This window comes from Nuphar pumila, chromosome 4 (assembly GCF_984573655.1).
Source record: "Nuphar pumila chromosome 4, dmNupPumi1.hap1.1, whole genome shotgun sequence".
Lineage (NCBI taxonomy): Eukaryota > Viridiplantae > Streptophyta > Magnoliopsida > Nymphaeales > Nymphaeaceae > Nuphar > Nuphar pumila.
In genome coordinates, this window is record NC_143252.1 from 36207723 (window position 1) to 36351901 (window position 144179).

General features: G+C 39.6%; 4 protein-coding genes across 8 annotated transcripts; 2 read left to right on the plus strand and 2 right to left on the minus strand.

Annotated features, from left to right (window-relative positions):
• Positions 1 to 12810: 12810 nt before the first annotated feature.
• Positions 12811 to 26389, minus strand: LOC149839991 (U-box domain-containing protein 8-like). The gene is made up of 4 exons (XM_090004970.1): positions 26350 to 26389; positions 26122 to 26261; positions 13444 to 13665; positions 12811 to 13281 (listed from the first exon to the last, which is right to left on the minus strand). The coding sequence occupies exons 1-4, from the start codon at positions 26387 to 26389 to the stop codon at positions 12811 to 12813; spliced, it is 873 nt and encodes a 290-aa protein (XP_089861096.1).
• A 1166-nt stretch (positions 26390 to 27555) lies between these two features.
• Positions 27556 to 52438, plus strand: LOC149839992 (coronatine-insensitive protein homolog 1a-like). Of its 5 annotated transcripts, none has more exons than XM_090002962.1 (6): positions 27556 to 28335; positions 28456 to 28578; positions 28677 to 29188; positions 30676 to 31141; positions 31223 to 32054; positions 51593 to 52438. In XM_090002962.1, exons 3-5 carry the CDS (start codon positions 28704 to 28706, stop codon positions 32027 to 32029), a joined length of 1758 nt encoding a protein of 585 aa, XP_089859088.1. In that variant the 5' UTR covers positions 27556 to 28335; positions 28456 to 28578; positions 28677 to 28703; the 3' UTR covers positions 32030 to 32054; positions 51593 to 52438. The 5 variants fall into 5 exon arrangements, with proteins under 5 accessions (XP_089859088.1, XP_089859089.1, XP_089859085.1 ...); XM_090002959.1 differs by having other exon boundaries at positions 27590 to 28335; positions 28456 to 28596; XM_090002961.1 differs by having other exon boundaries at positions 27590 to 28335; positions 28456 to 28541.
• Positions 52439 to 66036: 13598 nt separating this feature from the next.
• LOC149839993 (uncharacterized) lies at positions 66037 to 72552 on the plus strand. Its single transcript, XM_090004308.1, has 9 exons — positions 66037 to 66866; positions 66947 to 67151; positions 67832 to 67922; positions 69440 to 69585; positions 69898 to 70141; positions 70911 to 71015; positions 71088 to 71270; positions 71569 to 71770; positions 71909 to 72552. The coding sequence occupies exons 1-9, from the start codon at positions 66710 to 66712 to the stop codon at positions 72403 to 72405; spliced, it is 1830 nt and encodes a 609-aa protein (XP_089860434.1). The 5' UTR covers positions 66037 to 66709; the 3' UTR covers positions 72406 to 72552.
• Positions 72553 to 125720: 53168 nt separating this feature from the next.
• Positions 125721 to 127664, minus strand: LOC149839994 (transcription factor DIVARICATA-like). The gene is made up of 3 exons (XM_090004309.1): positions 127616 to 127664; positions 127037 to 127497; positions 125721 to 126474 (listed from the first exon to the last, which is right to left on the minus strand). The coding sequence occupies exons 2-3, from the start codon at positions 127492 to 127494 to the stop codon at positions 125976 to 125978; spliced, it is 957 nt and encodes a 318-aa protein (XP_089860435.1). The 5' UTR covers positions 127495 to 127497; positions 127616 to 127664; the 3' UTR covers positions 125721 to 125975.
• Positions 127665 to 144179: the final 16515 nt, after the last annotated feature.

The following is a 144179-nucleotide window of genomic DNA, read 5'->3' on the forward strand; positions in this document are numbered from 1 at the left end:
GCTGTGACTCTCACCGTGGAGCGACATAAGTCGTAGGTTGACAGCGACAGCCACCGTGAGGTGACTATTTTTTTGGCAGTCTATCGCCGTGAGGTGACTGCAACAGACTAAAACTGTCGTCATGGGGCAACAGTGTTTTCCGACAGCCCATCAACATTGGTCACCAGTAAATGGCTATTGTCGTCCTCATGCGACTGTTATTCTCGGCAAACTATCGTCGTGAGGCAACAGTATTTCCGATAGACTGTCGTTGTGGGGCAACAACCTTCACCGGCGACAGAGCCACCCTGAGGTGACCACCGATCGCCATGGGGTGATGTTGGTCGCCGGTCGATGGTAATAGTCACCGTGGGGCAACTGTCATTCATGGCAGTCGTATGACGGTGGTGGTTGCAGCCTCGGTGACCCTCATTAAAAAAAATAGATCGAGGGTTTTACCTGTGTCTGTCTAGCTGCAGGGGGTTTTGTCGGCACCGAGTTGCCTCAGGATGTCACTGTGGATATCGTCGGGAGCTTTAGGGTCCCTCTGAGCATTGGCTATCATCACCATCAGGATCGACACGGGGGATCAACCGTTGCCAGGGTTATCGATGAAGGCATCGCCACGGTGTTTTGCCAGGAAGAAGGCGACCATTAAGTCGCCGCACCGGTGAAGTCCCTCGACTGCATAGGTCATCGCCTGAGATCCCCTGCGTCGTCGAGTTGCAGAGTGGTCGGCCTGCGTCGACGTCACCGCAGAATGTCACCGAAAAAGGAGGTGTTTACAAACCCCCTTTTATGTTTTCCACAGTCATCGGGCTGGGTGTGGGGTCGCCATCGTCGACGACTGTTGACCGGGATGAGAACGTCGCCAGTGTTTGTTACCATGGGGCAATGAGGGAAGCTAATGGAGCGATCCAAGTCACTGCCAATGGCAAGCAGCTTCAATGAGAGAGGGTAAATTCAGTAATCTTACCTATTTTCGGGTTGTCGCCAGGGTTGTCACTTGGAGCATCATCACAGACGTCGAGGGGGGGGTGCCGGATTGTCGGTGTCCGTCTGGCGATGCATGGCATCCAAGGTTTGAAAATCCCCTTTCTTTGCTCTACTTCTTCAGTTGTCAGGCTGGGGTTTTTGGTCGATGGATGTTCTGCCGTGAGCAGGCCACCGACGTGGGTCATCGGTAGGCGGTGCGGGTCACCAGCAGGCGGTGTGGGTTGCTGCCGATGAAGACTTTTAGTTTCCTGAGAAACTGAATGCATTCGGTTTTTTCGAAAACCGAATGCACGACTTTTACGGTTTCTTACAAGTAACCCAGGTTGGACCAGGTATTTCAACACGGTGGAGACCCGATCCGACCCTTTTGGGTGGATCAGGTCTGCCCGAATCCGTCTGCGGTTTTGTCCCAAAGACCGGACCCAGATCCATAAGGTTACGGGATCTGGATCTGATCCTGTAGACCTGGACTCATTTAGTAAAGGGTCTAGGTTTGAATCAGAACTGCTGACCGGATCGGGCTTAGGATCTAATCCCCTAGATGGACTCGAATCCATTTTGGGCCAGGGTCTATATCCGGACCCACTATGAATTCGGGTCTGGATTTAATCCAGATGACCCAGATCCTATTTTGGATCGGGTCAGATCTGGATCTTATGGGGTTTGGGTCAATGATCAGATCTGACCTGGTTGGATCAGAGCCAGACCCATTTAGTTTCGGGTCTGGTCCAATCCGGTTGAACCAGGTCAAGATTTAAAACATTTTAGACCGGGTTATGATCCAGACCCATCACATATTCGGGTCTAGGTTTAATTCAGAAGACCCAGATTCAGTTTTGGATTGAGTTATGGTCTAGACCTATAAGGTATTCGGGTTTGGATCTCATTCGGACATCTCGGATCCGACACTGTTGAATCAAAATCGGATCAATCTGGTTACGGGTCTAGTCTGATCCGCCTTGTACCGAGTTAGACCCAGATTCGGTTTGTACCAGGTTAGACCCAGATCTAGTATATACTGGGTTAGACCCGGATTCGGTTTATACCGGGTCAGACTCGGATCCAACTTATACCGGGTCAAACCCGGATCTAATAAGAACTGAATCAGGATCCTGGCACTGTTTGAAACCGAATCAGATCTGTGACTGATTCAGACCCTTAGATGACCGGTTTGAGGTCATTTCAGACCGGTTCAGGGTGTTTTCAGACCGGTTCGGGGTCGTATAAGACTGGTTCCTGCTTAAGGGCTCTAGGTTTTACTCATATGAGCTTGTTTTAGTTATTTTTTATGCTTTATAAAGTGTTTATTGTATAGAAAGCATGACTTATGCATATTAATTTATGTGTTTCATGTTGGTTAAGTCATGCATGATGAGTTTAAGCATTAAACATGAATTATGACTAGATTCATGATATTTTATCATCAAAATTAGTTTATGCATATAAGTGAAAGCATGAACTTGTATTTTTTGACTATATAAAGTATATCTTGTCATGAATATATAAGCATTAATATGCGTGCATGGGCATGCTCCATAATATGAATATATTTTTGGTAAAAAATCTTGATTGACCGATTCATGTTATCACCAAAGTGATCTGAGTCGTGTTGATTAAGGATTCTTTGGACCGTATTAAAATTCGTTATTATGATTGTGTGTGAGTTTATGAAACATCGATTCTACTCAAAGGTAGGTCATTGTGTTCCAAATTCACACAGGGTGTTATAGTAGATGTGTTTTTCAGCCCATGAAGCATGTTCGTACCCAAAGGTGCAGTGCTGAATTGCCTCTGGTTACATGATCTACTAGTTTCACTAACTGAAGTTAATTCCTTGAGAATTGAAGCAACAAAGCAACTATCAGTATTGTCGTTTCCACCAAAGTGGAACGATAATGGCTCAACTATGCTTGTCTCAGAAAAGGTGAATAATAAGGGGTCTCACATTTACCTTTTCAATATGAATCTCGTATAGAGCAATTTATCTTTCACTCATACGGATAATAGAACAGTCGTTTTAAAGGTTGTCTATGAGAAGTGGGAGCGCTCAAAATGATGTCCATGAGAAGTGGGAGTATTCAAATATTCTTAGCATATTGTCTTTTGCAATTGTGAGTAGCTCAGAATATTTGAGGTGTCATCTCTCACTGTAGGGCAGTGAAAGAATTTCTGAAATTCATTGGGACAAAAATTATTGATTTTATACGAGATTTTATCTTAGGCCATTTGAATAAGAAGCTTCATTATGGATCTTGGGATTGTGGATTCTATTGAGAGACCACTAAAGATCTTTTGTGATAATGAAGCAGTCGTGTCCTTTTTAAATAACAACAAGAGCTCAATCTAGTGTTGACAAATAGAGTTAAAATACTTTGTTGTTAAAGAAATGACTGAGAATCATCTGCTATGTATTGATATAATTGTGACGAAAGAAATGACTCTGGATCCCCTTACTAAAGGGCTAGCACCGGGATTATATTCCCAACATGTAAAGGAGATGTGTCTTTTTTTATTCCTTCTTATGTATTACTATGCATTATGTGATCATATTTGATTCTCTATGGCTTTGTAAATTGTTGATTTTGCATAAAGGATCTCGCATATAGGTTAGAGAGAATAGCAGAATAACAATATTAAAGGACCAATAGAATAGGTAAGAGACCAACCTATTCATAAAGGTAATTTCAACATACTTCAGCACTGAAGGTAAATTATAGTGTAGTACATGAGAATATGACATTTCATAAAAGAGTGTTCATCTTCATGACTCATATGATTCATCCTTATGATAAAGGGTAGCATGTGAACCCACATAAAGAATTAAATTGAGATAACGGTTTAAACCTTTATTTAGTGCACTTTTGGTGTCAATGGGTTAAATGGGAGAATGTTGGATATAACGAATCTGGGTCTAACCCATTTGGGTGACTCGGTTTGACACCATTAGTGGACCACATAATGAGGAGATAGTGGGTGGAAGTTACGCACGTAACTGCCTCTTTCCCATTATATAAGTGGGTTGGCTGCTACGAAGATGATGAGTGATTCATGGCAATAGCTTACCCAAATTCCATATTCTGTTTACGAGGTATAGGGTCCTGCTCACCGTTGACCTAAGGCCTGGGCTCATCGTGGGCGTCGACCGGATGAGGAGAACGCCGAACACCCGCATACACACTCTCTGGCATCAACAGATACACTTGCAAGTACGCTTTCTATGTATGTTGATACAGGAAACACCAAGAACCTTCACTTATGTTTTACTCTGCAATGTAGATGGCCCTACAACATACGACGTCAACTGTGACACAGTTAGGCGCGAGGTTGTGTCTGTTATGCAAACAACTGAGGCTCACAGAATGCGTTGTTATACTCTCGCACAATGCGTTGATGAAGTCAAAGGTTGAGACAGTGCACAACAAACTCTGCAGCGCACTTCACACACAGTTGCTGCAGTATTAACTATGAAGTATTGTGAATGATGTTGCCTCACAGTGTGCTAGATGACTCTCAAATGCAACGATAGATGCATAGAATGAGCTTCGATGAACCTACGGTATGTTGAGCTATGGTAAGCTGCAAAGTATTCGTTCGGCTCAGACTATAGTCAGCAATAAAACTCTGATCTCTTCTGTAATATCATGCATCGATGCATATGCTAAACTGTGATGCGGTAGCAGCACTCGTGGTAGATATGCATTGTACAACAAGCCTTGCAACACACTTCAAAAATGCAGTAACTCCTGCAGATTGTGCACAGGCGTGCAGAAATGCAACAACCTGAACTAAGGAGGTTAAATGACGTTGAAATGCGCCTTGCTCAACATTGTCGTTCATTGAGGTGATTGACGACATAAATGCAAGCTCGCGCAGTCTGCTTGCCTGCGAACATGCATCAAGCACAGCTCATTCAATGTTTGGCAAAAGCTGTAAAAGACTGTTGCAACAATTGCATTGAATAACTACAGATAACAACTGAACATAGATGGGTCTTCAACTTGTCCTTAAGCACACTTAAGCTGAGAAAACTCAAATATAGGTGACAAACCGCTTTGATACCTGTTATCATCGTAAAAAAAATTCCCTCCCTCTACAAGAGAGAGAAACGATTCTGCGAGTCAAACTCGACCAAAGTTTTGAAAATCGGTTTTTGAAAATTACTCGCCTTCGTTTTTCAAATTTGCAAAAAAATTCAGTAGAATGGGACTCGCTTGTCGGTATGAGGTTCAACCGTTCCTAGCGTCTTTACCAGGGGTAATTGAACCAAGGATCAAAAGTGTGCTTTAACTAAGTTCAAATATCCAAATTATGCTCTATTTTCCTAAAATGCACATAGAATCAGGCTTGTGCTGTGAGATTTTGAAAAATGCAAGTTTGAGAAATATGATGTTTGCTTGGAAAATTGATATGTGCTTGAAAATAATTTGGAAAAGTGATGATTCTTGGAAAATCATAAATTTCATTGGAAATCAGGAATTGCATTGGAAAATAACTTTTCAAATGAAAAATTGATTGTCATAAAAAGTAGAACTTTGAGAAAATCAATTTTTGGAATTTGATCTGAATGCTCTTTCTGAGAAAATCGATTTCTGAAGAAGATTTGGAAATTCTGAGAAAAACCTGTTTCAGAAATAATTTAAAGATTTTGAGAAAATCGATTTCTGAAAACTTGGGACTTTGAAATTTAAGAATGTTGAAACATTGGAAAATCATGATTTGAACTTGGGAAATATTTGAAATATCATTTGAAAACTCAGAATTTTTTAGAAAATCAATTCTTGAGAAAGACTTAGAAAATCTTGAGAAAAGCGATTTCTCTGAAATAGAATTGGAGTTTGAGTTAGAAAAAAATGATGTAAATTAAATGAAATGAATGAATATAAATTTGAAAGACATTTTTTGAAGAATTGAGAAAATCCTTTTGAGTTTTGAGAAATGCAGTGCATTTTAAAGTTAGCCGAAGAGTGTAGGCTGAATGGGGCTAATATGAAGATCGCAAATCAGAGTTTCATTCGTATTCTGACTTTGGCCATAAATACGAATTCTACCGAGTTTGTCAACTCCCTAAGAGCTTGTGCACGTGCCATTCATGTCAATCATAGTTGATTTGGAAAAATATGCATGAATTATACTTTCATCAGATATTGAAATTGCAAAAGTAAACTATATTCAATGCATTCTATTCTATGCAGGAAATGTAAATTCTTATTCCAAATATTACATCTGATGTTTACATTGAATTGGATAAAATAAAAGGAAAAATAAATGAAGTCTTCCACTTGAATAATCCTGCAAAACTAGAAAACATGTTAGCAAAGAAATGTAAGTTTATCTGGATTTATCCAAAAATATTAGAAAATTATCGGATATTATCCAGATGTAAACCCTGATTCATACCTTCCTAATATAAACATGAGAAATATATGATTAAAATTCAAAGAATAAGACTTGGAAATTTGAAATTAGAGTAAAAATGACCAAAATACCCCTGATAGCAAGATTATAGCCTTGAAATCAGGGTTTTTCAGAAAGATATTTTATAAAATATGAGATTTTGAAATCCAAATGAAAATAAATTAAACTCAAGATGATATGATATGATGAAAATATGAAAATTAAAGTTTGAAAATTCAAAATTGAGGTCAAAATGATCAAAATACCCCTGATAACAAGACTATGGCCTTGAAATCAGGGTTTTCTGAAATATTTTTTGTAAAAATACAAATTTTGAAATTTGAATGAATGCAAATAATGTGAGAATCAACTATAATATGGTGTGATATGATGATAAACATATTAAAACCCTAGAAATGTAAAAATATCATAAAATATTGAATTTTGCCTGTGTTTCGCTTTTGATTTTAAAAATTAACTAACACAAATAGCAAATGAGCTTGAAATTAGCTCAAATTTGGCCTGGACACCTAGACTAACCCTAAAAACAAAATGGAATCCAAAAATTAATATTTTTGGTATTTTTCAATATGGAAATTCAAATAAAAACCCTAAATTACATGATTTTTTCCTAAACCCCCAGATTTGCCCTAATGAAAACTGAATTTGAGGTACTAACCTACCATAAAAATTCCCCAAATTTTATGAGGTGACATAGGACAATTAGTCAAAGATTTTTTTCTTTTACAGATTTAGGATTTGACCTATGGTCGGAGCTTTACAGCTTCGACAAATCGGATCGAAATCCGGTGACTCTAGAACTTAAGGCAGATTGACAGGTTTTCACAAAAATTTGGGTAAAAATGGTAAACAGAGGCTAAAATGGCTGAAATTTTAGGAGGATGACCCTGACATACAGAGGAACAGTTCCTCTTTTAACAGTTTCTACATTAAACTTATGGATTGAGAGGACACAGAGGATTATCAGACCTCTAATTCTGATAAAATTGGATTAACATGGATTTAACTAGTAAACTTTATAAAATCTGGAAAACTAAGAATACGAACCTTAAAAATCTTGAAATTCTGAGAAATGGTAGAGGAGTTCATGAGTAATAACTCTTCTTTTAATAGTTTTGACATTGGACCTACAGATTAGGAAGACATAATAGATTAGGGTCGGTCTAGACCCTGACAAACAGAAAACCAGATTTTCACAAAGGTCTAAAAAATCCGATTTTTTGGCAGAAACTGAATCTTTTTAGAAAAATCCAGAAAAATACTAAAAAATAATAGGTTCTATCAAGGATTTACAATATTTTTTTGGGAATGAATCGGATCTCCCATGGAGGATATCTCAGGTCCTTATGTCTGCTAAAGGGAGATCTGGAAATTCCAGAGGGTTCAAAACCCGATCTGGAGTCTGATTTTCTCAATGGAATTCCAAAACCCAAATGAGTCTAGGTTTTTGGCAGGGAAACACAGGTTAACAAAGCTAACTATCATGAAATTTCCGGGATTTATAGAAGAAAAATCATCCATAAAATGATAACTAGACTGAGTATGTAAATTAAACTTATGAAATAACAATAGGAATTTAATAAGCTAATCTAAATATGCAAAGTAAACCTAAGATAAAACTGTAAATCTAACTATGATGCATTTGAGAACATGAAATATGTAGGAAAAATGACTAAAAGAAGATAAATCAGGGAGTTAGGATTTTAACTTGATGTATGCTCTTAAAAGGGAGGGACTCGATCCACTTATCGGATAGGTCACCCCTTTTATATAGCATTATCATGGGGAATCAAGACTTCATGTTATGATAAAACGGTAAAATAGTCTAGCATTGTCATGAGAAATCAAACTTTTACATCATGATAGACTTAGAGAACATGACCTTTACATTAGGTGGATACGATTTGCACTGGACTTATGCTAGAATCATAGGATTGACAGGGAATGACTGACTCGGAGATAATTGGCTTGGATTTGAGTGAGAAATGAGCTCATTTCTAAAGAAATGATCCCATTTTGGCAGAAATTGTCAGAAATGAATATGGTTTGCTCATCGTGAGCTCAGGTGAGCTTGAAACGACTGATATTCTAACTGTTTTGAGCTTACAAATGAGCTTGGTTGACTCTGACTGACATGAGTCTAGGGTGACCTAGGGGAAAATGATAATTTTTCTAATAAAAGGGGGTAAAATAGTAATTTTCTAAGACAGACTCGGAGTTGGACTCCTATACTAACCTACCTGGGTCGGCATTCACACGAGGGGTGTGTTTGACAAGGGATGAGGAAAATTTGGGGTGTTTACAATACCAATTGATACGATCGTGCTAGGATCGTTCCCAAGATCTATGCCAATTCAAGCTTTTTATGCATTTTCACAAACATGTAGTGTGCAGTTATGCCTTGTGACAGTATTTAGGCTTATTTACAGAGATTTACAATAGAAATAATACTAATCTAACTGAATCCTTAGGTCGATACTTGAATTGGAATTGTTCGGTTATTGATCCTGTCTTTGATAATCTAAAACAATGATTTACATTAAAAAATTGACCTTCTCACCTGGTATATTGCTTTCAATGACGGGAACAGAATTAAGCTTCAACTCCTCAGCACTTATGATCTGCGCATTTCGTAAAGCCTAGAACAAGATTGGAATTCCAGCAAGAGCTCGAATCCAAAGCTGATCTGGGAGAAGGATAGAAGAAGAGGTTATTGGAAGATGTGAGAGAAGAGGAATGCGTGAACTCTAAGAGATAAGCCAACTCATCTCCAAGGCCTAGTTCTCACTCAGTGAGGCCTACTCTCCAAGAGAGAGCCAAGAGATGATCTGCAAGCTTTACAAGAACCTTTCCATAATTTACAAAATATCAAAAGATAAAAAAGATGCCTTTACGCAAGGTCTTGTGGTCTATTTATAGACCCATCTTGTGACACACATGCAATGCGCCAGTTTGGTCAACAGCTGGCGTCTAGTAACCTCCAATCAACCCGCACCAACTCAGCCTATCCAGCTCACTCCGCTGACTTAGTCCACTTGCGTGCTTCCTTCTGACGTGCAACGCCTGCATCCTCTGCCGTCTCGCGCAACACCTACTTGATTACCGTGCATGAGCGCTCTGCTGCTCGCGCGTCTCGTGCGCTGCTCGCTTGTGTGCGTAAGCCTTGTGTGCTACATGTGTGGTGCACCACACGCTTGTCCCGTGCCTGCATTGTGCGCTACGCGCATTGTGCACTGCGCATGAGTGCACATTATCGTCTGTGTGTCGTGCCTATGCGCCCTGTGCCTACACGCACCGCTCGCCTGTTGCATGCGCGTGTGCCCAGTCTAGTGTACCACTTGAAATGCAAGCTGACCCCACAGCGTATGTGCTTGTGCACTTGTAGACGGGTTCGTATCACATGGGGTACATGCCAGATTTGGGGTCAAGCTGAGATTTATGGTATTCTATGTCACATGGACACATTATTTTGTTGGCGTGTTACAACCAGACGTAGACAAGTACATTTTTTTTATTGTTTTAAAGTTTAATTTAAATAAAAATACACATTTGACATTAAACTATCAAAACATAAGTTTTTATTGATTAAAAAATTCAAATTTTCCCAAAAAAAAAAAATCCAACTTGCAAGTTGTGTCCACGTGTCTTTGTAACATAGATGATATTGAAATGCAACCAAAGTTGCAATTCCAATGGACTATCATAAACTCAATACAACTTAAAAAACACAAAAAAAAATTAAGACACGCCCAATAATGTGAAAGCCTCACAATTATGGGGAAACAGGTCTAATCATATCCAGGCTCAATTTCACTAATATCCTGTGAAAAAAAAGAAGTCAAGTCTCAATAGTGGGTGCAACTAAACGTAAGCTTTGACCAAATGGGAACTTATCTAGCCTCCCTTGACAAGTTAAACTAGATCTGGTTGGTTTTCACAACTATCTCATTCATAACCACCAAGGTGGTATCCCATGTGGTAAGCGGGGTCATGTGTCAAGCTGAAGGCCCATGATCGAATCCCTGTGACACATGGGGCGGCTGTTGTTCTGGTACGGGGTCCGCCTAACCCCAGCTTACCTTTCAAACAGAAAAAACTACCTCATTCATCCACTCATCTAGTAGGGGCGACTTGTGAATGCCACCAAGCTAAAGGAACTTTTTATAAGTTTGAAACCAAAGGGGTGTCGCTTTTCGCAAGGTCTAACCTTGTGGCAGAGGAGACTTCAAGGGTTTTACCAACAGGAGGCCTGCCAATGTGTGGTCAACTATAAAAGATGCAAACATGCTAAATAAAATATTTTAAATGAGGTTTTCGTGCTTTACTATTTTTTTTTAATTCTAACCGTACAAATGTGACTTACGTACTTGATTTTATAAGGATCAGCTATTGGAGAGTTCAATTCCTATGCATGGGTAGATTCTTATGAGTGTGGGTTCTTATAAGGTTAAAAAAAAATCAACGGTCCACAATTTTTGTAAAATTTTGATGCTCTAAATATCATTTTTTTTCATCGAAAACACATGATTCGAGAGTTGATTCTTAGTAAATCGATCATGACGAACACATTTATGAGGACAGATTCGTGTTAAAAGCACCGAAAAAACCACTTAGCTTGTTTGCATGACTCACTTGTCTTAAAATAACTGAGTTGGCCATGATTTAGTAAAATAAAATAATTAAAGATCCTCAATAATTCATTTTAACGATGGTACACAAGATAAGTTTCTTTTTTCTACAAAGGACTAACAAATTTTTTTTTTCTTCACACGGTACTTGCAATAAAAGAAAAAGGCAGGCAGTTGGATGTGATAACTATTAGCTTTAAGCAAATGCTTAAATCACCCCCCATCAATAATGGCAGTACGATTGGTAAAGATACCGCTTTTTTTTTATGACAAGGAACCTTCGCCTAAGCGACCACAACCACCCTGCCTCACATTGCCCACTTCTGAAAGAAGCTTTCACACCTGTGCACCATTGGGGTTTGATTAGGCACCTTCATCTCAGCCTTTTAAAAACGAGTAAATTATTGCATTATTAACACCTTAAAAACGAAGTTTTGCATCATGATGCTATAATGTCACTATTATGTCTCTCGTCTCTTTTCTGATGCATGCTATAAGATGCACTTGAATTTTGGGATTGCAGTGCACTGTGGCGGAGGTGGGGAACAAGGTGTCCACCCTTGCCCCATCTCAAAATTCGGCCTTTCATCCCTGCATGGCTTTTGATTTTAACCTCTATCTCTACCTTCATGCTCGTTTCATATCCTCCATCCCCGGTCCAAACGGGACAAAGCAACGTGAGGCCTAGGGGCGTAGCTAGGATTCATGTGAGGGGGGGGGGGGGGGCGGGGGCAAACAGGGGTGTAGTAAAAAAAAAATTTGGTGTGATAGTCTGGGTTCAGGGCAGCGCCCCAAAATTTTTTTTTTGAGATAAAAAAAAATTGGCTACAATTATTAATAAAATTCTATTTCATATGGACAAATCAAACTATTTGCTGCAGTCAGGGCTGGGCTACAAAAATGGATAAAAAACTATTTCATATGGAATCAGGGCTGGGCTTTAAAAAAAAATTAACTGGGCCGGGAGGCAGGACTGGGATACAGCGCAGTTCTCCCCCCCCCAACAGCTCTGCCTATGGTGAGGCCCCATTTTTCCCCAGTCCACTGCCATCCCTAAAAGTACTTTAATTATTTTATTAACTGGGATTAGGGATGAAACAGGGTGAGATAGGGTGGGGCGGGAAAAAACATAAGTCTATCCCCACCTTCATTCTTGCACAGGTTTTGATTTTAACTTTCATCTCCGCCTTCATTCTTGTTTATGTCCTCCATCCTTGATCCAAACGAGACGAGGTGGGACGGGGCCCTGATTTCCCTAATCCACTACCATCCCTACTTGAATTATTGTGCTAGTACCAACTTGGTTAGAAAAAGTGCCTGCTCCAGTCAACTGGAAGATAATCTTTTCCCTATATTAGATGTACTAAGGGCGTGTTTGATAAGTGGGACAAAATGATCCCTAGTTGCCTTGCTTGGGGAGAAAACTGTCACCCCAAAGCTGATTTGGTCCTCAAAATTTGGGATGCAAGGACAGAGAGTTGTCTTATGGACAAAAGATGACTAATGACTTTGGTGAGTAAGGATCAGGTGCAATGTGATTGTACACTTTTATTGTGCACCTTTTCATATTTAATCATTACTTGGGCCTAGGAGTGGCAATCATGTCGGGTCGACGGGTCAGAACACCTCAACACGAACCCGACCCATTTATTAAACGGGTCGGATGTGGCAAACACGAACATGACCCATTTATTAAACGGGTAACCCGACCCGACACAGTTAACCCATTTAATAAATGAGTTGGGTCGACCCGACACGATTACACGACACATTGACCCGTTTATTAAATGAGTCAACCCGATAACAGGATCCCGGCCAACACCTGAACGCTGCCCCTGCACTTCCGGATAGCCTCGCGTCCCTCGACGCACCTCGAGAGTAGGCTGAGCACCTCGACGAGGCGCTCCATCGACTCCTCTGCAGTAGCCAGCGCCAGCAAAATGGGTACGGCGACGGCATCGACTGCCCGCCGCTTGTTGTCCGAGAATGAACAGAGCGTCGTGGCCGCTTCCCTCTTCCCCTTCAAATTCCCATCCCTGAGGAGCTCTACTAGCGCCTCGATAGCGCCTGGGTACCCGTTGATTGTCCCCTTGTTCACCTCCACGATGGCGAGGCTCGTGATGATGGTGGCGGAGAGCGCGCAAGCAGCCTGCGAGTTTGAGCGGAGGGCGGACACGACGGGGCCGACGGCACCCTGGACCACGAGCCCGACCTTGTTGTCGTCGTCGAGGGAGAGGTTGAAGAGGACAGAGAGGGCGGCATCCTAGAGGAGGGGGTCCGCGGCGCAGAGGAGCACGACGGAGGTCCCGCCGAACTCTGTGAGGAGCTGCCAAAAGTTGTGGTCGTATTTGGAGGGGCAGAGGAGAAGGGAAATGGCATCGAGCTTGGAAGAGTGAGGGGAGTCGGGCGAGGCAAGCGTGGAGACCAACTGTTTGACCTTTTGCCTCTGAGATGCCACCACGGACGATTGGTGGGCGACGGCGGTGGCCGTTGTTGGGGTTATGGGGAGGGTCCGAGAGAGGGGGATGTGGTGGGCTTGGGCGAAGTGGGAGATGAGGGAGCGGAGGGCGTAGTTGGGGATGAGGGACGGGCGGGCAGGGAGAGGGGTCTGGGTGATAGGGCATGTTCGGTGGCCGGTGTCGAGCCACTGCTGAATGGAGGAGCAATCGAATATGTAGTCGGAGGAGAGGATGACGGGTTCGTGTAAACGGGTTGACCCGCCCGCCTAACCCGTTTATTAAACGGGTCAGCCGGGTTGGCATACCCCTAACATGAACCCAACCCGTTTAATAAACGGGTTAGGTGGGTCGACCCGTTTACGACACCGACCCGTTTAAGCCAAACCTGAACCCGGCTAAGAAGCGGGTTGGCGAGTCTTGTCAGATTTTTCCACCCCTACTTGGGCCTCAGAGCTGACAGGTTGTATCCCCAAGATGAAGGTTGATTAGTAGCACACTAAAAGTGTACAATCACATTGCATTATGTTAGCAATATAACATTATTATTATTATTATTATTATTATTATTATTATGTTTTATTGTAAGTGGAGGATTACCCTTGAATCATCCAAAATGAGCCAAGCTTAGCCTGATCTTTGGTTGTTTGACCTTATCTCAGTGAAGCTCAAATTAAACTTTAGCCCAACCTATGTTCAAGCTCAGCTCATTAGAAAATGTCAACAAATGTTACCCTCCTAGTTAGGTCTCTTCATTTTTAAGTGAGGGTGATGCTTAATTAAGGAAGCTATTAAACGAGCTTTAACCACATATTAATGAGCTTAAGCTCAGGTTCCAACTTGGTTCATCTAACTAAAGAAGCTTCAAACTAGGCCAGGGTTAGCATTATTTATTAAAAAAATTAAAAATGTTTTATGGAGATCTTAATGAACATAATTTCATGTTCAAACTCATTGTGTTTACGGGGCCTCGCTCCATGAACAAAGTGAGCTTAAAATGAAATTTTCCCTCCAATCTCGAACTGCTTGTGTCTTGTGAGCAGCTTCCCTTGTGGTGGAGCAAACGTTTGTTTAATGCCTTTCCGGTCTCTTTCATAGGAAAGTTGACCTCTTTCTTAAGCAGCCGTTTGTTACAACACGGTAGGGTGGAAAGCCTTTTGCCATGAAAGAGGCTAAATGGATGGAAAGTCATTCCCCAAGAAAGTGTGACTTGAATATATTATTATTATTTATTTATTTTAAAGGCAAGCTGGGGTTAGTCTGACCCCACCCGTTATCATTCATCGTGCCACTGCGGTTTGAACCAGCAACGTCCACCCCAAGGGAACGGACACCCCTAAGAAGTGGGGCCACAACCATATTGACAAATATGGTGAGATTTATGAAAATCTTGCGATAATATCATGAAAAATTGCCTTAAAGTTTAAAACGGCAATTTCTCGTGAGATTTTCAAAATATTGCGAGATTTATGAAAAAACATAAATATCGTGATTTAAATGCGATATTTACATTTTAAATGGCTATTTATCACGAAAAAATGTGTATTTTATTTTTAAATAATTTTTATTAATATTTTCTTATAAAAAATAAAATTTAAAAATTTAAAATTATTTTTTTATTGCCAAGATTTTGCCAAAAAAATGAGAGATTTATGAAAAAAATTCAATTTCTCACGAGTTTTTGAAAAATAAGAAGTTGCGGTTTAAAACGTTTGTCGCTATGGCCACAACATGATGGCCTTCCACCATTTAATTTGTGGGCCCCACTGCTTCTTTCCCACTTGGGCATTCCTTTCACTACAAGAGAGAAAGAGGCGCACTTCCACATAAAAGTGAGCCTCCACCCTTAAGAAGTGATTTGGTTTTTATATTTTTTGGGAGCTGGCCTTATTTAGTGACCCAATTCCCCACGAGGATTTTTCACCATAAAAAAAAAAGGATGACTCGTGTTGTATGCATTCTTAGCCAAGACTGTGATGGTGATATTTTTATGTTGCTCGGAATAGCTTTTAGCTAGGGCTGGTAGACTAGATGAATCAAGTGTTCAAGCTTGGCTCATTCTTATGATGAACCAAGTTGAGTTCGAGCTCATAATCAGTTCGAGTTAAACTAGCCTAGTTTGAACTGACTGGCTTATAGAAAAAGTGCATTGTTTTATAGTTGAAAGAAATAGGATTGCAAAAGGATCATACAGGTAACATAAATCTAAAGTATATTTCATACCACCTAACAATCTTATACGAGTCAAGCTGGGTCGAACACTTACTGTTCATATTCAGCTTTCCGAGCTTATTTTCTGAGTTTGAATGGGCTCTTTAAGAGCTGAGCCACGAGCAGCTTGGCTTGTTTCTCAACCTTATTTTTAACCCACGCATTCAAGCAGACCGACTCCCCGAATGACTCGCTCTGATTCAAAAGCCTAGTTTTCCGATGATAGGGGTAATCTAGTGATTTCACCACTCGACCACAACCAAGACTTTGTTGTCTGTCCCACTCTGTCTTGGAATCTTAGGTGGAGCGACCCTGGCAATGAGCAGGTGAGCCACAACCCGAAAATGATAACCACAACCGAAGCAAATAGAACTTGGGAGCAATTTACCACCCACCCCTAGTTATTTTTCTCTTAATTCAGTAAACCTCATATTGGATTAAAGGAATCCATGAGAGACTATGATCATTCCACCAAATGCCTCATCGAGTACAAAACTAGATTCATGTCAGGTATTGGCTACACAAATTCGGATTCGGATTTCAGATTTGGATGGTGACAAGCTCATAATAGAGTCACTTTTTTACATGTAAATGTATATAGATATCCAACAAATTTAGATATTTTTTGGATTTGGTAGCAAAAATTGAAAATCATATTCGCATTTTATTATAATCTGATTTTTTTTTTGGCTTACCAAATGCAATTAAATGAGCCTATACTGTTTGACGGGCATTCTAGGATCAAATCTCTTGGGCATCACCCCCTGCGTAAGCCGAAGCTTGGCGACTTCGTGGGGTCAAGGGGTAATCCCTTGAAGTTTTAGGCTGACATGGGCAGAGACCGTAAGTATCACAGGCTGAGCCAACGCGACTAAGTGTGTAATACCCTGGATTTCTAAAACAAAACTTTGTTCAAATTTTATGAATTTTTTTAATGTAATTTAGAAAATATTTTAGGAGCGAAAATAAATGATAGTTAGTCTTCGGTTTTAGAAGATATCGAGTAAGTCACAAGTATATTGTCAATCACTCATTTATCTACAAAAATATTGTATTTAACCAAACCAAAATGAATTATTTATTGCAAAAAGAACTATTTGGTAAAGAAGTACTATATAAAACTAGGTGTGTAAACAAAATGTCCAACACAGACAGAAGAAACCTTGGATCTTGATGTCGCCCTGCTCTGCATATCACACCACGGGTTCAGTACTTGTATCCCTCATAAAACGGGGTCAGAACCATTGCTGGTATGGTTGAAAAACACTCCAATTCTAACAAGTCTAATAATTTAAAAACAAGGAAAACCAATTTAGAGCTGCATTTGAAAACATCATAGTTCAAGACTTCACGACTTAGCGTATCAGTATCCCATGAATCGAAGCAAGAGCTCCTCGAGCCTAGCTTAGCGATGCGAATACAATTTTGGGTCTTTTGTTCGATCGATTCAACAATGTACCGAGATCAATACCTTACATAAGGTGTTGCATGAGTAATACTAATGCATATTCATTCATCAATCATTGTATCTATAGATAATGCATTATTTCGATATTATCTGTTCACCTCCTAGTATGCGAGAGAAGGTTGACTTCGGCATCAAACGAAGTCATTTGGGTGTTTATTATGTTATGTATTTTTGTAAGCTCGAAGGCCTAAGTGACCATGTTTATTGTGAGACGAAGTTTTCATGTCGAGATAAACCTCACTAGGCCATTTTAGATGCATCTTTATACTGCAGTAGCAGGGTTCAATCCCTAGATCTCAAGGATAACATGGCCTCCTAACCTTTGAGTGATCGGGAGATCGCCTGAACTCTTTGGTTTATAAGATAATGTATGTCACTGCAGGTGGTACCATCATCGTCTGCCTCGATGAGCATAAAGTCCTGAAGGGGTTCAACTGTAAAATCTTTCTTATTAAAACAATGAGTGCCACATAGGCAATCCAGTGCATTCGGCATGAAGGAAATGTGAACCCAACCGCAATCAATTTTCTGAAGCATGGGTTAGTTCTCGTGAGGCACTACATTTATGTTTTGTTTATATGCATGCAAACATTGCTCTTGGTGTCTACGACCTTCATGAGCGCTTCATTCCCCTTATGGGTGAATAATTAACTCTAGCACAATGACGCTTATGAGTGTTATTGTTATACCATGTTTTATAGAGGCATGCATAAATAAGGATCACTTTTGATTGACTGCTTGGCGTATTTAGTCGTACCGAGCATTAGCCTAACAAGGCGCAATGACTACTTTGGCACAACGACCCTTATGAGTACGATATTCTTGAAGGTGGAAATGAAACAGGCCATTTAGGCAAGGTTCCAATAACGAGGGCATCATCATGCCATACATACTAGCTTAGGTGAGTATTTTGCCAAAATTTTTGGAGAGCATCTTATTAGAATTTTTGGCAGGAAAAAATGTTTAACAGAAAAAACATGATGTTCTTTTTAGCTAGGAGAGCATATTGTTAGAAATTTCGGCATCTTCCCAATTTAACTGAAAAATTGTTGCATTCATTTTGCAAAGATTGCATCGTTGTGCATACTTTGCATCTTTCATGGTTTATTGAAAACTTAGGCCTTAGTTAGGCCATATGCTGGTGACTTGGATATTTACAAAAATACAATTTTGCGCAAATTCAAAATCTTTTCAATAGGAGTTTCTTCGCAAAATAATATTTTGAATGAGACAAGACATTTGAAATCATTTTGATGAAAGTGATCAGTTACCATTTGTATGCTTATTATAGCACAACTATATTTAGTAAAAGCAGGAGCCTTTGCATATAACAATGCGACGATAAAGTAAAGTGTGTAAAGCAAGACTAGGTGAATGAAACCACACATCGAGCTAAGTAAAGTACGTAAGCAAAGCTCGGTAAATAAAACCACCTATTGGGCTAAGTAAAGTGCGTAAGTAAGGCCCGATGAATGAAACCATGCACCGGACTAAGTAAATAGCGTAAAATAGAAGCTTGTGCACATAACAACGCGACAACAAAATAAAGTGTGTAAAGCATAACCTGGTGAATGAAATCATACATCGGGCTAAGTAAATTACATAAAATAATATATATGTATATTTTTACATATATATAGTAAATAGAGCAGTAGTCACAAGGATACACATGTGGACACCAAAGCAAGCTTACAGTTTTCTAGAGGGCGTAAACCAAGGACTATGACCCTATGACACTTAATTTACTGTAAATACTGAGAGATAGGTACAAGGATACGTGCGTGAACACCAAAACAAGCTTGCGATACTCTAGAGCGCATAAACCAAAGAATAGGACCAGATATTATTTCAGAAAGGTGTACAGTAAGAAAAACTCTACCGTACACAACAATTATTTCAATAAATAACTTTAAAGGGAAAGAATGACGTACAAAACTACCAAAAATTGGTAGCGATGGCTTAGCACAACGTAGAGGCGCTTCTAGGTTATGGCCGACACGTTTTTATGTTCAATATGGTCACAACCAAGAGTGTTTCATGCATAACTTGTCGGTGCAACGAAACGATGAGTTATAGGCAAAAAATGGATTGAACCTAGTTTAGGTCGATTTGGGTTCGAACGTACCTCTAGTGACCTAGACTAGGTCAAATTGGTTGAACCTAATCAAGAAAAAGATAGAAGAGATCAAGCTGTGAGGGCCAAGGGATCTTGACCCAATTTGGTCAATCTAGGTCAGGCGGGTCAAGGGTCACCTCAAGTGTGCTCAGTCTAGGTCAAACGGGCTTGACCTAGGCTAAGATAAAAAACAAAGGAAGAGAGAAAATGACTAACTTGGTAGGTCAAGTAGACTTGACCTAGGTGGGCTCAGGCTAGGCCAGGCAGGTCCAAGCTCACCTCAGGTGGGCTTGGTCTAGGCTACAACCAAGAGAGAGGGAAGAGAAAACCTATAGAGAGGAAATAGAGAGAGAGGGGAGGTGAACAATTTTTTCTACGAGGGGACTCCTCCTATTTATAGAAAAAGTTTTGGATCTGTGTATAGACTGGATCTGATATATCAAGACCATCTGATCCAGATTCAAACTTAAGGCTAGAGTAACATAATGGCATTCATATACCTGTGAGGCCCACTTGATATTTTCATGAGAAATTTATAGGGGGCTCACAAGATATTTTTGTGAGATATTTATGTAGAGCCTGTCAGATATTTTTGTGGAGCCTATGTATTTTTGGGTTTCGCTGATATTTTTGCAAAAAAAGTAAGTATACCATTCTCTTTATCTCGACGAGACGAAGCGAATTGACTCTACAAATTTCTCTAATTTTATCTAGGGAGTGAGATATGGTTTTCTGACTGTTTGAGCGTATATCCTTGAGGATATATACATCCTAAGTATAATTGGCTCTGTAAAATTCCTTCGTTTCTCATTATAGGTTAATACGATAAATTTACATAAAAATACATTTTATTTTTATTCAAAATTTTACTAAAAAATTATAGATCTTACAAGGTCTTTATGCCTGGAGCGGTTTCTTTGAGTAAAAAGATACGATCAAATGGAATCAAATTCGATTGGATATCAGATAAAAATTGGTTCATTAACATCCCTGCTCTTTGGCTTAGAAATGGATGTAAACTTATTGCGAAAAACAAAAAAACAACATTTTTGGTAAACAAACACAGTATCATGAATGTGGGCATAAAATGAGGAATGAGAGCATAAAAACATAGTCCAATAATCCAAGAACCTAGTATTAGCAACATAGCTTACATGGTAAGAGGACACAAGGTCCACAATTAGCTTACATGGTATCGGGGTCCATGACCCCATAAATTGTTCTACGGATGTGATATTGATTTGAGGTAGAAATACATGAATTTTATGAAAAATAGCAGTGTAGGACACGAGGATCTTTTTTTTAATATTTAATGTAATTTATAATTAATAAAATGCAAAAAAAAAAATTGTAAGTAGTATGAGGAACCAGTCAGTGTGTCATGTGGTGTGTTCACGTGTCTTGTTACACCTTCCCAACATGGAAGCCTGTGTATTTGCGGATTAGATGGGTCTCAAAATATTTTTTGGAGCCATTTAAGTTTTGGACGATCAACATCTACAGTGCAAAGAATGAATGGTTAAAAACAAAGCAAACTAGATGCACATCAATAGTGACAAAAGTTTAAAATGACAAAATATCGACAGTCAAAAACTCAGGAAATTTTGAAAATTTTCATAAATATTGCATTTTTTGGTAAAATCTCAATAATAAAAAATAAATTACAAATATAAAAAAATAAATTTTATAATAAAATATAAATAAAATATATTTAAAAATAAAAAATCCCGAAGGTTTTTTATGATAAATATCTACTAAAAATATAAATATCACGATATTTGTCACGATTTAAAAATCTCGCGAGAAATTGCCGTTTTAAACTTTCAAGCAATTTCTTGCGATATTATCGCAAGTTTTTTTTATAAATCTCACGATATTTGTCACATAGTGCCCATCATAACTGGTAAATACACAAACTTCCATGTTGGGAAGGTGTAACAAAACACATGAACATGCCACAAGACACACTATGACATGTGCCTCACACTGTTTATATATTTTTTATTTTTATTAGATATAAATTACATTAAATATTAAGAGAGGATCCTTATGCCCTACACTCTTAATTTTCATAAAAACCATGTATTTGTGCCTCAACCCATATCACATTAGTACAACCATCTATGGGGCCATGAGCTGGGAGACCATGTAAGCCCGTACCATATAAGCATCTAAGGTTGCCTTTGACCTGATCACACTCGTAAACCTCTAACCTACACGAGGTTTATACTCATTTTTGCTACATCTCAAATCAGGGGTGTAAGATTCCTTTGGGTGATATCATATATGACATGGGCTCCATGCCAAGATTTGAGGTCACATGGAGACATTATTTTGGTGGCGTGTTAGAACCAGACGTAGACACCGACAAGTACATATTATTTTTTAATTGTTTTAAAGTTTAATTTAAATAAAAATACACATTTAACATTAAAATATCAAAACATAAACTTTTATTGATTAAAAAATTCAAAAAAAAAATCCAACTTGCAAGTTGTGTCCACGTGTCTTTGTAACATAGATGATATTGAAATGCAACCAAAGTTGCAATTCCAATGGACTATCATAAACTCAATACAACTTAAAAAGCATAAAAAAAATTAAGACACGCCCAATAATGTGAAAGCCACACAATTATGGGGAAACATATCTAATCATATCCAGGCTCAATTTCAGTGAAAAAAAAAGTCAAGTCTCAATAGTGGGTGCAACCAAACGTAAGCTTTGACCAAATGGGAACTTATCTAGCCTCCCTTGACAAGTCAAATTAGATCTGGTTGGTTTTCACAACTATCTCATTAATTAGTTACCATCGAGGTGTTTTCCCATGTGGTAAGTGGGGTCATGTGTCAAGCTGAAGGCCAAGGATCGAATCCCTATGCCACATGGGGCGGCTGTTCTTCCGGTAGAGGTCCGCCTAACCCCAGCTTGCCTTTCAAAAGGAAACATCTATCTCATTCATCCGCTCATCTAGTAGGGGCGACTTGTGAATGCCGCCAAGCTAAAGGAACTTTTTATAAGTTTGAAACCAAAGGGGGTGCCGCTTTTCGTAAGGTCGAACCTTGTGTACTTGTTGATGGGCAGAGGAGACTTCAAGGGTCTTACCAAGAGGAGGCCTGCCAAGGTGTGGTCAACTATAAAAGATGCAAACATGCTAAATGAAATATGCTAAATAAAAATATGTTAAAATGATGTTTTTAGGATTTTATTATTTTTTAAAAAGTTCTGACTATACAAATGTGATTTACTTACTAGATTTTATAAGGATCAGCCATCGGAGCGTTTAATTCGGATGCATGGGTAAATTATTATTAAGGTGGTTTCTTGTAAGGTTAAAAAAATCAACGGCCCATAAATTTTTTAAATTTCTGATGCTTTAAATATCATTTTTTTTATGAAAAACACATGATCATTCTTACTAAATCGATCATGCCGAAGGCATTTATGAGTACTTGTTCTTAGCTTGTTTGCATCACTCACTTCTTCTTTAGCTAAGAATTTATAAGTTTAAAGAGTAAATTACACAAAACCCACCTAAAAAAACCTGTTGTTTACAAAAAAAAAAACCCATCAACATTCTTACTATTACACTGAATTGTTTTCTTCAAATTTGTTTCAGGGACATATTTGTCTTAAAAATAACTGAGATGGCCATTGTTTACTAAAATAAAATAATTAAAGCATACTCAATAATTCATGTTAACGATGGTGCACCAGATAAGTTTCTTTTTTCTACAAAGGAATAATAAAATAATTTTTTTCTTCACACGGGTACTTGCAATGCAAGTAAAAGGCAGGCAGTTGAATGTGATAACTAATTAATAGCTTGTAGTTTCTACTTCTAATTTATTCTAAATTAAGCAAATGCTTCAATCACCAATTATATACCTCTTTTTTCTTATGACAAGGAATCTTCGACCACCCTGCCTCACCGGGTGGCCCACTTCTGAAAGCTACGGACACACCTGTGCACCAACCGCGTTTGATTGGGCACCTTCATCTCAGCCTTCTAGAAACGATTAAATTATTGCATGATTAAGGAACTGACTTGCTTATAGAAAAATTGCATTCTTTTGTGGCTGAAACAAAACAGGATTACGAAAAAATACACGTAACATTAATCTAATGTATATTTCATACCACCTAACAAGCTTATATGAGTCGAGCTGCTTGGAACACCTACTGTTCATATTCAGCTTACCAATCTTATAACTTTAATTACGAGTTTAAACAGGCTCTTTAAGAGCTGAGCCATGAGCAGCTTAGCTTGTTTCTCAACCTTATTTTTAAACCATGCAATCAAGCGGATCGATTCCCTGAACAACTTGCTCCAAATCGAAAACCCAATTCTCCGCTAATAAGGGTAATCTGGTTATTTCACTACTCGAGCACATCCGGAATCCAAGACTTTGCTGTTCATCACACTTTGTCCTGGAATCTTAGGTGGAATCCAGCTTTGGCACGACCCTGGCAGTGAGCAGGTGGGCCACGACCCGGAAAGGATAACCACAACCGAAGCAAATAGAACGAGGGTGCAATTTACCACCCACCCCCATTATTTTTATATTAATTCAGCAAACCTCATATCGGATTGATGGAATCCATGAGAGACTATGATCATCCCACCAAATGCCTCATCGAGCACAAAACTAAATTAGTGTTCTTGGCTACACGAATTTGAATTCGGATTTCAGATTTGGATGGTGACAAGCTCATAATAGACTCGCTTTTTTACATGTAAATGCATTAAGTTATCCGACAAAGTTGGATATTTGTTGGATTTGGTATCAAAAATTGAAAATCATATTCGCATTCTATTATAATTGATTTTTTTTTGGCTTACCAAATGCAATTAAATGAACTTATACTGTTTGACAGTCTATCTAGGTTCAAATCTCATGAGCGTCACCAAGCTTGACGACTTCCTCGGGTCAAGGGGTAAGCCCTTGAAGTTTTAGGCTGCCGTAAGTATGGCAGGTTGAGCCAATGTGGCTAGGTCTCTGTGCCTCGAGTGGTTTCTCCGAGTAAAAAAAAATGCAATTAAATGAAATTGAATTTGGTTGGATATCAGATAAAATTTGGTTCATTGACATCCCTGCTCTTTAGCTTAGAAATGGATGCAAAATTATTGCAAAAAACAAAACAACAACATTTTGGTAAACAGCCACATGATAGCTTCATTTTTTTCAAAATATCATGGTATTATTGCTTTAGCAAAAATATTGTGATATCTATTTTAACTGCTATTTCTTTCAGTAAAAACATGTATTTTATTTTTCCTTCTTTTGCAAATTTAAAATTTTGATTTATTAATTTTGACTGATATTCTGCAGATAAAAACATGAAAAAAATTTAATTTCTCAGAAGAAATTCTCTGCTATTGTTTTCTAATTTTAAAATTGTATTGCAATACTCCCCGGATGAAAAACGTTTCCTTTGGAAAAGCGGGGTCGATTTGATTTTTTTTTTCAGGGTGAGGGGGCACTTCATGAATTCCATCATGACGGGGAGTACACGTTCACTTGACTCACCAAAGTGCAGCACGGATTAGTCCAATTAGATTTTCATTAGTACCAAAGCGCGACACGAATTAGTTCAATCAGATTTTCATCAGTACCAAAGTGTGACGCAAATTAGTCCAATCGGATTTTCACTGGTACAAAAGTGCAACACAACTTTTTTGTTTTAATTTTTAACCTCCAGGCTGACCTAGCCACGCTGGCTCAACCTACCGTACTTATGGTCGTTGGTCATGTTGACCGGGCTTACCCCTCTCGCCCTCCACCCCAAGGAGTTGCCAAGCTTGGGCTTAGGCAGAGAGGGTGACGCCCATGTGATTTGAACCTAGACTGTTCGGCAAATGGTCTAAGCCCCATCCTACGCTAAACCCTTTGGATCTAAAGTGCAACACAAATTAGTCCCAATTAAAACTAAAACAAATGCCCTAATTGAAACAAACTAGAGTTATCAAAAGCGCTTAGGTAAGTGGGAAATGCACGGGAAAACATCATTTTTTAATGGAAAACATGTTGTCTTTTTTATGGAAAACGTGCTTCCCATCACGCTTTTCCCTCGTTTCCCCATGCTTCTCCTATTTTTTTATTTTTTGTATTTTTTTATTTTTTTATTTTTGCTTCTTCCTCGCTTCTTAGGTCGCTTCCGGTTCGCTTCTTAAGTCACTTTCGAGACGATTCCTGATTCGCTCCCAAGTAGTTTCATGTTTCCCATTTCCTAAAATTATAAAAATGCCTCGCTTTCTGTTTCTGCTTCCCGTATCGCTTTATGCTCCCGCTTCTTCAACTGGCAATCATGAAACAAACAACCATTGTATCCCTTTTTTTCATTTCTATGCTCCTTTGCTTTCTTTGTTAAGCCAAACCAAGGGAAACCTAGTCTAGAGACCCAAATTGGGTTGAATACAAGGTGGAGGTTTTGCAATTTTTGGCTGTTTTGGATTTTGAATCCCTATGTATTTATCTGATCCAGATCTATTTGTATCCATAATTTCCTATCCTTGTTAAAACAAGTTTTTTTACCAAACTAACTTCTTAAGCCATCATTCAAATTAGGGGTGGCAATCAGGTCGGGTCGGTGGGTCAGCATACCTCAACACGAACCCGACCCATTTATTAAACGGGTCAACTGTGGCAAACACGAACCCGACCCATTTATTAAATGGGTAACCCGACATAACACAGTTAACCTGTTTAATAAACTTGTCGGGTCGGGTAAACGGGTTGGCGGGTTAGTGGGCAGGCCGTCTCCTATATTTCTCCATGAATCCCGTTCGTGATGAGGCAAACAACACAACTAACTAAAATCAAAACCCAAAAAACCCTTTTTCACACGAACCAAAGATCTCCCAAGAACCCTAATTTCCCCGCACTCGAATTGAACGCTAACAACACAGAAATTCCAACACTCCGCCATCAAAGCGCCCTCACAAGAAGAAACAAAACAAAACAACAACAAATAGAATTCGCCGTTCTCAGCTGTTGTGAAAGGCCAAGACCTCAGAAACACCAAAGAATCATGAAGAATAAAAAGGGAAAGAATTGTGAATCGACAACAAAGACTCACCGCTACTATCCGAAGGGCCGTAATCCATTGTCGTCGCCATCGTCTAGCTCCTCTGAAACATGAAAACCCTAGAAATCAATCCAAACGCCTTGGGACAAGCTTCTCGGAGATCAAAACGCCTCAGACTCTCACTTTCTCCTTCCAATCAAAGGAATTTCACGGCTCGGGCTAAAGAGAGAGGTCCTCGAAATGTGAAACGCCGTAGCAGAGGAGAAGCGAATGACGAGATCTTGGACGCGCTTTAGGGAAACGATGGAATGGAGAAGCAAATTCGAGGAGAAAAACAAAAGGGGAGAGTCCAGGCGCGTGAAGGAGAAGAGCGATGTTGGAAGACGACCAGTTGGGAAGACGACAAATGCGAAGTGCGTTTTATGGACATGGGTTTGGGGGTCCCCAAGGGGCCAAAATTTCATTTTGAGTTCCGAGAGAGCGCGAGCAAACCCTGATCGATCCGATCCGAGTTTTGGGGCACTCCCCCGTGGCAGGTCGAGTTCGGGTAAACGGGTTGACCCGCCCGCTTAACCCGTTTATTAAACGGGTCAACCAGGTTGGCGGGTTGGCATACCCCTAACACGAACCCGACCTATTTAATAAACAGGTTAGGCGGGTCCACCCGTTTATTAAACGGGTTAGTTTAAGCCAAACCCCAACCCGCCTAAGAGGAGTTGGCAGGTCGTGTCAGGTTTTGCCACCCCTAATTCAAATGGAGTAAACCTTGCTCTTTAGCAATGTCAAAGGGACACTTTAACTTGTATTCCTTTGTATACTATTTTTAATAAAAAACAATTTGCACAAAAATCACGTGTCTCGTGTCCTTTTAATAGTGTCCTTGTGACATCGCTACGCCATCTAGTTAGTAAACTTTTTTTTACCTGTCTACACAAAGAGATTAAATAAGTAGTCAATGAAAGTAAATGGTTTGTTCTAGGGTATATGACCCACCAAACGCGAAGGGGCTTCCAGAAGTTACTAGAAGGAAACCAAGTGGGGGTGAAACGGAAATTTTCACATTAATTTAATTTATTGCCAATCAATAATCAAGAACCATCAAGAAAATGTGCCAAGAATCAACAATGTGGGGTTTATTTGAAAAGGACAGTTGCCTAGCGGGCACGAAGCGGGGGCGTTTATTTTAATGTGATAATTGCATATTTATTATTATTACTATTATTATTATTATTATTTGCTATTTTCCTGTGATTGTATTTGTGGGGAGGAACGTTCGAGAAATGGAGATCTCTCGTTGCCGATTTCGCACTCTGCTTGCTAACCCATCGCCTTGTGTGGATGCTTCTTCCCTGGTTTTAGTTTCCAGAGTGTTCGATTATTTAATTCGGAACGTTCATCTTAAAGGCGACGGTTGGATCTGCGGAATTAAGGTGCTGCAGGTTTGCTCTCTAGAGTGGGGGTGTCGAGGGAGTAGAGGCGGAGGAGGAGGCGTTTTGGTGGCGGATCGGCGGAAGAACGGGAGGTCCGGCGGTCGGTGATCGTCGTTCTCTCTCCGGCGAAGTAAGGAACTCTCGTCGCCCAGTAGGACGCCCGGAGAGGGTTTTCGGAGGTTGAGAAACAGTGGAGCTTGTGGCAATTTTGTTGCTCCGGCGGTTCTGGACTCGAGTGAGAAGTGGTGTCGTATCGGAGAGAGAGAGAGAGAGAGAGAGAGAGAGACGAGGTCGCCGGCGGAGGAGGATACGAAGGATCGGTGCTCTTCGCTCTCTCCGGCGAAGGAAGGAGCTCTCCGGAGAGGGTGAGAAACGGTGGGGTTTGTGGCAATTTTGTTGTTCCTGCGGAGCTGGACTAAAGTGAGGAGCGGAGACGATCGGTTTTTGGAGGTTCGTTGTGGAAATGAGTCAGTTTTCTCGGTGAGGGTCGACGTGGTCTGGTGGTGTCTGAAGTGTTTTGAGTTGGAACGGAGGTGGTTTTGGAGGAGGAGTGCTAGCGGGATTTGGAAATCCAGAAGGCTGGGGGCTGACACTAGTAGTGGAGTTGGTAAGTGTTTTCGTTTTCGTTTTGAAAGTTTTGTTTGGGATGTGCATCGTCTGAAACTCGAATGATTTTACCTTTTATTCTTCTTCTGATCGGTAGTTTGGTGATTTCTTTTTCCTCTAGGGTTTCGGCAATTCGTACAATAAGGAGGGAGGTTGGAAAGTAGTTCGATTTCTCTTCTGGGGCTAAATACCACGAAGGCTTTGAAAGTAGTTCGATTTTGTGCTCGTTGAAGTATCCGGATAGGTTTTTAGCTCGCTTTAGGTTTACTTTTTTTTGTTTGTTGGTTTATTTTTTCCTTTCTTCGCGGTGAGAAATTTGAAGTTCCGTACTGTCTGGTTCAGATTACAGTTGAAGAGGAGGTTCTGAAGATGAATAACCGTAAATTGAGCCGAACGCCAAGCTTTGGCATATCGGATGTGGCTTTGCGGTTGGTGATGGCGTACACGGATGATCCGCACGACAGGAGTGCGATCTCTCTCGTCTGTAAGAATTGGTATAATATCGACCGCTTCACAAGGAAGCATGTCACCATTGCTCTGTGTTACTCGACCACGCCGGCTTGCCTCCGGGACCGGTTCCCAAATCTGGAGTCCCTGAGACTGAAGGGGAAGCCTCGAGCGTCGATGTACAGTTTGATACCGGAGAATTGGGGCGGATACGCGGGGCTTTGGATTAGAGAGATCTCGCATTCATTTCACTGCCTGAAGTTTCTCCATTTCAAACGGATGATAGTGATGGATGAGGATATTGAGGTGCTGGTTCGAGGCCGTGGGCATATGCTTCAGGCGCTTAAGCTGGACAAGTGCTCTGGGTTTTCGACGGATGGGCTCTTACAAGTAGCTCGTTCTTGCAGGTGATTCTCAGTTTCTGATGATCAGGGTTTCTTCCTTTTGAGCCTTCTTGTGATTTCTAATTTGACAGTTGTTTCTAGGAAGTAGTTGCCTTTTTGGTGTGTGGAATTGAAAGCACACTCGTTTTTTTTTCTTTGATATGCTTGATTCATGGAATTGATTCTCACTTTCATAGACTCGAATTTAGTTTTAGCAATGAACACATAGCCAATGTTTTGAGATTATTAGAAACAAGCGATTAAATAGGTTAGGTATCATGCTATTTTCAAACTAGCTGAAATTTAAAAATTATCGCGAGATAATATGATGATATTATCATGATATTGTCAGTTTCTTACTTTTTTCTTATTTTCTTCTCTATATTTTGAGCTAATTTTCCTTCTTGTTATATTTTTTTGTATTCATGACATCCAGTTATTTCAAGCTGTTGAAAGATCATTTTAGCTTAGAATCACAATTACGGCTTGGAATCGACACAAGTGGTTTGTGATTCTATGCTCACCTTGTCAAAAGCTTGTTTTTGCTTTTGAATTGAGCTTGACAGGCCAAGCTGCAAGCTTCTCGTGAAGGTTGCATGAGCCAAGCATGAAGACAACCCCATAGTGAAAAAATGCAATATTTTCATTTCTTTTTACACATCTGACCTTCCAGATGTGATATTCATCACTCGCTGGGGGCAAGGGGTAAGCCCACAGAGTTTTGCGCAGGACAATGACCGTAAGTACGACAGGCAGAGCCAGCACAGCTAGGTCTTTGATCCTGGGTGCGATTTCTCTGTGTAAATATAAAAAAAGAGTTTAGTAACTGACCTTTGGATCATGTTTTTCTGACATATATGTCAGATTTTATGAAGACTGAAAAATCAACGGCCTACAATGTACCAAAATTTCAAACCTCAAAATCTTGTTTTTATGTCCAAAAACTATGATTCAAGAGTTGATTTCTACTAATTTGAGCATGCTGAACACATCCATGATGTCAGATTTGGTCGAAACAACCTCCCCCTAGGGGGTTATATATATAATCTTTGATGTGGACATGCATACATCATCAATGAGTTGAAATGATCAATGTCTCATTGCTCATGCTTTTTTGAGTAAATCTATCCCCAATAGGTGGACATGCATCTTTCTGATGTCATGAGGTCTTGGAGTATTCTTCTTTATTAAGTAGCTTGAGATGAAATCTTATGAATACCCTTATGCTGATTGATTATCTTCTGCATTGGCATGTTCTCTCTATGTTCAGGGAATGTTTGTAAATTCCGTAATTCCATTCCCGACTCTGAAATAGCTATTTATGAATTTCCTCAAGTCTAAATTTATGCTTTGTTTGCTTCACATAGTACTGCAAAACACATTTATAAATGCTTCGCAAAGTGCAAGTGCGCTTGTTTTGGAAGTTATGCTTGTATTCTGCTGTTAATTATTTTGAGATGCCTGATGGTGAATGATGAATAACATATTGGCCTTCATTCTGTGCCTTTCAGTTCTCTGAGAATCCTATTCTTGGAGGAGAGTATCATTTCTGATAAAGGTAATGGTTGGCTCCGGGAGCTTGCACTGAACAACTCAGTTTTGGAGGTTTTGAACTTTTACATGACTGAGCTCAGTGTCAGTGTACAAGATCTGGAACTATTGGCTAGGAACTGTCGCTCGTTAGTCTCTTTGAAGGTTTATGATTGTGAGATTTTGGATCTTGGTGAGTTCTTTCGGACTGCCACAACGTTACAAGAGTTTGGGGGTGGTTCTTTTAATAATCAAATAGGGTATGAGAATGTGTCTTTTCCTCCTAAGCTGTCTGTTTTGGGCCTTCGTTTCATGAGTAACAATGAGATGTCTGTTATATTTCCTTGTGCTTCATCACTCAAGAAGTTGGATCTGCAGTTTGCATGTCTTGATATGGAGGACCATTGTCAATTGATTCAACGCTGTCCCAGTTTAGAAGTTCTTGAGGTATGGATTCAGAGAATTTTTAATTTTTCTTCATATTGGTTTTTTCTTTCATTCAGGGATACTTGTTCTCCACTTTTGTAGGTGAGAAATGTGATTGGGGACAGAGGATTAGAAATTGTTGCTCAACATTGTAAAAAATTACGCCGTCTTAGAATCGAGCGTGGGGCTGATGATGAACAAGGAATGGTTTCTCAAAGAGGTATATCTGCAATTGCTCGAGGCTGCCTAGAGCTAGAATATCTGGCTGTGTATGTATCTGACATAAGTAATGGAGCATTAGAATGCATTGGGACATACAGCAAAAATCTGTGTGATTTTCGTCTTGTCTTGCTTGATAAGCAAGAACAAATAACGGATCTCCCACTGGACAATGGTGTTCGAACCTTAATGAGAGGTTGCCAGAAACTTAGGAGATTTGGACTTTACCTACGGCCTGGAGGCTTAACGGATGTTGGTCTTGGATATATTGGAAGGTACAGCACTAATGTCAGGTGGATGCTTTTGGGTTATGTGGGTGAAACAGATTCTGGATTCATGGAATTCTCTAGAGGTTGTCCAAGTCTTGTGAAGCTTGAAATGAGGGGTTGTTTCTTTAGTGAGCATGCATTGGCTCTTGCTGTTAAGCAGTTTGTGTCTTTGAGGTATATCTGGGTTCAGGGCTATAATGCATCAAAATCAGGCAATGATCTTCTGCATATGGTTCGTCCATTCTGGAACATAGAGATTATACCTCCAACTCCAAGGATAGCAATTGATGTGTTTGGAAGGCCTGCAGAAGATGGTGTTGAACAGCCCTCTCAGATTCTGGCTTACTATTCTCTTGCTGGGAGAAGAACAGATTCTTGTGACACAGTTGTGTTGTCTCCATCATTATTTAAATCTCCATAAGTACCACGTCTTATGTTGCTTTAAGGTACATCATCTTTCCTTTGTATGATTCTCCACATGCAGCAATCATGTTGATTGCATAGATGGCCTATGCTTACCTTTTCCTATTGAGCTAATATACATTTGGATGTTATTGAGCTAATATACATTTGGATGTGGAACCACAATCTTAGATGGATTATCTGCCAAGACTTGTTGCTGTAACGGGATTTTTGATGTAATTTTACCTTTAATAGATTCATTGGTACAGGGCAGAAATGAAATTTCCAGATTTGACTGTACTTCTGTGCAAAACAAAATACTGCTTTGATCAATTTGGCTACAATATGATTAAGTTGGCAAATTTTCTATGCTGAAACACACTCAATTTGCTCCATGTCAAACACCCACGACCCACACACACTCAGACACACATAATGTATTAAGTCATTTGGTGGCCTCTAATTATTCAATCGTGGACATCTGCTTTCAAAAAGTAGAATGTGCATCCCATGGTGCCAAGAAATTTTTGATTAAGTGAATGGACAATCTTCTGCTATAGTAAATATGATGGGTACTTGCAAAACATGCTTTACCAGTAGCAGTCTACCTATTTGTGATAATGAGCTGACCAAGATTGGATCCTTCTGCAAGCTTGATCTTGTACACTGACGAATGAGCAACTCTTGAGATACAGTTTTGAAGTTTCAAGTGGCCTGCCCAAAGATTTCATGAGTAATTCCCCATCTTGCACCAAATATTTTTGCTGCCTCTCTCCTAACACTTGTTTGCATAACTTTAGTATAGACTAGGATCTCCATATGCATGAAATTAGCTGCCCCAATAATCAAAATGTGCATAACTTTAGTATAGACTAGGATCTCCATATGCATAAAATTAGCTGCCGCAATAATCAAAATGTCATCAATGAATTGGATATGGGTTAAGGTTGAGACTTGGGAGAGACCCTCACTAACGAATCCTTCTCCATGCTTTACCCTCACTTGCTAGTTAAATAATAATGCGGATAGAGCCATAGACGGCCCCTTTCCATAGGCCTCTTGACATGGAGAACTGCAGCTGATGTCCTAGTGATTGCCGCAGAAATTGAGGTCGGTGATAACATATTCTTTGGCCACTTAGCCCAGTTATTCCCCAGACCCTTATTCCCCATGTTAAAGAAGCCAGCAAGTTTCCCTTATTGAACATGATGTGGCTTCATTTGTTACAATATCTCATTTGTTGAAATCCTTTTTTTTAAGGTGATGCTCTCTGATTTTGTGATGACAAGGAGGGTGTGGAAACTTTGAGCCAGTAAACCGTGGTTTTGGAGATTGTCTTGAACACTATTAAGAGATATAGGCTGAAGTCTAGAAATGTCTTCAGTGCCTAAATTCCAGTCACCAATATGAGTTTTGCAATCTTGGAGAGAGTTCTTTCGAGTAAATTTAGATGTGATTTTACTTTGGAAAATATCAGGATAACCTTGGGGCAATATTTAAAAGAGAAATAGTAATGCATTTGAAAAATTAAACATTTAAAGAATTTCCAGAAGTAAATTTCTCAGAAATATACTAAAAATGTTATGATAATATCATAAAGTTGACTTCACATTTTAATTTTTTGGAATTTTTTTGATATTTTTTCTCTTTTTTCTTTTCTAATAATATTTTAAAAGGTGCTATTTTCAAAATCTTGCTGATATTGGTGTGTATGCTATATGCTTATTTATTTATGGATAAGGATTAGGGTTGACCTGCTCACGTTCTTTGGTACTGTCCATTCTTCAGATCATCGTGATACCGATGCCTATTTTATTATGAGTTTGTGATTATGAACATTATGCTCAACTGTTTTCTAGATTGACCTTCTAACCTCCTTTTCCGTGAAAGGTGGCACCAGTGATTCTTTTCGCGACTTCTATTTTATGAATCTTACAAGTGCCTTCTGGAGACACGTTAAACCTATTCCAAAATATTGGGCTACTTCTATTTGTATCCCATCCTCTTCCACCACTCTGTGTTCTATAATTAAATGAGAAATATAATTAAGTCCATATTTGTTGGGAGCAATTTGAACCTTCTGTAAGCAGTGAGGTGGATAAACACACACAGCATTGTCATCTGGTAAAGCTCAATAGTTGTCATTTTGCTTAAATACCTTTAGCTGTGTTTCTTTTGCCTATTTAAACTTCAAGAGATATCTAAATTAAATTCTTCTGAAGTTTATACTGATGTTTAAGTGAAAATTGGGGTCAAATGTTGCAGCAGAACATTATATGTCCATGGTAATTTATTGCCTGTTTGTGCTGGGTTTGTGGTCACTCTTCTTAACATGGAGAATGGTTTCAAATGATCTGGCATTGATCTGATTTTGGATTCTGAAGGTAATTGATGGCTTCCCCCCACCGGGCCCACCCCTTTTCCTCTTCTTGTTTACTCTATTTTCCTTCTCTAATCCTTGTTGGTGCATTTTGCTGTTTGGTCTGGAGCTAATTCACAATCAAATAATCAATATACCTGTTGATTTTTCCTCTTTCCTAATTCTTGTTGCTTTATTTGTTTGATGCATACTTCTCCATGACAAATTGAGGATCCATCTGCATGAAATGCTAGTTTGATTTTTTATATCAGCTGCCTCTTATTCTATCTAATATTTTGTTAAAATCTTAAACTAATATTTTTATTGTTATTGTTGTTTTACCAGTATCATTAGTATCTAAACTGGAATTTGCTAAATGAATATTATCACTGTGTTTCTCTTGGAATTTTTTTTGATACTGTTCTACCATACATTTCTTTGATTTAATAATTATTTTGCCATATTAAGTATCTTTTTTATCATAGCTGATTCAATGCTGGTTCCAGACTATTGAATAATGCCCTTGTTAAAATTGTTGTAGACTTTGTGTGTGTATATATATATATATATATATATATATATATATATATATATATATATATATATATATTGATGCAGCGAGGGAACCGAGACCGACCTTCACGTAATGGGTACCGACGTTGATGCGCTTTGGTGCAGTGAAGGAGTCGACGCTGGTACGCTAATGGGGCTGTCGTTGTTGCCGAGCTCCAATGCACGAACAATCGTGCAACAACAATTACTCAAAAGAAATGCAACGCAGGGAATCAAATCAATCGATCAGATCAAAAGTTTATTAAGAACTCGATAAGGGCTACAATGAATAACGAAAAAGGAAAAGGAACAAATAAAATCAATAAACGATTGGCTGAAATGAAAGGAATGACAAGCTGGAGAAACAAAAAGGCTGATGCTGAAAAACTGAAGAAAAAAACTCCGAAGTCCAATATCCTTTGCCGCACGCAACCCTAGAAGAGGGTATTTGAGGAGTGTAACTGGACCCGGATCTCGGGTCCGGCCCTAGACCTGAGTCGGCTTCTCTGTACTGCTGGATCTGGGATGCTCGGGTCTTTGCTCGTCTGTAGTAGGTACGCATGGGTACCTCATCCCTGCGTCTCGGTACCGTGATCTGGATCGCATCTGCTACTTGGGTCCGATCCTCGATCCCATTGTATAGGTCCGGTCTCCTACCTCGATCCTACGGTATGGATCTGGGTCTATCCTGCTCTGCATCATTCTCTCTTGGTTGGGAAGAAGTCGGCTCTGACGACTTGTTGTCTCCACAGTAAGCATATAGATCAGACACATTGAAGATAGGCGAAATGTGCCAATCTTCGGGCAGTTCAAGGAGGTAAGCATTCGGGCCCAATCGCCGAAGAATCTTACAAGGGCCATACGTCTTAGGACTCAACTTGCCATAAGTACCCACTGGAAAATGCTCGGGACACAAGTAAACTCATACTAACTGATCAACTTGAAACTGGACATCGCGATGACCTTGGTTTACGAAAGCTTTGTAGGCTTCATAGCTTTCAACAAGTTTGGCTTGGACCTGTCTGTGGATATCACACATGTACTTAACGACATCAAATGCGTTTGGGGCTGAGTTTGGGAGGCTGGACACAGGTGCTAGGTCTACTACATGGGTGGGTGACCGACCATAAACCACTTGAAAAGGAGACTTGTCCGTGGACCGGTTGATGAAGTTGTTATATGCGAACTCGACTTGAGGCAATACTAGGTCCCATGTTTTGACATTCTCTCTCACTAGACTTCTCAACAAGTTCCCTAAGGTGCGGTTCACAACTTCGGTTTGGCCATCTGTTTGTGGGTGGTACGCACTACTGAATTGAAGCTTGGTTTTCAATAAGGCCCATAACGATTTTAAAAAATGGCCCATAAAGCGTGTGTCACGATCTGAGGTGATCGTGTGGGGCAATCCATGAAAGCGGGCCACGTCTTTGAAGTTGTACGAGGCTACTAATGAGGCGTCGATGGTTCGCTTACACGAAACAAAGATAGCCATCTTGGAAAATCAGTCAACCACAACTAGGATGGAATCAAAACGACGAGACATTCTGGGAAGACCCACAATAAAATCCATGGAAACATGTTCCTAGGGCCGCTCAGGGATGGGCAAAAGGGTATACAAACCACTATTCTGACGTTGACCCTTGGACACTTGACACACCCGATAACTTTGGACAAACTTGACAACATCTTTGTACATTTTGGGCCAAAAGTAGCGTTCATCTAACAGAGCGAACGTCTTATCATATCCAAAATGCCCAACTAGTCCCCCTTCATGTAACTCAGAAATCAACTGGAGTCTAAGATAGAATGCTGACACACATAACTTATTACCTCGAAAGAGATAACCGTTATGTATACTGAAATATGGGTCAGCTGTGCTATCAGAGAAGAGGCACCCTTCCCAGACTTGCTGGAAATCAGGGTCCGTCGGGTACAACTCCTTACATTTCTCAAATCCAATGACCTGCACTAACATAGTCATCAAAAGGCTATTCTTCATACTAAGTGTGTCAGCCAGCCACCTTCTTCAAAGTATCAGATTGATGGCGAATCGTGAATGTATACTCTTGCAAGAAACTGACCCACTTGACATGATGATCAGTCAACTTATTTTGACTATTTAAATACTTCAATGCCTCATGATTCGTGTACAAGACGAACTCTTTATAAATAAGATAATGCCTCCAATAACGAAGGGCTTGTACCACGACATAAAACTCAATATCGTAAGTGGAGTATTGGCACCTAGCTTGAGTCAACTTTTCACTAAAGAAAGCAATGGGTCTACTGTTCTGACTTAAGATCGCACCAATTCTCACTTTAGAGGCATCACACTCAACCTCAAAGACTGTGCTAAAATCAGGATGGGCTAAGACAAGAGCACTAGTCATTTTCTCTTTGATGAGCGTAAAGGCCTTTCCCGCAGTAGGCGTCCAATGAAAACTAGTACCCTTTAGGCACTCTGTGATGAGGGCCATGAGGGTGCTGAAGTTTTTCACAAAACGTCGGTAAAAAGTGGCTAACTCGTGGAAACTATGGATCTCTCCTATAGTCTTTGGGATAGGTCAGTCTACGATCACACGAACTTTCATGGGATCTGCCTTAACTCCATCAGACGACATAATAAAACCTAAGAACACGACACTTGATGTCATAAACTCACACTTTTTGGCATTGACATACAAATTTTCCCTCCTTAAAATCTCTAAGACCTGACGCAGGTGCCTCAAATGATCAAACAAAGACGAGCTATAAATCAAAATATTATCAAAGTACACAACGACAAACTTCCCTATACAAGGACACAACACTTGGGTCATCATATTCATGAAAGTACTCGGGGCATTTGATAACTCAAATGACATGACTAACCACTCATACAATCCATCACGTGTCTTGAATGCCGTCTTCCACTCACCCCCCTTCCGAATACGGATTTTGTGGTACCCACTTTTTAAATCAATTTTGGAGAAAATAGAGGCACCAGCCAACATGTCAAACATATCGTCCAAACGAGGGATGGGAAAGCGGTATTTGACAGTGATGCGATTGATCGCTCGACTATCTACACACATGCACATGGACCCATCTTTCTTGGGGGTGAGCAGGGCGGGTACTGCGCATGGGCTAACACTCTCGCGGATAAATCCCTTTTGCAGTAGCTCTTGGACCTGCCTCAACAACTCGGCATTGTCGGATGAGTTTATGCAATACGCGAGAAGGTTAGGGAGACTCGACTTTGGAACAAAATCAATTGTGTGCTGAACCACCCTCATCGAAGGTAGGTCATCTGGGAGGTCATCTGGCATAATGTCGTGAAACTCCTCAACAAGGGGGGTGATGTCCGTGGGAACGGGTAACGATGTATTCATCGACGACTTAGCCACCAAGGCATAACAATAACCATCCTCCCAACAATGGCTCAAGAAAGATCGGTAAGATAGGCCCGCAAGCCTGGAAACTCGCTCAGGCTTATCCACAGTGGGAAAACCGGTCTCCTTGATAGGGAGGACTATTTTATGACCCTTAAAGATAAATGAGTACGTGTTCCTACGACCATCATGAATGGTCTTGCGATCAAACTGCCAGGGACGTCCCAAAAGAATGTGACACTCGCTCATAGGGGCTATATCACACCACACCTCATCGCGGTAATGCTCTCTCATGGAAAATCGAACTAGACAACGCTGGGTGATAGGGACCTCGTTTCCCTTCTTGAACCATGCCATCTTATAAGGTTGAGACAACTTTTCCGTTTTCAGGTTCATGGTAGACACAACACTCTTAGACACAATATTCTCGCACGCCCCAGTGTCAATAATAACATCACATGCATGACCCTCACAGTTGCATCTGGTTCTAAAAATGTTGTTCCACAACCATTTTGCTGGGGTCGACTCTCGAGGTGTGGTCAAAACATAACGGATGGACAATAAGTTTCCGACGTTGCCTCTTTTTCAAATTTTCCTCCACATTCATGGCATAACTGCTTGCCTGATCTAATGACTCGACTGTGATACAACTGCAATCATCAGAAATAGCAGGACGAAGACCAGAAATATACCTCATGACCTGTTGGGGGGCGGTCTCCTCGATCTTCACTCGCAGGGATAGATGATGAAACTCAACAGTGTATTCCACCACAGTACGGGTGCCTTGACGCAGGGTCAGGTACTTCTTGTAGGCTCTCTCAGCGTGATCCGACAACACGAACTTGGACTGCATCAACCTCTGCATCTCCTCCCATGTCTGTATACGCTCTAGTCCCTGCCGCTTCCTCGACCTCTGCAGCTCAACCCACCATGTCTGTGCTAGGCCCCTCAACCGTGTGGACGCTAGAGAAACACGATAGTGCTCAGCTACAGTGTGGTAGTCGAAGAAAAACTGAACGACATAGGCCCAATCAAAGAACTGCTCTGCATCGAATCGTCCTGCAAACTTCGGAAGGTCTAGCTTCACCCCGTAGGTGGAGGGGTGCTCTGGCGCTCTCTGTTGACGAGTCTCCACCATTCCTACATGGTACTAGTTCCAGAAAGCGTCATCGTTCAACACTACTTTATCACCATCTTCACGGTACTGCCCGCCTGGATACTAGTGCTGACGAACTCCCACAACGTGTGGTCGATGCTCAGGTCGCGCCGATCCCTGCTGGAGCTGCATGGCGGTGGTTGGAAACTGCCTCGGTCTGGCTTGCCCGTGGGTGGGAGCCGCCTGTGGCCGACGTTGTGGCACCGATATGACAGGAGGTCCGAATAAAGATGGACGGGTTGGTAGAGTCTCGGGCTCTAGGTGGGTAGGAACAAGATAATATAGGTTTGGATTATGGGTTGAGTTTGGGTGGAGGTAGTGATTCATGTATAGTTTGGGGTTCTGGATCGGGGGCAGGTTAAAAGGTTGGGTCTAGTGTGGGTATTGGGTTTGGTTGGTGTAGTATTGGGATGATTCACCCGATTGGATCTGGACCGGGTCATGTCCTAAACTATTCGTGGGACCCAGAATAGGGTAGGTAGGATCAGGGATCGAGTTGTAGTGCAAGAAGGCCTAGTTTGAACTCGATCCTTGATCCATAACAGGATGAGTTTGGTTTTGACCCGACTCAAATCCAAACTGGAGCTCCGTCCAGGTCCGATACGGGTTTAGGTCGGCATTGGATCCATTTTGGGGCTAAAAAACAATGGGTTGGGCCTGATTCGGGGCGAACTGCGAACAAAACCCAACTGGGTAGGTCAGGTATGGGGCTCCGGGGCTTGGACCTGCTCTCGGGGACCCAAAAGGTGGTCCACGGGCCCTGGGTCTGGGCCCTACTAGAATCGACTCCTGACTGGACTGTCGGACCTAGTTCGATCCACAGGGAATCGCCCCCCTTTGCTCGCTGGTGGGCTGCGATCGAGCTTCCACGCACGAGCATTGGGAGGGACGATAGGTCAGCCCCGGTCCGGGTTGACGAAGGTGCGCTTGTAGCTTGGCCCCGTGTCACATTCGAACCCTGCAGGCCATGCCTAGCCTGCAGCCCCTGTGTTGGAGGCTGATGCCAGGCTTGCGCACTCAGGCCGACGTAAGGAGGCCCTACAACGACCCCCGAGTTCGGCTTGAAAGTGCTGCTGATCTGGTTATTCGCTGCTATCGAGACAGAGTTCAGAAGTGATACTGTCGGCTGGAATATCGTGCGACCAACATCTCTGCGCAAGTCCTCCTTGGTGCGTTCTGGTTGCACGACAGATTGACGTCTCAGTTGGGTTGGGTCGAACGCTGCAGCTTCGATGAGGACGACAACATCGTCGCCCACTCCCGTATCCATTTGCTGTGTAGACGCCGTGTGCGACTCCGTCGGCGACTCGATGGCTGCGATCCAATTTTCGACTCCATCTAGTCGTTTTGACATGCTGGCCACGTTTCTGCTGACACGCAACATGTTTTCTTGCATTTTTGTCATCATTTCCATCATCCGCAACATCGGATCTTCATTGTTGGCTTCCTCCTGCTCTTTTCCACTTACCGGATCGCTCTTCGCATCTTAAACCATGTCGCTGACGAAGGAGGAAACATTGGGCTCTGATACCACTTTGATGCAGCGAGGGAATCGAGACCGACCTTCACGTAATGGGTACCAGCGTTGACGCGCTTTGGTTGCAGTGAAGGAGTCAATGCTGGTATGCTAATGGGGTTGTCGATGTCGTCGAGCTCCAATGCACGAACAATGGTGCGACGACAATTACTCAAAAGAAATGCAACACAGGGAATTAAATCAATCAATCAGATCAAAAGTTTATTAAGAACTCGATAAGGGCTACAATGAATAACGAAAAAGGAAAAGGAACAAATAAAATCAATAAACGATTGGCTGGAATGAAAGGAATAACAAGCTGGAGAAACAAAAAGGCTGCTGCTGAAAAACTGAAGAAAAAAACTTAGAAGTCCAATATCCTCTGGTGCACACAACCTTAGAAGAGGGTATTTAAGGAGTGTAACTGGACCCGGATCTTGGGTTCGGCCCTGGACCCGAGTCGGCTTCTCTGTACTGCTGGATTTGGGACGCCCGGGTCTTTGCTCGTCTGGAGTAGGTACGTAGGGGTACCTCATCCCCGCGTCTCGGTACCGTGATCTGGATCAAATCTGCTACTTGGGTCCAATCCTCGATCCCATCGTGTAGGTCCGATCCCCTGCCTCGATCCTACGGTATGGATCTGGGTCGATCTTGCTCTGCATCATATATATATATATATAGGTTTTATTTGTATCTTTCTTTTTTCTGTTTTTCTTTTCTTTTTGTATTTTTCCTTTTTCATTTTTTATTTTTGAGCTTTGACCAAGGCTAACCGGCCGTTGGACTTGCTCCAACGGCTGGCCAGCTCCTTCTCATTATGTATAAATAGGGGATGACTCCCCTTGTATATTATTGCTTTTTAGCAAAGCGTTCTCTCCCAATAATACATCTTTTTTATGCCTTTGTGCACTTGTGACTATTTGTGAGTGTTATTTTGTGCCTTTGTGCACATATTTTCCATTTGTGAACATAGTGGGTTAATCATGTCGTCTTTGGACTTTATTTTTTTAAAGATATTTTCACATGGTATCAGAGCTTGGTCTTTAGAAGCAAGCGCGTGTGCTGAAGTCATTGTGGTTGTTGCGTCGAGAAGCATGTCCGTTCTATTTTTTTTGCTTTGGTGCAAAGATTCACTTGTCTCTCTATAGCTCTTTCATGGCGGAAAAAGATTCACATTTCTCTCTTGGATTCAAGCTCAACGATTCCAACTATAATGTTTGGGCCAGAAATATGGAAGCACAAGGAAAAGGGCTTTGGGGTTACATCAAAGGTACGATTCCGGAACCAAGCCTAAAATTATCATAGTTGAAAAAGGGAAAATAAAACTTCTTGAAGAAGACGAAAGAGTGAAAGCTTATGAAGAATACAATAAGAAACATGAAGAATGAGAAATGAAAAATTATAAAATTCTTTCTTGGATTTTCTATACGGTTAAGACAGACTAGAATTAATGCCAATATTTTAAAATTCAAGAAGGCATCTCAAGTTTGGGAAGATCTTGAGAGGATGTATACCTCGAAAGATTTGTCTCACAAATACTATCTTTAAAAAAGAGATTTAACTCTTCAACAAGGAGAGATGACTATTAGAGGATATTGTTAAATTGTAATTCATAAGAAAATGTATTTTATATATATATATAAAGTAAGGGTATTTTAGTTATTTCTACATTTTACGCATATTCATATTTTTTAATATGATTGTAATTCTTCCTTTTTAGTTTTTCTTATTTTTGTATTTTCTTTCATTTCTTTTTTTGTTCTTTTTATATAATGTTAACAACAGTCAGTGTTGTATACTCTTTAAAAAGATAGACCTTGGGCTGATTTCCAACGTCTCTAGTAAGAGTCGTTGGGTTGGGACTCTTTAAGTGTGCTTATAAATAAGGGTTATGTGAGCCCATTGAAGGTGGGTATTACAGTAAGGAGTTGTCTCCTTAAGCTTATAAACATTGTGCATTTATTGCACTTCTTTTGTGGTGTAAAGCTTATAAACACTGTGCATTTATTGTACTTTTTCTTTGGTGTAAAGCTTATAAATACTGTGCATTTATTTTCTTGAGTACTTGAAGTATCAAGTTATTTGCAAACTTGATTGTTTGCAAGGATTCTTCACATGGTATCAGAGTAAGGTTGGAGAAAGAAAGATAGTGTGGATTCTCACTTTTTTGGGTGCCTCAAAAAGCGTGCCTTTGATTTTTTGGTGATTGAAGTGGATCATCTTGTTCATCCAATATTTTAGACGACTTTTCTATCAAGAAATGTCTAAAAATTCTATGGTACGTATTCTTTTTCATCATCTTTTCTCTCTAATGGGTGAAAAAGACTTTCATTTTTCTCTCGGTTTCAAACTCGATGGGTCCAATTATCACGTTTGGGCCGAAAACATGGAGGCTCGTATTAAAGAAAAATGTCTTTGGGGCTATGTCCAAGGCAGGATTCTCGAGCCGGAGTCAAAGATAACCTTGATGGAGAAATGAGAAATAAAAATCCTTGAAGGCGAAGAAAGAGCCAAGGCTCTTGAAGACTACGCCAAAAAACATGAAGAATGGGAGATGAGGATATTTAAAATCCTCTCATGGATTTTCTCATCCGTAGAAACAAGAATTAATACCAATATTATCAAGTTTAAGAAGGCTTCTCAAGCGTGGGAGTACCTTGAGAAGACCTTTAGGGACTTGTTCCATAAATATTACCTCCAAAAGAGGGCGCTAACTCTTCATCAAGGAGAGATGACTATAAAAGAATATTTTGCTGAACTCTCTTCTATTTGAGATGAGCTTGCTATGCTCGAACCCAAGTGGAGTGAAGAAGTCATAGAGCTTCGTCATAAACAATTGGAATTAATTTTTTGAATGGGCTTAGGCCTGAATTCGAACAAATCCGGTCTTCTTTTTTTATCCGCCTTCACTTTCCCCTCTCTTGAAGATGTAATTACTAAACTGAGTGGGGAAGTGTCTCGCATGGGTATAAGCAAGAATAACCCAAGTGTTCTAGCTACACCTTTCAATAATGAAGAAAATGAAGAAGTTAATGCCGTCTCAAGACCGGAGAGCAACTTAAGGACCTACAAGCCTCCTCACTTCAAGAATCAAAACTCAAGTGGTCAAGGAGGGAAGAAGGATTGTAGCAAGCTTTTTATGCCATTTTTGTAAGGAACCAGAGCATATCGAGTCTATTTGCCCAAAGTGGAAAAAGTTACTTGCCATGGCTACTACATCCCAACCTCAAAAGGAAGAGTGCTCGTCATTTTCAAATGGAGATCTCTTATTGCAACAAATCGTGGATGCACTTCAGCCTCTTCTAAAAGGGGCTATTTTCGGCGCCGCCATGTCAACCTCTTCTCCCGATAAGACCTCTTGGCTTTTAGATTCGGGTGCTTTTTTTCACATGACCCCAAGTTTTAGTTCTTTTTTCGAAAACTCAAAATCCTCTCCATCTTTTGTTTCAACTGCGGATGGAACATCTCTTGAAGTAAAAGGAATAGGAAATTTTGAAAAACAAGGGTTTTTTATTCTAAAAAATAGATTTATACCCGAATTAAACTTAAATTTGCTTTTCTTTTCTCAACTCTCGGATCATGAGTGTGATATAAAGTTTTCATCTAACAAATGTTGGATACAGGATCGCCGGTCTGGGAGATTGATTGGGGAAGGCTCTAGGAAGGACGATCTATACTATGTCGATCTATTCAAATTCTAAAGAACCCATTTTGTAATGTTGTCCAACAAAAGGATATTAATGTGTGGCACAAGAGACTTGGACATCCAAATATTGCAAAAATTTGTCATTTACCTTTTGTTAAAAGTCTATATAAAAGTGATTTCACTTGTAACGACTGTATTCTTGAGAAAATGAAAAAATTGCCTTTTTGTCAAAGATTTATGTTTACAACAAGATCTTTTGAAATTATCTATTCGGATGTATGTGGACCGGCACTCGTCCTATCAAAAAGAGGATTTGCATATTATGTCATTTTTGTTGACGACTACATGAGATATTGTTGGATTTATTTTCTTAAACACAAATATGAAGTTTTCTCGATTTTTAAAACCTATCATATGATGATTAAAAATCAATTTAATGAGAATCTAAAAACTTTTAGAACTGACTCTGGTGGAGAATACCTTTCAAGTGAATTCAAAAATTATCTTGAAAGTCATGGTATTCTTCACCAAAGATCTTGTTCGAAAACCCCTCAATAAAATTGATTAGCTGAAAGGAAGCATAAACATAAAATAGAGACAACTCGAACATTACTTGTTTCTCAAAACATCCCAAAAGGTTTTTGGGCTGAAGGGGCTTTAGCATCTGTCTATCTAATAAATCGGCTACCTTCTAAAAACTTGAACAATATCTCGCCTTTTGAAAAATTGTATACCAAAGAACTCGACTATAGTCAGTTGAGAATTTTCGATTGTAAATGCTTCGTTCTTACTGACAAGAACGACAAGCTTTCACCAAAAGCCATTGCCTGCCCTTTTTTTGGATATTCTGAAACCCAAAAAGGGTTTCGTTGTTATGATATTAAGCATGACAAGCTATATGTTTCTAGAAATGTGAGTTTTCTTGGAAATGTTAATGGTTTTGAAAGGAGTGAACCCTTTGAAGAAAACATGGATTACTCTTTTTTATTTGAAATGTTAGCACATAATGATGATAGTGATGATGATTTCATTCATAATGACGTCAATGATAAAGAAGATGGTTCTTCCCATCCACCTATCTCCTAACATAGAAATGAATGAGCATTGAGAGATTCTATAACATATACCCACAGAGATAAAAACAGTTTAGGAGTGCAATTGAAAAATTCAGTGAACCTAGTGGGTCCAATTCAACAAATGATGAAAACCTACGAAGAACTGAGAGAAGTAGAAAGATGCCTTTTAGGTTTATTTTATATGATTCGTTTACTCTTAAACATAGAGCCTGCCTTAGCGTCATTCATTCTTATATAGAACCCAAAAACTTCGAAGAAGCCAAAAAGAATGATGAATGGTTGAAAGCAATGAAATGTAAGCTTTCAACTCTCAATAGGGCAAAAACTTGGGAGTTTCAAGATCTTTCTAAGGGTAAGAAAGCAATAGAGTGTAGATGGGTATTTAAAGTAAAAACTAAGAGCGATGGATCTCTTGAGAGATATAAGGTTCGATTAGTTGTAAAGAGATATAGTCAAGAATACGGGATTGACTATGAATAAACTTTTACCCCTGTGGCCTGAATGGTCACTGTCCGATGTCTCATTACCGTTGCCTCAATCAACAAATGTAACATCTATCAAATGGTTGTTAAAAATGCCTTCCTAAATGATGATCTGAATGAAGAGGTATATATGGATGCTCCACTAGGAATGGAGACTCTCAAAGGAAAAGTGTTTCGCCTTCAAAAAATACTTTATGGTTTAAAACAATCCGCCAAGGCTTGGTATGATAGATTTAACTTCGTAATGTTAGAAAATGATTTTTTTTCCTGTTTCACTGACACTGCCTTATTTGTTAGAAAAACCAATGCAGGGATTGTCATTCTGCTCTTATATGTGGATGATATGCTTATAACCGAAAGTGATTCTAAAGGGGTTAAAAGCAAAAAATCAATTTTGAAGGATGTGTTTGAAATGTCTGATTTGAGATTTCTAACTTATTTTTTGGGTATTGAAGTAACATACTTTCATAGAGGGTATTTTTTATCTCAAACTAAGCTTGTCTCTGAGATTATTGACAGGTCAGGTATTACTGATGATAAGGTTTGTGAAACTCCTGCTATAGTAGGAGCCAAAATGGATTGATGATGGTATTCCTCTCTCCAATCCCACCCCCTACAGGCAGCTTATGAGATCTTTGATGTATCTGAGTACTACTAGACCAGATATCTCTCATGCAGTTCATACTGCAAGTCAGTTCCAACATGCACCAACATCAGTTCACATGAGTGTCATCTTGCGGATTGTGAGATACATAAGAGGCACATTAAACAAGGAAATATTTTTATCTTCTTCTGAATTAAAATTAATTGTTGATACCGACTCTGACTGGGAGGTGACCAAAATAACCGTCACTCCACCACTGGTTTTTATGTGTTTTTAAGAGACTCACTGATTTCATAGAGATATAAGAAGCAAAAAAAAATGTCTCTATCCTCAACAGAAGCTGAATATCGTGCCATGACGACTACTACTATGAAAATTGTATGGATTCATCAGCTATTAGAAGACATGGGGATCTCAATAGAAGGGCCTACCAAGCTATGCTGTGATAACAAGAGTGCAATATACATTGCCAAAAATCATACTTTTCATGAGTGAACTAAACACATTGAGATAGACTGTCACTATGTTCGAGAAGCGTATCTGAAAGAAGTTATAGATCTTCCATATGTAACTTCAGAATATCAGTTGGCAGATTTCTTCACCCAAGCTTTATGTGCTCCGCGGTTCAATTTTCTCCTTGGCAAACTTTCGGTCATCTTGCCCTAAGTTTGAGGGGGGGGGTGTTAAATTGTAATTCATAAGACAATATATATATATATATATATATATATATAAAGTAGGGGTATTTTAGTCATTTCTACATTTTATGCATATTCATGTTTTTTAATATGATTGTAATTCCTCTTTTTTATTTTTTCTTATTTTTGTATTTTTCCATTTCTTTTTTTGTTCTTTTTATATAATGTTTCTGTACACAGTCATTGGCTGACTGTGTACAATGTACAATCGTCATCCACTGACTGTTGTAGATTGTTTAAAAAGATAGACGTTGGGCTGATTCCTAACGTCTCTAATAAGAGCCGTTGGGAATAGCCCAACGTCTCTTTAAGTGTGCTTATAAATAAGGACTATGTGAGTCCATTGAAGGTGGGTATTACAGTAAGGAGTTGTCTCCTTACGCTTATAAACACTGTGCATTTATTGTACTTCTTTTGTGGTGTAAAACTTATAAACACTGTGCATTTATTTTCTTGAGTATTTGAAGTTGAAAACTTGATTGTTTGCAAGGATTCTTTATAGATATTTTGTTGTATTGTCATCTATTTGGGATGAACTTGCCCTCGAACCAAAGTGGAGTGAAGAAGCTATTGAGTTACGACACAAACAATTAGAAGATCGTTTTTTCAACTTCTTGAATGAACTTAGACCCAAATTTGAGCAAATATGATTCTCTCTTTTATCTTCTTTCACTTCTCTACCTCTAGAAGATGTTCTTACTAAGCTAAGTGGAGAAAAAAATTGAATAGGAATGAGTAAATCCAATCAAAGTGGTTTAGCTATGCCTTCAACCAATGATGAGAGTGAATGAGCCTATGTTGTTTTTAGATCGGGAAATAATTTGAGGACTTACAAGCTTCCTCAACAAATTTCAAAATCAAAATCAAGGTGTAAGAGAAGAAGGTGGCCAAAGTGGAAGATGAAACCAATGAAGGGAATATGGAAAAATTATTTGTTATTTTTGTAAAGAACTGGGACATATTAAGCCGGTTTGTCCAAAGTGGAAGAAGAAGGTGGTCATATCAACCACATTTCAACTACACAAGGAGGAGAATCTATCTACTTTCAACAATTGAGCATTGTTGTTGAGTCAAGTTACAAAGGCCCTTCATTCCCTCTTCAAATGATCAATTTTCGGTGTTGCCCTATGAACTTTTCCTCCCGGTAAGACTCTTTGGCTTTTAGATTCGAGTGCCTCTTTCCATATGACTCAAAATATTTTTTTCCTCTTTTCGAATACATAAAAAATATATCACTTTCTTTTGTTTCAATTGCAGACGACACTTCTCTTGAAATCAAAGGAATTATAAATTTTGAATTTTTTTTTCTCAAAATTAGATTTCTACCAAAACTAAATTTAAATTTGCTTTCGGTCTCTCAACTCTTGGACCATGGGTGTGATGTCAAGTTCTCATCAAATAAATGTTAGGTACAGGATCATCGGTCCGAGAAGTTGATTGGGGAAGGATCTAGGAAAGGAGATTTATACTACGTGAAGTTTCTACAAGTTTCAAAGCATTATTTTTGTAATCTTGCTCAACATAAAGATATAAATGTTTAGCATAAAGCTTTCTTATTTACATTTTGTTAAAGATCTTTGTAAAAGTGACTTCACTTGTAATGATTGTATTCTTGGGAAAATGAGAAGTTTACCTTTTGGACAAAGGTCTATGTTCACAACCAAATGATATGAACTAATGCATTCAGATGTATGGGGCCAGGATATATAGGGACTGACACCCGTTATATCTAAAGAAAGATTTGCATATTATATCATTTTTATTGATGATTACTCTAGATATTGTTGGATATACTTCCTTAAGTATAAACATGAGGTTTTTGCATCTTTTAAGACCTATCATATATTGATTAAAAATTAATTTAATGATAATTAAAAATTCTTAGAACCGACTCCAGAGGTGAATATCTTTCAAATGAATTTAAAAACTATCTTGAAATTAATGGAATTGTTCATTAAAAATCTTATCTCAAAACACCTCATCAAATTGGTTTAGCCAAAAGAAAACATAGACATAATTGAAACCACTAGAACTTTGCTTATTTCTTAAAATATTCCTAAAAGATTTTGGGCCGATGCGGCTCTTGCATCCGTTTATCTTATAAATCATCTTTCTTCAAAAAATATAAATAAGATCTCATATTTTGAAATTTTATATAAAAAGGAACCCGACTACAATAGATTGAGAGTTTTTGGATGCAAATGTTTTGTTCTTATTGACAAAAATGATAAACTTTCATCAAAAGCTATCTCTTGTGCATTCCTTGGATATTTTGAAACACAAAAAGGATTTAGATGCTATGATATTAAAAATGATAAATTGTATGTTTTTAGAAACGTAACCTTTTTGAAAAATGTTAGTGGTTTTAAAGAATGTGAACCTCATAGAGATGATGTGGATTTACTCATTTTTATTTGAATTGTTATGTAGAAATGATGATGTTTTTTAGTGATGATGAAATACTATATAAAAATGATAATGCTCTTAGTGATGATGAAAATATAGAAAAGAATAACAACTCTCATTATCAATCTTCTGAACAACCTACCAAAGTGGGAACATCTATTGACCCTATTACCTATGCACATAGAGATAGGGATATTTTTAGGAGTGTGATTGAGAAATATGGTCAAACTGATGAGCCTACCTCCACGAATAACCCAAATTCTCGTAGGTCCGAAAGAACTAGAAGAATTCCTACTAGATTTATATCCTATGAATTCTTTTCAACCAAACATAGAGCTTGCCTTAGTGCCATTCTTTCATATGTGGAAACTAAAAACTATGAAGAAGCAAAAAAAAATGTAGAGTGGCAGAAAGCCATGAATAATGAACTTAAAGCTCTTAGAAAGGCTAAAACTTGAGAATTTCAAGATCTACCTAGTGGAAAGAAGACAATAGGATGTAGGTGGATTTTTAAGGTCAAAACCAAGAGTGATGGATCCTTTGAAAGGTATAAAACTTGTCTAGTTGCCAAGGGGTATAGTAAAAAATATGAAATAGACTATGATGAAACTTTTGCTCCTGTTGTATGTATGGTCACTGTTGGGTGTCTTATTAGTATTGCTTCTATTAAAAAATGTAACATATATCAAATGGACATTAAAAATGCCTTCCTAAATGGTGACCTAAATAAAGAAGTTTATATGGATATTCCTAAAGGTAAAGTTCTTTGTCTGCAAAATATTCTTTATGTTTTGAAATAAGCTCTCAAGGCTTGATATTATCAGTTTAATAGTTTAATGATAGAAAATGATTTTACTTCATGTTATACTAACACTGCCTTGTTTGTTAAGAAATCTAATGTAGGAATCGTGATTTTATTATTATATGTTGATGACATGTTAATTACGAGTGACGATGAGCGTATCAAGTCTAATGTAGGAATCGTGATTTTATTATTATATGTTGATGACATGTTAATTACAAGTGACAATGCTAAAGGGATTAAGCGTATCAAGTCTATTTTAAAAGAAAATTTTAAAATGTCAGACTTAGGATTTTTGACATATTTTTTTAGGTATAAAGATTGCCTACTCTCACCGAGGTTATTTCTTATTTCAAACTAACTTGCATCTGAGATTATTGACAGATCAAGAATTATAGACGATGAAATTTGTCTTAATCAATAAAGTAGATAAACAAAACATACACAATATATATATATATACACACACTGAACCGACTAGGTAGCTGGCCTAGGCGCGCCTTTGACAACATAGAGTCAAACTTTTTTCTGTTAGGGCCTTTTAGTTCTGATGTTCATTTTGAGATGTCTGAGAGTTTTTTTTTTCTTTTTTTGGTTTTGATGTTTATTTTGAGTCTCGTGTCCACTGACATTGCATAGTTCATGCACGTCTGACTTGAGTGTCACATGGGTGCTTGCCTCAAGCTGTACCTTGGGCCTACGATTGCTTCAAGGACTAAAACCATATAACATTGATCTGACCGATTTTCAAGCCTGAGTTACCTTGTGATTATTGCTTTATTTAAAGTGAAGCTAAAACTCTATTACCAATGCTGCAACTTTACTACTTCAAACAGTAGAAACACTAAGGTTTTTATTGTGCTGTGGAACTTTCTGTTCTGATCAAATTTCTCATATTATATCTTGTCTTTCAGGTTTGGAGTATGACAGATCAATTTCGCTTGAAGACTGGTGCTGCGGTCCCTATATATGTAAAAGTTGGGGTTTCCTTCCCTCTCTGTCTGCTTTTGTTAATCAAAATGTAGATCTGGAGCCAACAGAAGAACATTATGCTTCACCCGAAATCGCCAAACTTATTTGGTGTCCATTTTCTTCACTACTTACATAGATATGGTACTTTCTAAGGCTCCAAGTGATCTACAGCAGTTGGAGGTTTTAACAATTTGTTGTGTTTGTATGCTTTCCGTCACCTATCACACGACATCCAAGTTGGGAGGGATGCATTCTGTGGTATTGGATCGACTATCAAGCCAAACTTTCATCGCATGTTGGATGTTTATAGCTTCCGCAAATCAACATGGGGATTTTTTCCTGATATACTTGTATGGCTTCCAATGTGATCCTGCAGGGGTTTCAGTTGTTTCTCGGCTGAGGATGTGAGCTTGATGCTCAGTCCTTTGTGTACTAGTAGGCATGTAAGTAAGTTGGTGAAGCACCAAGATTGATGGTAATGAAGTCTGTGTTTAGTGTGCTGGAGGTCATTGAGCTCAGAAGGTATGTGGTCAAGAGAGCTAGTGTTGCAGCTCTCCGATGTGTTGCATTGTCAGTCATGTCTAGGTAGGTTATACCACTAGTAGTTTCTGTTCCGATGAATTTGTGACTTGGATGCTTTTGTTCCCTTGCGACTTTGCGCTTAGAGTCTGATGTAAGTTGTCCGGTTCAAGTGAATCAATACCTCGAAGGGGCAGCCCGTATACTTGAACTGTAATGGCTTGCAGGCAAAAATGTGCATGAAGTAAATGCGTTAAACTTTCTTATGTTTACCCTCGTGAGTGCAATTTCTTTTCTTCTATTCTCTCTTGTTTTTTTGCACTCTGATTACAAGCTTTCGCGATTGGCAAACGAGCTGACAAGTAGGCTTGTGGCGGTGAGGAGGGATCATTGCGCCACGCTGGCTCATTGAAGGAAATAGGCCTGTGACAAGTGGTATTAGAGCTCGTTCTTGTGCTGGGAAAGGGATTCCATAGTTGGTATCGATAGACACATCGACAGGTTGCGATTTGTGAGCAAGACATTATGGCGCCTTATCAAAACTTGCGCAACACTAAAAGCAAGACAATTGTCGAAGCTGAGGATATGGGTTCACCTCGGGGCTAAGAAGAGTTGACTGCAACTGTTAAAAAGTTGGTGGAAGATGTAACTTCGCATGAGAAAGCGATTTTACGTGCATGTGAATCATTCAGTGGACTGAATGATATGGTGGCGAGCTTGTAAGAGCAGGTAAACTTACTAATGGGGCAGGTCACTTCGTTGACGACTAGAGTGATTGACTTGCAGACTGAAGTAGGAGAGCTTTAGTTGATCGTACGTTGCAGCGGACATTGATCTTAAATGACGAAAACAATGAGAGGCCATCAAGGATTGATGTGTCAAGACCCACAAAATTTAATGGTTCTCGTGATAGCAAGGCTATTGAGAACTTCTTGTTCTAAGTAGAAGACTACTTTGATATCTAGAATGTGATCATTGAGGATCTGAGGATTAAGGCCGCAACAACCTTATTTGATGGAGATGCTATCGCTTGGTGGAGGCGAAAGCGCAATGACATGGAAAGGGGTCAATGCGTGACAGACACCTTTGATAACTTCAAAATAGAGTTGCACAACTATTTTATGTCAAGAAACGCACAGAGGCAGGCGTACCAGATGGTTCGTGAGCTCAAACACCCTTACTTGATGGAGATGCTATCGCTTGGTGGAGGCAAAAACACAGCGACATGGAGATAGGTCAATGCGTGATAAACACCTTTAACGACTTCAAAATAGAGTTGCGCAACTATTTTATGCCAAGAAATGCGTAGAGGCACGCGTACCAGATGGTTCGTGAGCTCAAACACTTTGGTTCGTTGCAAGATTATGTCAGAACGTTTCATAAGTTTATGCTGAAGATACCTAACATGACAAAAGATGGCAAACTCAACTGGTTCATTGTGAGACTTCAACTATGGCACAGTCTAAAGTGGAAAGAAGCAACCCTCGTATTTTTGACGATGCATATATGACGGTCGAACGCTTAGTTGACACTCAGAGCAAGCCTTTCACTCCTTCAACAAAAGTCAGGAAGAAGCCTGACCATAGAGGCAAGAAGGATGAGCGGCACGATGATAAATGTGAAGCATCGACACACCATCAATTCGAAAAGAAACAGAACTTTACAAATCATAACAACACCAACAAGGGTGCGGTTGTGACATGCTGGTTCTGTGACGATAGACATATCATCAGGCAGTGCCCAAAGCGTCTCGTGAAGAACAATGGGCAAACCAATATTGTATAGGAAGAATGCAGCGATACTGAATGCAGTGACACTGAGATGATGCAACCAAGGATGAGCGCCGTGCGATCGATTAACGCAGTTAGAAGTTGTACGACTAAGAACATGCAGGTCAGTAAGGAACTTATGTACTTGAAAGTCATTATGAATGAAAAGTCTACTTCAACAATGATAGACTCCGGGGCCACACACAACTTTGTCTCGCGGGAAGAGGCAGAGCGGTTGGACTTGAAGCATGAGCCAAAGCAGAGGACCATCAAAACGGTAAACTCTGAGGCCAAGCCCATCCTTGGTGAAGTAAGAGATGTGGCTATTCAAGTGGGAAGTTGGGTCGACAAAGCCAATTTCTCTGTGATGCCCTTAGACGATTTTAAGGTGATTTTGGGTATGGAGTTTCTGCAAAGCCAGAATGTTATAATGCTGCCAAAGTTTAACACGTTGACGATCATGGGTCAGACTTGTCCCACACAGTGCAGTGCCTTACGTAGAAAGACAAGTCTTCAGTGCTATCGGCAGTGCAGCTGAAGAAGGGTGTCAAGCATGGGGAGCAAACATTCTTAGTTACAATGCGCGTAGAAGAAGGAAAGGTAGAAGCAGCTGTGTCGTTGACCCTAGCCCCATTATTGACGTAGTTTTGGGGGGTGATGCCTCCGAAATTGTCGAAGTGTCTTCCGTCAAGACATGAGGTCAACTGCAAGATTGAGTTGACTTCGGGAGCGAAGCCTCCCACAATGGTTCCATACCGTATGGGGCCAGCTGAGCTGAAGAAGCTGTACAGGCAGCTAGACGAGATGTTGGATGCAAGCATTGTTCGTCCATCGAAAGCCTCATTTGGCGCCCCAATCTTTTTTCAGATGAAACATAATGGCTTCAAACAGTTATGTGTGGATTACCGTGCTTTGAACAAGGTCATGATAAATAACAAGTACCCGTTGCCCCTAATAGCAGACTTGTTCGATCAGTTGGGCAGTGCTCAAGTCTTTTCAAAGCTAGACTTGACATCGGGTTATTGGCAGATGAGGATTACAGATGACGATGAGCTAAAGACAACTTGTGTCACCCGCTATGGTGCTTACGAGTTCTTAGTAATGCCATTTGGGTTGACGAATGCTCCAGCTATGTTCATGATCCTAATGAATCCGATTTTCTTCCTGTACTTAGACAAGTTCATGGTAGTCTACTTGGATGACATCGTGATCTACAACAGCAACATGGAGGAACATGTCAGGCACTTGCGAACAGTGTTTCAGGTGCTAAAGGAGAATGACCTCTATGTTAAGCGAGAGAAGTGTCTTTGAGAAGGAGGAGATCAACTTCCTTGGCCACGTTGTGGGGGTGTGGTGTGTTGCACATTGATGGGCAAAAGATAAGAGCCATCCAGGAATGGGCTCCGCCTTACAAAGTGCCAGAGTTGCGGTCATTTCTTGGTTTGGCAAACTACTATCGGCGTTTCATAGAAGGCTATTCTTTTATTGCTGCGCCCCTCACCGATTTGCTAAAGAAGAATCAGTTATGAATCTGGACAGGAGCGTGCCAAGATGTTTTCGATAGCTTGAAGAAAGTCTTAGTGAGGGAGACAGTGCTGTGACTGCCTGATCATTCGAGACCCTTCGAAGTTCACACGGATGCCTCAGACTTAGCCATTGGCGGAGTTATTATGCAAGATGGTCATCCGATTGCATGAGAGTCCTAAGCTAAAGGATGCAGAGAGGTGTTACACGGTGCATGAACGTGAGATGACATCCATCGTGTATTGCCTCAGGATTTGGCTGCACTATCTTTTGAGTGTCGAGTTCGTCATCAAGACGGACAATGTGGCCACGAGCTATTTTCATACACAAAAAGAAGCTGACGCCTAAACAAGCTCGGTGTCAGATGTTTTTGGCTAAGTTCGAATTTGCCTTAGAGTACAAGGTTAAAAAGACCAATGTTGTAGCGGATGCCTTGAGCCACATGGCTAAATTGACAACTGCACGTACAGAGCCTTCTGAAGTGCATTTGGAGGGTGCATTGCTGAGCCATATCTGCGAAGGTATGAAGCAGGATCCAACAACACAACACCTTGTTTCTCTGGCGCAAGTAGGGAAGACTCGACAATTTTGGCTATAAGATGACCTCCTCGTGACAAAAGAGAGATGTATCTTCGTGCCGCGGTGGGAAAGCTTTTGCCGAGAATTGCTTAAGGAGTGCCATGATACACTATGGGTCGACCATCCTGTTCAGGAGCGGACCTTAGCACTACTTGAGCGCGGTTACTATTGACCGCAGATGAGGGACAACGTAGAGGGGTATGCACGAACATGCCTCATCTGTCAACAAGATAAGGGGACAAACAAGAAGGCCACGGGTCTTCTTGAGCCTCTACCAATTTCAGAACGTCCTTGGGATAACATCTCCATGGACTTTATTGTTAGTCTGCCAAAGGTAGAGGGTCTCAATTCCATCCTGGTTGTGGTGGATCATTTTTCAAAGTATGTCACCTTCATCCCAGCTTCGAATGAGTGCCCTGCAGAGTTATTTATAAAGCATATGGTGAAACACTGGGGTATACCAAAGAGCATTGTGAGCGATCGCGATGCTCGCTTCACGGGCAAGTTCTGACGTGAAGTATTTCAGCTACTTGGCTTTGATTTGCTGTTTTCAACAAGCTTTCATCCGCGGATAGATAGGCAGATAGAGCGTATCAACGGGCTACTTGAGCAGTACCTTAGGCACTTTGTTAGTGCCAATCAGAAAAATTAGGTGAAGCTCCTTGACGTGACATAATTTTGTTATAATCTGCAAAAGAGTGAGTCTTCAGGCCACAACCCGCTTGAGATAGCTACGGGGCGACAACCACTGACCCCGCACACTCTTGCCACACAAGAAAATGGAAGGTCATTCTTCGCCTATCAGTTTGTTCGCGACTGACATGAGCAGAATTTGACGATGACATTCTTACACAAGACAGTAAAGAGAATGAAGAAGTGAGCGAACAAGCATCGTCGGCCCGCAGGGTTCCAAGTTGAGGACCAAGTGTTGGTGAAGCTATATCTTGGTCGCACAGGCATCTTTCGCAGGCGGCACCGCAGATTGCTCAGAAAGTATGAAGGACCCTTCACCATCACAAAGAAGGTGTGCAAGCTGACATACAAGCTGGAGTTGCCCCCAGACTTCAAGGTGCACCCGGTGTTTCACGTGTGCAATCTCAAGCAGTTCCATCTAGACGATGGAGACCCGGAACGCAGTGTGCCACAACACGTTCTTATCATGCAGAGGGCCCCGACAACACAACAGGCCGAAAAACACCTCAGTCAGATCTTTCGTCACAAGGTCAACTACTTGGGTGAAATGAAGAAATACTTGGTGCAGTGGGAGGAAACAACAGAACCAATGTGGGAGCTTGCATTCCAAATGAACAACCGCTACCCGACTGAAGTCAGGGCTTACCACGAAATAGATGGCGTCGATGACGGTGCATGATTTGAAGGAGAGAGCATGTTTCCTTGCGACTTACATTGTATAATTGCGCTTAGAGTCTGTTTTGCTTTTGTTGAGTCTGATGTAAGCTGCCCGGTTCAAGTGAATCAATATCCCGAAGGGGCAGCCCGTATACTTGAACTGTAATGGCGTGCGGGCAAAATTGTTAATGAAGTAAATGCGTTGAACTTTCTTTTGTTCACCCTCGTTGTGATTGTTTCTTGTGATTGCAATTTCTCTCTTTCTATTCTCTCTTGCTCTCTAATTACAAGCTTCCGCAATTAGCAAGCGAGTTGACAAGTAGACTTGCGGCGATGAGGAAAGATTGTTGCGCCGCACTGGCATGTTGAAGAAAATAGGCCCATGACAGCTTAGTTAATGTGGGTGCAAAGTTGCTTGCATTTGTGTAAAATTTTCCAAAGGCTTATTCATTTTAACCAAGTGCATCATTTGAAAATAATGCATTTTTGTAGTTCAACCTCGTGAATTCTTGAAAGCTTGTGATTTTGGGAAAGGCCGGTGAGTGCATATTTCGACAATTATCCAAAATTGGGTTTGCCTTGTGGTTGGTAAATTGAAGGATGACAGGTACATATCACGTGGGAGTTGCTGCAATAATTAAGACTCTGTTTGGAGCCTTGAGATGCGATGGAAACACGGTTTCAGTGCCAAAATATCGTTTTGCCAATGTGTGAGATGTCAAAAATATCCTCTCGCGAAAGATGTTGAAATGTGGTGTTGGGCCTGCCAACACCAGTCCCAACGCAAATTTTTCTGCAACGTCCTTGCTCCCAAACAGAAACCACATGACAACTTTCCATTCAAGGTTCCCAAACATGGCTTAATTCATTTCACTGTCGTGATTTGTTCTGGTGGATATATTCCCAATCTGTGGGTGCAAAAGGGTGGAGACCGTATCAGGTCAGAGTCACCTCTGGCGATAATGTTGTCAGAGGTGCCTTGGATGCCGTTCGTCCATGAGTTGAACGGGCAACCCAAACGCCACCACTTTTCTTTGTTTTTCAGCTGTTCATTTTTGGTGCTTTAGATGCTATTCATCTACAAGATGAATATGTATCGTCTTGCATGGGATGCTTACAAGAGGAGAACTAGATGCAAATGACACTGCGCAGCTTCTTTCTTAGTTTAGTTACTTCCCGCCCCATCCTCGAACTCACTCCACTGGTTAAGCTCTTCATGAAAAAATGTGGCTCCACTGGTTCAGCTCTTCACGAAAAAATGTGTGGCACACAATTAGGTTTTGCATGTTAAGCTGGGTTTTTTACTCCAAACCTAGTTTGCAAAAAAACTTTTCCTTTCCTTTTTCTTTAGAAAACCAAGTTTACTGGGGAAGCGGTTGCTTTTCCCTCTCCCGTCTTTCGACCTGTATATGATGCAATCACTCGGAGTGCGATTTTCGAAAATTTCAACACCATTTACGATAGGATGTTTTTGGCAACTCCATCCTCAACACCTCATTTTAACAACACCAGGAAATGGTGTTTCCATCTTAATGCAAGGCTCCCAGACAGAGCCTTACTGCAAGTACGGTCTCGCCTCCTTTACCAAATGCATAAACTACCTCCTATCATTTTCTCAAATTTTTTGTGACGCGAAAAACAGTTAAATCAGTTGCAAAAAGGTCTAATTATGACCAAAGAACACGTTCTGCGTACATTGCAAAACTCGGAAGAAGCAGCGGCGGTTAGATGGCGATGTTTAACATGCTGTTTTCCTCCTAATAGAGATTGGATTAAGGTTTTCATCCATGGTATCTTCCAAGCGAGGTGGCACTTTGGATATACCATCCAGAACCACACCGAGTTCTTCATTTTGGCAGGATGCTTTTCTTTGAACAAAGGTTTAAAAGAGAAAGAATGGTGTGGATTTCCAGAGGTTCTCCCCTTGATCAACCCAAGCTCCAAGTTAATCGTGGAATCAGGGAGGGCGGACATTGTGGCGATAACTCTACAGTTTATTAACAATGAGGACAATGGTAAAGATATTACTCGGCAAGATCTTTTTTGTATAGATGTGATAGAATTATTGTACAAAAAAGCTAAATATAACTCTAACTACATTGCACGGTGTTTAGCTAAACTAGTGAATATGGGGAGGGGGGGTTGGTTCACAAATCTTGGAAGGATCACCCCCAGATTGGTTCCCACACAGGGGTAATGTATAATTCTTATTGTTTACTTGTTATACTTCTAATATGAAATCTGGTAGGGGTCTGCCTATGTAACATCTCAAAATTTTAACTCAAAAAATATATGATTTTTTTTAAAACAACGAAAACATTATTTCGTCTTTGGTTTAACATTCTATGCGAGTTATAGATCGTACAATCATCACAACTGAATTAAAATATGAATAACAATTAACATTTAAATTTAATTAAGTCTATAAATTAACAATTAAATCAGAGTATCTAAAGTTCAAAATAACACTAATAATTTTTTTTTTAAAAACTATCTCTGGGAAAAGAAAATGAATGGCTCTCGACACTACTGCAGTATCCCATCACCGCAAGGCTCCTCACTCAGTACCTACATGTTATAATTGGAGTCAGACTCGTTGAGTCTCAGTAGAAAATACTAAAGCACAATACATTTAAACAAAACCGAATATACATGAGACATGTTATCATTCAAATACGAACAACAACTAAGCAGTTATTAGAGTACGTTCTCAATCTCGAAACACTAAAGCAATTATTCATTCAGAATATAATTTCATTTACAAGTGCATGCCACAAATTGATTCAACATCCAATATCAATATTATGCATGGGCAGTTAAATAATGCATGTACTTACCAATGTGAACCAGATCTCTTTCATGCATAGGTGACTCTAATATCTTTTATTTATGTTTTCTTTCTTAAGTAATGCATGCAATACCTAAACAAATGCATAATACATATTGTTTTGATATTCAATATTTGTGGGTACTGATATAGATCCATACCTGGATCAGAGCAACAATTCAAGAAGTGATATATTCAAACAATTTATGGCTTAATCTTGGCCATGCACCATTCGCCAACCTTGGGTGATGGATAATTATTGTTGAGAGAGATTATAATATTTTTATGTTGATATATTATATTTCACTCATGAGTTACATACCTATCACCCTGAGGCTACAATGGAGACCAATTTTCCTATCTTTATGGTGAGAGAGAAGCAACTTTTCATACTTTAAATAAACTCCCACGAAGCCAAAAGTACCACTTACCTTCTCATTGTAAGCATCGATATAATTAATGTGTATATTCTATTTTTATTTCATTAATTCTATTAACATTCTTGCATTTACACTGTTAACCAATTCCAAAGTTACGTGCTTTCAGTTTAGGCACAATCATGCATGATTTCAATGTCATTACCATATGTATGCTAAGCATACCAAACATAATTCATTAACATTCCTATGCACATTTCACAAGCCTATCATACATTGCATATTTCAATATTAGGCATTGCATATATTTTATATCAGGTATTTGAATAATCTTATACAACACATTTGCATACTCACATGTCATGCATTAACATAATCCAGTAGCATACATTAACATGATTTAGTGGCATGCATGTACATAATTCAATATCATGCCCTAACCAAATACACTAACATGAGTTAACATTCATACATCCCATTTATTTACATGCATATATTTTACTTATTTGCAATTGACATATCATCATCTCATCATGGTGTTTAACATAGCATTTTCAGAAGCATACACTTCAATCACTTAAACCGGCTAATTTGCCTGTTATGAGTCCGATTAAGAAGAAAATACATTGTTGTTACAACAGTCACACACCACTTTACAAACTATGTTCGGGTTTCAATTTTTTTATTAGAGGTACTCACACATATTAGCTTTCAAACCCCATAAACCGTTCATCAAAATTTATTGTAGTTTGAAAATTACAAAACAATTACTGAATTCTATTTTTTTCCAAACTACATGGGACAAAATTTGTTTTTGGCACAAGAGAGCCAGAAAGATCCAAATTCATTAGACATAAATAAAATTTATTTTTTTTTTCACTTTTATTGGGGCTCCAAGCCTCTAACCTACATATGGTAAGCTCTTAACCCCTTTCTTTCTCCCAATTTCCAGAATTCTAATTCCTATTTGGTTTTCTTCAAAGATCCTAAGCTTAATTGATTTGACAAAGTACTTAGAAAATATTTAAAATATATAAGCTTTAGGGTGCTATTTAAATTTTTTGGAAAGTTTTAAATCTCCTTTGGCTTGCCTCAAAGTAGAGGTTCTAGCTATCAAAGAGGGGTCCACCAGGGAGGGACGTCCCACCCTAGGGATCCTCCTTATCTATTTTATTTATTAAAAACCCTTTTTGACAATTCTATTACTAATTAAGTAAGATTTCAATATAGGAAACTTGGGATTTTTTTTTTCTTTTTGATGACTTTATCTTTCAAGTAGATATTTTTTCTTAGGAATTAGGAAATGTCTCATTAAGAAAATGCCAAGTAGGATGGGCCTATATAGGTCGCCGTCCCACCCTCTTGGATTCCTATATGCCCAATTAAATCTAATTAATTCTTAAGTTCCATTCTATATTACTTTCCTATTTAAATTGCAAATGAATCGTTATTTTGGATTTTAAATCTAATTGAGATTCAAATCAATTTAGGTAAACCCATATCCATATCTAATCTCTAAAAATCCAAATCCAACTCTAATACATATTAAATTATATTAAAATTAAATTAAATGCTAAATGTAAATTCACTCTTAATTATTTTTAAATTCAATTTAAATTTCAAATTAAACTAAGGTTCAATTTCATGTGTAATTCAAACTTGAATTTATATTCTTAATTCTATCAAATTTAAGCATAAAATTTATATTTTAATTATTTGATAATTACAAAAAATTGTAGTTATTACAACCTAACCCCCAACTTGCCTTGAAAAAAAACAGCCACAACCAAAGTAGTTTGACCAAGATTTTGCCAAATACATAAAGCTCTCGATTGAGCTACCAGTTCTCAAACGGAGCCAAAATTCTACAATGGCATTCCGCAAATACAGGCACCTTGGATACTGTCCATCATCAAAATGAAGGGCACTCAAAAGCTGTTAAAAAGGATAGTCCCCACCTAGATGAGCCCCACAAAATTTTTTGATGCTGTTCAATTCGCAGACGAACAACATCAATGACTGAAAACTGGATGGCTGAAATCGGTCCAAAACAAGAAGCTCTTCAAAGTTTTTGGGCACCTTTCATGTTGATGATGGACAACATCCAAGGTACCTTGGACAGTTTTCAGTCCAAAGTGTCTTGGACCTGATCTACTCTCGTTTGATTGTTTCCATAGCAGCCATCAAACACACAACGAAATGGGTTAATATTTTGTGCTATTCAAGGCACCGAATTATATTGAACTATTGAGCAGAAAATCGTAGGTTTATTTATTTTTTTTGTAAATTAGATCTTATGCATATGATCTACCATGTTTAGTGGGAAATGAGTTTTGAATAAGATGATTGTGATACATGAGCAGATTTTTAAGGGAATAAAAAATTAACCGTTCACAATGCACTAAAATTTCATGACTCAAAAAATCATATTTTTGGATCGACATAACACTATTTAAGGTTTGATCCTTAACAAAGGATTCTTCAGCTCAATAGTTTCATATAATTTTAGTACCTTCAATAACACCAAATATTAACCGTATGTGCCAGTATAATAAACTTTTTTTTGGAGCACTAGTATAAATAGTTTTTTCTAGCACAAAAAAGTACGTCAAAAAAAGGAGTTTTTCCTAACACATAAAAAGTGCGTCAGTAATTAAACATTCTTTGACGAACACACTCTCTCTCTCTCTCTCTGTTCACCGGCCAGCCACCACTGCCGGCCAGTGCTCTCTCCGACTCTCTTTCCCTCATCGATTGGCCACCATTGCCGGTCGGGCTCTCTCTCTGATTCACGCAGATCAGTTGAGTGGTGGAAGTGAAGGACGAGTTGATCGGATTTTGATTCGAAAAAACATGTAGAATCAGATGTTTATCGATCGATTATGTTGCTTCAATGCTAATTACTTGTAGGTATGCTCATTCACTCCATTCTTACATCCGTTGACGTCTTTTTCGTTCTGATTTTATGTTGTTTGATTCATGGGTATGAGTTGTAGTTAGGGTGTTTTTTTTTTCTTTGAATTATGATGATTTTGATGGGTTTTTTGGTGTTTATTGAAAGTTTTTTGGGTTTTGGAGTGGATTCGAGTGTTGGTAGGGGTTTTCTTCACTAATTTGAGGAATTTTGGCAATCTTCTTCGATGGGTTAAAAGCTTTAAGTTATGGAGAATTGAGTATTTTTTTGGAGGTTTTCTGAGTTGAGAAAGTTGTGATTTGGGGTGATTTCAAGTTTTAGTGTACGTTTTCTGCATTAGTTGCGGGAATATGACTTCTTTTAGTGTTGGAATTTAGGGTTTTTTCCTGCAGCTTTGAAGTTGATTGTCATAAAAAAAACTTAAAATCCAAATATTTGTTAATACAGTACTTACAGGTTTTGTTTTTGTCTGTCTTTAGTGTTGTACTTATTATGGAGAGCTTCTCAGAGCTTTTGTGCAAAGTCCATTTCAAGATAGATATCAAACAGGTCATAATCATCTTTCTTTCACTTGCAGAGCTTCCTGTTATCAGCAATGGTTTTTTTTGTTGTTGTCAATTTAGAGAACAGGGTTTGTTGCCATAGTAAAGAAGATCATCACATTATTTTTGCCAGTGCTCGAAATTGGTTTCATTAAACTGGGAGAGCTTAGGAATTTGATGATTATCAACTTTTACAGTTGATGCCATGGAACTAGGATGTCACTTTTAAATTATTATAAAATTAAAACTTTTCTGCAAAAATTAGTGATACTAATACTTGGAGGCAAGTACCAAGCTGCTCCACTGGAGTTGAACCCAAGTGCAGTAGGGTTGAACACAACTTTACTTTTGAACATGCAATGCCAGTCACTCCTTGCACTGGGTAGACATACCACCACAACATGGGTACCATTGAACACCTTTCCAGCAAAAAATAAAAAGAAAAGAAACTCACAAAGATGGTATAGGGTTTATATAGACCTCAACTCACATGGGTCCATAAAAGTCCATAATTCATAAGATTTAAGAGGCTTATGGAGAGGGGGGATGAGTGAAACGGATGTTAGGCCATCAAATGCACTAGGAAATGTTTTATTTATATATTATTTTATTCAATAACATTTTTTATTGATATTTTATATGATATGTCACTGTGGACAGACCATTTAGTGTGTATCATGTGAGACACTCGGTTGGACATTCTATGACACGTCCACATGTCTTTGAGACATATCTAGATAATTTTAATAATTTTAATGATATTTCAATAATAAAAATTTGTTGTTAAAAGTAGTTTTTTTATTGCTTAGAAATTAAAAAAATTGAGCCCTCGTGTCCTAATTTTTTTCAAAAAAATAAATTGAACCCAAATCGTGTGTTTGGTAGGGATGTAAACAGTGTTGGACTCTGGTCGGGCCTAAGCATTATCAAGTCCGATCTAATCAGATCCAGAGTCGAATGGGATCAGATAAAACCGAGCTCAAATCCGACTAGCTTAAAACCTGACACTTGCACACATTCAGATTCGAGTTTTAACCAGATTGGGCTATGATTCATAAGCAAAACTCAATGCTGAGTCCGGATATAATTATTAATTGGATCCAACTTTGTCAAGCGAATCTGACTAAAGTTCGATGTTGAAACCAACCCATTGACATCCCTAGTGTCTGGTCATACCCGTATCCATGTGACATAGTTTATATGCCTCTATACCAGACACGTGGCATCCCATATCCAGCTCACAATCCACCAGGCTAAGCTTAAGTCCGGATTCATACCCGACCGCCAGGCACAACATGTGTTTAACCATATCCCCCCCTGTAAGACCGTTAGGTGGGTCTGGTTTACCCGGACCCGACCCAAACCAAACTCTATAGGGTTCCGGTATGATGATAAATAAGAAGACCCGATTAAGGTCTGGGTCTAGACCTGAAGGTCCGATTAATACATGGACCTGGGTATAGTTTGTGAAATTTTATATCAGACCCAGACCCTACCCGAATTCCGATTAAGACCCTCAATTTTTCAATGTAAAAATGATAAAAAATATGGGTTTACTGGGTATGGTCCGGGTTTGGCTCGTGTAGTTCTTATCGGGTTCGGGTATAGTGTTTCTTATAATGGACCTGATTAAACACAAGTCCAGACCCAATACCATACCAAAAAATTTGCTCTAAGTCTGGTTTAACCTGGGTCCGAACCAAACCCGACCCGTTGACACCCCTACTGTCAGGTGCACGTCGTGACAAAGACTTTTCCATGATTTTTCGTGAGATTACATGATTCCACTAGGGGTGGCAAAACCTGACCCGACCCGCCAACCCGCCTCTTAGGCGGGTTTGGGTTTGGCTTAAACTAACCCGTTTAATAAATGGGTCGACCCGCCTAACCCATTTATTAAACGGGTCGGGTTCGTGTTAGGGGTATGCCAACCTGGCTGACCCGTTTAATAAACGGGTTAGGCGGGCGGGTCAACCCGCCAACCCGTTTACCTGACCCAACCCGTTTATTAATTAAATGGGTTGGTGGGTCGTGTCGGGTTACCCGTTTAATAAACGGTTCGGGTTCGTGTTTGCCACCGCCGACCTGTTTAATAAATGGGTCAGGTTCTGGTTGAGGTATGTTGACCCGCCAACCCGATTGCCACCCCTAGATTCCACTGACTTGGCAACAACCTGCATTTGATGGCTTGTTTTTTAGACTATCTCATTGTCATAAGACTATGACACGTACTACCACTCATAATGTCACAAATATTGTTATCGGGAAAGTAACGCCCAGGATATCCCGATGAAAATGTTCGAAAACTTATTTTTCGGGAAAATATTGCTATATGTGAAAATATATTAATTTATAAAAAAAGATAAAAGTAGTACAATTTTTGTTTTGAGGGCGTTAATGGAGGGAAAAGAACACGGCATTTTCAAAATAAAAGGTATTTTGAGAATGCACTAGCCGTTAAAAATGTTACGATAAATAAATAACGATATTTTCAAAATATCGCCAATGTTTTATGATAGAAAAAGCGTTGGACCGTTAGATGGCGGCGGTTTGAGCTTAAATAGGGAGGCCACCACGCCTTCCTCATAGACTGTGTGCTGAGAGGGAAGAGTGCAGGAAGAGGGAGCAGAGCAGAGCAGAACAAAGCAAGCTAAGGCCATGTCTGAAACACCCATCTACAAAGATCCCCACCAGCCCACAGAGGTGAGGGTGCAGGACCTCCTCTCCAGGATGACCCTTGCAGAGAAAATAGGACAGATGACCCAGATAGAGAGATTGGTGGCCGCGCCTTCTGTCATCAAAGACCTGGGCATTGGTATGAAAACAGCCATGTTTCAGACTCCATGATTGGTGGGGGATCAGTTTTTCCCATGTCAGTTGCCTCTACTTGTGCAGGTAGCATCCTCAGTGGTGGCGGCAGCGCGCCGGAGACTGGCGCCTCGGCGGTGCACTGGGCAGACATGGTCGATGGCTTCCAGAGGTCGGCGCTCGAGTCGCGACTCTCGATACCGATGATCTACGGCGTTGATGCCGTCCATGGACACAACAATGTGGTTGGTGCCACCATTTTCCCCCACAACGTTGGCCTCGGCGCTACCAGGTAAATTTTTTCGTCTGAATCTCTTGTATAGTTCTACAAATTTGTGACCCGAATGAGCTAGTAGGTCATGATCGTGCCATTAATGTAGATTAATGAAATTAGTCTTCATTTCCGTTGGTTTTCTTCAGTATAAAATTGCAGAACATTGATCATTGCTGGCTATTGATTAATGGTTAAATTTAGCTTCCCATTAGCCACACGCAAGATCCTTGATATCTCTTGTTTATGAAACGGATACAAGAAGTAGAATTGCTCCAGTGGCTAGGTCTGCTGCATATCGCGCGTCGAGCAATGCAAGAGTTTTCCGAGATTGATCATTTAGTATTTGCAATGGGTTATTGGTTGCTAGAGTTTTTGCCATATGAAAGTTTTGATGATTCTGATGAACACTCTTTCCTTACACATGTTCATGATTGGGCCGAAGCCTGAATATGTTAATGAATGACAATCTGCAAAAGAGTTCAGACGAATACAGCATGGCTCGTATGAATCCATAATGATTTTTTTGATGTTAGCAGAGTTAGCACAAATTTGTTTTGAATTGGTTCGGTTCAGTGGTAGGATAGTTTTGGTTTCTTACTATTGCTTCTCCAATTTTCATTTTTTTCTTTTGCTATATGGTCTTTTATCTTTTGGTTTGATCTGTTTGTTCTTGTATGTTACACCTATGCTTGTTTTAGAGATCCTGATTTGGTTCGGAGAATAGGAGAAGCAACAGCCATAGAAGTTCGAGCCACTGGAGTGCCTTACAATTTTGCGCCTTGTGTCTCCGTAAGTGATGCTTGTCAACACCTTAAATCCATGATGCGAACATGCTATTAAAATGCCTGCTCAAATGTATATTCTGAAATATGAAAATACCATTTTTTTGTTGAGAGAATTCTCACTTTTTTTAGGTGAACTGTAATGGCAATTGTGATTTTTCATTCTTTAGGAAAACTGTTGATGAATTCCAACCTCGTAATATCATTTTCATTCAAATAACTTGTGAACTCTGTACAACTCTTTCATTTCTCCACGTAATGCATGGAGTCTTGATGCACTAGTTAGTGCATTATACATTGACAACCATAGTTGGCAAACCCATCGAGTCGACTCGGGAATCGCCCGATTCGACCCGGATCGGACCCCAACTGGGTCACCGATTCAGGACTGCCGATTGACATGCCTCTTATGTGTTTTTTTCATGCATTTTGTGATTTTAATGCAAAATTCCCATAAAAGAATACTCGTTATAAAGAATTATATGTTTTTAAATAATAAATATTAACAATTATGTATAGTTGAATACTTATATAGCTTAGTCATTGATGTCATGTGCTAAATTTAGTGATTATACAATATGAATTTTGATTTTTTTCATATCTTAACATTAGAAAATACATAGTCCTAACTCGTCCGAGTTACCGAGATGACCCACTGACTTGCGAGTCAAGGGTTGGGTGATCCGACTCTGAGTCACGAGTCTGCCAACTATGTATTTCATATAAACTAAAAAGCCATTGATATTGTTCGCTTTTTCTTTATTACCTTTACTGATATATGTATTATGCCATACATTTGTAATAATCCTACATTTGAAAAGTAAATGGCAAAATATGCCTTGTTTTCATTAGATGAATGTGTAATGGGTTGGATCTGATACAGAAAGGTCACAAATAGATCTAATATGGAAGGGTGAAGTGATTAGGATATAGCTTGGGGGTATGACAAGAAGTGATCTATGCATACTTGGAGGGTAGACAAACAGAGTGATTAGGAAAATGAGGGTGACTCAAGATTGGAATGGATCTGGAGAAATAAGACTCTTTTAGCTGACTCTAGGTAGATGAAACAAGTCCTGTTTGTGGTAGTGATGATGATGATGCGTTCAATACTTTGTGGCCATCTGGAATTTTGAGAAGTCCATGGTGGCTGTTGTAATTGCTCATTGCCCCCATTTGTCATTACCATCACATTATCATCATCATCTTTAGTTTCAGAAATATTAGTTATTATTTGAAGAAAGTGGACTTGCTTTAAAAAAAATGGCAATTGCCTTTTTGTAAGCATGAAAATTCTGCAACACTCCTGAAATGCTCTTTAGCTGTTGGGAGGTGGAAATAAACTAAATGTAAAATGATGTTCATTACTTTAGGAAAGAATAATACATCAACATTCAAAATCAGTTCCTTCTTGTCATGTCCAAGAATAATAGATTTGAGTTGTTCTTATCATAATAGTAATAGTTCATTATTGCCATTTTCTGATTTATTTTTTATTTCCTAACTAATACTATCTTCTTACAGGTTTCTAGAGATCCAAGATGGGGGAGATGTTTTGAGAGTTTTAGTGAAGACTGTGAAATTGTTCGAAGCAAGACATCAATAGTTCGTGGTTTACAAGGTTCGCCACCGGACAGGCACCCTAAAGGATACCCTTATGTAGCTGGAAGGTAAAACAAAGTAATGTCAATTACCGTTTGTTATTGCAGCAGATGTTTGTTGGTTATGTGACCTGCTTTAGGATGAAAGAACTTTGAGGATGTTAACAATATGATTCTTGTGATCATTCAGAATGTATGGAAGACAACAGACAGACATTTTAAAATTGATCAAGTGGTTGCTAAATTCCTGTTTTAGAATGACACAGAAGCATGAAAGTTTCTTCTTATATGTAGTATAGTAATGTGGTGCATACATTACTTTTTTCAAGAAGATAACCATAATCAATGATTTTGATCAAACTCATGTTATTTCTATTGCAGATTAAATGTTATTGCCTGTGCTAAGCATTATGTAGGAGATGGGGGAACAGAGGGTGGCATCAATGAAGGGAATACTGTAGCAAGATATGCACATTTGGAAAACATTCACCTAAGACCTTTTCTGGATTGTTTGTCTCTTCATGTGTCAACAGTCATGGCATCTTTTTCCAGCTGGAATGGAAGCAAATCACATTCCAATTATTTCCTTCTTACACAAGTTCTGAAAGAACAGCTGGGCTTCAAGGTATAAATCTCAAAATATGTTAGTGCTGCATGTCCTTAAAGGAACTTATTTAGAACAATATTATGGCATTCTCTTTTCTATACAGATTATAAAATGTCAAGTAATGCAGACAGACTCTTAACTTCCTGTTTTGGCTTGCTTTTTTGCTTTTGCGTTAAGGTCCAGCAGTAGCAAGTTAGCACAGTATGGGTTGCCATTGTTTCAAGAAGGGAAGACGGTCTTCTGGTGCATGGACACTTTAACAAAATACTTTTCTTGTAAATTCATAGCCTTCACATAAGTACCTAACTAAAAAGACTCTTTGCACTGAAGGATTCTTATGACTTTACCAACTACCTAATAATCAATAATGGTGAGATGAAAAATTAACATTGACCCCTATCCTTAACTAAAGTAGGGACTCTTGCATAGAATGGTCAATGGAGATTAGTTATAGAACAAGAAACCAGATATAGTTAGTATAGAAGTCATTCACAAATGCGTTATAATAGCAACTTTGAGTAAGAATGTGTAGCTAATTGCATAATTGGTCAAGTTCTTTAACCATCACACACAAAAGTGTTTTGGTTGGGAACCTAGAATAGACATAATCTTATTGAAACTCACTCCCTGTGCCTTTTCATCTTTCTTTTTTCTCAATTGTCATCTTTGGTTCTGCTTGGTTCTGATGAATGCTCCTGATTTTGGTGGTCTTTGTTGGATTTAACAATTATGGAATTAATGCAGTTTACCATATGTTTACCTTTTTTTGTTTCATATTTTACTGCAGGGATTTGTCATTTCAGATTGGATAGGAATCGACAAGCTCATTGATCCTCCAGGATCTGATTATCGCTATTGTATTTCAGCTTCAATAAATGCAGGAATCGATATGGTATTACTAATTCCAGTACTCATTTCTTATTGTTCTCTATATTCTTTCCTCCCATCTAAGAATTTTTTTTAGGTGATGGTGCCTTTCAGGTATGAGGAATTCATAACAGAATTGACATCCTTGGTGGAGTCAGGAGAGGTTCCGATCACGAGAATCAATGATGCTGTAGAAAGGATTCTGAGAGTCAAATTTGTTGCGGGGATGTTTGAACACCCCTTAACCGACAGATCTCTGCTCCAAACAGTGGGTTGTGCGGTGAGGATCGTGAGATCACAGGACTGGGAAGAAAAGCACAATAAAAGCCATTATTCAAAATTCATATTGATACTATGCACAGATCTTACATGACTAGAACTAGAAGCTTGAATTTTTACCTTCAATAACAGCCATTGATTTCTTTCATGAATGCGTAAACTTTTGTCATTGAACATATGATCTTTGCAAACAAGTGTGTTGTGCCCTTATGATTGTCAATTAATTTCTGTTATGGCTCCTGCAGTCTTCAAACAGTTTCCAAACTGCAATCTTATCTCTCTGGTTCTTTGCTCATCAGGCACACAGAGAATTAGCTTGTGAAGCTGTTCGAAAATCCTTGGTGCTGCTGAAAAATGGCAAAGACCCAGATAACCCATTTCTTCCTTTGGACAAGAATGCTAAGCGAATTCTAGTTGTAGGCCAACATGCTGATGATATAGGGTATCAGTGTGGAGGTTGGACTATAAGCTGGTATGGGAGCGGTGGCAGAACCACTGAAGGTATTGCTCATAGTACAGTTTGGGATATCCTTTTCCTAACCAAAATATGCATATTTTCCTGATTACAGAGTAGCTTTTATCTTTTCTTTGGACCATGTTATGTTCTTGTGTTTGAGCTCACAGAAAATTTGTTCGTAGGAACAACCATCCTAGAGGCAATAAAAAATGCAGTTAGTGAACAAACTGAAGTAATCTTTGAAGTAGACCCATCACCAGAGATATTCAAAGATGCTGAATTCTCTTATGCAATTGTTGTTGTTGGAGAGACACCTTATGTAGAAAGTCTTGGAGACAATTCAGTGCTTGATATCCCTTTCAATGGTGCACATCTTATAAGTTTTGTTGGGAGCAGAGTCCCCACACTTGTGATCATGATATCTGGGAGGCCTCTTGTTGTGGAACCACTGCTGGAGAACATGGAAGCATTGGTGGCTGCTTGGCTGCCTGGAACTGAAGGTGCTGGAATCACTGATGTAATATTTGGGGACTATGAATTCCATGGCATTCTTCCAAGAACAATGTTTAAAAGGGTAGACCAGTTGCCAATGAATGTGGGTGATTTAAATTATGATCCCCTGTTCCCATTTGGATTTGGACTTAAGATGAACTTGGAAAAGAAAATTAGCAACCAATAGGCAAATCTCTGGAGAACCATACTATGATGCTTCAATTGTTGGTGTAATGATGTTACTTGAATCAGATGCAAGTTTGTGCAGCCTTCTTAGGCTTTTCATTGTAAGGCTCATCTATTGGCTTTGTTGTTACCAGATTTATGATTGCTATCCATGTGTTCTTAATGGTCATCAGCAATTTGTTGCTAATTACTGTTCTCTAAATTTGCATTCTACCAAGTGTTTGGATGTAATCAAGTTCTATTAATTTCTGTTTATATTTATTTTAAGCATGATAATTGTTGTTGGGATGAGCTGTTTATTGTATTTAAAAAAGGAGGAAGGGTCGTAGCCCACTTTTTTTTGGCTAAATATGAGCTCGAGCTTGAGCTCTCATTTGAAAAAAAAAAGGATTATACATTAAAAGCTGAAAAAAAGAACTTCCAAGTTCATTTAAATAACTTTTTACTGAAAAATGACAGTCAATCAGTGAACTCTAAAGTTCTTGTATCCAATTAGCAACCAATGTATTCGTACGTTATTATATGATACTTATTCTATAAGCACGTATTATCTTTGAGCTGAGCCAGCCGTAGCTGCTTTTGTTTAAGCTTGGCGCATTTTACGTATTGAACTCATGTGGAGCAGAATGTAAGGTTATTATTATTATTATTACATTAGGCATTTACAGAGAGATTCTCTATCAATTTACTAGAGAGAGAGAAAGAGAGACGCTTTCTTAAAGGAGTGAATATGGATTTTATATGGCAATCGGAAGAGAGGGAGAGAGTTATATATGGTAATTCAAAAGTTTTTGAAAAATTCCAAGAAGCCATGTAAGAAAGACGAGAGGGTGGTGTATGTTCGCCCCCGATGATTCACTGAATCCCACGTCTGTGTTCGGGGGATCGAATGAGCGCCACGTATTCATGCACATGGGGCTCGTATTCCCGTGTATGTTGACATAACTTTGCATCGGACTCTGGTGCTGTTGCAAAGACTTAATCACCCTTACTTGCTTTTCTTGCCCTGAAATGACGGTTCGAGGAAATGACAAAAATATCCTCTATTCAAAAGTTGTGAAACAACGGGTCGATAAAAGGACAAAAAAGTCCTCCATCCAGAAAGTTTGATGTTAACCATTTAAAGTGGAGACGTTCCCTATTCATTAAACTCATGTGCCATCTGCTGTAACAGTTGCTCCCATTATCAACCCAAACTTTACCTTCGTCTCCAGTCGAGCTTTCCGCCTTGTTTTTTATCTTGTTGTACAAGACATTGTCACCTTTTCGTGCCTGCCTTGTGTTACAAAACATTCCACTGTCTTCTTTTATTTGTCGATGTTGTTAGGCATTATGGAAGAAAGCAATGATGCACAAACATTCAAACCAGTGCCATTAAGGCAGCGTGAGTAGCTTTTCATCTCATCATGCTATCGATGAAGAAGACATGTCGTCTTGTGTGCCATTAAGGCATTGTTTGGTTATTGCAGGTAGATCATGTCCTTACGATGGTTGGAAACTTATCGATATTTATAAGACGCTGGGACCTGTTGACAAGAATGCTTGTTTACAAATGCTGGGAAGGGCCTCTACCCCATCAGGTATCCTACATTAACTCATCATATGCATTGTATCTCAAACCGCTGTATTAGTAACAGACTCCCATTTTTGCGAGATACATTTTTGTTAGTTAATATCAATTTGTTTGCTATTATGCTCAAGTTCTTCCTTATCGATTTGTAATTTATTGTGCGATATATTTATGGACCTTTTAGATAGTATGGTTTTGTATCGTCGAGTTTTAAGTTATTATGCTGAACTTTCGTATCGATTTTCAATATCTTACAAATTGCTATACATATCGTTTTGTAAGATATTATATGTTTTGTAATATGTATTTGTAAGATATTTGTACATAGACTTTGAAAACGTGTGGATGCAGAAACACATCGTTACACGCCTGGCGGGGCGATTTTCGCATGCATATCGCTGCTATCTCAGCGACTTCTATTGAACTCGCTTTAGAGCCTCACGTTATCGTCAACACACATGTAGGACATATGTATTTTATTGGCATGGTAAGCGACAAGTCGATGCTCAGTATAAGCAAACATCAAACCGCACTTGCTTTGATACTTTCATTCATTAAATCGCTGCTTTGACTTGCTTAACCCTAGTGGTATCCGTTGTTATATGCATCTTGATTAAATCGTAATAAACCTATGTCGCTTGCTAACGCAAATTGATATATTGCTTACAAAAATTCCACTGTCTTCTTTTATTTGTCGTTGTTGTTAGGCATTATGGAAGAAAGCAATGATGCACAAACATTCAAACCAGTGCCATTAAGGCAGCGTGAGTAGCTTTTCATCTCATCATGCTATCGATGAAGAAGGCATGTCATCTTGTGTGCCATTAAGGCATTGTTTGGTTATTGCAGGTAGATCATGTCCTTACGATGGTTTGAAACTTATCGATATTTGTAAGACGCTGGGACCTGTTGACAAGAATGCTTGTTTACAAATGCTAGGAAGGGCCTCTACCCCATCAGGTATCCTACATTAACTCATCATATGCATTGTATCTCAAACCGCTGTATTAGTAACAGACTCCCATTTTTGTGAGATACATTTTTGTTAGTTAATATCGATTTGTAAGGGTAAAAAGCTGCAAACAGAAATTGATATATTGCTTAAAACATTGTTGAGCTTATCATCAGGTTGTAATAAAGACAATGTAGCTTAATCAATCGAAAGATCTGGAGAATTGAATATCTATACTTATGACGCAACTGAAGAATTAAACATCTGCACTAACGATGCACATGAAAAGAAGGGTGCAGGCATTAGACCCACTCTTGACTTGAATGTTCCAGTGGAAGAAATGCAATTCAATGATGAGGTAGACTACCATGACAGTGCACATAATAAATGTGTAGGCACCGGGAATGTACACGGAAGTACACTTGACTTGAATGTTCCAGGAGAAGAAATGCAATTCAGTAATGAGGTAGATTTTGATGTCAGTACACTTAATAAAACCGGAGGAACTGGGAATGTACATGGAATTACACTTGACTATGTTCCTGTAGAAGGAATGCAGTTTAATAACGAGGAAGATGCATATAAATTTTATAATGAGTATGCCTTAAAAGTTGGCTTCAGTGTGAGATGGTTTTCTTGGTCAAAAAATGCACAGGGTGTCTTGGTTAGAAAGACATATGTCTGTTCCAAGCAAGGTTGGAAGAAATCAATGGGAAATCCAACAAGGAGCATGCTAGAATCAAGATGTGGATGTCATGCGAGATTGGTTTTGAGAAGACATCCGAATGAGAAATTTGTCGTGCGTACTTTAATCAGTGATCATAATCATGATTTATCTGCATCATTTATGACTCCTATGCTAAGGTCACATCGTAAAGTAACTGTAGCGCATGCTGCAATGGCTGAAATAGCCGATAGCGCCGGCATTGCACCAAGGAAGACATACAATTTATTTACCTGCATAGATGGTGGTCGCGAAAATGTGTCATTCACACCTTTGGATCTAAGAAACCACTTGAGAAGAAAGAGAACAGATAACATGAAGAACGAAGAAATATGTTCTTTGGTTCGTTACTTACAGAATAAATTAAACAATGAACATGGTTTCTTTAGTGCAATGCAAGTGGACGAAGATGGATATGTTGTGAATATGTTTTGGGCAGATTCAAAGTCTAGAGTAGATTATGAATGCTTCAATGATGTGCTTGTGTTTGATACTACAGTAAAGATTAATACTGAACATTGGCCATTTGCGCAGTTTGTGGGAGTGAACCATCACGCACAGAGTTGTATATTAGGCGGTGATTTTGTGTATGACCAGACCAAGGAAAGCTTTGAGTGGTTGTTCAGAGTATTTACACAGGCAATGAACGGGAAACATCCTGAAACTGTACTTACAGATGGTGATTACGCAATTGCGGCTGCAATGCTTCATGTGTGGCCAGATGCACATCATCGCTTATGTTTGTGGCATATCTTTCAAAATGCAGCAAAAAACATAGGACACATATTTAATCAGAATACAGGGTTTGACAAAACGTTTACAAGGTGTGTACTTCATAGCGTAGACGAGGTCACTTTTAAGTCAGATTGGGACAAAATGATTAAGACATACGACCTTACTGACTGTTTGTGGTTACAAAATTTATATGCAGAAAAAGAGAAGTGGGCATTGGCATATGGAAGACAATACTTTTGTGCAGGTATGATAAGCACACAAAGAGCCGAATCTATGCATGCCACCCTGAAGAAAACCCTGTATTCATGTGTAACAATGTTTCGTTTCATGGAACAATATGAATTATTTGTAGACGGTCTAAGACAGAATGAGCTTGAACAAGACGTGAAATGCTTCAATACACGACCTCTAACTTTTGGCATGCAAATATTGATGCGACCTGCAACTCTGTATACACTAACTATATTTGAATGGATCAAGAAAGAGGTGTTGCATGTCATGAATTGCAAAATAGAAGGACTCGTGCAAATCGAGAATATGCACAAATACCGTATTTTTTGTGAGGGCGAAAAGCATCAGGAAAGGCAAGAAGCACATGTCACGTATAATGTTGACAACGGAAGGGTAGAATGTTCGTGCAAAATGTATGAATTCAAAGGTATTCTATGTTGTCATGCATTAAAGGCACTCAATCAAGAGAAGATACAAGAAATACCTGAGTCTTACCTAATGCGAAGATGGAAGAGGCGCAAAAATTGAAATGCTCGTTATGGACAATGCGAGTAAATCTGGTGTTGACCAGAAGCGCCACATAGCCTCTCGTTACCAACAACTATGTAGGTCATTCATGCATGTTGCTGATTTGGCATCGAGAAGTGAAGAATGCTATGTATCTGTGAGAAAAGCTGCAATGGAGTTACTTGAAAATGTGGAGTCAAATCACCTTAAGTCCGTTGCAGCGAATGAATACCAGCAGAAGATAATGGGATCGAACACCGCAGGTGAAAATCATGTTTCACTTGACACTCCAAAGAAGTTGCGTCGAAGCGTAAACATTATCTTCAACAAGTCAGTAGTGAACGTTGTTGATTATGATGGACATATTCATGAAGCGAAGGGTATCAAAAGAAAACCTGCCTCTGATCACAGTCGTCGGAGGTCAAAGGGTGCAATAGAATTGGTTGGCAAGAAAAGGACTAAGAAACAACCAACCTGTAATAAAAAACAACAAAGCCCTTCAAATGAACATGTATTTTTGACATTATATTGCTTCCCATTACGTGAAGCTTGTCAATATCTAACTCGTGTAATGTCCAACATGCAGCAATACCCTATAGAAGTACCAGCAAACGTTGAAACCTCCATTCCTCCCGACCATATTTCCGGAAAGGATCGCTTCAGTTTTACAAGTCTATTGATATGTAATCAATGTGGTGAGGAGGCATGCATTTCTTGTGAAACTTAATGCACTGTCTTATATTTTCTCTATCATGACAGGCTCTGATGCATTCGACAGATGGGTATGGGACGCAGAATCTCGTGTGGGCTATTAGTTTAGTTGTCATGCCTCTTTGCATAACCCGATTGCAACATTGTCGGATTTGTTACGAGTTTATAGTGATTTTTCATCGACGACTTGCGGTCCGTGCTTGTGTTTTTTGATTTGTGGTTATCGTTGAATAGCGATCTGTGTCATCGCAGCATAGTGATGTGTGGGTATTGTTCGAATGTCAATCTAAGCGGGCTGAGAAAGGTTGTTCAAGTAAGTTTTTATGGGGCATTGATCAAGGTTGCGATTAATTTTATGATCTGAGTTTGCTATCACCACGCAAATGAATTCTTACTTAGATCATGAAATGAAACGCAATCATGATCAATGCCCCAAAAAAGCTTACTTGAACAACCCCTCAGATAACGCTTAGAGTGACAGTCGAACAATACCCCCAAATCATTATGCTGCGGTGCCAAATATCGCTATTCGACGATAACCAAAAAATCGCCATTAAGTTATGTCATGAACCAGCAGAAGCCAGAAATCGCTATTTAGCGATTAAAGCAAAAAAATTGATATTTAGCGATTAAAGCAAAAATACAAGCACGGGCCGCAGGTGGTCGATGACAGATCACTATAAACTCGTAACAAATCCGACAATGTTAAAATCTGGTCAATTTACCAACGTTAGTTGGTAAAGCTATGATTGTAAATAAAAGGCGTCGATTCAACTTCTTATGCAACAATTCTTTCGTTTTCCCAACACCTCCAATTGTTATCTTGTGAAAAATTATAGCCATATGTTGTAAATAAAAGGCTAATCAATGTGTCGTTTCTCTTCCTCACTTCATTTCTTAATTGGTAAGTAAACCTCTTCGTCTATTACAGAGTGAGCTTTGTTCGCTTTAACAGTGGATGTGCAAGTGTAAGGGGTACTCCATAATTTGTCATAATCGCTTTGGAGTTCTTAACGTGGGTTCGTTCAGATGCCTCTGGTTTTTATCAATAAACGTTGATTATCGCTTTATACTAGTATCGTTTAACACCGCAACTCGGTGTTGACTAACACCGCTACGTGCTACCGCGATGTAGGCCGTGAACAATAATTTAACGAGTTCTGACGTCGTAATTGACATCAGTGAATAGCGTAAGTAGAAAAGTACCGCCATCAGAGAAGATCGATGTGACGAAATCGCTACTGATGATCAAAAGTAAACTGTAAGTAGATTGCAATCGCGCAATAGTATGCCGGCCAACCAAAATCGCTACGATATTGTTCTCTGCCAGAAGTCACTCATTTGCGAGATTTTCAATTCATGAGGTCAACGACGCAAACGGCAATGGCTTGTCCCTTTGTAAACGTTGTAAGTCAACAAGGATTTGCTGTGTTAAATGATACTATTATAAAGCCACAATGAACGTTTTTAAAAAACCGACTACGACTACGATATTTGGCATGAATATATCGCTATATCCATGTTTGATAATCAATTGAGTAATCATCAAAGATTATTCATACCTGGAAAACGGGTTTGTTCGGGTCGGGTCAATTTCCCATTGAACCATTGCTATAATATGAAGTCAAAACGACGGTTTTTTAATTATTTAAAACCCAATCATTTAAGTTGCGGGTTGTCTTCGATAAAGGGCGGTATTCAAAATGACGGTTTTTAATTATTTAAAACGCAATCATCTAATTAGCGGGTTTTTTTCGAAAAAGGGCGGCATGGCGAAAGACGAATTTGACTGACGACGTTATTAATTATTTAAAACGCAATCATCTAGTTTGCAAAAGGGCGACATGTTAAAGGACGTTTCCTTTATATTTGACTGACGACGTCGATTCCGTATCTGCGTTGCAAAGGTGGCATCGATATCGTCGTCTAGGCATGGCGCCGAAGAGGACTATGGCAGCAATACGACCACGCATGGCGCTGAAGAAGAGGACTATAGCAGCAATACGACCAGGCATGGTGCCGAAGAAGAGGACGATAGGAGCAGTACGACCAGTCATGGCGCCAAAGGAGAGGACGATTGGAGCAATACGACCAGTCATGGCGCCAAAGAAGAGCACGATGGGAACAATACGACCAGCCACGACGCCGACGAAGAAGACAACCACTCCCACAGTACCAGCTTTACCGCTTAAGACATATAATTTTGCCTTTTCATGTCGAATTTCTTCTTTTGTTGTTTACTGTAGAAAATAATTTGAACGGCGAATTCTGAATACTACGCTAATGGTGCACTCAGTGCAACATCCATAGATAAAGGTGGGCGGCAACTCCCTAACGAGGTCCTAGATGACATCGAGCAGATGCAAGATGAATTTGCAGACGGGAACACTATCAGTAATTTTGTACGTACGCAACCACTATCATTTACTAGGTCTTCAGTTTGTATGTTTTGAAGTTTGTAAATTTTTGCAACCAGACTATGTGTGATTTTGTCAATTATATTCAAAGCAACGCAACGAGCAATACAGTACGCATCATCACTCCTTATTTCATGGTATGTGTGGTCTGCCATTGTTTTATTTGCTTTTATGACTTACTCAAATTTCTTGCTGGTTAAACCTTACTATTTCGTGCAACAAATGTACGTCCGGCGAAAACCATACACCAGTGGATTAGCAGATGCACTACCTTGTTGGAACAACGGTGAAGAGTTCGTAGACTTTGCGAATTTTGATAAGGTAAGTTAACAAACCTCTTCTCCAAGGTTTAGTCGTTACATCCCCGTCAGGATCTGTCTATAGAATTATAAATCATTGTATCGATTCGCAGATTTTACTTCATACGCTGTGGCAAACTCCAGAACATTGGGTCTTATACGAGATGAATTTTGTGGAAAAACAACTATGGTGCTACAACTCATTGGACTGCCACAGTGGTGTAGAACGTGACGCTATGCATTTGGTAAGCTTCTGCCCATAGGTGAAGCGTAGCTATTTCTGATGGACCGGACTGTACTATATTTTCCCTTTATCACAGGCGGGATTCCTGAAGGACTATTTGGGTGTCGACATTTCTGAGTGGATGTTGCTCTGTGCTGACGATGCTCCTGTACAAACTAATGGGATCGATTGTGGCATATTCGTAATGAAGCACATTGAAGCAATATACAAAGGAGAAGAAGCTGTTTTCATCGCTGTATGAACTTTGCATCCGTTGATATTGGAGATTCCTGTTATATATTGGTTTCACATTACATATTTTTGTTGCAGGAAGATATAGAGAATTTACGCCTGAAAATATGCGGAAATTTGATTGAGTTTAAAAAGAACGGGAGACAAAATATGTAATGTGAAACCTATCGATTGCTCTCTCTGTACAACCTAACGAGCACCACCATCACCGTTGTCGCCCAACTACGGCTGTGCAGTCGCAACATGGTGAGGAGCGGTCGACGTAGGTGGAGTTGGTTGACGTGGAACTGCCAGCGGTGCAGTCGCGGACACTTAATTGTGTGGAAATGGATTACCGCGATTCCTAAATGTAATGCTTTTCTTCGGTAATTAAAAATAATGTACAACTAGTGATATTTTGTTGCTGTTCCGAAATCGTTGTATAGCTCGCAACCCGTGAACGAAATGTGTGGAAATGGATTACCGCGATTTCTAGTAACCGCGATTTCTAGTAACCGCTACGTGCTACCGTGATTTGAACTACCAGGTCCCATCGCATTGATTAGTTTTGAGAATAGCTCTTTGACATGCCATTGTTCAAATTCATTAACGCGGAGGGTATTTTATATGAGATTTGCTAATTGTATATTAAAACAGGCGTATTAGGACGTTTCATTAATATATGAATGACACATCGCACAGGTTAAGGATGTGTTCCAATTTGCTTCGCGAATAAGGAACCGACAAAAAGACAATTCCTGCAAAAGCGACGCAGTTGTTGTATCGATGTAGACTTTTTCATATGTATGCAATATCATAATTAAAGTAAATAGTCGTTTGAAATTAAAAATATTTACAAATTATTACACAACATTTCATGGTAGTAGTAGTGTAGCTGACGTTAGACCACCATTTGTGAACAACAAATCAACATTTTTGGCTTCACCGCATTCATCTCGAGTCTCTTCTGCGATTTTCATTCTGTGCGTGTCAGCAATAACGCCATGTTTACACATCAAACATTTCATAACGATGTTGACTATTATCATTTCGAACATTACAAGGCTTCGTTCATTGCATACATCGCTATCTATTTCTGCGACTGTCAATCATGCGTGTTGGGCACCGCTGGTCGCTGCCTTTTACATCCTCGTGGCGTCTCTGCTAATTTCGCCTCCGTAATTAGGAAGGTCGTCAATATTTGGCAGAGTTCTTCACGGAATCCAGGTATATTAACCTGCAAAACAAAAATTGTAATGTGGAACCAATAAACATGCATTTAATTACTAATAACATAGGACAAGAAATGGCATACAACGTCAAAACGGGGTTCTGCACCATTGTATATCACTTCAATGTACTTCATTACAAATACGCCGCAATCAATGCCATTTTCTTGTAATGGAGCATGGTATGCAGTGCGATAGATCCACTCGCTAACATCGACTCCTAAAATGGCTTTGACGAAACCGATCTAAGAATAATGCGACACAAAGTAAATTCATGATCCTAGTACAGGACACGGTACTCATAAAGATGAAATCTTATGAGATGGGAAATGTCTAGCCGTAAACCACTGTCAACTTCCAAAGAATTGTAACACCAGAGTTGTTTTTCGTGTAAATTCATCACGTATAAGACCCAATGCTTTTCTGATTGCCAGAGTGTAGGAATCAATATCTGCAAATGGATTGAAAAAATGATGTTAGCACTGTCATGCTGTAACCTTGCATTCTAGGTTTGTTTGCTTACCTTTTCACTTGACAAAAGGTCTATGCAATGATTACCGTTAACCCAATAAGGTAGGCCGTCTTTAAATCCACTGGAATATGGCAAACGGCGTAAGATCGTCTGCATACCGAAACATTGCTAACAGCAAGGTTAACATACGAATCAATCAGACTTAATCAATAACCAAAAGCAACGTAAAATACAACCGATATACCATGAAATACGGGCTGACGATGCTTATAGTCTGGCTTGGTGTGTTGCTTTTAATATAACTGACGAAATCAGATATAGTCTGTTTGAAGCAAATATGGTGTTGTTAACGCACGTACACATGGCTTAAGTATATAGACAACTCCTACAAGTTTCATACGTACAAAATTACTGATCATGTTGCATTCTGAGAATTCTTTGCGCATTCGTTTGATGTCCTCCGCGAGTGATTGACTAAGTTTTCGCCCAACTTCGTCTGTGGATGTACTACTAAAATGAATAAGGACATTGCAATGAACGATATAGAAATTACATTACATAGTACACAAAACAAACCACAATTTATGCAATATACGCATGATTCGCCATTATTGGTCGTGTAGTTGTCTTCGTCTGCCTCACCAACCACAATTTTCTATGTTCGGGGGGGGGGGGGGGGGGGAGGGGGGTTGGATTCCAGGTTTATGAAGGAACCGTCAGTTTGATTGTTGCTGATTCACGAAGTTGAAGATAATCACACCGTCGAGTACTTGTGCGACTATTTATGACCAAAAAGTTCTACTGCTTAACCAACATGATCAATGAATAATGTACGACAAATCCAAAATTTATCGAAGACAACCCCCAACTTAAATGATTGGGTTTTAAATAATTAAAAAACCGTCATTTCGACTTCATATTATAGCAATGGTTCAATGGGAGATTGACCCGACCCGAACAAACCCGTTTTTCAGGTGTGAATAATCTTTGACGATTACTCAATTGATTATCAAACATGGATACAACGATATATTCATGCCAAATATCGTAGCCGTTGTTGGTTTTTTAAAAACGTTCATTGTGGCTTTATAATAGTATCATTTAACACCGCAAATCCTTGTTGACTTACAATGTTTACAAAGGGACAAGCCATTGCCATTTGCGTCGTTGACCTCATGAATTGAAATCCTCGCAAATGAGAGACTTCTGGCAGAGAACAATATCGTAGCGATTTTATTTTGTTTGGCCGGCATACTATTGCGCGATTGCAATCTACTTACAGTTTACTTATGATCATCAGTAGAGATTTCGTCGCATCGATCTTCTTTGATCGCTATTCACTGATGTCAATTACAACGTAAGAACTCGTTAATTTTTTTGTCCAGACAAATACAGCGATTGCTGGGCAGAAATGCTCTATCATAACGATGGCGACCATATTCAATTCAATGCCACGCGATTTCTTCGGACAAACATCTATCTTCGATTAAAATTTATTTATTTACGACAGCCACAGACGAAATGTGTCTGTTACATGTAATAATAAAGAATTAAACAATAAAAGAATGTTAAGTTACGACAATTAATTATACAATTACAACAAATAACTATCGTGATAAAAAAGAATGCCCACGGTTTATTACTAGGCACTTGACGAATCAGATGAAATATCATACACTTGTCTCTCTATTTTTATTGGTGGACCCTCTATCCTGGGTGGCCTCTGGGTTGCGTGCATCATACTAAAAAAGCTGGTCATCATCTCCACAACTGAGTTCAATTGTATCCCCATATTGCTAACTTCTGTCCGTAATTTCTTATTCTCCCTCTCCATAAGATCGAACCTTGAGGCAGAGACAATGTGCTCTTTTGTAGCAATTGTTCGCTCCTCATCGCCATTTGTTGGTGAGGGCATCGTTGTTGTAACAGAAGAGAGACGACGTTTTCGTTGTAGAGGCTGGGCTGGAACATGAGAGGGGGCAGTTGGGATGCATGGGTTCCCAATTTTATCAATGGACAGATTTCAGCGCATTGGTTCCCAATAGCGTTCGAAATAGAAGGGATCAAATTATCGTCTGTTAGAATCATACGATACGGCAGGGACACCACCCGAGTTCCAAATGAATAATTCATCCTTGTAGAGTTCGCGCCAATCCACGTTCCTGCACCCACCACTATTCAACTTCCTTCTCACTTCCAAAGGCATATTTGGTATGGACTGCCCTAAGCCAGATTGTAGGAGAACTCGACTACCATGCTGCAACTTGGCTTCATAATTGCAAAAAAACCACAAATCGCGGTCAGACAATCTAGCAGCCTCTGCAACAACGTCTTGGTCATCGGCCTCCCCATCTCCATAAGGTCTCCACAAAACCTGTACATTGCTAATTCTTTTCAATAACGAGTGACAAATATATTACAATTTACTTAAGCATGATATGGTGACAACAATATGTACTACGGAAAACATTCTTGCAACGATGATTACTTAAGAAAGCTAAACATTACAACGATTTATAATACTCAATGATAAGTACACAATTTTAGAACGTCTACCTCATTCAGTTGCAACCCATCTAAAATGGACTTAGCATTATGCACTGTGACGTTTATTCTAGCCCACCGACTGATCTTTGGAAAACCACAACTCGCAGTGGCAGCACGTGGACGCAACGGGATAATATGTTCTCACGCCCAAGCCTAATAAAAATAATATTATTAGTAACACTACAACCTTCAATGAAATTAGCCTACAATTACTAACTATGCAATCAACAAATACCTGAACAAATGGCCAAAATCCCCCAACTGTTTTCATACCATTACTCGCACGGTAGAGTTGACTGTACAAGTGTGCGAGCATAGCGGCACCCCAGGCATAGTTGTCGACTTCGTCTAAGTCTGCCAGGTACTGCAGCCACATGGAACTTATTCTCGAACCAGAACAATCAGAAAATAATGTAAGAGCAAAAAAATAAAGAAGGAAGCCGCACAACTCTTGGTCAGCTGTTTCAGATGCACAAGTAGCGGAGCGACCTTCCCATTTATTACGGATAAATGACACTTTCATTGATGTGAACTTCATTCCACCAGAAATACATTGACTACATTCGTCCGTCGACATAACCAAAAGAGCCGTGCATTCTTCCCTTGCGTTATAGTTTGAATGCCGTAATAGGACAACACTGCCATCGCACTTAAAGCCAGTGATCCTCGCCACATCTTCTAGAGTCATGGTCATCTCAAAAGAATCAAACTGGAATGTGTTAGTCTTATCATTCCACTTATTTACCAGGTGGGTCATGGTATTCCAGCAAGTTTCAAAATATTGCTGGTCCAAAAGGGCACCAAAGTGCATATTTCGTAATCGGTCCTTCTGATATGCACTTAGCTGACCATACCATGATAGAACTACAGGCCATTGACACCGGCCTCCGAGCTTTTCACCTGGTGCTCTCCTTCTCCTGTGACCTCCCTGTAACAAAAAATAACATATTATTCATACCAATTGTCAATTAGTTCCATTTGTACTTATAAATACTATTCTACTAACTGCTATAAATAATATTGTTTGCACACAGACTATCGCAGTAATCGCTATAGATATTAATACCTAACACAGTAATCGCTGTACCAAAATCGCTAAACATATTATTAAATCTTCAAAGACAGGCCAGATTTATTTACCTTGGTCACTCTGTTCTCCTGTTCTCTCTCCAACCTAGGCCTTTCTGGTGGGTCCACTGCCTCCAACTGCCTTTCCCTTTCCTTCACTACCGGCTCCACCGTCGCCTTCCTTTCTCTCTCCTTCATTTCCTCATCCTTCTTCTCCTTCATTATTCTCTCCTTCCTTTTCTCCAGCTCCTTCTCCTTCCTTTCTCTCTCCTTCCTTTCCTCATCCTCCTTCTCCTTCCTTATTCTTTCCTTCCTTTTCTCGTGCTCCCTCTCCTTCCTTTCTCTCTGCTTTCTCTCCTCCTCCTTCTCCTTCCTTTCTCTCGCCTTTCTCGCCTTCTTCTCCTTCCTTTCTCTCGCCTTCTGCGCCTTCTCCTTCCTTTCTCTCTCCTTTTTCTCGTCTGCCTCCTTACGTCGCACTTCCTCCTGCTTCTTCCTTTCTCTTTCCTTTTCTTCCTCCTCCTCCTTCTCCTTCCACCGCCTTTCTTCCTCCTCCTCCTTCCAGCGCCTTTCTTCCGCCTGCCGCCTTTCTTCCAACTGCTTCTTCCTTTCACTTTCCTTTTCTTCCTGCTCCTCCTTCTCCTTCCGCTGCCTTTCTTCCTTCTCCTCCTTCTCCTTCCACCGTATTTCTTCCGCATGCCGCCTTTCTTCCTCTTGCTTTTTCCTTTCCCTTTCCTTCTGTTCCTCCTCCTCCTTCTCCTTCAGCCGGCTTTCTTCCGCTTCCAAATAGTGTTTTCTTCTTTCCAGCACTTCCTCCTCCTGCTTCTTCCTTTCTCTTTGCTTTTGAACCTCCTCCTCCTTCTCCTTCCGTTGCGTTTCCTTCTTCTCCTCATCCTCCTTCTCCTTCCGTTGCAATTCCTCCTTATTCATTTGTCTTTGCCTCTCTTCCGCCTCCTTAAGTAGCTTTGCCTTGTTTCGCCTTGCTTTATTCTCCAAGATCCCCTTATCCAATTCTGCCCTAGCCTCCATCATTACCTGGTTAAAATACCTTTCTCTCTCCTCCTCATTCTTTATTTGCCTTTCCCTAAGCTCTGCCATCTTCCTCCGCCTTCTCTTTTCATTCTCCTCCGTATTTCTTTGCTTTGCCTTCTCTTCGTCATCCTTCTTCTGCATCTTTCGTTCTTCAGCATTATTCCTTTGGTCCGCAGCCTCGATATCTGAGGGATAATCCTCCGCATAATACAATTTCAAGGCTTTCTCCCTGTCTTCGTCGTTCTCAATGTTAAGTATATTTTGGTACCTCTCAAGAACCTTGGATAGATGAGACTAGCGGATCACTTCTCTAATACACAAACCATAGAACGACAGAGCATCTCTTCTCTGATGAGGAGCAAACATTGTTAACCTGCACAACAAATTAAATGATCATCATGATTACAAATCATCGCAACATTTGGGTTCAGAAGTACACATCTTTGTAAGATTTCTCAAACTTATAAGTCCTTGTATAAGAAGAAACCTACAGATTGAATAACGAAACCTTACACGAAACTCAACGAAACGATGGGATTTTGGATATTCCAACTGTAGAGTAAGCAACAGTAACAACTAATACGCAACAGAAGGTGGCAACGATGCTGCGACTGCGTGTAAGACGGAAACGGATGCTCTGGAACAAAGGAAAGGATGCTCCAGCGACAACTGATGAAAGCAGAGTATGCTCCGGTAGAGTTTTCTGCTTAGAGTGAGAATGAATTGTTTTGAACTATTTAAATCCTACAACATAAGGCTTGCTACATACGCAAATTTTGCGAAACGTTTTGGAGCGATAACGATGGAGGGCAGTTTTGTCCTTTTCACGAATCGACGATTCAGTTTTCTAGAAGGAGGGCATTTATGTTCGTTCGAGGAAGAGAAAGCGAATGACGGTAAAGGATACTTAAGTCTTTGCTGCGGCACCAAATTACGATGCAATATGATGCGGACACACATGGGAATACATGCCGGTCTGCGTCTTATACGTTCCCCCCGAACAGGGCTATAGCGATTTGTAGTGTCTTCCGCAAATCGCTATAGCAATTTGTAGTGTTATTCAGTAAGCAAATCGTTGTAAATCGCTACCCGAATTAGGACCAATTTGTCAGGGCCATATCTCCCTAACCAGAGGTCATATTCCAAATCCGTAAAAAGTGGTGTCTTTGTTATTGAGTCTAGTTTATTTCTGTAAATTTTCAGCGATTTCTATTGTCATTTCATTCCCCATTTTAACTTCAACGATACATTACAACCACAATCATCAAAAGAAAGATTGCCCAAGCTAAGAGTCTTGAGAGAGTAGAGGAGGGCCTCACCACCCACCGAACAACAAAAAATACAACGACTCAACTTCAAGTGCAGTAAGGACCCAGAGTCAAATAAATTTAGAGGCAGCTCATCAGTAAGGACCCACAACAGTCAATGTGCAGGTCAGTCGGTGCTTGATGAAGCAATGTAGGATCTTCTGATGGATGTGCACAGAAGCAGAAATAGAAGGGAGAGAGATAGTGAGAGGGTTGATGAGCCCCCGAACACCCCTCCTGTAAGGGCAAAAGTCCATGAACACGCTGGGAGGAGCCCTCAGACCCCCCTTCTGTATGGGTAAAAACTCTGAATCAGACTCCATAACTCTTCAAGTTGAATGATGCTACCCACAATGGGAGGAGCTCTCAGACCCCCCTTTCTGTAAGAGTAAAAACTTTAAATCAGACTCCACAACTCTTCAAGTTGAATGATGCTACCCACGCTGGGAGGAGCCCCCAGACCCCTCTCCTGTAAGGGTAAAAACTCTGAATCAGGATCTACAACTCATTTAGTTGAATGATGCTACCCACGCTGGGATGAACCCCCAAACCCTCCTCCTGTAAGGGTAAAAACTCTGAATCAGGCTCCACAACAGTCAATGTGCAGGTCAATCGGTGCTTGATGAAGCAATGTATGATCTTCTAATGGATGTGCACAGAAGCAGAAATAGAAGGAAGAGAGTGAGTGAGAGGGTTGATGTTCATGGCCTCCTCCAGGGGAGATTTCTTTCTCGGATAATCCTGCAGTGCAGAGACTGGGTCTTAAATAATCATCTTCGGGGCACTTAAGTCTTTACAACCACTCTTTTTCAAGAATCGTCATTTTTTTTGCACCAATGAAGGAGAGGGTACTTAAGTCTTTGCAATCGCATCAAACTCCAACGCTAATTAATGCTGACAAACATGGAGATACGAGACACACATGCTTACATACGTGGTGCTCTTTGGGACCCCCGAACATGAGATGTAGCTAACTGCCCTGTTCGGGGGGGGGGGACATATAACCTGCTGTGAAGAAAGACTGTTTTCTTTCTAAAAATATATAAAAAAGGGCACACAAAATTTTAATAATATTATAGAAAACATGACAAGAATGTCAATCTAGAAAAAAGTTCGAAGCATCTATTTTTTTATACGTACAACCGTTGCTTATTTTATAAGGGGAAATGGAAACCACTCCAATGGAAAACCCTCCCAAACCTTTTCAATGTAAGTTTTATTGGATTTTTAGTGTTTTTTTCAAAATCCTAACCGTACAGATGTGATTTATATGCTTGATTTTAAAGGAATCACTTCTTAGAGCATTTGATTCTGAAGCATGGATAGGTTTTTATAAATTTCAAAATCAACAACATACAATTTTCATAAATTTTTGAGGCCCCAAATACTATTTTTTCTATCCAAAATTCATGATCCAAGTGTTGATTTATATTAAATAAATCATACTGTATGGTCAGAATTTTAAAAAAATACCAAAAGATTTACATTGGTGAGGCTTGGATAGGATTTAAGTTTTTTTTTTTTACGAGAAGAAACCACAATTATGATATAAAACTCCATGAGTGGCTTTGACCAAGAATACTTTGATGCACATCTTAGGTATCTAACTTGTGTTGTCATTCAATTTGAACTCCTTAAACTGACCCACCTAGCAAGGTGTGCAGAGCCCTTGAGGGAGACTAGAATCCAAGCTTATTTTTCAAGCACAAACAAGCATCAGGGCTGGGCTGAACGGAGCCTAGTCCTCTATCCTAACGCCAAAGGGCAAGGTAGGTTCAACTTCTACCCCACGAGTAGGGATGGCAGTGGACTGGGGCGGGGCAGGCGACAAGGTCTCCATCCCTGCCTTGTCTCAAAATACTGCCCTCCATCCCCGTTTCATGTCCTCCATCCCCGGTCAAAATGGGGCGAGGTGGGGCCCCGTTTCCCCTCGATCTACTGACATCCTTAAAGAAGGATCGAGGATGGGGCAGGGCGGAGAAAAGTATAAGTCCATCCCCACACGGGTTTTGATTTTAACCTCCATCCCCGTTTCATATCCTCCACCCCCGATTCAAACGGGGCTAGGAGGGGCGGAGCCCTGTTTCCCCTCGGTCCACTGCCATCCCTACCTGCAAGTTTAGTACTCAAAATGTGGGTCCCACAAACGCCATTAAACGGTCACCTTGAACATGCTAGCGACACTTAGATGAGCATGCTACATGGGCCATTGGATCTCACAAATTTGACGGTCCCAATTCACCACCTATGTAGCCGGGCCATTGCACGTGGGGTCCAGAACACCTCCTGGCCATCGATTTCCAGCTTTGGACAGTTGGGATGATGTGGTCATTGAAAGCGCAGCACCAACATACCCGCTCCAAGCAACCCCCCCCCCCCCCCGTTTTGTAGCTCAAAAGAATCGGTTTCATCAACCCGGTACTTTCAGAACCCGTACCATATCGGTTCGGTACCTATTTAAATACCTTTGGCGTGGGATTCCGATTCCTCTGTGTTAATTCTGTAGTTGCGAGTTTCACAGAGAGCTCTTCTCAACATAGTTACTTAAGATCTTCATGCCTGTTAGATTTTAAGTCTGATGTTAATTCCTAATGAAGTGTTTCTAAAAGTTCTTTTTCAAGGAATTTTTTGTTTTAAAGATTGCGATAAATTGAAAAGAACAATAAAATTGCATTAAAATCCTGCCACAACCTTCGTTTCTAAAACTTTCAGAAAGCCCATATATATTTTTTTGGGGATTAAAATTATGAAAATAAGGCTAATTTTTTTCTAGAAAATGACATAAACCACAAATTTCCATTTGATTGGTTCAATAACCAAATCAAGTTGAAGATTATTCTAAAATGTTGGCAAATTCTTGTATTCATTGATTTTAAATTATTTGGAGATATTGTTGCAGAATTTTTTGAAAACGATGTATATTATTCCTCTTTACTAATGAAACCTGATTGATTTCTCTGGTAAGCGAGCTGAACTTGGATTGTTCAGGCTTGTACGGTCAAACGGAGCTGGCACTTGGGCTTGACCAACCATGATTTTTTTTTAATTTATAACCCGAAGAAACCGCTCCCAGCATGAAGACCTGGTCTCGCTGGCTCAGCCTGCCATACCTAGTCATCGTGCTGGCAGTGTAAAACTCTGAGGCTAGGACCCCTGCCCCCCATGGCCTATGCTATGCATTGGCTTGTTCAGAGGGGCGACACCCATGAAAATTGAATCTTGACTGTCTGTCTAGCAGCCAAGGTCCCACCCCACTATGCCAACCCCACCTTATGAGCCAACCATGAGCTTGATCTGGTTCAAAATAAAATGTGATAGTGCAGGGACCAACCTCTTTCATACAAGCCATTTGGCTCAACTGTCTCCTCCACAAGATACACACATTCTTAATGAGCCTACTTGAGCTGAGTTGAATCAAGCGGCCAATGTTTGCTGGTCATTTCATTATGTGTCATGAGCTTGAAAAAGCTAATTTTAAGCTCGATGGGCGCATTTTACTAGCTTGAATGAGCTACTTACCCAGCTGAACTCGGTCAACCTAGAAGCTGCTCAGTTCATTTACTAGCCCTAGGTTAGTTGTATTGGACTTTCTTGAAACAGGGTTAACATCATTGCTTTTGTTGAGTTATATGATATGGACATGATTCAAACTTTTTTGGATGATGGTGAAAAATTATAAATTTGATTTGGTCACAATGCTATATGACTTCAACTTGGTGTTTTTTTAATGTGGTTCTTTATTTACAAATTTTTTGGTAACTTGACTCTTGGTTGTACTTGTTATTATTTGTTACTTTAATTTGGTTTCCAGTTGCTATACAATTGTTAGGTCAATTCGTTAGGTTTTTATCATTTATTTCTTATCATTTAGGTCTTCTTGTTAGCAAAATCCTTTCTAAAACACACACACACACACACACACACACACACACACACACATATATATATATATATATATATATATATATATATATATATATATATATATATATATATATATATATATATATATATATATATGTCCTGCTGGCTGCTTGTGGCTCCCTAAAGGTTCCAAATTTGCATTCATGTGGTGCATAGTGGTGGAATTACAATCTAGTTTGAATATATATGAGTTTATATTTGGTACAATCAATTGTACCTACCAGGGGCGTAGCTAGGGGGGGGGGGGGGCAGGACTGGGCTGTAGCCCAGTCCTGCCTCCCGAAACAGTTAATTTTTTTTGTTTTTTTGTTTTTAAAAGCCCAGTCCTAGCCCAACCCTGATTCCATATGAAATAGATTTTTATCCATTTTTGTAGCCCAGTCCAGTCCTAGCCCAGCTCTGACTGCAGAAAATAGTTTGATTTGTCCATATGAAATAGATTTTTATTAATAATTGTAGCCCTTTTTTATTTTATCTCAAAAAAAAAATTTCAGGGGCGCTGCCCCCGAAACCCCAACTATCGCACAAATAAATTTTTTTTTGCTACACCCCGGTTTGCCCCCCCCTCACATGAATCCTTGCTACGCCCCTGGTACCTACAATCTAGTTTGAATCTCACTATGCGAGTTGTTTTTATTTTTTGATAGGCAAGCTGGGGTTAGGCTGACAGATATCTCTTAAGCCCTATGTGGCAGAGAAATTCAAACATGAGCCTTCATCTTGGCACAGGGCCCTGCTTATCACATGGGATCTCACTATGCGAGTTGTTTTGACACAATCTTACCTTGTGTTCAATATGCTCAATTTAGTAGGAATAGACTATTGTAATATGTTTTTTCTATGAAAAAACATGTTTTTATGAGTTGAAAAAAATTGATGCCGTCATAGCCGTACATTTTTGGATCACCAGGAAAACCTGTATGTAGGTTGAATTCTGGCCATCCAAAAGCCAGTTCCACTAAACAAGACCTGGAATGGATCACATTTATGGTGTTAGATATGAGACAAAAATCCAAACAAGCCCATTTCCCAGGTTGTTTGCACCTACAAATGACTGTAGCAAATCTTATATATATATATATATATATATATATGCTACGTTGCACAACTACCAGCATGACTTTACTGGCCGTCCATCCCTGCTTTGATGAAGGCCAGTGAAAGCTGAGACATTTAGAGGTGGTTAGAAACTTGTCACTAAAGGCTCCTGTTAGGCAAAAAGGCGAAAAAGCATATTTTTGCATTTTTTCGTGGTTGTCCATCACACCTGTGATGGATGACCAAAGGTGTAACGACCCCAACACATCCCTTTTGAAAATGCGGATTTTTTTTTTCTAAAACAGTGCGGAAAACATCCCAGAGACCCGAGGTCCTCACAGTTCCAATTTCAACTGGATAGCCACAAACCACAAATCAACTTGCAATTAACATCCATAACTAACCATTACCTTTATTCATGAATTAAAAACAAATCTCAAAAATAAAGTGTATGTCTCAAGTAACCCCTGATGACAATAAGCAAATAACAAGAACACTAGACTGTAAAACCAAAATAAAGAGCCACTCTGTCCACAAAGAAGACTGTCAAAACTCGTTGTGACTCTCGCGCCCTCGCAGTAGCTGTCGACTTCACTGATCACCCGTTCCTGCGAAAAACCAACGAAGTAGGGTGTCAGAATCGAAATCCTGAGCACAGCTACTTCTTAATGAAACAAGTGAGATAAGGAGTGAAGATGAGATATCATGCAACAATTAATGGAAATACATACAAGACAGTTTATAGCAACTGAGAATTTATTCATGCAACAATCATAATTGCTAAGCATGCAAAGACAGTAAAGCAGCAACATCTACTAAAATTTCAGCATGCAACAAGAATTAAACATTCAACACTTACCCTCATGTACTGAGTAAGGAAACCATTAAAGTATGCATGATCTAATGCATAACAGGAAAAATGTATGTCTTTTATGCAATGCATGAATCATTTTATTATCTTCCATTTAAGTCTTTTGTTTCCTTATGCATGCCCTATTAAATGCATACAACTTTAAGTTTCTCTTTTTAATTACCGTTGCCCGCGGATACACCAAACGGGTACAAACCCCGAGGTTAAGTTAGGTTCCCAGGGTAGCTTAGCACACAATTTATATTTTATTACTGGGTTCTAACTTAGCCCTCGACCGAATCACCTTCGGAACATTAGACCTCCACATCTAATGTCGGGGACACAAGGGACACCCCATGCCCACAAGTGCCACTTCCTTGGTACCAAAAACAACAGCTGTGTCAAACACACCACTCCCGGGTAAAGTGACAGACTCTCCCTAAAACCGTGGCCAGGAGAAGGAACCTCAATATCGGGTTCAGGGAACCAAAATTAAGCACACGGAGTTTTGTATCCTCAGAGTCTCCCCAAGACCGAATTTCTAAGATCCCCATTCTCCAGATGGGTGATCCCAGAAGGTTTATTACACTGTGCTTTATTATTAATTTTTTTATTAAGATTTAATTTCTTAAGTTTTGCAACATCATATGCAAAAAGAAAGACAAAAGCTCGCATCTACCTCGCGAGAGTCATCACAGGACTCCGACCTGTGGAAACATATAGAACAGTACAATAAAGCTGAAATATTTATGAAGCATGATCTTTGAAATGCATTGGAAAGAGTAAGGGAAAATATTCCCACAGCTCGGGTTTACCAAACCCTCGATGATTCATTTGATCACCGGAACACTAAGGCAGGGATCACAATTTTCAATACCATATTTAATTTCTAGGACATGTCAGAATTAAACCATGGATGAATTATCATCTCATTCTAACCATTCAAGTTCAAATAAAAGATGCCTATTAATATGATAATTTTGATGCAAAACTTTATTAAATAATATCAACGTTATTCTGACCATTCCAGTTCAAATAAAAAATATCTATCAACAGGATAATGCTGATGCAAAACTTCATTAATCCATATTAACTTATTCTAACCATTCAAATTAAAATAAGAATGCCTAATCAGCATGATAAATCTGATGCCAAATTCCATTTAAACAATATCAACAGTATTCTAACCATTCCAATTAAAATAAGAATACCTATCAGCTTGATAAATCTGAATGTTTTTCTATAAAATTTCATATCGATACATGAAAACACAAAATGGGTCAACAAGGATGGACCAGAAGCTAAGAAAATATTTATATTCATAATGGAAGATTAGGATAGATCACAAAGAGAGTTGACTTGATTCAGGTTGAAAGAGAACATACACTGTATGAATCACAGATACGTACATGCATCATAGTGATATATTCATGTACAAAAAAAAATACAAATTGAGACTTGTTATCTATATAACAAAAACATGATTAACATGATGTGTAGAAAAACAAATCAGCCCAAAAAGGCTTATAACTTAAATCCCATCCTTCTCTTACTGTCCATAACTTAATCCAACAGTTTAAGCATCTTTGTTATTATAGTCTTTTTTTTTTTTTTAAAGATGAAACACCCAGCCCAATCCAGCCGACCCTGTCGGCTGGGTCCACCAGCATGTGCACAGGCCCAGTTTGGGCCTGTGTATGCTGTCAAAAAGAACAACATACCTGCTACAAGAAACTGATTTTTTTTTTAAATGTTTTTGTTGCAACTCTGCCCAGCCCAGCCGACCTTGATGGCTGGGCTTAACAGCATATACACAGGCCCAGTATGGGCCTGTGTATGCTGTCAACAAGAACAACATAAAAGAAATTTTATTTACGCATATTACCTGTAAAAAAATGTCATGTGTATTTTTTTTTTTGAAAAGGAGAAGAACACCCAGCCCAGCCGACCCTGTCGGCTGGGTTCAAAAGCATACACACAGGTCCAGTTTGGACCTGTGTAGGCTGTCAAAGGTGACAGCAAAAACCCCCCACAAAAACTGGATATCTTTTGTTTTTGTTAGAACACACACCTGCCCCAGCCCAGCCGACCTTGTTGGCTGGGCTTAGCAGCATATACACAGGCCCAGTGTGGGCCTGTGTATGCTGCCAGCAATCAACAGCATACTTATCTTGCAACTGAAAATTTCTCTTTTTTTTTTCTATACATCAAAAGCACAAAAGGTGCAAGGGAGTAATAGTGGAACTGTTCTCCAAGATTTTCCATCGACTGCTGCATGAAATCAAACCTCCACCGATGCCCCATTTGAAATCAAAAAGAGGTACCCGTACCTTTTTCATGGTGGTTTTCCGGTGGCTGGAGGCTGCTGTCGTGAAGAAAGGAGTGTGGATGCTGCTTGCCGCGACCTTCTATGGCAGCCGGTAGCCCACGCTGCCTGACGATGGTGTTTTGCCCTCCGGCGTGCGCACACCGAGCGAGAGAGAAAGAGATGGGGAAAGATGGGGAAGAGAGAGCCCGAGTAAAGAGGGCATAACCCTCTCTTCACCCCCCTTTTATCGACCCCAGGCCCCCTCCTTCCTCGCCGAGATGGGAGGGGGAGGTCGGTTACGCCTTGCGTAACCCCCCCTTCCCCCCTTTCCTTTCCTGCTAGGGCTTATCGGGCAACCCTTATCGGGTTGCCCTTTCTGTTTTAAAAAGGCTATTAGTTTGGGGTGGGGCTCGGGTTCGAACCCGGGACCCACAACCCAGCCCCAAAACGAAATGGGTCCACAAGTGGATCCAAATGGATCCACTGTGGATCCTCGAATTAAATTCAAAATTTTTAAATTAGAATTTTTTTTATTTATTTATTATTACCCTTTAAATCAAGATTTCAAATAATCAATCCTAATTACCCCCCCCCCCCCTTTATGGGTCCTGGATCCGTAATGTGGGTCTAGGCCCAAATTGAAAATTTTGAAATATTTTCAAAAAGAAATCTCGGGTTTTACATCCCTACCCCCTTAAAAGAATTTCGTCCGCGAAATTAGCACGTACCGAATAAAAGAGGGAAATGATGACGCATGTCTGCCTCAGGCTCCCAGGTGCATTCATCTAGCCCATGATGCTGCCATCGCACCTTTACGAACGGAATCGTCCTACTGCGCAGTACCCTTTCTTGGCGTTCCACAATCTCTAACGGCTTCTCGTCCGTTGTTAAGTCAGGTTGTACCTCGATCGCCTCATAGTGAATTACGTGTGAGGGGTCAGGCACGTACTTTCTCAACCTCGAGACATGAAAAACATCGTGAATCTGCGAAAACTGAGGAGGAAGGGCTACTCGATACGCCGTCTCTCCGACACGTCCAAGGACTTCGAAGGGTCCAACATACCTAGGACTCAACTTGCCTTTCTTCCCAAACCGGAAGATACTTTTCGTAGGCGAGATTCGAACAAACACGTGGTCGCCTACCTCAAAACTGAGCTCTCTACGCCGCTGATCGGCATAACTCTTTTGCCTACTTTGAGCTGCAATCAACCTTTGTCGAATTAAACGTACCTGATCCGCATAGTGCTTGACGATTTCTGGAGACTCTACTGCTCTTACTCCAATCTCATCCCAACAAACCGGTGATCTACACGGTCGGCCATACAGTGCTTCATACGGGGCCATACCAATACTAGCATGAAAGCTATTGTTATAAGAAAACTCTGCAAGCTTCACATGTTTGTCCCAATCTCCTGCCCAATCCAAGGCGCACGCTCTCAACATATCTTCGAGCGTTTGAATCGTTCGTTCTGACTGCCCGTCTGTCTGCGGATGGAAAGCAGTACTAAACTTCAAGGTAGTGCCAAGGGCTTTCTGAAGCTGGCGCCAAAATCGAGATGTGAACCTCGGATTCCGATCTGACACTATCGAACGAGGCACTCCGTGAAGCCTAACAATCTCTTCTACGTAGAGATCGGCCAAGCTTTCCAAGCTTTGACTAATCTTGATCGGAAGAAAATGAGCACTCTTTGTCAACCGATCTACAATCACCCATATGGCATCTCGTTGTCGTCGGGTCTTAGGCAGCCCTACGATGAAGTCCATTGAGATATCATCCCACTTCCATTCTGGAATCTCAAGAGGCTGCAAAAGTCCACCCGGTCTCTGGTGTTCAATCTTCACTTGCTGGCAAGTAAGACACCGAGATACGAACTCCGCGATGTCCCGTTTCATCCCATTCCACCAGTACGTCCTCTGAAGATCTTTGAACATCTTGGTGGAACCAGGGTGAACGAAATACTTTGACCTGTGAGCTTCACTCATCAGCTCTTCCCGTAACGCTTTTGGAACCCACCATCGGTCCCCGAACATAATGGTTCCGCCCTCCTCCCGGCGAAACTGCGCTTCTGGCTTCTGAGCACTTTCGCACAACTTTTCAAAGTCCGGATCTTCTGATTGGAGTTCCTCAATTCGATCTATGATCTCTGGTCGGGCCTGCATCCCGGCACAAAGGATGCGCTCAGAGTCATCAGAAAAAGGTTGCCATTGTACGAACTCCTCGACCAGATTCCAACTGCGTCCAATTAAGCTAGCTGCTGTGATTGACGCCTTTCTACTAAGCGCATCAGCCATCACATTCGCCTTACCCGGATGGTAAGCGATGGAGAATTCGTAATCCTTTAGGAATTCCAACCACCTACGTTGCCTCAAATTCAGGTCCCTCTGGGTGAAGATATATTTGACGCTCTTGTGGTCAGACATGACCTCAAACGTTTCTCCATAAAGGTAGTGGCGCCAAATCTTCAACGCGTACACTACTGCCGCTAACTCCAAGTCATGTGTGGGATAATTCTTCTCATGCACCTTTAGCTGTCGGGAAGCGTATGCTATGACCTTTCCATGCTGCATAAGAACGCAACCCAGTCCAGTACCCGACGCATCACTGTATACCACAAAACCACTAGTCCCGGAAGGCAATGTCAAAACCGGCGCTGTGGTCAACCTCTTCTTTAACTCTTGGAAACTGTCTTCGCAGCGAGAGGACCACTCGAACTTCACTCCTTTCTGCAACAACCGAGTCATCGGAGCCGCTATACACTAGAAATCTTGAATGAATCGACGATAATAACCCGCCAATCCCAAGAAACTCCTAATGTCTGTCACCGTCTTCGGTTGTTCCCATGACAAAACGGCTTCCACCTTGGCTGGATCAACCTCTACACCCCTCTCGGATATTACGTGACCCAGAAACATCACTCTATCGATCCAAAACTCACACTTTGAGAATTTAGCGTAAAGCTGATGTTCTCTCAGTGTCTGCAGCACGAGTCGCAAATGCTCTCGGTGATCTTCTACACTCTCCGAATATATCAGGATGTCATCTATGAACACGATGACAAAAGAATCCAACCACAACTTGAAAACCCGATTCATCAGATCCATAAATGCCGCAGGGGCATTTGTAAGTCCAAAGGACATCACTAGAAACTCATAATGCCCATATCTGGACCTGAACGTTGTCTTAGGAATATCTTCAGTTTTAATCCTCAGCTGATGATATCCTGAACGAAGATCGATTTTCGAGAACACCTTGGCCCTTCTCAACTGATCAAACAAATCATCGATCCTAGGCAAAGGGTATTTGTTCTTCACCGTTACTTGATTCAACATGCGGTAGTCAATACAAAGTCGCATTGAACCATCCTTCTTCTTAACAAAGAGGACCGGGGCACCCCAAGGGTATACACTCAGTCTAATAAATCCTTTGTCAAGAAGCTCATGCAACTGCTTTTTCAGTTCCCCTAACTCAGCAGGTGCCATGCGATACGGAGCGCGTGAAACTGGTGTTGTACCAGGCACTAGCTCGATCGAGAACTCAATTTCTCGATGCAGAGGCAAACCCGGCAAATCCTCAAGAAAAACATCCGGGAATTCGCGGACAACGTCTAACTGCTCCAAGGACGGCGCCTGACTGTCTTGAGCAGAAACACTAGCCAAGAATACCATGCAACCCTTCTTGTGGTACTTGGAGACCTTCAAAGCTGACACGATTTTCACCCATCGCTTGATCTCGTCGAATGGCACAACAATGCAGACAATTTGGGGTGCTCCAAGATTACCTTCCTGCCCCGACATTGGAGGGTCGCATTATGCTTGGACAACCAGTCCATGCCCAAGATGACATCATAGAATGTCATCCAAAATGACCAAATCGGCCGACAACTCATGGCCTTCTATCACCACGCATACGGACGGAAAATACTTCCCGCAGGAAGAGGATGAACCCATAGGTGACATCACATCAAGAGCCCTTTCGAGGCTAGATGGAACCACATCAAGCAACTTTGTAAACGAAGAGGAAATAAAGATGTGTGTTGCACCCGAATCAAACATAACACGTGCAAAGTGTTCGGCGACTAAGAATATACCTTCGATCAGATCAGCCTGATCATCCTGGGAGGTTGTTGTCGCTGCGTAGACCCATCCATTGGTCTTGCGCTGACCCTGCTATTGTTGAGGCCTCTGCTGCTGTGGTTGTTGCGGCTGTCCACCCGGAACCGCAGGCTTGTTCGGACAGAAGGGGGCAATGTGCCCTGGCTGCTGGCACTGGTAGCATACCCCCTTAAACGATGGGCAAAAACCTAATGGATGATTCTTGCCACATCTGCGACATGCCGGTTGGGTCTTCCCCTGTTGTCTTCGCGGCTGAGGTCGGCCCTGTTGCGCGCCCTGCTGTCGCCCGTCCCAGGTCCGCTGCTTCTTCCCATTCTGCACTCCCCCTCCTGTTAGAGGATTCTTCCTGGTCCCGCCTGAAGAACCTCCTCCGCTGCCACTCTTCTTCTGAAAACCACCTTTGGATCGTTCCCAGTCCTCGGTCAGTACGGTGGCCGACTCGATCGCCTCGGCCAGGGTAGAAGGACGACCCCCGAGCACACGAGTCCGTAACCCGTCCTTCAGTCCACGCACGAATCTAGCCGCCCTTGCCTTCTCATTCTTGAAGAGGTTTGGGCTATACTTCTCAAGACTCCGGAACTTAGTAGTGTATTCCACTAGACTCATGGTCCCCTGAGTCAGATCGAGGAACTTTTGTTGCATCTGCTCCTCGGCGTAAGGGGCAAAGTAGGCGTCCAGAAACTCCTCCCTGAACGTCTCCCAAGGAATCTCATCCCAATCAGCAAATTTCACCCTTCGCAGGGTGTCCCACCAGTTCATGGTATCGCCCTTTAAGCGGTACGTGCCAAAGGGTGTCTTTCTCTCCTCAGGGACAAGTAAGACGTCAAACACCCGCTCAATCTCCTCGACCCAGCTCGCAGCAGCCTCTGGGTCTGCTTTTCCTGAAAAGGAAGGTGGGTCCAACTTCAGAAACCGCTCGAACGAAACGCCACCTGCGTTGGGAACAATATTGACCGGAGGGTCACGAGTCGCTGCCTGCACGACCGCCTGTGCAGCTGCTTGTGCAGCCTGTGCCGCTTGGGCCGTTTGTGCAGCTTGAGCCGTCATAGTCTCTGTCAAGGTATGGATGGCCCCCATCATGAAATCTCTTTCCTCCTGCCAGTTCGTGGGAGCAGCAGTAGAAGACGAAGCGCCTCTACGGGTATAGTGCGACATCTACAATGCACCACCTTTTTTAAATTAGACCATTATCGATACTACCCCCTTAGGGTTGATCACGAACAATATTTGTTCCCGAATCACATCAGACTTTTAAAATTCACACCAAAGAACATGAAATTATAACTACCATAATCACACAGATCTTATATACATTAAGTAGAAGTATTAAGCAACCATACCAGTGAAGAAGACTGCTCTGGAGGACGAGTCACAACTTGTTGACGCTTCAGGACAGGGCTCACATACCAATTATGAAAATGAAACACTAAAAGACGATAAAATTGCAAGTATTTGTGGTGGCTTTGATACCAAACCTGTAACGACCCCAACACATCCCTTTTGAAAATGCGGATTTTTTTTTCTAAAACAGTGCGGAAAACTTCCCAGAGACCTGGGGTCCTCACAGTTCCAATTTCAACTGGATAGCCACAAACCACAAATCAACTTGCAATTAACATCCATAACTAACCATTACCTTTATTCATGAATTAAAAACAAATCTCAAAAATAAAGTGTATGTCTCAAGTAACCCCTGATGACAATAAGCAAATAACAAGAACACTAGACTGAAAAACCAAAATAAAGAGCCACTCTGTCCACAAAGAAGACTGTCAAAACTCGTTGTGACTCTCGCGCCCTCGCAGTAGCTGTCGACTTCACTGATCACCCGTTCCTGCGAAAAACCAACGAAGTAGGGTGTCAGAATCGAAATCCTGAGCACAGCTACTTCTTAATGAAACAAGTGAGATAAGGAGTGAAGATGAGATATCATGCAACAATTAATGGAAATACATACAAGACAGTTTATAGCAACTGAGAATTTATTCATGCAACAATCATAATTGCTAAGCATGCAAAGACAGTAAAGCAGCAACATCTACTAAAATTTCAGCATGCAACAAGAATTAAACATTCAACACTTACCCTCATGTACTGAGTAAGGAAACCATTAAAGTATGCATGATCTAATGCATAACAGGAAAAATGCATGTCTTTTATGCAATGCATGAATCATTTTATTATCTTCCATTTAAGTCTTTTGTTTCCTTATGCATGCCCTATTAAATGCATACAACTTTAAGTTTCTCTTTTTAATTACCGTTGCCCGCGGATACACCAAACGGGTACAAACCCCGAGGTTAAGTTAGGTTCCCAGGGTAGCTTAGCACATAATTTATATTTTATTACTGGGTTCTAACTTAGCCCTCGACCGAATCACCTTCGGAACATTAGACCTCCACATCTAATGTCGGGGACACAAGGGACACCCCATGCCCACAAGTGCCACTTCCTTGGTACCAAAAACAACAGCTGTGTCAAACACACCACTCCCGGGTAAAGTGACAGACTCTCCCTAAAACCGTGGCCAGGAGAAGGAACCTCAATATCGGGTTCAGAGAACCAAAATTAAGCACACGGAGTTTTGTATCCTCAGAGTCTCCCCAAGACCGGATTTCTAAGATCCCCATTCTCCAGATGGGTGATCCCAGAAGGTTTATTACACTGTGCTTTATTATTAATTTTTTTATTAAGATTTAATTTCTTAAGTTTTGCAACATCATATGCAAAAAGAAAGACAAAAGCTCGCATCTACCTCGCGAGAGTCATCACAGGACTCCGGCCTGTGGAAACATATAGAACAGTACAATAAAGCTGAAATATTTATGAAGCATGATCTTTGAAATGCATTGGAAAGAGTAAGGGAAAATATTCCCACAGCTCGGGTTTACCAAACCCTCGATGATTCATTTGATCACCGGAACACTAAGGCAGGGATCACAATTTTCAATACCATATTTAATTTCTAGGACATGTCAGAATTAAACCATGGATGAATTATCATCTCATTCTAACCATTCAAGTTCAAATAAAAGATGCCTATTAATATGATAATTTTGATGCAAAACTTTATTAAATAATATCAACGTTATTCTGACCATTCCAGTTCAAATAAAAAATATCTATCAACAGGATAATGCTGATGCAAAACTTCATTAATCCATATTAACTTATTCTAACCATTCAAATTAAAATAAGAATGCCTAATCAGCATGATAAATCTGATGCCAAATTCCATTTAAACAATATCAACAGTATTCTAACCATTCCAATTAAAATAAGAATACCTATCAGCTTGATAAATCTGAATGTTTTTCTATAAAATTTCATATCGATACATGAAAACACAAAATGGGTCAACAAGGATGGACCAGAAGCTAAGAAAATATTTATATTCATAATGGAAGATTAGGATAGATCACAAAGAGAGTTGACTTGATTCAGGTTGAAAGAGAACATACACTGTATGAATCACAGATACGTACATGCATCATAGTGATATATTCATGTACAAAAAAAAATACAAATTGAGACTTGTTATCTATATAACAAAAACATGATTAACATGATGTGTAGAAAAACAAATCAGCCCAAAAAGGCTTATAACTTAAATCCCATCCTTCTCTTACTGTCCATAACTTAATCCAACAGTTTAAGCATCTTTGTTATTATAGTCTTTTTTTTTTTTTTAAAGATGAAACACCCAGCCCAATCCAGCCGACCCTGTCGGCTGGGTCCACCAGCATGTGCACAGGCCCAGTTTGGGCCTGTGTATGCTGTCAAAAAGAACAACATACCTGCTACAAGAAACTGATTTTTTTTTTAAATGTTTTTGTTGCAACTCTGCCCAGCCCAGCCGACCTTGATGGCTGGGCTTAACAGCATATACACAGGCCCAGTATGGGCCTGTGTATGCTGTCAACAAGAACAACATAAAAGAAATTTTATTTACGCATATTACCTGTAAAAAAAATGTCATGTGTATTTTTTTTTTTTGAAAAGGAGAAGAACACCCAGCCCAGCCGACCCTGTCGGCTGGGTTCAAAAGCATACACACAGGTCCAGTTTGGACCTGTGTAGGCTGTCAAAGGTGACAGCAAAACCCCCCCACAAAAACTGGATATCTTTTGTTTTTGTTAGAACACACACCTGCCCCAGCCCAGCCGACCTTGTTGGCTGGGCTTAGCAGCATATACACAGGCCCAGTGTGGGCCTGTGTATGCTGCCAGCAATCAACAGCATACTTATCTTGCAACTGAAAATTTCTCTTTTTTTTTTTTCTATACATCAAAAGCACAGAAGGTGCAAGGGAGTAATAGTGGAACTGTTCTCCAAGATTTTCCATCGACTGCTGCATGAAATCAAACCTCCACCGATGCCCCATTTGAAATAAAAAAGCGGTACCCGTACCTTTTTCACGGTGGTTTTCCGGTGGCTGGAGGCTGCTGTCGTGAAGAAGGGAGTGTGGATGCTGCTTGCCGTGACCTTCAATGGCAGCCGGTAGCCCACGCTGCCTGACGATGGTGTTTTGCCCTCCGGCGTGCGCACACCGAGCGAGAGAGAAAGAGATGGGGAAAGATGGGGAAGAGAGAGCCCGAGTGAAGAGGGCATAACCCTCTCTTCACCCCCCTTTTATCGACCCCAGGCCCCCTCCTTCCTCGCCGAGATGGGAGGGGGAGGTCGGTTACGCCTTGCGTAACCCCCCTTCCCCCCTTTCCTTTCCTGCTAGGGCTTATCGGGCAACCCTTATCGGGTTGCCCTTTCTGTTTTAAAAAGGCTATTAGTTTGGGGTGGGGCTCGGGTCCGAACCCGGGACCCACAACCCAGCCCCAAAACGAAATGGGTCCACAAGTGGATCCAAATGGATCCACTGTGGATCCTCGAATTAAATTAAAAAATTTTAAATTAGAAAATTTTTTCATTTATTTATTATTACCCTTTAAATCAAGATTTCAAATAATCAATCCTAATTACCCCCCCCCCCTTATGGGTCCTGGATCCGTAATGTGGGTCTAGGCCCAAATTGAAAATTTTGAAATATTTTCAAAAAGAAATCTCAGGTTTTACAAAAGGAGTCTTGCTGGCATGCCTAAAGGTTACGCAGCTATCAATCCCTCCCTCCCTCTCTCTCTCTCTCTCTCTCTATATATATATATATATATATATATATATATATATAAAGCTACATTCAACTTATTAAAATGATTAAAACATCCTTAAAATGCATGTTTATTTTTTGGGAAAGTGTTGTTTGTTTTGGAGTAAAATAAAAGTTAAATATGTTTTTTAAGAACTAAAATAGTGTGCTTTATACATTTGAATTTGTAAAGTTAAGGTGACTTTGTTACAAAAAAAAACTATATATTTTAAAAAAATGTCATTACTTTTAACGGTGTTTTGACTTGGCAATATCTCATGATATTGCAGGATTTTCTTTAAAATTTACAAAATTCTCCACATTTAAACATGAAAATATAAATAAATAATAAAAAATAGGAAAAACTAGGTTTGAGTATTTTTTTTGAAAAAATTGTAAAGAGGTATACAAGTGTTTAAAGTAACATGAATAAGAACCAATCTTAGATGTTGGTGTTTCCAGTACATTTTGTTAAAATGTATACTCAAAAACATTATTGTAAGTATAAATATATATACTTATATACATAGAGATACGTATACATATGTTATATGTATATGTATCTCTATATGTAAGTATATATATTTATACATTTTCCCTTCTTACCCGAAAAGGGTATTTTAGTCCTTTTACATTTTGCGCATATTCCATTTGGAATATGCTGTAATTTTTCCTTTATTTTTAAATTTCTTTTATTTTTTTATTTTTCCTTTTTGTATTTACAAAAAGGTGCATTGGGGGTCTCCCCAATAGAGTCGTTGGGGAGCCCCCAACGGTCACAATTGTGACCGTTGGGAGCTCCCCAACGACTCCTTTGGGGAGCCCCCTTGCACCTCTCCTTTCTTGTATAAATAGGGGTGTTCCCCCTTATTGTAAGATAAGCTTGAGAGTCTCAAGCATTTGCTTTTATTTATGAAATACATGCATTATTGCATGTTTATTATTTATACGCTTTTTGCGTATTTTGTTCAAGTGTTGTGAGAGTGCTTTCGTGCACTTCTTTTATAAAGTATTTGTGCTTGTATGAGTATTGTCTCTTCGTAGACAATTTTACATGGTATCAGAGCTCGGTTGGTGATTGAAGATCGTGGGATCCTCTTTTGTTCGAGTGCCTCGAAAACCGTGCCTTCGGATCTTTAGAGATTGAAGTGGTGGATCTTGCTTCTCAAATATTTTAGAAGGATCTTGTGCAAAGTAGAAGTTGAAACATTGTATTGGTACGTCTTTTTTCTCCTTCTCTTTACGCCTTAATGGGTGAGAAAGAGTCTCACTTTGCCCTTGGCTTCAAGTTGAATGGGTCCAACTATCATATTTGGGCCGGGAATATGGTGGCCCACATAAAAGGAAAAGGATTGTGGGGTTATGTGCAAGGAACGATTCCGAAACCGGAACCCAAGATAACCGTAATGGACGGAAGTGAAATCAAGATTCTTGAGGGAGAGGAAAGAATCAAAGCTCTTGAGGAATACTCCAAGAAACACGACGAATGGGAAATGAAGAACTTCAAGATTCTTTCTTGGTTCTTCGCATCCGTCGAAACAAAGATTAATGCCAACATTATCAAATTCAAAAGAGCATCGGAAGCTTGACATTATCTCGAGAAAATGTATACATCAAGAGATCTATCCCATAAGTATTACCTTCAAAAGAAGGCCCTCTCCCTTACTCAAGGTGAAATGTCTATTAGGGAATATTTTGCCGATCTTTCCTCTATTTGGGATGAGCTCTTTATGCTCGAACCAAAATGGAGTGGAGAGGCAATTGAACTTCGCCACAAGCAACTTGAAGAAGATCGTTTCTTCAATTTTTTGAATGGGTTGAGACCGAAATTTGAGCAAATAAGTTCATCACTTCTATCCTCATTTTCTCCTCCCTCTCTTGAAGATGTTCTCACCAAATTAAGTGGTGAGGAGACTCGTATGAGTTTATGTAAACAAGGATCAAATGTTCTTATGGTTCCTTGTAATCATGAAGAAAACAATGAGGTTAATGCCGTATCAAGACCCAGAAATAATATAAAGACCTATCGTCCTCCTTATTTTAAATTCCAAAATCAAGGAGGAGATGGTGGACAAAGAGGAAAGAGGGACTATAGCAAGACTATATGTCATTTTTGTAAAGAACCGGGGCATATCAAGCCCGTATGTCCCAAATGGAAGAAGCTTCTCGCTATGGCCACCACCGGTGCACCACAAAAGGAAGAGACATCATCAAGTGGGTCACTCTCGTTGAGCCAAATAATGGAAGCCCTTCAACCTCTTCTCAAGGGAGCTACATCCGGTGCCGCCGTGTCTACTTCTTCCATTCCAGGTAAAATCTCTTGGCTTTTGGACTCAGGTGCATCTTTTCATATGTCCCCAAACATGTTTTCACTTTCCGATTATTCAAAAAATGTTTCTCCATCCTTTGTTTCCACTGCGATGAAACCTCTCTTGAAATTAAAGGAATAGGTAATTTTGAAACTCAAGATTTTTTTATTCCTAAAATTAGATTTATACCTAAACTTAACTTAAATCTTCTCTCCGTTTCTCAACTCTCGGACCATGGTTGTGATATTAAATTTTCATGTGATAAATGTTTAATACAGGATCGCTTGTCCAGGAAATTGATTGGGAAAGGCTTTAGAAAAGGCGATTTATACTATATGGAATCTCTTCAAGTTCCAAAATCTTTTTGTAATGTTGCCCGAAACAAAGATATAAATGTGTGGCACAAAATGCTTGGTTATCCTAATATCACCAAGTTATCTTATTTACATTTTGCAAAAGGACCTATGTAAAAGTTCTTTTTCTTGTAATGACTGTATTCTCGAAAAAATGCAAAGTTTACCTTTTGAGCAAAGAACTATGTTCTCATCTAAACCCTTTGAAATTGTTCATTTCGATGTTTGGGGACTTGCACCTGTAGTCTCAAAAGGAGGCTTTTCTTATTATGTTATTTTTGTGGATGATTTCTCTAGATATTCATGGATCTTTTTTCTTAAATTCAAACATGAAGTCTTTTCGTGCTTTAGAACCTTCCATTCAATGATCAAGAATCAATTTAATAGTAGCATAAAGATTTTTAGAAGTGATTTTGGAGGAGAATATCTCTCCAACCAGTTTAAAATATATCTTGAAGATCAAGGAATCATTCACCAAAGATCTTGTCCTAAAATCCCTCAAGAGAATGGGTTGGCCGAAAGAAAACATAGGCATATCATTGAGACCACTAGAACCCTTCTTATTTCCCAAAACATCCCTAAAATTTTTCGGGCTGAAGCAGCTCTTGCTTCTGCTTATCTGATAAATCGCTTGCCTTCTAGAATATTAGGGAAAATATCCCCTTTTGAGATTTTATATAAACTCGAACCGGATTATAATAGGTTACGAGTCTTCGGGTGTAAGTGTTTCATACTTACGGATAAAAATGACAAACTCTCTCCCAAGGCTATTCCTTGCGCTTTTCTTGGATATTCTGAAACTCAAAAGGGATTTCGATGCTATGATCTTCGAGAAGATAAGTTATATGTCTCTAGAAATGTAACTTTTTTGGAAAATGAAAGTGGATTTGAAAAAAATGTTTCTCAACAAGAAAATTTTGATTATTCCTTCATTTTTGACTTATTGTCTAGTAATGATGATACATCTAGTGATGATGATGTATCATCAAACCATGATGAGAACATTGAGAGTAATGTCGAAGAGCATAACCAACAAGAAGGCAGGATTTCAAGTGATCCTATAACATACTCTCGTAGAAACCAAGACACCTTTAGAAGTGCTATTGATCAATATAGTGAACTTGTTCCTGTTCTCGATCACCGAAGATCGGAGAGGAATAGGAGACCTCCCACTCATTTTGTCTCCTTTGATTCCTTCTCACCCCGATATAGGGCTTGTCTTAGTGCCATTCACTCTTATTTTGAACCAAGAAATTTTGAAGAAGCAAAAAAATGTATAGAATGACAAGAAGCTATGCAAAATGAACTTAATGCTCTTAAAAGGGCTGAAACTTGGGATTTACAAACTCTACCCATAGGAAAGAAAACTATAGGCTGTCGATGGGTTTTTAAAGTTAAAACTAAGAGCGACGGATCCCTTGAAAGGTATAAGGCTCTCTTAGTTGCAAAAGGGTATGGGCAAGAGTATAGAATTGATTATGAAGAAACTTTTGCTTCTGTAGCCCGAATGGTTACAGTTAGATGTCTTATCACTATTGCATCTATTAAAAATTGGAATATCTTTCAAATGGATGTGAAAAATGCCTTTTTAAATGGTGATCTTAATGAAGAAGTGTATATGGATGCTCCACCAGGCATGGAGATCCCTAAAAATAAAGTCCTTCGTCTTCGAAAGGCCCTTTATGGTTTGAAACAGGCCCCCAAAGCCTGGTATGACAGATTTACCAGTGTAATGCTGAAAAATGGTTTCTCCTCCTGTTATACTAACACTGCTCTATTTACTAGAAAATCTAAGGCAGGGATTGTAATATTATTACTATATGTTGATGATATGTTAATTACAAGTGATGATGTTCAAGGAGTCAAGGGTATTAAGTCCGTCTTGACTTCAAAATTTGAGATGTCAGTCTTGAGATTTCTGACATATTTTCTTGGAATTGAGGTTGTCTATTCACAACGTGGTTATTTTTTATCTCAGTCTAAGCTTTCTTGTGAGATTATTGATAGATCAGGAATTTCTGATGACAAAGTATGCAAAACCCCTGAAGTTGTGGGAGCAAAAATGAAGATTGACGACGGTGTTCCTCTAATCGATCCTACTCCTTACAGACAGTTGGTAGGTTCTTTAATGTATCTCAGCATTACTCGACCCGATTTGTCACATGCTATACACATCACCAGCTAGTTTCAGCATGCTCCTACAGCCGTTCATATGAGTGTTGTGCTTCGCATCATTAGATATTTGAAGGGAACAGTGAATAAGGGAGTATTCCTATCCTCTTCTTCTGAATTAAAATTGCTTGCTTATACTGACTCAGATTGGGGAGGTGACCCTAGTAACCATCACTCCACCACTGGTTTTTGTATTTTCTTAGGAGAATCTTTGATCTCATGACGATGTAAAAAACAACAGAAGGTCTCCTTATCATCCACTGAAGCCGAATACAGAGCCATGGCATCTACCACCATGGAAATAGTATGGATTCGACGTCTTTTGGAAGATATGGGAGTAGTTGTCAAAGAACCAACAAAGCTTTGCTGTGACAATAAAAGTGCAATCTACATTGCCAAGAACCACACATTTCACGAGCGAACAAAGCATATAGAGATGGACTGCCATTATGTCAGGGAAGAATACTTGAAGAAGGTCATTGATCTATCATACGTGACGTCTGAGTATCAACTTGCGGACTTCTTCACAAAAGCTCTTTGTTCGCCTAGATTTCACTTCCTTCTTGACAAACTTGCGGTTATCACACCATAAGTTTGAGGGGGGTGTTAAAATGTATACTCAAAAACATTATTGTAAGTATAAATATATATACTTATATACATAGAGATACGTATACATATGTTATATGTATACGTATCTCTATATATAAGTATATATATTTATACATTTTTCCCTTCTTACCCGAAAATGGTATTTTATACCTGTTTGTTATTACTGGTATTCACCTTTTCAGTTCTATCTTCTCATGGGGTATTGGCATGTGAAACAGTTTGCATTGGTGCTTTTAAAGATTGGGAAGGTCCTGGAGAGGCCGTTTCTTATTGGCAAAAAGTTCATTCACAGTAGCTACTGTTGAGTGAACATTTTTCTGCAGATTGTGGTGGATGAAGTTCATCGGTTGAAATCCAAGCAGTGTTCATCTCATTGACTTCTGGACAGCATGGTTGTTGCAGTTGTAAGGCTCCTTGCTGTGGAAACTGAAGGTGGTGACATTAGAGATGTCATTTGGGGTTTCTAGATTCTAGGTTTTCTTTGAACTCAAGTATAGAAGCGTTATCAATTTACGATCAAGACAGTGGATTTCAAGCATTATCTCCGTTTTTGGCATGGATTGAAATTGAAGAGCTTTTGGTCCTGTTTCCCAGCTCAATGCTTTTTCTGCAGGTTGTTTTCATCTTTAATAGGAAGAAGACTCAGTTTCCACAGCAGTTCAACCATGGTGAAGTATGCAACTTAATTAGCATGCCTCAGATGACAAAACACATTTGATCTTTGATTCATTGCCGCTTGAATTCTTGAAATGGAACTCATTCAGGTAAAGTTCAATGCCCATCGCTGTATACCAAAGGGGCATCACATTATATTCTCAATGTAGGTGTAGGGTATATGGAGTGTTTGGTGTATTCAGTCTCAGCATACCTGTGAATTGTGATTATGCTTGATGCTTTCTCCATAAGCTTACACATTTTCATGTCTTGCAAATACTAGTGCTCTTTGAAGCGTGGTGACCCCGGGGGCGAGGGGTAAGTCTTCGGAGTTTTACGCTGCCAAGACAGAGACCATAAGTATAGCAGACAGAGCCAGCTTGACTAGGTCTATGATTCTGGGGTGGTTTCTCCGACTCCGAGTAGAAAAAAATATGAACTGGCTCTCTCTCTCTCTCTCTATATATATATATATCTCATACTGGTTCCTGCTTTATAAAGACAGAAATATGTTGGAAGCTGTACGTGGGAAAAGTCATTGAGAATTTTGCAAAGCTAATTATGTCTTCAATATCTGTTTGTGCAAACTTTTTTCCGATGCTACCTTTTGGTGGTTGTCCCCAAAACCATTAAGAATTAACAATAAAAGCTCCCTTTTTAGGTTCTGCTCATCCATTGCGCATATGGGTTATCATGTTAATTTACTTGAAAGAATTGGGGGAGGCAAAGAGACATGAGCCATCACTACAGTATTGCCTAAAGGCCGTTGTGGCCATCCCTGTTGTAAGTTTGTAACTATTGTCATTTCTTTCTTTAGGATAATAGTTAAGTCAGCTGAGACTTGTGAAAGCTGTTGTTATCATTATCTTGTATTATAAGTGGTGACCTCCTACTCATGCAATAACCCTGCAGTGGTGTCACCATCATCATGTTCATCATCAAGGTTGTGCACCTTTATCTTACTACCTGTTTTGTTTCTTTCTTTTTTAATAAATAAATTAGTGGGATGGTGTGTCAAAGTTACTGTTATGAGTGGATTAAATGGCTTCCCTTGGTTTTGACCTATGTCAATGATTTGTGGATTCGAAGACGCAGGATTCAGATTCGACTCAAAAGTTTGATTTTTTTTTAAAGGGGACACGAGGACACAGAATATTTAATTTTTAATCAATAAAAATCAATTTTTGAATATTTAGACAATAAAAAGTTTTTTATTAAAATAAAATTTAAATATAATAAAATATTATTTAAAAATATTAAAATAATACCATACTTGTCGTATATGATTCAGTGTCAGATCATGTCCACTCGTGTCACCAGAGAACCACAGAGCCAAGATGTCGTGTCCCTATGACATAGGTTTTGACAAAAAAACTTTGATGGAAAACATGGATATATATATCATAAGGGTTTCATGGGGCTTTTGTGAAAGATGGAAAGGCTTTTATCATGTGGCCTGAATTTTGTATATTTTTTTTAGAAGGCTTGAATTTTGCAAAATTCGAATGAAAATTGTGTTTAGGGTGCTGAACCTGGGGATGCAAATGGGTCGGGTTCGGAACAGCTAAATACATGGTTGAGTCAGATCCGGAACAACCAAAGATTGCAAAACCTCAATCCTGGATTAGACCCATTTGCATTCAAAACCGACCCAGGCTACTGGACCCGACCATGGATCAACACTGATCTGATTCCTTCTGAGTTACAAATATGCAACTTTATTGTGAAAAATCTGAGCATATTCTAACATCGAATGTGCATCGACTTGACCCGGTTGTTTAATTGCTCCGGCAACTCAGGCAAGTTGATTAGCATCTTGTTTGCCGATGAGGGTATCTTGTTGCACTCAACTAATCACATGTCTCTCAACCATAGTAAAACTAGCTTAAGGAACCAACGTTTTTTTTAAAAGGCAAGATGGGGTTAGGCAGACCCCTACCTGTTCTACAACTATACCATTGGGTTTTGAACCTGCAACGTCCTAACACAAGGTGACGTGCACTAGCTGCTCCTACCCGACAAGTGGAGCCCCCTGTTGGTTAAGGGACCAATGTTAAAACGGGTTCACTAAGTAAATCGGTTTATCGGAAAAGCGATAAGATCAGTGCAAATTAACTCATATAGTTTCTTTTTGAATCAGAAATTTCAAAGTTTTTTAATTAATTTTATTTTTATAAATGTATACTTCAAGAATATTTAAGCGAATCGATTCAGGGCTGAATCGGCCTGATTTGGAAAAAATTTGAGTGATCTTTTTTTTTTTTGAAAGGCAAGCTGAGATTAGGCAGACCCTTACCAGTTATACAACGATATCATTGGGATTTGAACTTGCAACATCCCAACACAAGGTGACGTGCAGTAGCTGCTCCTATCAGACAAGGGAAGCTCCGTTGGTAAAATTGACCAATCTTGAATGAGGTGGAATTCATCTCTACAATGTTTCTGCAAAAGACTGATTCAGGCCGATTTCGATAACATTGTAATGGACAAAGGGAACATTGAGAAGTTTTATCCTAATCGATTTTCAGGACTTGCATAGTTATGCCTCTCACAACCACACAATCTATGCCATGGGAAGAATGAAGGAGACCATGGTGGCTACAGCAAGAAGTTGACCATTGATTTTTAAACCTTATAAAAGCCTACCTACTTGTCGAAATCGGACGATCTAAGAGTTGATTCCTGTAAAATCAAGCATGCAGAACACATTAGTATGATCAGATTTAATAAAAACATAAAAAACCCCTTCAAAAGCTCAGTAAGTTAGCTGAAAAAGTGATAGGCAGCTACCACCTAATATATATATATATATATATATATATATATATATATATATATATATATATATATATATATATATATATATAGAGAGAGAGAGAGAGAGAGAGAGAGAGAGAGAGAGAGAGAGAGATTTGATTTTCATTTTTTACTAGTATTTCTTCATCATACGTCCATCAACTTTTCACATGGACGTTAGTATATACCGTGATCCATATCCTTTAAAATAGATGTGGTTCATGGTTATCCCATTTTCAGCCTAACCATTGATCTCTTCCATAAAACTTTTCATCCTTCATTAATTCTTATAAGTAATTATTTAAGAAAAATACAAATGGTTCAATTATAAGTTTTGTTTTATTGGCCCCTTTAATCTTTGGTTTGTTGTTAAAAAGTTGGCATTCCCATTAACCGTTGCTTATTTTCAATAAATAAAGAATAAATAAAGTGAAGGAATTATCCTTTGGGCCAACACTCTAAGCAGAAAGCGCTAAGAATGTGGGGGCTAGTTGAGCCACTGGCCTCTTGAATTAGAATCTTGCTATGCAAAAATGTATCCTATACATGAAATCTACGTATTCACTGCATCATATTTTTTAACAATTTATAAAAGGATTTCTAACTTATCAGCTATTTACAAATAGGTGCCTGACATTTCAATTATTACATTTAACTGTCTGTTTTTAGAAGTTATATTTCAAAGATAAGTTTGGTCCTAAAATCAGTTAGTTGGCCTTGATTTAATAAAAGTAAAAACCAAAAATACCCTTGTTTCTAAAACTGCCTGTAAGAGATTGTTTGCTAATAGTCACTAGAGATGGTCGGGGCCCGCTCCGCCTGGCCCCGTTTGGACCGGGGATGAGGGACATGAAATGGAGGTTAAAATCAAAACCCATGCGGAGATGGAGGGGGGGATGGACTTACGCTTTTCTCTACCCTGCCCCCCGTCTCCAGTCCCCGCCTTGCCCTGCCTTGCCCCATCTCCGATCCTTTTTTAGGGATAGTAGTATACCAAGGGGAAATAAAGCACTGCCCCGCCTCACCCCATTTGAACTGGGGATGGAGGACATGAAACAGGGATGGAGGCAAGGATAGAGGTTAAAATCAAGACCCGTGCAGAGATAAAGGTTAGAATTTTGAGACAGGGCGACTGATGAGTAATTGAGGTAACAAAAATTCATGCGAAAGCAATATAGGATCTAATAAAGGCACAATCAAATCACAACACAAGGGTTTACGTGGTTCAGTCAACACGACCTACATCCATGGGGCGCAGAGAGAATAATTCACTATAATAAGAGTAGAGAGTACAATGTAGAGAGTACAACGTCCAATAGCTTGCCCAAAGCTAAAGAGAATAATTCCAAGGAATCACAGGAAGAGATGAATACAAGATTACCTCTCGGGTGCACAACCTGAGTCAAAACTCACACCACAACCAACAACTCTCTCTGAGGATCAATGCGTGGTGATGAACCTTCTTCCTTCCTCTTCTTCTCTCTTTGCATGCTGCACACAACGACTCTGCTCACAACACTCTGCTCTTCTCTACCCCAGCACACAACCTCTGCACCCCTATTTATAGATCGCATAGAGCCTTCTAGATGTGAACCTTCTAAATGTGAGCCATCTAGACTCATCCCAGAAACCGAAAGAATTTTGACCCTTCAACTTCCTGCATTAATGAGAAGTGGGTGACTATTCCAGTTTCCCACATCATTAATGAAGGGATAGGGCTGACCCTTCAACTTCTCCTGCATTAATGGAAAGTAGTTGGTGACTATTCCACTTTCTCACACCATTAATGAGGGATAGGGCTGGACCCAACAATCTTCCCCTCCAGCCCAAGGGGATACTCCAATTCAACTAATCAACTGAAGTCCATGCCGACCAGCTGCCGACATGTATTTTGTTTCTCCATCGATAAGGCCTTTGTCAGCATATCTGCACCATTATCATTTGTGGAGATCTTTGCAAGATGAAGTAAATTTTTCTCAAACACATCTCGAATCCAATGGTGCCTGATATCTATATACTTTGACTTTGAGTGAAAACTCGAATTCTTGGCGAGATTAATGACACTCTGACTGTCGCAGTACACCAAGTACTTGTCTTGCTCTAAACCTAACTCCTTCAAGAATCTTTTCATGCATATCATCTCTTTGCAAGCTTCTGTAAGAGCAATGTACTCTGCCTCAGTAGTAGACAAAATAATACACCTTTGCAATTTTGATTGCCATGATATAGCTCCTCCTGCAAAAGTGAGTACAAAACCTAATGTGGACTTCCTTGTATCAATATTTCCAGCCATATCTGCATCTGGGTAACCTGTCAAGACAGGTGGTCCACCCCTAAAGCTTAAACAAACTTTGAAGCTCCCTCTAAGATATCTAAAGATCCACTTTACTGCTGCCCAATGTTCTTTTCCTAGATTTGCAAGAAATCTGCTAGCAACACCTACTGCATATGCGATGTCTGGTCTCGTACATACCATCACATACATCAAGCTTCCGACTGCTGAAGCATAAGAAATTTTCTTCATTTTCTCCTTCTCGTCATTTGATGAACTCTGCTCTGAGTTTAGCTTAAAGTGACCTACAAAAGGAGAACCAACTGGCTTTGCATTATTCATGCTGAACCTGTCCAACACCTTCTCGATATACTTCTCCTGTGATAACCATATTTTCTTGTTTTTTCTATCACGAGAGATCTGCATGCCCAATATTTCCTTTGCTGGCCCCATGTCATTCATTGCAAAGGTCTTACTCAGTTTCTTCTTGAGCCTATCAATTATAGATATATCTTTTCCAAGGATAAGCATATCATTAACATATAACAAGAGAATAACAAAATTCTCACCGAACCATTTTATGTAGACACAATGATCTAAAGCTGATTTTTTGTATCTATTTTCAGCCATAAATGAATCAAATTTATTGTATCACTGTCTTGGAGCTTGCTTCAGCCCATACAAGTTCTTTTTCAACCTACATACAAGATTTTCTTTACCTTTGACTTTGAAGCCTTCTGGTTGCTCCATGTATATCTCCTCCTCCAAATCACCATGGAGGAAAACATTCTTCACATCTAACTGCTCAATCTCCAAGTCCAGGCTAACAATAATATCTAGAGCAACACGAATAGAAGACATTTTAACAACAGGATAGAAAATCTCTTCAAAGTCAATACCTTGCTTTTGACCAAAGCCTTTCACAACCAATCTGGCTTTATACTTTGGTTGAGAACTTTGTTCTTGAGTCTTCAATCTGAAAACACACTTGTTCTTTAAGGTCTTTCTGCCTTCTGATAGTTCCACCAAGTCATAAGTATGGTTCTTCTGCAATGCATCCATCTCATCATGCATAGCTATTAGCCACTGCTCTATCTGCTCACACTCCTGTGCTTCCTGGTAACTCTCTGGTTCACCTGCATCAGTAAGCATCACATACTCATGTGGAGAATACCTTCTGAAAGGTTGCGACTCTTTGAAAGATCTTATCAACTGGAGTTCTGGAGGATGTTGCTCTCCAACTTCTTTCTGCTCAACATGGTCTGCAGGTAAATCAACATCAGCTTCTGTATCATCTTCCTGCACTGCTATTCCTTCAACTTGTGCCACTAGAGGAGTAACTGGATCTAGGTGGATAGATCCTTCTGCAGAAGTCTGAATTGGCACCTCTTTTATGATATCTTCAAGTATCTGGTCTTCAAAGAATACCACGTCTTTGGATCTGAATATCATCTGCTTCTTTGAATCTCATAGCCTGTAGCCGAATTCAGCATCACCATATCCCAGAAAAATGCATTGCCTCGTCTTATCATCAAGCTTGAACCTCTCCTCTTTGAGGATATGTGCAAATGCTCTGCATCTAAATACCCCCAGGTGCTTATAGGACACATCCTTTTCTGACCACACCCTATCTGCAACATCATTTGCTAAGGCATGAGCAAAAGACAAGTTGATCATATCAACTGTTGTCCTTAAAGCCTCACCCCATAATTTTTTTGATAGCTTGAACTGCGCAAGCATACACCTGATTCTTTCTGTAATTGTATGGTTCATCCTTTCTACAACTGCATTGTGTTGTGGGGTACCTGGAACTGTCAACTCATGACAAATTTCATGAATTTTACAATATTCATAGAATGGACCTGTATACTCGCCACCAGTATCTGACCTGATGTATTGCAGTTGTTTTTTTGTTTTCCTCTCAACCATAGCATGAAATTGCTTGAATACATCAAGAACCTGATCCTTGATTTTTAGAGGGTATGCCCAAACCTTTCTGGAGAAGTCATCTATAAAAGTAACAAAATAAAGTGCACAACTAAAATTTTTTACATCATTAAAGCCATTAACAGTTTTTGTTCTTAGAAGACCACAAACATCAGTATAAACTCGCTCCAGAATGTGAGATTTTTTATGGAAGGCATTTTTAACAAAAGATAATTTATGTTGCTTACCAACTAAGCAATGAACACACGGGTTTAGATGTATACCTTTTAACTCTGGAAGTTGCCCCTCCTTAGCAAGAATCTACAAGCCCTTCTCACTCATGTGGCCTAATCGACTGTGCCACAAATCAATAGAAGAGTCTTCAGCTGTATTCAACTGTTTCTTACATACCTTTCCTTGCATCTTGTAAAGAGTACAACATATCTTTCCTTTGGCTCGAACCAATGACCCGCTGCTGAGTTTCCACTGTCCTTGGCTAAAAACACTGCTTTTGCCCTCTTCATCAAGCTTTCTTACTGAAAGCAAATTCAACCTCAAGTCTGGAACATGTCTGACATCCTTGAGCACCAACATGTACCCAAGACTAGTCTGGAGATGAATATCTTCAATCCTTATAATTTTTGACGTTCCTGTGTTTCTCATTCGGACAACACCAAAATTACCGTTCTTGTATGTACTGAAATACTCTCTCCGTGGTGTGGCATGGTACGAGGCTCTTGTGTCTATGACCAAATCTGTATCTTGGCACACACAGATACATGGATCATTAGTAGTAGACAAAATCACAAGCTCACCTTCAACTGTGGCTGTGGTATCTTCTTTGATTTCTGATGATTCTGTCTCTTTCCCCTTTTTTTTTTATTTTTCTTTGGCTCTTTGCACTGATTCTGGAAGTGCCCTTTCTTTCCACAATTGTAGCAAGTGATGTCCTTCATTGACCTAGACTTGCTCCTATATCTGCGGTCATTTTTCTTGTCCTTTGATCGACCCCTGCCTTTGGATGAATTTACCATCAATCCTTCACCAGAATCCTCATTTGATGATGGTCTTCTCCTAATTTCATTTGAAATGAGGGTATCTGTGACCTCTTCCATATCCAATGTTTCTTTTTTATAAATTATGGTTGTCACAAGATGCTCATAGGATTATGACAATGATGTTAGCAACAACAAAGCTTTATCCTCATATTCAAGTTTAACATCCAGATTAAACAGACCAGCAATAATCTTATTAAACACACTAAGATGGTCAAGAATGAGAGTACCTTCCTTCATACGATGACTATAAAGCTATTTCTTGAGGTGTAACTTATTGCACAAGTTCTTGGTCATATACAGGTTTTCCAGCCACAACCACAATCCCGCTGTTGTCCTCTCTTCCATCACGTTACACATGACTTCATCTGATATACACAACTCAATCACACCAGTGACCCTCAAGTCAAGATCATCCCATTCATCATCGGTCATGGTCTCTGACTTATTCGCTTTCCCGACAAGAGCCTTGTGCAACTCTTGCTGTGCAAGTAGAGCCTTCACCCTTCTTTGCCATAAAGAGAAGTTTTCTTTGCCATCAAACCTCTCCACCTCAAGCTTAGAGCTAACTGACTTGGAAGACATAACTTTCCACGAACTTGGCTCTCATATCACTTGTAGAGAAATGAAGATAACAAAAATATTCGCGGAAGCAATATAAGATCTAATAAAGGCACAATCAAATCACAACATAAGGGTTTACGTGGTTCGGTCAACACGACCTACATCCATGGAGCACAAAGAGAATAATTCACTATAATAAGAGTAGATAGTACAATGTCCAATAGTTTGCCCAAAGCTAAAGAGAATAACAACAAAAGAATCACAGAAAGAGATGAATACAAGATTACCTCTCGGGTGCACAACCCGAGTCAAAACTCACACCACAACCAACACCTCTCTCTTACCATCTGATTTGTCAATTAAATGAAGCATGGTGGTGGAGCAACCCTCTCTCCCTCTCTCTTAAAATGAGGGCATTGGTGGTGGTGATGTGCAGCCCGACAAGTGATAACCTCTTTCTCTTCTTTTACAATTGGCTTTAAAAACAAGAGTATTTTAGTCATTTCATTCATTAAGTTGAGGTCAACTAATTGATTTTTGAATCAAGCGTGTCTTTCAAATATAACTTGCAAGTGGTTAAATGTAATAATTAAAACATCAGGTACTATTTGTAAATAGATGATAGGTTAAGTGCCTTCTTGTAATTTTTTCTTCTCCTTTGACAGCGGTTCTCTTTTCTGCTATGACAAGCCAACAACAACCACTCCCAACAAGGAAAAGGTCCAAAGACTATTGTGGAGATCCACTTGAATCCATAGGGTGGTAAAATTAGTGGTCCATATGTAATTCTTTCATAGTTTTCTTCCTTCTAGGGCTCTTAAGCCTATGTTGTCTGAATTCACCTTTTTTATTAATTTATAATTACACAAGAAAAATCAGTACCGAGTCGGGTGACCTTGCATTGGAAGATCCTGCCGTCGACAACAGTGTAAAACCTCGGGTCTGCCCCAATGGTGCATATGCATATCGGTGAGTCCTAGTTGCAGTCTGCACATGCATCCTGGTTTCAAGGATTTCTCATTGAAAGCATGCTGATTTATGTGCTTATCTAGGATCACAAACCCAAGCCTTAAAAAAGCAAGCAAAGGAGAAAGTAAAGTTAGCCAAGGATTTAAGTTTTATGTTTTTTCTTGCCTAAAAGTAAGTAAAAAAAACTACCTAAAAGTTAATGAGCAAAGCAATTGATTTTAAGTCTTTGAGTTTGGTAGCTTAATCCAATAGAAGAGTGGAGGTCATCACTCTTGATAAGTATCAACAAAAAAAATTGATATGTTTTACCCTTGAATTGGTTATTTTTTAATAAATATAAAAAATATTTACAATTAATTTTTAATAGCTTTAACACGTCACACCTTCTAATTGACACATGATATTTTTTGCAATTATTTTTTGGCCCAACAATTCACTTGAGTACCGGTATAATTAAGCTGATTCACCAAATGATTTAGGGGGCCGATACCGATATTCACAACATTGGTGCTACGCCCCCTTCACCCAATAGGGAGCTTGTAGATTCGATCTTACAGCGAAGGACACACTTCAGACCAATGAGGGCTCTGTGTGGTTGGTAGGATCTGTAAGTGTACTTCTCTATGTGGTGAGACATTGCAGGTTCAAAACCTTTAAATAATAATAACTGGTGGGGGGTTTACCTAGGCGTGTCAATGGGTTGGGTTTGATTCGGACCCAGGTGAAACCAGACTTAGACCAGATTTTTCGGGTATGGTATTGGGTTCAGATTCCAGTCTAATCAGGTCTACTATAAGAGAAACCATACCCGGACCTCATAAGAATTACATGAACCAGACCCGTACCATACCCTGTAAAATAATATATTTTTATCATTTTTACATTGAAAAATTGCAGGTCTTAATCGGAAGTTGGGTGGGGTCCGAGTTTAATATAAAATTTCACAAACTATACCCGGGTCCACGTATTAATCAGACCTTCAGGTCCGGACCCGGGTCTTATTATTTGTCATCATACCTGAACCTTATAGGGTTTGGTCCGCGTAAACCGAACCTATTGACACCTGTCTGCCTAACCCCACCCCAGCTTGCCTTAAATAAATAAAAATCAAAAGACACACCCAAGGTATCGAGCCCTTGACCTTCTTCAGTTCAAAACGACTTAAGCCGATCCACCTAGCCAGGTGTGCAGAGCTATTGTGGGTAGTCTAGAAGTCACTTAATGGTGAAGAAAAAGGAGCAAGAGTGAAATCAAACTGTTGCTATTGATGAAGCTCATACGTTGGTCTTTATTCCTTTAAGAGGAAATGAAATTTAGAATAAAGGTGTCCCCAAGTGCTTTTCCTAACCAACTTGCGTAAAAAGTCTGCCGGTTTTAAAAAAATAAAGGTCGGCAAGTTTTGTCACTTATCAAGGAAAAGCTTTTAAAGGAGAACAATCATTTTTCCTCCTCAAGGCTTCCTCTCAATGTACAGTCATTCGGGTGAGTGGGGGCACATCACATGGTTAGTGACCCCTTTGGTGGGTGCCAATCCTTGCAATAGCATTCACCACAAACAGCAACAGAAGCAAAACCACCTTGGAAACAGAGACCTAGTCATGCTGGCTATGCCTGCGCATGCTTACTGTGGCTGTCCTAGAGATGTAAGCCTGTGGGGGCACCCTTTACCCCAAGGGAGTTGCCAAGCTTTGCCATATATAAGTTAACACAAGGGTTGTCGCCTGTGGGAATGGAACCCTGACCACCCACCTAGCGAACAAGCCCCCCTCCCACTTCCCTAAACCCCTTGGGGGGCCTAAACATTATGAATTTATGATGTGAAAGATCAGTTTTTATTCTTTTTTGGTATTGACTGAGAGATTGGATACTTGGTGAAATTTACATGGCAAGAAGAATACAAACAATTTAGAGCATTGCACTTGCCAGAAAGGACAAACATTGGTGAGCAGTATTACAACACCATTATGAAAGAAAAAACAAGTGCTTTTGTTGCATTCTTGTGGGCCAAGTGAATTGCTTGTTTAATGTTGTGTGGATGTATACATCGATCCTTATTTATGTACATTTAGATCTATTAGCTAAGATGCAAGCACTACATTTTATGTGGGTGGTGTTCATGGAGCAAAATTAGAGAAGGGTTGCAAATGGCATCTACATCATAGTCACAAATATCAGTCATTTTTTTTGAAAAATCTTGTGATTTTATTGCGAGTTGATATAATCCCCCCAAAAGGTGAATTTTTCAAAAAAATGCCTAATTTGAAAATATAGTTTTTCTATCGCAACATTATTGCATTATTAATGTGATATTTATATATTCATGCATTTTTTTTATTTTTATAATTTTTCTTAGCAAACAAATTGCTTCAATTAATAATGAGATTTTCCTTTGCCGAGAGAGTCCCAACAACTATGATCTACATCATGCGTTTGTGGGCCAAAACTATCCAGTCTGGCCAAATAAATCAGCCCAAAGCACTTCCAACCATTGCAGGAACCATAAAGTTAATCTGGGCTATGATTATTAATTTTGAACCGCAACCAACCTGCTATGACAGGCCACTTAAGGACTCCTACAACTTTTAAGCAAAATGAACATAAATTTTTTTTTTGATGACAAAGGAACCCTCACTGAGAACCGGGTCACTTAATGGGCTCGCCTCCCTGTGAGATAAATCTTAAATTGTAGACAAAGAGAAAAGGAAATTCGTGAGTTTTTTAATAATTAAAGAACTAAAAAGTTTCCATATGATTATTAGAGGAAGGAGCTGGACTTAAATTAACAAGCAAAACTTAAAGAATTTGTGTTTTCAAATAAGACAGAACCATAATAGGTTTAGGTTCAAATCCCATGGGCATCACCCCTTGTGCAAGCTGAAGCATGGTGACTCCCTGGGGGCAAGGGGTAAGCCCGGAGGTTTACGCTGCCAGGACAGTGATCTTAAGTACGACAGGCAGAGCCAGCACGGCTAGGTCTCTGATCCTGGGGGTGGTTTCTTTGTATAAATATAAAAAAAAAACAAGATGGAACCATAAAGTGACAGAAAATGAATGAATAATCAAATAATGCAAAGTATCATGAAGAAGAAAGGAATAAGATCTGATTCTTCTTAATGACAGGATTCTTTGTCCCTGGTGAGGCTAATATGGAAGCTTTATTGTGCAGATACCATGTGCAATTTTAAATTAGAGAAGGAAAACTAAATAATAAAAGCAAAATCTTAGGCCAGAATCAGAGCAAGTTATATGATCAGGGAAAGATACTTGATAAGGAATTACTAAATTTTAGTACGGATAAATCCACATTATTAAGCATATAAACCAGGGAGATTTTAAAAAGTTGATTTTATAAGATCATTTCAACCTGTTTAAGCATTTTCAATCTTCTGTTAAAGGAATTACATACTAATATGAATAAAAGTTCAATAAATGAGCAACTTAATAGCTTAAATATGAACTGCCCTCAGAATATTAAAAGAAAGAATCCACTGAGCTAATTTCAGATAGGGGATTGCCTCTCGAAAGGAAATTTCAGATGCATTGCAACTAATGCATTTAGAACATAAAGCTACTCATGTAATGTAAACATTTACTCTACAGAAGTAAATGGTCTGTGTTTTCATACCTCTAGAAAGAGTATCAGCTGACACTAATCTCCATCAAAATTCATGCATGAAATTGCTGCACATTAGAATAAAAATGATTAAAATTCATTTTGTCTTTTGAGCAATTTTCCAGATTTCCTGCACAATGGACCTTAAATTGCATAACAGCAATTCTGGGAAAAAATAGCACACAGGAAAGAAGCTAGCTACATAATGTAGTCCGCCGTTTGTGTTTCACTTTGTAAAGTTGACCTTAGCTTCAAAATTTAAATTTGAGATATATATCTTATAGATGCATTCATAAAATTTATTTAATTAAGAGAGAAGACTTGTAACTGTCCCAGATCCTTATGTTTTTCTTTTGAATCACATTACCATGTCAAACCAGAGAAAGTTTAAATTCTTCATAGCATAACTTCAATCAAACACTACTTCATTCTTATAATTATGACATCTCCCCTCTTGAAACCCATGGAGCTAAACATTGGGGAACATGATTTTTGAACAACACAATGTCACCGTACTCCCAAGCTTGAAATATTTGAAATTTATAGCAGAGTTCCCATCAACATTCTTATTGACAAGAAACAGAATCCTACACACCAATTGAAGTGTTGTTTCACTAGATGAATATACTATTTACTGTAAGAATTTCCATGACACTACCCTTGATAGCTGTGAATTGCAGGTTGCATCTGAAACCCAGAATTATGCACTTCCACATGAGATTGGTGAAGCATATTCCTCTGCAAATGTTGTGTGCTGAAATTGTTTCCATATGTACCAACTGCATAAGATGGAATGGAAAAGTTCCCCTGTGATGGGTACACGGTGGAATCCACACTGATTGCTCCTTCACTGGTATGACTTGGATCGAACAATACAGAGAATCCGTTAGGAGTGCTAGGTGTGAAACCTGAACCGGACTGAGCGGGAAGAACTGGAGATCGAGTGAGTGAAGCTAGCCTCTTATCTGACACATTAGCAGTGGTGATATCGTGTATGCTAGATCTTCTTTTATCTTTGCTCCCTGAACTTAGCCGGATGAAATATTTCTGAGCATGGCTGGCCACCTGTGTAGGAGTTTTTGTAACAACCAAGTTCCTAGAGATATTTCTCCAGTCCCCTTTTCCATATTTCTCAAGACCCAACAGAAACAGCCTGTGATTAACAGAAAAGAAGAGGATTAAATTATATCAAAACTCCGAAGATAAAGTTGTACCACTACTATAAGATGTATGCAGATTCTATTTCTTACAGAAGTATTCTTATGATTTGTCTTTCGTGATCTAAAATATCTTAAGCTATTTAACTGGATACAGTAAGCCAGTATTGAATTTCGGTAAGGTCGAAGAAAATAACAAGTTCCTTAAAGAAATCATGCAATCTTAACAAATTCAATGACAACCAACGTATTTTAGACACCTCCCATAAAGCTCCATCCAGTTCTTCATGATCACCAGTATTCTGTTTCTATATGGTGAAATCAATTTTGCAGTAAGATCAGAAATGCTTTGAACAAAAGTAAAAAGATCACTATGTGGACATAACCAAGGAATGATGTTAAATTATACTATTAGTATACGACCATATAAACCCATGCTTAGAAATATATGAAGTCAACCAATTAAATCTCTGAAACGGTTTCTATCTATTCTGCAACTTAAACATGAACAATGAGATAAAGGAAAAATTAAACAAAGAAAAGATTTATAGGAGCTACCTATGCTCTTCTTCAGTCCAAGGGACACCCTTTTTCCTCTCTTGCTCACAACCCTTCCCGCTACCCTTTTTCCAACAATTACCGAACTGCTTGAATCCGTCGAACCCGCAATCTTCTCCCAACTCCAGTGTGAATGATGAAGTGCTATAGCTTGGAAGATCAACCAATCCAGCTTCAATACAATTAACATCTGCTAAAAGAGCTTGGTAATGTTCATAGGCATCAGAAGCTGTCTTCCCAGGGATCATGGCCGCTATTTTCTGCCATCTGTCTGGTGTTTTGCTGTCATACAAGGCCAGAGCCTTCTCAAAGATTTTGTTCTCTGTTAGAGTCCAGGATGAACTGCGGCCATAATTGGAGGTAGATCCAAGGACTTTATCATGCTTCATCATCTGCTCGTAGGGCACCAAGTTTCCACCCATAATGTGTTTTTTCTGGGAAGATAAAACTTCAGCCATCTACTGAACCAGAACCAAACAGAACTTTTAGTTTTCTGGAGTTAGGAGGAAGAAAGGAAGAGCAAGTAACAGTACAAGAGAAGTCTAGGAGTCCAAAAGGAGGGTGATTCAGAAGAATAACTCCTTTTATAAAATCACTTGAAGAATCTTTTTCTTTTCTTCGTTTTCCAATCAAACAAGAGGACACAACTTTCTTGGTTGTGGTAAACTTGAAATATGAAGATCTTCCCCACTAATTATCGAAGGAACAAGCTTTCAGATCTGAAGGGTAAAAGGGAACCGAACTCAAGGAAGGTATTAAGATTTTTGGTGCCAATTAGAAGACTAGCAGAGAGAGAGACAGAGTTCAAGAAAAAGGTGGTGTACCCCTATTGGATACGTAAATTGGTGGTTCACTTCAAAATATGACAGGGCTGTGCATCCATCCATCCATCCATTTATATGAGTATTGGGCTATTTCACATGCATTAATATTAAATACATGCTCTAAACCCTACATCTCTCTCTCTCTCTCCCCACATCCCCAGTCTTCTTTCTCTCTCTACCCCCACATCCCCAGTCTTCTTTCTCTCTCTACCCCCACATCCCCAACTCTCTCTCGGCACCATCTATGTTCTGTCCTGATTTTTCGAAAAAAGGTCATGAAATTATGACCAAGTTACCCCCACAATAGAAAAAAAAAAAGATGAAAGCATTGGAAAAACAGTGAGGCTCATCGAAGTACTAGCTGTACAAGGGAGTGTGGAGTTGTGGTGGTGTCTTTTTGGGTTACAGGTAGTGTCAACTGGGTGGGTTTACCCGAACCAAACCCTATAAGGTCTGGGTACGGTGATAAATAAGAAGACCCCCCAGTGTAATTTGTGAAATTTTATACCAGACCCGGGCCCAACACGAGTTCTAATTAAGACCTACAAAATTTCAATGTAAAAATGATAAAAAATTATTACTGAGTACCGGGTCTGGTTCATGTAGTTTTTATTGGGACTGGGTATGGTTTCTCTTATGATGGATTTGTTTAGACCCAAGTTTGAACCCGATACCATACCCGAAAATCGGGCCAGGTCTGGTTCCACCTGAGTCCAAACCAAACCCGACCCTTTGACACCCCCTGGTTAGGGGGATTTACGGTTGTGTGTGAATGGCCCCATAAAAGTAGAGCTAGCTAGGCAGTCTCACACGGTATCATGCTTTCTACAAATCACGGCCGTCGGATGTGACTTAACGTTGGAGAACACACTCTACAATTGTTTGCAGGCCCACAAGGGCTCTGCACACCTGGCTAGGTGGTTTTGTTTGAGACATTCAGTTTGAAAGTAGTTTTGAGTTCGATGCTCGGGGTGTACGTGCAACTCTTGCTGAAAGAGCAAATCCAATTATAAAACTATCCCTGGTGGGTGGGGAGAGAGTACTAGTAGAGTTTTACACAATGAACATAGAAACAACATCATGATCAATGCAAACATACCGGATCCGGTACAGAAGTTTTATGATTTTTGGCTATTCCCACCTGATCTGGATCTGATTTTCCTATGTATTTAACCGATCCGGATCTGAGCCTATTGCATTGCTATCGTTAGTTGCAAGTCATTGCTACACTTCATGAACGTTTGGTAGGGGGGCTGGTCTTTGACTATGTGGTTTGTGGATTGAGCTTGACAAGCAAGAGGGCAGTCTATTTCCTTTCCTTTTTTTTAAACACTGGTTTGCAGTTGCACAACTCAGATGTGATAAATGATCATGATTTGGTATTACTAATCATTGAATACCAATAACTTGGACTACTTATATCAAATAAGTATCATTTATTGGTTGGTTATAAGGTCAAAAAGGGCATTCTAGACTTTCTCTACGACAATATGAGTAAAAATGACACTCGAAAGATGAAAAATAATGTTTCCGGTGGGGTGACTCCCTTTGTTCTTTATGCTATTCAGAAAAAGAAAAGGAGGAATGGCTTTAGATCTTTTATGCTTTTGTCTTGTCACATGAATTTATGATTAAACACCGTATATATGTAGAGAGAGAGAGAGAGAGCAAAATTTTATGATTAAAAAGTTAATATTTTTTACATCAAAAATATAATTCAAGATGTGATTCCTAACAAACAAACCAAGGTAAACACACGTATGAGGTCAGATTGAGCGGATACAACTTGCAATTATGATTTTTCAATTATATTCTACATACAAGAGATAGTAACAAGTATATATATATATATATATATATATATATATAAACTGTAACACTAGATAAATCTAAGCTCCAAAAACAAATTCTAACTGTTGGATCATGTTTGGCATATTTCATTTATTACTTTCAAGTGTTCAAGTTGACTCAGATATGATGTTTTATATCATTTTTAAACTACCCTTATTTTCGTGAATTGTCACTTGTGATTTTCACCTGTCTAAAAAATGAAATCTTATGAGGTATTTAACGTTATAAAACCTTCTCATATCTCGCTGGTTAGAATTGTCATTTGGTGACTAGATCCATACAAAAGTGTGTGTACCACGATAAGGTATCATCGTACAAAACCACCATATATTTTCCCTCACATGTATCATGACAGTACATTACATACTCATGTTTGTATGTATCTAGCCACCACATGGTAAATGTAACCTTGTAGATGTGTTTAGTATGATTTATTTAATATGTTAAATGTTTTTTTCATGTTTAACGCATCAGATTCACTTTTGAGATAGTGAAAAATCAATGGCTCAATTCATAAAAAAAATAAGGGTGGTTTTAGAAATGGTATAAAACATCTTATTTTAGTATTTGAAAATAGTAAATAGGGCCTACTGAACATCACCCAAAAGTTAGATTTGGCTTTTGGAGCTTAGATCCATGTAAATCTAGTGTGTACCACCCTAAGTTATGGTGACACAGTACTAGCATAGAAGCACCCTGTATACATATAAAGAGAGAGAAAGGTTATTTCATAACAGGACTCTTGCTTATCAATTTTTGGTTTTTTCATTGAAACTTATTTTCATTAGAAAACATGGCATGCATGCACGCATACAGACACATGCCCCGCATATACTAATTAATTTCGCTAATGATCATGTTCACAGTACATAATGTGGTTGCTGTGCACCTCTTTTTTGGCTAATCAGGCTAAGGCATGGGGGGAGGGATGATTAGGTAAAAAATGTAACGGTACACTTTGAGTATGCTGCTCCACCTGATCATCATCCATCTGTTGCGGGCCCCCACAGATGGCAGGCTGTATACCAAAAATTGGAGGTGATCGGGTACAGCAGCACACTAAAAATGTGCAATCACATCGAGTCATACATTAAATGTATTATAAATATAAAATATAATATATATTATTTATAAAAATATAATTATACATGTATTAACAAAATTATATGTTAAATATATGATAAAAATATAATATAATATAATATAACATATTGATAAAATACTATAAAATATAAATATATATATATATATTTTCATCAAGTTGACTAGGCCGAGTCACGAGTCACTCAAGGGTGAGTCGAGTGATATGAGCCACGGGGTTTTAAAACCATGGCTTCATTTCTCAACTTCTAATTTGTCAATTTTTTTCCATATTAACAATATGAACGACATGACATGGGTGACAAGATGGTGAGATCAATAAAACCCTATTAGTTAGTTTATATAATAATAAAAAATAAAACACAGTGTTGAGGGGGGGGGGAGCTGATGGAGTTTTATGCTATCAAGGCAGTGATCGTTCATCACGACTAGGACCCGATCCTGGACACATTTTTCTCTAGGGATGGAAATGGACTTGGGGAAATGGCCCCACCCTGTCCCGCCTCGCCCCGTTTGGACTGGAGATGGAGGACATAAAACGGGGATGAAAGTTAAAATCAAAACCCGTGCAGAGATGGAGGCGGGGATGGAATTATGCTTCCCTCTGCCCTGCCCCATTTTCATCCCGATCCCTGCCTTGCAGAGCTGTACCTGTGTTTTATGGGGCCTGAGGCGGAGGGAAAAAATGGGCCCCCTATTAATAGTAGGAGTTCGGGGGGGGGCAGCGCCTCCGAATTTTTTTTAAAGAATCAAAATAACAATAAAATTTGCTTTCACATTAAATAAATATAATATTCCAAATATTTATATTATATTAAATAAAAATATATAAAATATTTATATAAAATACCTAAACAATACTCATTGGCCTTAAAAATGGGCCCCTAAAAATTTTTTGGGCCCAGAGGCCCTGAGGCCCAAGCCTCATTGGCCTCTTTACAGGTCCGGCTCTGCTGCCTTGCCCCGCCCCATGCTGTCCCCCATCATTCTTTAGGGATGGCAATGGACCGAGGGAAAACGGGGCTCCACCCTGCCTCACCCTGGACCGGGGATAGAAGACATGAAACAGAGATGAAAATCCAGGCAGGGGTGGAGGGCAGGATTTTGAGACGGGGCGGGGTTGGAGACCTCGTCTCCCGCCCTGGTCTGGTCCACTGCCATCCCTATTTTTCTTCATGTAATAAATGATAAAAAAAGGGCAATATACGTATAGGGCTATGAGATTATTCAACTTGACTCAGCTGTGGTAGGACTTGGATCAACCATAACTCGAGCTAATGAGTGAATCAATTATTCCAGTATTTGACTAACTGGGTGTAGAGAGAGAGAGAGAGGGGGGGTTAGGAATAAGAACAAGTCTAATAGAGGCTACATAAATATTAGGTGTCAATTGTATATTATGCATGAGGTTTGCTTTACATTTATGGAAAGGCATCTCCTCTCCTCTGTCCACATTGTTCAAATTTAGACTTCCAATTTGAGGTGCCCACAAGGGCTTGGCTTTGGTAGGCGTCAGCTGTGAACGTCCCCAAGTTGATGTGACAGGTCACGAATTCGAAGACATTCTTTGCCGCAGGGTCGAAGCTGGGCGTAAGGATGCACAACGAGCCAAACTAGCTGGGGGTTGACCCGTTTAAGCTCGGCTCGAGCCAATCAGTGAAAGTAATTGAGCCATGTTTTTTCACAAGTCCAGGCTCAATCTACATAAACAAGCCAAGCTTGATCAAGCCACTAAACTTGATGAAGCTGGAAAAGCTTGATTAGGTTGGTAAACGTAATATACGTAAAATATGTTTTTCAAAGTATAAACAAAAGTTAATGTTTCATTTTCGAGTTTTATTGGAAAGGTCACATTATGGAATATGCTGCCGGTACAACTTTTTGCAATTTTAAACTCAGGTAAAGGTGAGGTCGGCTTGAGCTTAGAACTGAGCCGAGTCTGAAGAAGGTTGTTCCAGCTTGGCTCTGAGCTCGAGCCAAACTTGATCAAGGGTTTTTCTAAGTGAGCCAAGTTTGAATAGCCTAGGCTTGTTCGAACTCGCCTGGTGTGCACTCCTAGCTAGGTGTACTCTATGGTGGCTAGGGGGCATCTCAAGGCTTTACAAACGAAAGGCTAGACAATGTGCGGCTGGTAGGGGGTTACCTTTGTTGGGTTTCCCTCTTTTGTGGGATCCATTGGTTCGATGCACATTCAGTATCGCTGCAGAATTCCAAGCACAACGTCTGATCTTCTTGAGAACGATTTTCGTATTCGCTGGATAGTGATTTGTAGAAGTCCTCTCAGCTGAATGACGATTCAGCTATTTAGAGCTTGAAGATCAACGATTTGTCGATAACAATTTGTGGTGAGTGCCTTCAGTTGCATAGCGATTTGTGGTTAGCATTATATGTTTCAACCAGACACTACAAGAAAAATGTTAATTAGCACCGAAAATTTGAGACGAATTTTTTTCGTCACAAATTTGCGACAGATTAGCTAGAGAAAACTAGCTGTTGCCAAAATTGAAATTCGTGACGAAATTAGCGACATACAATTTTCGTCACAAAATCCATCTTTAATTAGCGACAGATTCACAAATTTTTTTTTGTCCCAAAATTTGTCGTAAAATAGGCACAAATTAGCGATGAAATTTTTATTTCACCAATACGTTGGAAAGTAGCGACGAAAATTGTCCGTCACTAATTCGCGATATAAAATACCTCATTTAGGGCATGATCTCTCCCTCTTCCCTCCTCCCCCCTCCTTTCTCCTCGTAACCTCCACACCAAATGCATCGACGGGCATGTCTCTCTCTCTGTGTGCAAGGGCTCCGCTGGAGTGGCGGCACCACCGCCTCCGGTGCCAAGAGGTGGCATCCCTTAGATAGCACAACAGGTGGCTCCTCCTCCTCGTCTGCCGCTGACCACAGTGACTCTGCCGCCCCTCGGCCCCTCCCTTCACGTCTAGAGCTCCTTTGTAAGGGCATTTCAATGCCCCTCCACGTCCAATTAGTTCACTATAAAAGAGGAACCATCGCCCGATCGAAACTCGGAGAGAACAAGTCACAAAGAGAGAGAGGGAGGAAGAAGATAAGAGGGTAGGGAGAGGAGGTGATTGAGAGCTCATTGTGTGGCTCTGAGATGTCGTCGAAGGAGGAGATGATGATGATCAGGGAGATCATCGACTCGTCGAAGCCTCAGATCAAAGAGGGTGACTCTTTCTATCTCATTACCCTAAGACAATCCCTCTCTCTTTCCCTTGTTTTCTCTCTGTATCGATTCTACTTCTGTATGCCCTAATTGGTTCTCAAGTTGGAAACATAGAGGAAAAGATGTTTGGATCCTTAAATTGTTTAGTTTTTCAGTAAGTACATGTGTTTTTTTTAATTTGATCTGCAATGCGTGGTAGCTTGTACAAATCGTCTCTTTCAACGATTTTTTATTTATTCATTTTTGGAGGCATTGAATGTGTTTGTAATATCTTGTTATTAAACACTACGAATGGTTGGTTTACTGCTAACATGCTCACACACAACAAAAGGTTGGTTTACTGTGAAAGGAAAATAGTCATTGATTAACCAAACTTGATCAATGGAAAGTTTGGGCATCGGGGACGACTATTTCCTCAGCTGACTAAGTGTCGGATGCCACTTCATCTATGCTGAAAAGTATGTATATCTTGTGAGTATGTCTTCGTGTTTATCACTTTATATGTATGTATATATTTATGGGATTATTTTTGGTGCTATTAATTCAACCATACATCTGGAGGCCTCGCTATTGTTTCTAATCTTTGCATTTCTTGCAAATTGATCTCCATAGTGATTTTAGGACAATTTGGATGTGGGTTTGGTTCAAGCAAGGTGGTCATTTGTGAACAAGGATGAGAATCTGTTAACCTATGTAAGTTAACATTCTTGTCTAACAAGGATGATAATTTGGATGTGATTGTCCATATTATGTGATAAACTATCTTGTTCTTTACATTCTGATAATATTTCTGAAAGTATTATTATCTTGTCTAACTATGTAAGTTGACCATGCAAGGGAGGTGGATTTATATCTTTGGAAAATTTATTGTTCTTTGCAAAGAATTATTCGGTGTATTTCTTGTAGACTTTTTTTTTTCTTCATCAATTCCATACAACTCCCTTATTATGCACAATTGTGTATGTGCATACCTGCATGCATCTACTTTTTTTTTTTTTAAATCCAAGTACCTTAATATATACTTGAAAATTACAAGTTTTTGATTTTTTAGAAACCTTTTTGCATCTTTTGCTTGTGAATTTACCTAGGTTGTAAAACTAGCTGCTTAGCTTTGTAATCAGTGGTCAATAGACAATTTCCTTAGCTTGTTTTTCCTAATGCTACGGTTCCTTTGAAGTCATCTTCATTTAATTTTATCTTTATTAGTGATGTATTTGGCAATAGGAGCTAGTGCTACAAAAGTTGTTCAAAATTTTGTGACTGAGCTCGAACTCAATACAAGGCAAGCATGGCGGACTGGGCTTAAGACAATCTCAAGCTCAAGCCTGAATAACCTAAGGATTGGCTTGGCTTAAGGTGGTTCCTCTAGTTGGAACTCCTCAGGTATGATCTATTTGAAGCCACTTCTATACTTTTAGATATAGAGTAGGTTTGAGGGGTAAGCCCTCAAAGTTTTACGCTGCCAGGACAGGGACTGTAAAAATGGCAGGCCGAGCCAACAGGACTGGCTCTCTGATCCAGGGGTCGTTTCTTCGAGTAAAAAAATAAAAAAAAGATATATAGTAGGTTTTCATTTGTGAATGATTAGAGCAGTGAATGCCAAATAACAAAGCAACATTATGGAGACTGAGCCAACAAGATCTATCACTCTTGATGGAAAGAAAAATCTACTAATGATGCTAGTTCCTTGAATTTGCATTTATTTTACATTTTATGAACCAAAGTCTTTCTTTTTTTATTTTTGTGTTGAGTTTTGTGGTGGTAGGTAAGGGGTGTCAAAGGGGTAAAATGGATGAGTATGCATCAGTTTTTGCTTCTATTATTTTCATCAACTTCATTTTCTACAAGATTGCATTTTTATCTTATTAAATTTTGAAAGGCACATTTACTCATTGAAAGTAGTTCCTTGAATTGATATTGCATTTTATAGACAAAAAGAGGGCATTTTGACTTGTGGGGACATGCCTGGTGGTGGGGGAGGGGGTGGGAATGCACAAATGTGGGTAAATGGATGATTGCATTTCTTATTTGTATGCTTCTCCTTTCAACTCCATTTCTGGAGGATTGCATTTGTCTATTGTATTAAATTTTTATTAGTCACCTTAAGCAATGATTCTGGACATAGGTAAAGGATCATAAGTTAAAATCAATTTGAAATGACCACAAAGTTGCTTTAAAAAATTCATGGCGTGTATGTCTCAGCTTGAGGCGCGTCTCGCCTTGGGGTTCCTTTTTTTAAAAGTTTTTTTTTTAAATTTGGTGATAGATAATATCCGTCGCTAACATTTAGCGATGATTTTTCAAGGTTTTGTGATGGATTATATTCTGTCACTATTGTAGCGACGGATTAGTGACGGAATATAATCCATTGCAAACCTAAACCCATGCTTATTTAGTGACGGATTAGCGACGAACATTATCCGTCTCTAATCCATCATAAATTAGCGACAAATTGATGGCAAATAAATTCTGTCGCATTTTAGCGACTAGGATTATACGATGGACGCTATCCATCGCTAATCCGTTGCTAAACATGTTAGCAATGAATTTTGCAATGGATTAGCCATGGATAGCGTCTATCGCTAATATGCATTTTTCTTGTAGTGGGATGACGATTTGTGGTATCGCTGGATAGCGATTTGTGGTATCGCTGGATAGCGATTTGTGACAAGGTACTTCAGGCGCATCGTAAGTTATACAAGACGTTTAGTCTTCCACATTAAATGCGGGTCTCGTCCTCTATTTAAGGGATGGATGAGAGAGAGATCTGTGTGTGTATAACGCAGCAGAGCAAAAAGCAGAAGAGAGAAAAACTCTTTTAGGGCACCGAAAGTGTATGGAGAGAACAAAGCAAGAAGTGTTGTTGCACTTCTTTTAGGACAACTTCGTGGAGCTGGTTCTTCAGATCATTCATTCTTTGTTCTTTGTTCTTCAGTGGGGTATATCCTCTTTATTCATTTCGTTACACCTTTGTGTGTCTGTAAAGCTTATATTTTTTGGCCACTTTGTAATATTTGTTTGGAGATAGTGGAAGATGCTGACCTATCGGTCGTCGTGGGCGTACCTCATCTTGATGAAACCACGTAAATCTTTGTGTGTTTTTGTTTTCGTTGTTGGTTTGGTTTGGTTTTATTTCTTTCACTGTCATTGCTTTATTGTTTCCATTGATTCACACTTGTGAGGAGACTCGATACGTCCGTTTTAACCCCAACATCTGGTATCAAAGCTTTGGTTCTTATTTTTGTGTGTGAAGTCATAGAGAACAACGTCGATCATATGATTAGTTTGAATGACACAAACTAGATGACCTGAAAAACTAAAATGGAAGACCTCTTAGTTTGTAAAAATTTGGATGAACTCATTGAGGGTGTCAGCGGCAAACCAGAAGAGATGAAAGATGACGAATGAAGAAAGCTAGACCGAAAGGCAATTAGTTTCATTTGGCAATGGATAGATGATAGTGTCTTTCATCATGTATCCACAGAAACTTCAACGCATGATCTTTGGACCAAACTAAAAAGCCTTTACGACAGAAAAATGGTTGTGAATAAGGCTTTTCTATTTCGAAAGCTTGTAAACCTCAAGTATAAAGAGAGCAGCTCTATCACAAAGTATTTAAATGAGATCAAAAGCATTGTGAATCAGTTGACCACAATGAAAATCACTTTTGATGATGAGTTGCAAGCCTTGTTGCTTTTTAGTTCCCTTCCTGAGAGTTGGGAAACCTTGGTGGTCATAGTCAGTAACTCTGCACCTGATAGAACGGTAGCGATGAGCCAAGTTACCAGCAGTCTGTTGAATGAAGAGACCAGGAGAAAGTCATCAGATCCTTCTACCTCTGAGGCACTTGCAATTGAAAACCGGGGGAGAAGTTGGTGTAAGAGCAATGCTTCGCACTACCGTGGCAAATCCAGAGGCCACTCACTCTCGAGCTCAAAGAAAGATGTCGAGTGTTATTATTGCCACAAAAAGGGGCATATGAAGCGGGAGTGCAGGAAGCTTAAGTTCAAAGAGTAGAGTAAAGAGAAAAGATCAGAAGAAAAACAGAGTGCCACAGCCGCAGTCACAGATAGAGAGCTCATGGTTATCTATGATGGTACTAGCATCAATCTGATCGGTCAAGAGACTGATTGGGTAATTGACTCTGGAGCTTCATTTCATGTTACCTCGCGGGCTAATTTCTTCACTTCTTACTCGTAAGGTAATTTCGGTAATGTCCGAATGAGAAATGAAGATGTGTCAAAAATTGTTGACATAAGAGACATTTGTTTAAAAATAAGCGTTGGTTGCAAATTGTTGCTGAAAGATATGAGACATGTACCAAACATCCGACTGAATTTGATCTCTGTCGAAAAGTTAGATGATGAGAGCTACAACAACACTTTCAGTGATGGAAGGTGAAAGTTAGTCAAAGGCTCCTTGGTGGTAGCTAGAGGAACAAATACATGTTCCCTTTACACTTTATAAGCGAAGATCTGCAAGAGTCTTGTGAATACTATGGAGAATGACTCATCCACAGAGTTATGGCATAGAAGGCTCAGGCATATGAGCGAGAAAAGACTGCAAGTCCTAGTTAAGAAAGAGCTCCTGGCGGGTGGAACAGGTACATCTTTGGAATCTTGTATTCAATGCTTCCATGGTAAACAAAATAGAGTTTCCTTCCATAGAAGCATTGCATCTAGAAAATCTCATGTTCTAGATCTTATACATTTTGATGTCTGCGGACCTTTGAAGGTCAAAACACTTGGTGGTGCATTGTACTTTGTGACTTTCATAGATGATCACTCTAGGAAAGTTTGAGCTTATACACTAAGAACTAAATACCAAGTGCTAGATGTATTCAAACATTTTCAGGCCATGGCTTAAAGAGAAACTGGTAGGCAGTTAAAGTGTGTTCGCTCAGATAATGGTGGCGAATACATTGGGCTATTTGATCAGTATTGCACCAATCATGACATCAAGCATGAAAGGACTCTGAGAATGACACCTCAACAGAATGGGGTTGCTGAGAGAATGAATCACACCATTCTTGAGAGAGTCAGATGTTTGCTGTCATACTCTAAATTGCCAAGATCTTTCTGGGGTGAGGCAATGAGGACATCAGTTGATCTTATTAAGCTGTCTTCTTCTATTCCCTTGAAGGGAGATGTTCTAAAGAAAGTTTGTACATGGAAAGAACCTTCCTATGAACACTTAAGAGTGTTCGGCTGCAGAGCATTTGTTCATATTCCGAAGGAAGAGAGGTCCAAGCTTGATCCAAAAGCCAAACAATGCATATTCTTTGGCTATGGACATGAAGAATTTGGATACAGACTGTATGACCCTGATGATAAGAAGGTGGTCAGAATTCGAGATGTTGTCATCTTGAAAGATCAGACCATTGAAGATATTGGAGAGACTGAGCCATCAAAGCCCAGTACATGTGATCTTGTTGATATAGATCTCCTTGATACACTGACTGTTTATGATTTTGTAAAGGAGATGCCATCTCTTCATGATGACGCAGAGCAAGGAAGTGCTGAGACAAAGATTAAGGAGGAGCCAACACCCCAAGAGCCACTTTCTCAGACTCCTGTAAGGAAGTCCACTAGAGAAAAATAGCCATCCAGAAAGTACTCATCAAATGAGTATGTGTTGATGACATATCAAGGTTAGCCAGAAACTTTTCAAGAAGTTTTGGAGAATAAAAATGAATCTGAGTGGTTCAAGGCCATGAAAGATGAGATGAATTCATTGCATGAGAATCACACCTTTGATCTGGTAAAACCACCTAAAGGGAAGAAGGTGTTGAAGAACAAGTGGGTCTTCAGGCAGAAGACTGATGGGAATGACTCTCAACCCAGATTCAAGGCACGACTTGTCATGAAGGGTTTTGCTCAAAAAAAGAAAGTTGACTTTGATGAGATCTTCTCACCAGTTGTGAAGATGTCCTCCATTCAAACTGTGCTTGGTATAACTGTAAGCATGAACTTAGAAGTTGAACAGCTTGATATGAAGACTGCATTTCTACATGGTGACTTGAAAGAATAAATTTATATAAAACAACCTGAGAGCTTCATTGACAAGGGCAAAGAGCACCTAGTCTGCAAGCTAAAGAAGATCTTGTATGGATTAAAGCAAGCACCAAGGCAGTGGTATAAGAAATTTGATTCCTTTATGACTAAGCATGGATATTCAAGAACCTTCACAAACCATTATGTGTTTGTAAAGAAATTTTTAGATGGTAATTTTACTATTCTTTTGCTTTATGTGGATGATATGCTGATTGTGGAAAAAAACATCAGCAGAATAAACAAGTTAAAGTTGGAGTTGAGTAAGACCTTTGCCATGAAGGATTTAGGTCTAGCAAAGAAGATTCTTGAGATGAGAATCATTTGTGACAGATTTGGCTATCGAAAAAAAAAGTATATCAGAAAGGTTCTTGAGAGGTTCAACATAGACAAAACAAAGTCTGTTAATTGTCCACTTGCAAGCCATTTCAAACTTAGCTCAAGTCATTGTCCTGTAAATGATGAAAAAGGAATTGAGATGCAGAAAATTCCCTATGCTTTGGCAGTAGGTTTGTTGATGTATGCTATGGTCTGTACTCGACCAGACATAGCTCATGCTGTTGGAGTTGTTAGTCGATTTCTGTCAAATCTAGGGAAGGAACACTGGGCAACAATGAAATGGATTCTGAGGTATCTTCAGGGCACTTTGAAGTTGAGTATGTGCTTTGAAAAGGGTGAACCTATTCTTGATGGGTTCACAGATTCTGACATGACTGGTGATGTAGATAGTAGAAAGTCTACTTCTGGGTATTTGATTACTTTTGCAGGAGTAGTTGCATGGCAGAAGAAATTGCATAAATGTGTAGCTCTCTTCTCTACAGAAGCTGAGTTCATCGCCATTACAGAAGCCAGTAAGGAATTGCTGTGGGTGAAGAAATTCTTGCAAGAGTTGGGCTTGAAGCAAGAAGAATATGTTCTTCACTGTGATAGCTAGAGTACGATTCACTTGAGTAAGAATTCCTCATTTCATTCAAGATCAAAACATATCGATGTTCGATACCACTGGATTCGAGATGTCTTGAATAAAAAAATGCTGCAATTAAAGAAAGTACATACTGATTACAATACATCAGATATATTGACCAAGTCATTGCCCAAGGACAAGTATGAGAAGTGTCGATTCCTAGCAAGAATAGAAGAAGCTTCCACATAAGTCGAGAAGGGGGGGAATTATTGGGTTTCCCTCCTTTGTGAGATCCATTGGTTTGATGCACATTTAGTATCGCTACAGAATTTCAAGCACGACGCCTGATCTTCTTGAGGATGATTTTCGTATTTGCTGGATAGCGATTTGTAGAAGCACTCTCAGCTGAATGACGATTCAGTTGTTCAGAGCTTGAGGATCAGCGATTTATCGATAACGATTTATGGTGAGTGCCTTCAGTTGCATAGCGATTTGTGGTTAGCATTATATGTGCTTCAATCAGATGATGATTTGTGGTATCGCTGGATAGTGATTTGTGATAAGGCGCTTCAGGCGCATCATAAGTTATGCAAGACATTTAGTCTTCTGCATTAAATGCGAGTCTCGTCCTCTATTTAAGGGATGAATGAGAGAGAGATATGTGTGTATAACGCAACAGAGCAAAAAGTAGAAGACAGAGAAAAACACTTTCAGGGCACCGAAAGGGTGTTGAGAGAGCAAAGCAAGAAGTGTTGTTGCACTTCTTTCAGGATAGCTTCGTGGAGCTGGTTCTTCAGATCATTCGTTCTTTGTTCTTCATTCTTCAGTGAGGTATATCCTCTTTGTTCGTTTCGTTACACCTTTGTGTGTTTGTAAGTCTTATGTTTTTTGGCCACTTTGTAATCTTTGTTTGAAGATAGTGGAAGGTGTTGACCTATCAGTCGCCGTGAACGTACCTCATCTTGAGGGAACTACGTAAATTTTTGTGTGTTTTTGTTTCCGCTGTTGGTTTGGTTTGGTTTTATTTCTTCTATTGTCATTGTTTTATTGTTTTCATTGATTCACACTTGTGGGGAGACCCGGTACGTCCGTTTTAACCCAACACCCTTGGCCTATTCACACAAAAAAAAAGATATTGCACCAAAGCTTTGCAAGGAAAGATAAATTTTTAAGATATGTATTTCATAAATATCACAATGAATGACAGCCAAATTCTTGTGAGAAATTAAGAAGTTTCATACATTTTTACTGATAGAGTATCTGCATAAATAAATATATAAAAACATATATTTGAAAAAGGAAATACAAATTAGAAAATAAAATCGTTGGTTTTTCTTGTTAAATAGCCAATATATCAGCCTATATTTTTGTGTAAATTATCATTTTTATGTAAAATGCTAATTTTTTTTATTTAGTTACACGGAGAAACCCAATATTTCAGCGGATATTTTTCTTACTATTTTCAACTTGAACTACAGGTCATATGCAACTCTTGGGTGCAACCCTACATTGGAGTAGCTCTTCAGCCATTTTTTTTTTGAATAATCCAAGGGAGACATCCTTCCCCGATCCTCCAAATGTTGACCATACATTGGCTGACCTCAAGTGGTAAAACCCTTGCCCACCGAAAAGTACACTCAATTTCGATCTTGCGGCAAGGAACACTACTCGTGGGTTTTGAACTTGTGACATCCCGTCAACTTGGTGACATTCACAAGTTGCCCCTACCAGATGAGACCGACATTCATATGAAATGCAACGAGTTGCATGCATGCATACATACACACATCTATGTGAAGCCAAAGACATGAAATCTTTATTGGATGCTTGGCACTGACATGTATGCTCATGCATGCGTGCAGGGACGCACTAGAACGCACCCATGCGCACACCCATAGTGCACAAGCATGCACCCACCAAGATGCAGCCCCACACAACTTATCATATATATGAATCATTGAAATGGGTGCGCCTTTTGCAAATACATGAATCTTGAAATATTGAATTCATCCTTTGGGGTGGGGACCCACCTATGGCAATGGATGCCATCTGACCCCATTTGGCAAGTGGGCCCCATCTCAAATTTCCAAAGGGATGCACACTTCTCAAAACAAGTGTTATGACCGTTTTGGATTTGAAAAAAAAAATGACCAGTTCTGTCCCCTTGGCTTTTGATGTAGTTGGCAGACAAACCTGGATATAAAATATTGCCACAGATGAAATTCCCAAGGTTCCTAGACAAAAAAAAGCTGGTCCCAGGATCCACTGATACTTGATTCAGGCCCATCAGGCCATTACTGGTCAAGGTCATGCTGGTCCCCAGGTCATGGGATCCAAGAAAATCCTCCAGCCTGGTATGCTGGCCTTTAATTCTTTTAGGATTCAGGCTACTAAGTTCCCTTTGATTCCGTCTTATTTGGAGACAACTCTTTGTTCATGCAGAAGTAGGGGATATATATATATATATATATATATATATATATATATATATATATATATATATATATATATATATATATATATATATATATATATATATATATAGAGAGAGAGAGAGAGAGAGAGAGAGAGAGAGAGATGAAAACCTACTAAATGAAACATGGTAGTGGATTTTCGGTATTTTTTTCAAAATTCTGAACCCATAAATGTGTTCAACACAATTGATTTACTAGAAACCGATACTTGGATCATTCATTTTAGATAGAAAAAACAGTATTTGGAGCCTAAAAAATTTATGAAAATTGTAGGCTGTGAATTTTGAAACCTTATCAAAACCTATCCATGCATCCAAATAAAATGTTTCAATAACAAGCATACAGATCACATATGCACGGTCCGAATTTCAAAATTCAATAGCGTGTTTCATTTAGTAAGTTTTGTATTTTGTAGGTTTTCATTTTTCTATATATATATATATATATATATATATATATATATATAGATAGATAGATAGATAGATATAGAGAAAGAGAGAGAGAGAGAATGTTGAATGAAATATGCTAAATAAGTTTTTCAGGTTTTTTTGTTTTATGTTTAAATTTTATAAGGATTAGCTCTTGAAGTGTTTTGTTATGATACATGGGTAGGTTTTTATAAGGTTTGAAAAATTGACTGCTCTACAATCGTCCAATCGTCGCTTTTTTTTTCACTGAAAAAACATGATCCGGGTGACAATTCCTAGTAAATCTATCATGCTGAACACATTTATGGGGGTAGAATTGCTG

Coding starts and splice junctions, on each gene's coding strand:
- LOC149839991 (XM_090004970.1), bottom strand. CDS start 26,389: ATGGCGACGACAATGGATTACGGCCCTTCGGATAGTAGCG. Junction 26,262..26,349: donor CGGCCCTTCGGATAGTAGCG/GTGAGTCTTTGT, acceptor CTTTCACAACAG/CTGAGAACGGCGAATTCTAT. Junction 13,666..26,121: donor GGGTTCTTGGGAGATCTTTG/GTTCGTGTGAAA, acceptor TCCATTCAGCAG/TGGCTCGACACCGGCCACCG.
- LOC149839992 (XM_090002962.1), top strand. CDS start 28,704: ATGAATAACCGTAAATTGAGCCGAACGCCAAGCTTTGGCATATCGGAT. Junction 29,189..30,675: donor CAAGTAGCTCGTTCTTGCAG/GTGATTCTCAGT, acceptor TGTGCCTTTCAG/TTCTCTGAGAATCCTATTCT. Junction 31,142..31,222: donor CCAGTTTAGAAGTTCTTGAG/GTATGGATTCAG, acceptor CCACTTTTGTAG/GTGAGAAATGTGATTGGGGA.
- LOC149839993 (XM_090004308.1), top strand. CDS start 66,710: ATGTCTGAAACACCCATCTACAAAGATCCCCACCAGCCCACAGAGGTG. Junction 67,923..69,439: donor ATTTTGCGCCTTGTGTCTCC/GTAAGTGATGCT, acceptor ATCTTCTTACAG/GTTTCTAGAGATCCAAGATG. Junction 71,771..71,908: donor CGGTGGCAGAACCACTGAAG/GTATTGCTCATA, acceptor ATTTGTTCGTAG/GAACAACCATCCTAGAGGCA.
- LOC149839994 (XM_090004309.1), bottom strand. CDS start 127,494: ATGGCTGAAGTTTTATCTTCCCAGAAAAAACACATTATGGGTGGAAAC. Junction 126,475..127,036: donor TGGACTGAAGAAGAGCATAG/GTAGCTCCTATA, acceptor TGTTAATCACAG/GCTGTTTCTGTTGGGTCTTG.